Source organism: Ziziphus jujuba, chromosome 5 (assembly GCF_031755915.1).
Source record: "Ziziphus jujuba cultivar Dongzao chromosome 5, ASM3175591v1".
NCBI classification, from domain to species: domain Eukaryota; kingdom Viridiplantae; phylum Streptophyta; class Magnoliopsida; order Rosales; family Rhamnaceae; genus Ziziphus; species Ziziphus jujuba.
The window spans coordinates 4,640,001-4,754,847 of record NC_083383.1 but is presented as its reverse complement, the minus strand read 5'-3'; the positions used below and the strand labels follow the sequence as shown (position 1 = coordinate 4,754,847).

At 36.1% G+C, this 114,847-nt stretch overlaps 1 protein-coding gene and 7 pseudogenes across 1 annotated transcript; 4 read left to right on the top strand and 4 right to left on the bottom strand.

Moving 5' to 3' along the window:
- Window positions 1–20,096: 20,096 nt before the first annotated feature.
- On the bottom strand, window positions 20,097–20,384 carry LOC125420105 (NADH-ubiquinone oxidoreductase chain 3). Its single transcript, XM_048466648.2, has one exon. It carries the CDS (start codon window positions 20,382–20,384, stop codon window positions 20,097–20,099), a length of 288 nt encoding a protein of 95 aa, XP_048322605.2.
- A 71-nt stretch (window positions 20,385–20,455) lies between these two features.
- LOC125419922 (protein Ycf2-like) lies at window positions 20,456–35,375 on the top strand (annotated as a pseudogene).
- A 1,818-nt stretch (window positions 35,376–37,193) lies between these two features.
- LOC125420102 (protein Ycf2-like) lies at window positions 37,194–44,791 on the bottom strand (annotated as a pseudogene).
- Window positions 44,792–45,366: 575 nt separating this feature from the next.
- LOC125420087 (photosystem II CP47 reaction center protein-like) lies at window positions 45,367–46,766 on the bottom strand (annotated as a pseudogene).
- A 5,571-nt stretch (window positions 46,767–52,337) lies between these two features.
- On the top strand, window positions 52,338–52,942 carry LOC125419295 (small ribosomal subunit protein uS4c-like; annotated as a pseudogene).
- A 5,309-nt stretch (window positions 52,943–58,251) lies between these two features.
- On the top strand, window positions 58,252–66,748 carry LOC125420091 (photosystem I P700 chlorophyll a apoprotein A1-like; annotated as a pseudogene).
- Window positions 66,749–66,773: 25 nt separating this feature from the next.
- Window positions 66,774–69,022, top strand: LOC125420092 (photosystem I P700 chlorophyll a apoprotein A2-like; annotated as a pseudogene).
- Window positions 69,023–80,783: 11,761 nt separating this feature from the next.
- LOC125420085 (photosystem II D2 protein-like) lies at window positions 80,784–81,990 on the bottom strand (annotated as a pseudogene).
- Between the last annotated feature and the right edge of the window lie 32,857 nt (window positions 81,991–114,847).

The following is a 114,847-nucleotide window of genomic DNA, read 5'->3' as shown; positions in this document are numbered from 1 at the left end:
ATTTACCACACCATACACACCACAATAAAATAGTGTGTGTGAGAGGAAGAATAGGGCATTGATGGAGATGGCTAGGTGTATGATACATGAAAAGAAAATGCCAAAGAAGTTTTGGGCCGAGGCTATCTATACTAGTTCCTACATTCAAAATCGATGTTTCACCAAATTCATTGAAGGCAAGACACCCTATGAGTTGTGGTTTGGAGAGAAACCATCTTTAAAGAATGTTAAAGTGTTTGGTAGTGCGTGCTTTCTCCATGTTCACTCATACATGAGAGATAAGCTTGACAAAAAGGCTAATGTTGGTGTCTTGGTGGGATATAGTAAGTTTACCAAAGGTTTTTGGGTCTATAACCTAGAGACCAAAATGCTTGTGGTAAAAAGAGATGTGAAGATTGATGAGAATGCAAAATGGGATTAGAGTAAGGAGGAGCCATTGGTGATTGAGGATGAGCCACAGTTTGAAGAAGAAAATGAAGAAATAAATGTTCAAAACAACAATGATGAAGATGACAATGATGAAGACAATGAGGAGGAGGATGATCTATTCCAAGAAATCATTGCAGTCGATTTGGAGGTTGGTGATGGTGTTAGAGGGGAGAAATCTTTCTCTGAGATTTATGAAAGGTGTAATGTGGCACTTGGTGACCCTACATGCGTGTAAGAGGCCTTGATGAAGAAAGAGTGGAAGGAAGCAATGGATGTGGAAATGGAGATGATTGAGAAGAATGAGACTTGGTCCTTGGTCACTAAACTGAAAAAAAAGAAAGTAATTGGCGTCAAATGGATCTTTAGAACTAAATACAATTCTGATGGCACCATTTACAAACACAAGGCAAGGTTGGTGGTCAAGGGTTAGGCACAACAAGCCAGAGTTGACTATGGGGAGAAGTTTGCACCCGTAGCAAGGATGGAAACCATTAGACTCATCCTTGATCTTTCGGCTACCAAGTAATGGAGTGTGTTTCACTTGGATGTGAAATCAGCATTCTTGAATGGCGTATTGCAAGAAGGAGTGTATGTGAAGCAACCTCGAGGGCTATGTGATTGAAGGACATGAAGATAAGGTTTATAAGCTCCACAAAGCCTTATATGGTCTTAAACAAGCACTTAGGGCTTGGTATGGAAGGATAGATGGCTACTTGCTTGGACATGATTTTAGGACGAGCTAAAATGAACCCACTTTGTATGTGAGGGTTGAAGGAAGCATGATAATGGTTTCTTTGTATGCGGATGACTTGTTGGTCACCTGTGAGGACCCAAGGAATGTGGATATGCTAAGGCATGAACTTGAGAAGGAGTTTGATATGTCTAGCTTGGGTCTCATGAATTACTTCCTTGTTGTGGAAGTAATGCAATGCCAAAGAGGAATATTTATATCATAAGAAAAGTACATCAAGGATCTTTTGGGGAAATTTAATCTTGAAGAATGCAATCCAATGAGCACTCCAATGGTCCAAGGAGAGACGTACCAAAAGGAGGATGGCACACCAAAGGGAAATCCTATTCTTTAATGATCCTTAATTGGTAGTTTACTTTATGTGTGTTCATTTAGACTGGATATTATGTATGCCGTGTGTGTGCTTTCAAGATACATGCAAGCACCCAGCCAAACTCATCTTAAAGGTGACAAAAGAGTTCTTAGGTATCTTAAGGGCACTAGTGATTATGGAGTTTGGTATGAACCAAAGGATGAGTTGAAGCTTGTTGGCTATTCGGATAGTGATTGGGTAGGCTGCATTGATGATATGAGGAGTACTTCAGGCTACTTGCTTTCACTTGGGAGTGGTCCTTTCTAATAGAATGCAAAGTAAGCATAGCGCAACGGCTCAAAGTACCATGGAAGCCAAATACATTGCTTGCTCATCTTGTGCAAACCAATGTACTTGGTTAAGGAAGTTGATGGGAGATCTTGTTCATGCTCAAGAAAGTCCAACCATCATCAAATTTGATAACACTTCAGCAATTTCCATAGCCAAGAACCAGGTACAACATGGAAGAACAAAGCATATTCCGGTGAAATATCATTCTTTAGGGGAGTTTGAAGATCTTAGAGAAGCCTCTTTTGAGTATGTGAATTCGGAGGACAACCTTGCAGATGTTTTCACAAAGCCACTTGGAAAGACCAGATTTGAGGCATTAAGGACTTTCTTTAATGTCTCTAGCAAGATTACCAAGGAGAAGTGTTGAAAAGGTGGTAATCTTGCCACCTTGTGCAAACCTAAAAGAAATATTTTATTGAATGGCCTAATACAATATTTATGTCTATGTTTTATGTTCCTTTTAATTTCTTTTGAATGCATAAGTTTTATTGTATCTAGCTTAGGAATTGTCTCTTTGTTGGTTATTGATTTTATTTTGTAAAATGGCTATGTGCTGGAAATAGTGTTCCAGCAACATAGGTCCATTGTTGGAGCTGACGTTCTCTGAGATTCTAGAACAAGGTTATTCTTTTTGGATATGTTGTAGTAGACATGTAAATAAAAATATAGAAAAAATAATGACTCAAAAAGGCCGTATGAAGCCCAAGATATGCAGGTTGCAAGTTGGCATAACTGCTGAGATTTCAAGCTGTGATGGCCCACGGATTTGAGATGGATTAGAGGCCTTACCCAAATTTTGGACTTGGTATTCTCCATATTTCATCCTTGATATTTCAACATGCCACATGTCAAAATTCAAGCAATTTGGATGAAGATAACCCAGCCTTCCATCTGGCCAAAGTAGTAGTACATGATTAGGTGGAGACAGTTTTTTGAAATTCAAAATCTCACCAACTCTTGTCATAATTATGCACTCACATGTGAAGCTGGTGATTGAACGGTTATTATCATAATTTTGAGTGGTAAATGTGTAAATTTTGAATTTTAAAGACTTCCATTTGGTCCTACACACGCCTCACACGTATGAGACAAGTTTTGTATCTATATATGCAACAAATGAATGAAAAGAAAAAATGAATTAGTGTGTTGTCTAGTTTTGTGTGGCCTACTCTAACATCTTCTCTTCTTCTTCCTTTCAAAACAAAAACCCTGACAATCCTAAAAATCATAATACCAAAAACAAACACAAAAATCACCTAAACATCAAACCAAAAATCGGATTAAGGGTTGTGCACAATACTAACACCTTGTGTACAACACTCTTGGCCAAGTGAACCAAAACCACACCAAACTCCAACATTCCAGTGGTCTTCTAGCCTTAGAAGAAGTTGTGTCCATGCTGGACATCTGCAACATCCTCCAATGCTTTATTTTTATAGGAAAACTGAAGGAAAGGATTGACCCATTGACTTTCATGGTCGCCCTCACTGAAACAACTTGAATCTGAACTACTATTCAGATCAAGTATTACCGAAATCAGATTTCCTTTTCGTGCCATATGCAATTAAGCTGGACTTCCCTGTTTCTTCCCAGTCCAATATTTGTTCTCAAAAGTTTACATTTCCATGTAGAAGCAAACTCTCCAAATTGTTGACCAACCTTTTCTTTAGTGATCTTACAACAAACAGGGGTTTTCCATTGTAAATTCGTATGGAGCAATCAATGAATTCTGACAAAATAGAAGATCTACATGACCCAATTTTATTGTTCAAAAGAAGAGCTCTCTTCTTCTTCATTCTCAATAGGAATGCATCAACAAAACTACCCTTTCATATAGATCATCATGGCATGAACTCATTTAAGCGTTTCACCACCCCTGCCCAAAATCCAACTTTGGTGGGCTTCCCTCAAGGTGACACCGAAGGTCTACCTCCTTTCGCACGCCCCTCAACTCCTCCATGAGGATGACCCACCAGATTCATTGAAACACCGTGAACAATGGGGCCTCCGCCTAACCACCGACTTTGTTCAAGCTTTTCTAAGCTTATGTGCACTATGGTTGGGATTGGAAACTATACCAGTAATAGCTCGGTATCAGTAATCAATGACTTTTTCAACACCTGAAGGTAGCCACAAGCCTAACAGAGACTGTAGGGGGTGCTGGTTCCTTCATTATTTTAGGAAAAGTTCCTGCAGCTCGAGCTAGGGGCTCAGCTCCTGAACCATACGTGAGCTGCCTTGTACGGCTCTTCCTAAGAACTTGAAGCGCCTTTTCCCTAAATAGACGTAGATAATAATGATAATAAAGACTTTTTCAAAAAGCATTTGCCCCACTATTCAGTGGGGCTATTAGAGAAGCTTATTCATTCTTTGACTTCTTTGCTCAGTCAAGATTCCTTGTTCCTTAGTGTAGTCTCGGTCCATAGTTTAAGACTAACTCCCTTATAGCCTACCTAGTCTATATCCACAGCTGATGTGACTCCATACTGACACCTTTCCCTTTGTAGACTACTAAGTGACTTCGTAACATTAAAGTACTTTCTTACTATATCATAGGTCTTCATTGGGCTTTGTCCCTTGTCCTATTGGCAGTGACTTGCTTCGCTATCGCTCATGAGTTGGTATAGAGTCCATGTAGTCATCGGCCTTCCTACTAGAAGGCCTATGATATAGTGATCGGCCTTTTGAATGCCTCTTTCCTTACTTTTCTAAGGAGCCCTTTACGACTATAAAGGACAGAGGGCTATTCACCTTTGGGAACTTAGCTACTTAAATACTGCTCAATACTAAAATAAAGGCGAACAACATTCTACTGTATAGCTACTTAATATTAATAGTACAACAACTGTCGTACTTCCAAAGTACCAAGGAAACTTTCGGCTCCCCCTGTTTGAATAAACGTAGCCTACTTTTTTAGTTTACATTCATTACTAAACCAAGCCTAATCGATCACGACATGTTTTTTGTTCGTTGATATTTATTGAGGAGTTTGATGGAGTTTAGCTGACTGAATCCATAAAACTAGAAAGTCACCGTCACTGGTACTTTTTTGACTCTATAGGTAGGTATAGGTATTGGTGGAGTTTGTATAATGTAGTTGTAGTTAAGGCTGCATTGAAGTCGCACTTTGTTTTGAAGAACTACTAAAGTACCAAAGGCGAACGAGTCCCCCAGGCCGGGACGTCTAGCAGAATGCTTTGCCTCTTACACTAGAAGCGACACCCGAAGGGTGAGCTTTTGGCGGTTAGCTTATAGAATTAGAAAATTGTTATAATATGCATTAGGCATTCCACGCTGGAAGGAGGCAAGCAAATGAAGGGAGGCATTACGGCTCGACTCCAAGAAGCAAAGCTTCGTATACTTCGCAAGTCGCTTATAGAATGCAGACTACTAAGTGAAGACTTTCCATTTCATTTAATAAAAGAAGGGGGGAGGTAAGCTTTACTTAGAGAGCTTTATAAGGCCGACCACTACATAAGCCACCATCAGTCCAAGAGAGAAGGAAGCTACCTTTCTTTGATCCACCTTCCTTGGTGGGGAAGAGAACAAAAATAGGCCGCGGATGGTGGTCCCAATAGGTTCGAGGATCTTATGCGGTGGAGCAACCTCCTCTACATGTTGCATTCCCTCTAACAGCTTAGCCGCACCCCCTCAATCCATCATACAAGAGCGATTCAAGAAGAACAATTAAGGTCATATTCTATCCTTTCTACAATGCCTATAGATAAAGTGCTTCGTTTAAGATCAATTCTTTGCTGCAAATCGCTTCGATCCGGTGAAAAATTGTAATACGCCCTGAGGGATTCCTACCACCTTGTACCCAAAGTGAATTGTCTAAGTGCTCTCCCCTCTTGGCTTTGTCTCATTTTAGATCTCGTAATCATTCGATTCCATCCAAGTGAGCTCCTACTCCTAGCCTTTGTCCTTTTGACATAACATTTTTGGCCACCTCCGGTCTGATAGGAAAGAAACCTATAGCCAGTGACTAACTCTGCTATGAAGCTACATGTACACCACCACATCCATACTCTCTTTCGAAAGTGAGATCACCACCAGCTTTAAGAAGAGGGAAAGGTCACTCCTAAATGTCACCGTAATCTTATATACGATACCATCAGGTGCGGCCCTACCTCCCTCGCAGTTAAAACTATCCTCTTCAATGAGACCAGCCGAACCAGAAGCCTCGTTTCCTTCGGCTATTTCGACCGATTCAGTCAGTAAGAAAGTCATCTCACTAAGCATTGGATTATATATTATGAACATTACAATCGATCAATTGAGAGTATTCTATACATTTAGATTGAAAGTTTTTCTTTCTCCCCAAGCGCACAAGAAAAGGTAGAAGTGCACTTTCTAAAGTTAAATGAGGAAAGGATCTTAGCCATCAATGATCGGCTTTGGTAAAAGCACCTTTGGGTGATAGTTTCTTAATCAACTAGCTCACATAAAGAAGTAAAGTGACTATCATCTACGTTATGATATTGTTTGAGAGTTCTTTTTCAAAAATTTCGTAGTGCACGTTAACTTAACACCTTTATCACTTACCGGTGAAAATTCAAGCAAGGGTGTACAGACTAAAGTTTTCATCGCATCTCACTTCCAAAACATAGTTTCACCATCGTGAAGGATTCAATCCAGCCACAGGTTTCCCTATGGCTACCTTGTTGCAAACAAGAGCCCCCCAGATTGATGTGAATCCGTCAAAACCCGCACAACTGATAACCCACTGGGGTGCTGACCCGATACGGATGAAGGCTGGGCCAATCACTAAGAGTTTTAAGGAAAACCTTACTTCCTTTGTCCAAGGAGTAACCCATTCTCAAGAGGTCTTGTCGATACCCAAAAATACAAGGCCTGTTTTGAGTATACAAGTGGTGGAAGCCGATATGGACCCCGGGTAGTGGTTTTGGTGCATATATGGATTCTGGACAGCAGGAAATGGGGTCAAATCTTCTTGAATTTACTTGATATCACTAAGAAGTCATGGTAACTGGCCAAGGCCAAAGCTATGCAGGTCATTTAAGTGGTGTACACATGAGAGAGAAATTGGCCAGGTTTTGCTGTATTTTCTGCTGGTTTTACTATATTTTGCTGAGTTGGCTTTTTCTCTTTCCTCTAAGCAACGGAAACATGTGGGCCTTCATAATCAGCCTATTTAGCATCCTAAAAGGCATATGGAAGCTGATTTGGAGCCTAAATTGATCAAAAATTGGTCAAAATCAACTAAGTCAAAAAGATAGTATTTTAGTTTCCTAATTTGGTTTCAACTTTTTGTTTTAGGAAATTACCTTTACTTTTTGGTTTTTATTTACTTATTTGCTAGAAAAATAAGTTTAGAAATGTTATTATTTTATTATTTTCATTGTAAATTAATTAATTTCTAATTCAAAATAAAGGAATTAATTAATCAAAATTATATTAGGAAAGGAGGAGACTTTCGGCCATACTAGGAATCTTCATTGCATAGCTGGTTTTACCTATTATAATTAGGGTTTATTTTGTTTTCTCTTAGCTTATAAAAGGGCTTATTTTTGTGGAAGAACACACCATTAATAATATTTAGAATTTATTTTGTGAGATTGAATTTCTCTTTGTTCTTTTAAACACCTAAAACACCATTAATGAATGAGTGTTTTAGTTTGACTTATCAATAGGACATCCATCACCTATTGTGGTGTCTTCATTATACCAAGGTTTCTAATCACAGGTTGGTTGGGGGTCAAGGTGATCATTAGAACTTGAACATAATCAGATCCGGGCTAATATAATATGGGTTTAGGCGTAGGTCGTCCTAAGTTTGTATCACGGATCATGGCAGACCAAGTCAAAGATCAAGTGCGCATTCATGTAAGACTCCAGATTAGAAAAATGACTATTCTATTTTACTAGAAAGTTTCATAATTTCCTAAAGGAGTCGACATCGGCCTCAGATGACTTATAATAAAAATCCTATTAGGCAACTTCATCAGCTACCCCGAAAAAAGAAAACCTTTCTCGTCCCCTCGAATAATACCTATCGTAGAAGGCCATGCCCTTGTAGTTCCGATAAAAAAAACTCCTTTAGGAGTTAGAGAAACGCTTTACGAATTTTCTTTCATAAACATTCCTTTTCTGCATCATTGTCTTCCGGAGCGTCGAGCTTGGCTGCGCACGTGGAGCTGAGGGGCCGTTGGCACCAATCCGTTGCCCTAGCCGCTCCATAAAAAACTACTACGTAAGAAAAAATGAAAATAAAAATAAAAAATAGAATGAGGTAGGCAATGAAAAAGTTTTTACTTTCCTACTGGACAGGTACCACTTATCTGGCAGCTATAAACTTGCTGGTTTCCAAGCGCAACTCGATGCTACTTTAACACAAGAACCGATGTCCATCATTGCGTACATTGGAGAAAGTGCTCCACTAGTGAAATTGGTCCATTGACACCTACAATTGCACCAAGGCCGAGCACTCCTCCCAATCTAATACAATTTTTTTTTTTGGATGCACTCTCGCCTTAAGTGGCTGAAACCTCTATGTGGAAAAGTTTATTATTGAGAAGTTCTTACTTAAATAAGGACCTCCTATGCTGTACTAACAGCAGAGTCAATGGATGTAAACAACATCATTATTTCTTGAGTGCAGCCAAACAAAATCTCCTGGATCAAACACTATCACAGCAAATACTAGAAATACAAGTTCATCACACTTTTTAATATTAGCAAATAATATCTCCCAAATTTTCAAATTTCCACTAAGTAAAGCTTTTAATAATGCAGATAAAGTTCTATACAAGAAAAGCATTTTTAAATTAATGTCTTTATAATTCATAACCAGCAATGGTTTCTTACCCAGGATAGCCTTATTAACATCCCCAAAACTCAAAAAAATTTGTTTACTTTTTCTTTCTTTTCTTTCTTTTCCTTTCTCTCTTTCGAACACACTCTTTTTATCATCACTTCCAGCTTTTTCTCTTAATTTCTCTCCTTCGGTTTTGTCTTTGTCTTTCCCCTCACCGTTGAGTTTAGAATACTTACCTTGGACAGCAAGTTCGGTCTTGACCTCATGGGTAGGTGGTGTAACCATTGGTGCCGTACTAGCTTTCTCTTTGAGCTTCTCGGCTTCCCTCCTTTGTTGCATTTGAAGTTGGTCTCTAAATACCTCCTTTGGAGTTAATGGCTACAGCTTGACCTTCTTCCCATTAAATTTAAATACAATGGAATTCTCTCTCCCATAGTGTATGAAATTCTTATCAAATCCCCATGGCCTCCCCAATAAAATATGACTAGCATGCATAGGTACAACATCGCACAATACAACATCTACATATTTATCTATACTAAATTTTACCTTGGCTTGTTTATTCACTTTTATTTCACCACTATCATTAAGCCATTGTAATCTATAAGGTTCTGGATGTTTAATAATTGTTAAGCATAATTTATCAACTACAATGTTACTAATTGCATTTGTACAACTTCCACTATCAATAATCATACTACAAATCTTACCTTGAATTTCACATCGGGTGTGGAAGATGTTCTCTCTTTGAATTTCATCCTCATCTTTGTATGCAGCAAGTACTCTCCTAGAAAGCAAGTTCAATTCGGCATTGGATGCTTGCAAGGTTTCGGGTTCATCCTCCATGTCCTCCTCCTCTTGCTTGGCTTCATCCTCACTTTCTTCACTTTCCAATTCTAGCTCGTCATTTCACTTTAACACCATGATTCTTCTATTTGGGCATTGGCTAGCGATGTGTTCTCCTCCCTGGCACTTAAAACACACAACATGATGAGTTATAGAAGGTTTAGGATCTAATTTTACCTCATTCTTTGGTGCTTGGACAAATTCGGTTCTAGTCTCCTTCCTTGGCCAGTTTGAACTTTCTTCTTTGACTTTCGGTTTTGGCTTGCTTTCATAGATGGGATTGTTCCTCCAGCCACTTGAATTGAATCTCCCACTGCTGGAAACACCTCTAAGCCATGATCCTACTCCCCTCCTCTTGAATTGGTGGTCAAGTTTAATGGCAACATGCGACATCTCCTCCAACTCCAAGTATTGTTGCAATTCAAGCTGGTTGGCAATGTCACGGTTCAAACCACCAAGAAATCTCGCCATTGTTGCTTCCCTATCCTCATTCATATTCAGCCTCATCATGAGCATCTCCATCTCTTTGTAATAATCCTCCACGGACCTACTTCCTTGAGACAAAGATTAAAGCCTTTGATGCAGCAACCTATGGTAATGTGATGGCACAAACCGCTTCCTCATGGCTTTTTTCATTTGTCGCCATGTTGTGATCAAATCATCACCAACTCTCCTCCGTGTACTTTGCTCATTTGTCCACCATTGGAGTGCATAATGGCCAAACTCCATTGCTCCCAACTTCACCTTCTTACCCTCTGAATAACTATGGCAGTCGAATATCATCTCCATCTTTTCTTCCCACTCCAAATATGTCTCGGGATCACTTTTTCCCATGAATGGTGGGATGTTGATCTTGATATAGCTAAGATTGTCATCTGTTTCTTCCCTCCTATACCTTCCACAGCCAGCTCTCTCTTGGACAGCAAAAGTTTCGTACATGCCTTCCTCAAAGTCTCAACCGAAATTCTCCTCCTCAAATTCCTCTCTCGATCTTTCACGGCCTCTCGTCCTCGACCGCGACCTTCATGGAATTCTTGCCTATTTCTTATGTTCAGAATAGCTTGGGAAACTTCTAGCCTTCCCATCCTTTGATTCATGTGCTCAACTTGAGCACTCACCCTCTGTAATTGTTCCAAAACAGCTTTCAAATCCGTTTGCTCACCACTCCCGGTAGCTCGTGGATCACCATGAAACCCTAGGGACTCCTCTTCATTAATTCTCAGTGGTATGTCTCCTCTTCTTATTCTAGAATCTGCCATGTTAGTAAAATACTGCAAAAATAAAATAAATCCTCACAATATTCACTCCCTCACGTGTTTCACTCAATCAAGGTCTCGATACTCGTGTTTGCACACTAGTTTCGGCTTTTGCCCTCTTTTAAGCTCACACACTCTTGCCTTTTTCCACTCAATGAATTATCTCAAAATTCTAATTAAAACACCCACAAAACAGCAATTAGATCACTAGTATGTTTTAATTAAACTTATCAACAAACAGTAAGCAAAAATAAACAAATACTGAACGGAATGAAAATACCTATTTTCGATTTTTCTAGACAAAATAAAGCAAATTAATGAGAAAACTTTGGAATTTTGAAGAACTGGACCAGATGGTAATATATTATGAGTTCAAGAATAAAATTATAGAAAAAGAAATTCAAATACGAACAAGAATCAAATTGAACAAAAATATAGAATAGTTGTTGGTTGTTGTTCTTGTAATTCAATTTTTGTATCAATTCCTTTAACTAACTTTAATCCAATAATTTAAGCACCCAAAATTCCAAATATCCAGCAGGAAAAATAATTCTCCAGCATTTCCAAATATGTACCAAATATTCAACAATGCAGCAGTTCAAGGAAATTTCCAGCAAACACCAAATTCATCAAACCCGAATTTTATTTTTTTTTATATTCGGCTTTACCTCTTCTTTTCTTTTTTTCTTTTTTCACTCACAAACATAAAAAACTGTAGTAGAAAGAATAATTACCGAAATTGCAATTCCAACTCCAAAACAAACACCAAACCCGTGACCTCCAAATAAACACAAATGTGCAGTTTTTTTTTTTTTTTAAATGTTGCCGCAAACTCCTTTCTTTTTTCTTTCTCTTTTTAATAGATGAATGCAAATATTTAAGGCTAAAAGAGCAAAGAAAAATCAACAATAACGAAATTAAAGAACAACGATGAAAGACAACCAACAAACTAGGAAACAAAAAATATGGTAAGCCTAGGAAATCCTAATTCAACTAGGAATGAATATATTTTATTTTTTTTTAAAGATGCGGAACGTGTATGGTGATAGAAACAACCTTAACCTAATGCTAAAATTCCAGAATAATATAAAAACAAATAAAGCAAATAAAGATAGATCAAACCTGAACAAAATTTAGCTCTGATATCAAATGATACAAACCTAGGACGACCTACTCCTAAACCCGTATTATATTAGCCCGGATCTTAATTAAGTTCAAGTTCTAATGGAATTGACCTCAACCCCTAACCAACCTATGGTTAGAAACCTTGGTATAATGTAGACGACACAATAGGGGATGGAAAACCTATTGATAAGTCAAGCTAAAACAACCAATTCTCTAATGGTGTTTTAGGTGTTCTCAAAGAACAAAGAGATAATTAATCTCACAAGTATTTTCTCAATCAAATCAAAGTTATATTCTTATTAAAAAATAAGTCTTTAAATAGGCTTTGAAAGAAACAAAATAAACCCTAAAAACCCTAGGAAAAATCGGCCATACAAAGTAGTTTCCTATGGTGGCCGAAATTCTCACTCCTTTCCTAATCTAATTTGGATTAATTAATTCCTTTATTTTGAACTAGGAATTAATTAATTTACAAAGAAAATAATAAAATAATAACTTTCCTAAACTAATTTTTTCAGAAAATAAATAAATAAAGACTAAAAAGTAATGGTAATTTTCTAAAACAAAAAGTAGAATGAAATTAGGAAACTATAATACTAGCTTTTAACTAAGTTGACTTTGACCAAATTGAGCTCCAAATCAGCTTCAATATGCTTTGTAGGATGCTAAATAAGCTTAATATGAAGTCCCACACATTTCTTATGCTTGGAAGAGGAAGAAAAAGCCAACTTAGCAAAATATAGTAAAGCCAGCACAAAATACAGTAAATAACAGACCAAATTTGAAGCTGTTCGTACAACCCCTTTTTGATTGCCTTTGAATCTGGCTTGACTTGATTCCATATCCTCTTATACATATGTATTGAATCCATAAAGAGTTGGAACCATTTCATGCTGCCCGTTGTCCATATTTGCACCAAAACTGCTACCTGGGTCCGTATCGGCTTCCACCATTTGGATGCTTAGAATAGGCTTTGAATCTTCAAGTATGGACAAGCTCTGTTGAGAATTGATTACCCCCTGTATAAATGATCCCAGTTTGTCCTTAAATCTCTTAATTTGAGCTCTTGTGATTGGCCTAGTCTTCATCCATGTCGGGTTAGCACCCCAGCGGGTTATCGGTTGAGCGGGCTGGGGCGGAATCACATCACCTACTACTCATTAGTATTAGTGGATAGGAAGCAAATCGGGTAGTTAGCTCAAAACCTTACAACCAGGAAAGCAGGAAAGGCTGCTAAGGGAAAGAGAACTATAAGAAGTCTTTTCAATCCTAGGACTCCATCTCGATAAGTAAGGTAGAAGCAGCTTTCTATTTAGTTTTAGTAATCAAGCTAGGCCCTTTGTTGGCTATTCATAGATCTGAGGTTCTCTTCTATTGCAGATTTAGCTACCTTCTTTAAGAACTTAGTTAGTCGCGAGTACCTTATAAAGGGGCGGTGAGATTCCTATAATAATCTAAGGCTTAACTTTTATGGCAGCTGCAAAGAAAAAAGAAAGGAGACCAAGATGGGCACACACACTTCAGGTACGTAGTAACTTGCTCGGGACAATGGGAAGTTAGTCTTATAGTTGCCTATTCAGACTCCCGATTATTAGTAAGGCAAGTGGTAAATGTTCTATGCTAAGGCCGATTTCGATACCAGAGTATAGGCTACTCAATGAGAAGGGGACCGGCATAACCTTGTAATTGCCATTACAACTATAGCTACTATAACAGAAGTACAGAGGATAAAAGAAAGATACCCGAGCATGAAAAAGGAAGACTGTGGAACAAATGCATAATTTTTTAATAAAGATCACTGTTGAATCTAAACTATGATTCAGATCAAGCCTTACTAAAATTGGATTTCCTTTTCATACCATATGCATCATTATTTCATTAGCCTAGCTATTTTGAAATACCCGGTTAATTCAAAGTCTTCTTGACCTTCTGTTTTGCAGGTCATAAATAATAGTGACTCATGCCCATTAGTTAAGAGTTCCTTCCATTTCTCGGTTTAAAAAGGGGAGGGGTTTAATTGCCCCATTCTTTTCTGAATGTTTTTTTTTCACTGCGACATATTCCTTCACGGTATCGGAGTCGAGAACCTCCCCCTTGGATTTGGTTAATAACCAAAAGAATGTTCTGCTAGAGGCATTGAAGGAGATGTCATCCTCATTGCTATTATTAGTATGGGAAGATGACAGTGCCCATGCCTTAAGGGTTGGACTAGAACTTCCCCCAATCACCATCCTTGAAGAGGTAGACATGACGGACAATCTAAATTACTGCTCATACCACATACGTCTGGGCCACATTCTCGAGATCTGCCACACTTTGAAGTTGTGGATTCAGAACCAAATCCATTAGGGAAACATTGTCCTTCCTCCTAATTTCTACAAGGAACCTTTACGAGGGGAACCCAGCATCTATAACATGGTGGCTTCGGGAGCGATTCAGATGAAGAGCTTAACTTCCCAGAAGAAGAAGAAGAGCCTAAGATGGTAGACCAGATGAAACTCATAAAAAGGAAGATACTACCGAACATGAAACCCCACTAGCCAAGGACAAAAGAAAAGAAAAGCAGATTGAGATTAAAGACGATGCCATCCCCCAGTAAAGGAAAAATCCTCCAATGCCGAATTCTAATATCTTTTCAAATTTCAAGAAACATCCAGCCCTGTTCAGCACATTTGATGTCCTATGCATGTGAAAAAAAGGCTAAGAGATGTTTTGATATATGCCTTGCAACATTCTGAGCCATACAAGCAATCTTATTTCACTAAAATTAACATGAAGGAGGTGCTTTCTACGATGGCTTTCCACCTTGTTGGGAAAAGTGAAAGGAAATAACAAGCCCTAAACTAAATACCAACTCACAGCTTATCCACCGCCGAACATAGACTCATGATTGACATCAAAGAAAAGGACCACCCACCTAGTAAAGAGCAAGGTCTTTCAGCTAAGTACTTCACAAAAAGAGTGGAAGGCAAGAAGGGGAAGAGGAAGATGGCCATACAAAGGTCGAATAAAGCTCTATTGGAGCAGCATCTGAATGGACCTATAGTCACTTCAGTACATACAAAACCATGAACTGGAATTTGTAAGTATTCAATGTGGGCATATAAAAAAAAGGGGAAAAAAAGAGATGTATGGCTGAGGGGAGGAGAGAAAGAATGAATGCATGGAGATTCTGTCTATCGAAGGTTCAAGAATCTATGAAAGGACTTCTAAGGTTAAGGAAGAATTCATGGGAGTCCATTACTGAGAGAAGTGGTGATCTCATTTTGCTTGTTGGGAGAAAGGAAGCTTTTGAACCACCTTTTCCAGCCAAATAGTAAGCGGTCACTCAACAATGAACACTAACTGAAAGCGACCAGGAATGAGTACCTATCCTCTACGGGAATCGAACTCATGTCTTTGACATGAAAAGATGATGTCCCAACCACTGGACGAAGGGGACTAAAAAGAAATTCTTCATATACCTCAGCTCTGAGAATAGAAGTGGTTCGTTTCGTTTCTATATGTAATTCAAGATTTTATTTGTGTTCATGTTGTTGATTTCTAATGTGAATTCAGCAGGCCATCCCCCTCACCATTCTCCAGTCATAAAGCCCCCTAATCCCTTCCTTTGTCTTTCATCCCCCCTGAATAGAACAAGTAAGGCCCCGTTCTTTCTAATTCACTAAAGAAAATAGGGACCAAGCGCCTAAGTGGCGAAGGCCTATGCTAAAGTAAGAAAGAAAGTACACTAAGATTACAAAGTAAGGTCAGCTGGTTAAGGAAAGCTCAGGTTATGAAATTGGTTAGCCGTTAATTGATTAAATTAAGTGGTAGTGAGGCATCGGTACGGCATTGTGTCAATTGGAGATATAGACTAGGCTAAAGGACAGACTTCATCTCTTTTTTCTATTCTCTTCACTTACACCTTACACTTCCGCTGAGTCTAGTGTGGTTTGAGTGGGGAGCCTTCCACTATGGACCGAGACTACGCAAAGAAAAGGTAGAACACCATAGAAACTTTGTTGACTTTATCATAAACCTTGATTTCGCTACGGTCAATAAGAACTCGGAATAGCAGAAATAGGTTTATGTTCCGTTTCTAAAGTCAGGCATCTTTGCCCAACCATGAACTGCAGACGACTTTCCAGGGGGCTCCATTCCTTTTTACTTAACTTCTAGTCAACCCAACCCGAATGGGAAGTAGAGGATCTGCCAAATAGCAGGTAACTCCACTTTGTACAGTTGCTGAGGCACATGCATTTTAGAAAAGGGAAGGGAACTTCTCACTGAAGGAGGCAGTAGGAATGAAGGAGGTGGGAAGCTACCGCTTTCGGAATGCAAGCTTATCCTTGACTTTTTTTTGAGCTTACCATTATTGAAATAATAAGAAAGGGTTTATGGATGAAGTAATCGGAGTGACAAATGGTTACGGTTTCAGAAATCAGATAAAATAAAGTTGGGAACCATCGGTTACCTTTTTAATAAAGGTAACGACGAGCCGAGTACTACGACTACAAGAGGGGGGGAGCAAAGCACTGTAGATAGCTTCGCTTCCTCGTCACTTCTTTCTGGTGACTAGCTTCTCTAGTGGGTGGCTTGCTTGGTAAGCAAGCTACCTTCAGCGTTGGAAAAATTCCTATTAATAATAGGCCAGAATGGTGGGGAAGGAGGCCCTCCCTACTTCAATGGAAAGGGGGGAATCGCTGTTTCATAGCCGGTCCTCTACAACTACCTTTCGCCCGACATGATCACGAACGAAGAGAGATAATTATGTAGATAGAAGGGTGAAATGAACCAACCCACTTGTCCTGATCAAAATGATTGAAGAAAGAAAGGGAATGGCGGCCCCTTTTGCCTAAAGGGCATCGTTGGAGAACAATGTTAGGGACAGGGTGAGAACCTTCCATTGGTTACGCCCTATCCCTCCCCTGAGGTAGCTACTATATGTATTCATGCTTCTTATCTTAAGTTAGATGTTGGAAGGGGAAGCTCCCCATAATATGAATACTCTTTCAGTTAAGTAATACCCTTTAGTCTTTATTATAGTATAACTGAGTAGCTAAGAGTTTTTGGTAATATAAAAACAAATGTAGGGGTCGAGTTGTTTTGCGTTAATGGGACTTTGAGGGGCGTGTCTTCTGTTTCCCTTATTAAGCAAGCGACACCTAATCGCCCTTGATGCCATCTTAGAGGTATCGATGTCCAGTCCCCCTATTAAAAAATTTTAGTTAGCGAGTAAAAAACCTTCTTAGAAAATATGCGTGCAAGTAGGTTGAGAACTACACGAGCACTTTTGATAGAAAAGCAGAAACGTCCTTCGTCCTCCACTCACTGAAGACTATGAGGATCTGGGATTTGAGAACACTGACTGATGGCACTCAATTGATGAGACTTCAAGGCGGGTATTCAACGGTATACCTATACCGAAAGAACTAAGGCATGAGGCCCTACTAATAATTGAAGGGGATGGAGACCATAGCTCGATGCGAGTACGAACTGAACTATACCATAAGGCTATAAGAATCGAGAGTTGATCTTAAGGAGCTCTCTTGAATAGGGAACTTGAAAGCCTAATGCGACGGTTCCAAAGCTCACCTCAAAACCTAGAAAGAAAAAAGCCAGAAACCTTTGAAGAGGAGCTATTTAAGCTCTTAAGCTGAGGAGCAGAGTTTCAACTCAAAGGCCAGCCCGACTCGAAGTGAAGCAGAGTGAACTATCTAGAAAGCCCAGGACAGGAGCTATTACGACTCAAGCAGGAAGTAGAATTCCTATATCCAAAGCAAAACCTTTACCTAGGCTAGGCCTAGGCCAGGGAAACATAAACCAACTCCGCTTGAGTCATTGGAGGAGTTATTCCTACATTTGTTACCTCTTGAGCTTCACGCAAACAAAATGGTGTCGGTGCGATGAAAAACATATCACATCAGCAAGGGATTGGGATTGTTATTGGAATTCACTAATGGTTATCAATGTATTCAACGATTTACCAATAAAAGCCGGTCTATAACAACAACTGAGATGCCAGTGTGGCTCAGAGAAGAGGATCATGACATATGATGCTGTAGCAGTAGACGTAGCATGGGGAACCAAAAATAGGTTATTCCTCTCTCAGTACAGCTTATTTTAGAAGGCAAACAGAGGTTGCCCTAGAAAGGGCAATGAGATTGGGTACCTCTATGGGCGGATAGGCTACAGCGGACCTATCAGCCTACAATAGATAGAAGATAGAGGTTTTGAACCCTTTTCGGACATAGCTGCAATTGACACTGCATTTGAAGTTCTTGGTCCTTTGAAGATTGGGCAAACATTTTTTCTAAGCACCAAAATATTACGAGACGTTCTTACTCTTGTCATTGGACTAAGACGTCTTCAGTCATGGTGCCCATCATTCCACTTTTGAGTAGTGGGTCTGTTCTTCCCCAAGTGACGTACTCAGGATTCATTATCTCACCTTTGTCATTAGTCTCAAGAAACTCCTTTGTTTGGTTCTTTTCCTGTTCCATCAACAAAACTTAGAAGATTTTGTGCTTCAATAAAAGACATTCTCTTAGTTTTCCAAAGTAGGTAGTTCGTTTGTGTCCATAAAATGGAAAAAAAATATATTTGATCGACTGGATACTAACTAAATGCTGAGGAGAAGGATACAGACACAGCGGTGGATAGCACCAAAAAGAAAACATATGACAAAGTATTCAGACGACACTTCACACAAAACAACTGAACGTTTCCCAAGAGCTAGTGTTCTAATACCATGAAAGAGAGAGTTGAAGGATGTACTTTTAGCAGATTGGATTGGGTGAAGGATGTTTATATCAATTTGAGAGATATATCCTTTATTTAAAAAGAATACAAGGCCGCTGGGGCGTTACACATGGAGTAATAAAATGAAAGTTACATAAGTAATTTAAGTGATTATTAGCTCCTATCTCTTTAGAGACATAAGGAAAATGGTCCAATCCTTGAGTCTTTTTCCCTTTAGTGGATCTGATTGAGGGAGAAGGAAAGGAAAGATTTAATCTAGCCCATAGGGTTTTGTTTTCCCTATGGCTACCTTATTACGAAAGAAAGCCCCCCCAGATCACAGCGAACCAAGTCAAAGATCAAGTACGCATTCATGTAAGACTCCAATTAGAAAAATGACTATGTTTTCATACAAAGTGGAGCAGGTTTTTTAGGGAGTGACATCCACACTAGGAAAATAAAAAAGTAATCCTTCTAGGCAATCTCATGTGTTGCTTCGAGAAAGGTGAAGTCCTTTCACCCTCTTGAGCAAAATTGACTGAAAAAACCTATACCTTTACAATACCCTTCACAGTATTTCTTGAGGAGTAGGGTAAAAGCTTTATGAATTTTCTTTCATAGACATTATCTTTTCGAATCATTGTTATTTGAAACACCGGACTCGGCTGGCCCGCGCAGAGCCGGGGGACCGTTGGCGCCAATTCGTTGCCCTAGCTGCCCCTCCATATATAACTTTCGAACCCATCCACAGGTGAGCCATAAAATGAAAAAAATAAAAATGGAACCAATGCTACTAAAATAACTAAAATCAAAATGCTGAAGAAAAATATATCATGATGTAAGTCTATTATCTCATTTGGTTTTAAATTCATGTAAAAGTTGGAAATTCTACTTTCTAATAGAGTAGTTAGCTCTGTAGCTCTGGGATGAAATTCCATAATTCAATTAAAGAACGAGAAAAGGGAGAATACCACTGCTGATAGATCTTGCCCATATCAAGGGTGGTCTCTTTTATCTTTTAGAAACAAAAGAGCAAAACTAAGGGCTATTATGGCACTTGCTCTCAAGACTGTCAAAGATAGCATCGAGACTTTCAATGAATACCTCGACTAACTGAGAAAAGCAAGTTTCAGTTAGGCACCATATTTTGATCCGCCTCTGCTTTAATCCCAAATTCCCAGCAAATCTTTGACTCCTCGAATACAATTGGATTTCACACTTGGCAAATCTTTCACTCTACCCCCTTTAATTAACACCATAGAACGTTCCTGTGAATTATGACCTTCAGTTGAAATGTGAGCAAATATATCATTTCGATTGCTCAACCGTACCTTGGCTATCTTACGTTGAGCTGAATTAGGTTTTTTTGGTGTTCTTGTTGAAACACACGGGCGTACTCATTGCTTCTGGGGACATTGATCCGAAGCTCGAGTATAGTTCGTTCGCCATTTTTCTTCTCAACCATGAAGAATCAATTGATTTAATATAGGCATCACTATTTATTTTGTCCTTCCCCCTGATTGATTTTTGCCCTATCACTAGTGATTACTCCTGATCCGAATCACCCCTTTTCCATTCATAGAGAGATCTAATCATCAAAATCAATAAAAAGGTCATCATGGACCAAGAGCCAAACAGATCAATCTTGTTGAGAGGTACTGCCCAAGGAAAGGAAAAGGTTACTTCTGGATCAAGGATAATAAATAAAATCAAAACAAGATAAAATTGTATATCGAAACGACTTATGGCATCATCGGAAGGATTGAAACCACATTCGTAGGCCGACAATTTTTCTAGATAGTTTGACACAAATAGATGCATCACAAGTTCCATAAAGGTTACTTCTCAATACAATTTCTTTCAAATTCATTAAAATTTCATGTACAGATTCATGAATACCCACTATGGTAGAATATTCATGTGGTATTTTATCAAATTTTACGCGTGTGATACATGTTCCTTCTATTTCTCCAAGCAAAGCTTTTCGCATCGCAATGCCTATTGTATCGGCTTGGCCTTTCATAAGTGTAGCTAGAATAAAGCGTCCATAATAAAGATGCTTACTGTATACTCGTGATTCAACACACTTCCACTGCAGTGTCTGAGTAGATATTGTTACCTTCTCGTGAACCATAGTAATATTATTTAATCAGATCATTGAATTATTTATTTCTCTTGAAATATCTTCAATGTTTATTTTTATACACGCCTTTTTTTAGGAGGTCTACAGCCATTATGTGGCATAGGGGTTACATCTCGTATGAAACTTAATAGTATACCACTTCTATGAATAGCTCTTCATACTGCATCTCTTCCAAGACCGGGGCCTTTTATCATAACTTCTGCCCATTGCAGACCTTGATCCACTACTATCCAAATAGCATTTCCCACTGCGATTTGAGCAGCAAATGGCGTCCCTCGTCTTGTACCCTTGAATCCACAAGTACCGGTGGAAGACCATGAAATTAGTATTATTGAAACTTGCTTGTACATGAATAACTCCCTTTGGTGTTCTACGTGCATTTTTATGTGAACCAATACGTCTATTTTTACGTGAACCAGTTCTTGGTATAGGTTTTGCCATATTTTATCATCTCATAAATATAAGTAAGAGATATATGGATATATCCATTTCATGTCAAAATGGATCCTTTATTTTTATTTTTGTATTTGTAAAATGGTTCTTTTAGATTTATAGAGTCCTTTTTTGTCTAGAAAGATTATGCTTGTCTTTGTTTATGTCTTAGGTTGGAACAAATTACTATAATTCGTCCCCACCTACGGATCGCTGGACATTTTTCTCAAATTTTACGCGCAAAGGCTCTTATTTTCATATTATCATTCCTTAACTTAATTCTAACTTTATTTATTGGAAGAAAATAAGTTGCTTGAAATTTTTAACTTCGAATTGTATACCCCAAAAATGAATGTTGAAATTGAAAAAACCATCTAATCATTGGAATCTTTTTTTTTAGTCTATAAACTATACATCCGCTGGTTGAATCATAACGTCTTGCTTCACTTTTGCTTCGATTTCCTCGTCGTATATGTATAAAAAAACTACTTATAATTGTTCCTAAAACATAATCTAGAATCAGATTTTCATTATCTAAATGAATTCAGACTATACCATTAGGTAGTCATACAGTAATTCAACCTTCACGAATCCTTTTTTTTTTCTTTCATTTTGGGTCAAACTCTTTGAGGTATCAACTAATACGGGAGGGGTGATATTAGAAAACCGCCCTCTCTTTTTTTTTCACAAATATGAAAGTTCCGTATATAATTTGCATATCAGAAGGATTACCATAGATAACACAAAAGTTCTCCACCAATTTCTTCTAATCGAGCCTCTTTGTCTGTCATTATACCACGAGAAGTAAAAAGAATTACAATCCCCATTCCGCCTAAAATTCTAGGAATTCATTGATAGTCAGAATACATTTGTAGACCGGGTCGGCTGATCCATTTTAAATTTAAAACAGCTTTATATGGTCCTTTCCTATTCCTTCTATGTCATAGGGTTAAAACCAAAAAATCTTTGTTGTTTTCCTGATGTTTCCGCATGTTTTCAATAAAACCTTCACATAAAAGGATTTTAACAATGTTTTTAGTAATGTTAGTAGATGGTATTCAAACTGTTCTTTTTTTATTCCTGTCAGCATTTTGCATAGAGGTTATTATGTCAGCAATAGTGTCTTTATTCATGATAAACTCAGATTATTGTTGTACTCGAATTTTGATATAATCAACATTCTCTTTTTCTGTTTTTCTTTATTTTTTAATTATGAATTCTTAAAGGCATAGACATGAGACACAACCAATCTACTACTACTAATAAATCTCAATTTACTAAATAATCTTAATAAATTTCAGTTAAATACTCAGTTAAATATTATAACTATATTAATTGTATTAATTATGTTGTAATTAATAATATTAATTATGTTATGTCTCTTCTTATAATACTTCGGGTGCTAATGAAACTATTTTAATGAAATTTAACTATCTTAATTCCCGGGCGATTGTGCCAAAAATTCAAGTTCCTTTTGGATTTCCTTCTTGATCAATAACAACCGTAGCATTGTCATCATATCGTATGATCATACAGTTCTCATGTTTGAGTTCTTTACAAGTATGTACAATTATAGCTCTGATCACTTCTGATCATTCTAGAGGTGTATTTTGTACTGCTTCCTTGATTACAGCAACAACAACGTCGCCAATATAAGCATATCGTTGATTACTAGCTCCTATGATTCGAATACACATTAATTCTTGGGCTTCGTTGTTATCCGCTACATTCAAATGGCTTTGGGGTTGAATCACTTTTTTATTTGTTTTTTCAATTAACACAAAGGCCAAAGTTAAAAAAAAAAAAAAGAAATGTTGTTTGTTCAAAACAAAAGAGGAAACTTGCAATTTTTTTTTTCATCCAAAAAACCTTTTCTTTTGGTTCTACGTTCCTACACCGAAATAATGAATTGAGTTCATATAGGCATTTTTTATGCCGCTAGTGAAATAGCCCTTTTGGTTATATTTTCTGCTACTTCGCTCATTTCATAAAGTATTCTACTAGGTTTGACGATAGCTACCCAATATTCAGGAGATCCTTTCCCCGAACCCATATGGGTTTCTGTAGGTGTTATTGTAACTGGTTTGTCTGGAAATATACGTACCCATACTTTTCCACCATGGTGGACATTTCATGTCATTGCTCGACCGGCTTCAATTTGACGAGATGTGATCCAAGCGGGTTCAAGCGCTTGAAGAGCATATCTATCGAAGCAAATACTATTACCTCGATAAGATATTCCTTTCATTCTTCCTTTATGATGTTTACGGAATCTGGTCCTTTTGGGGATATAGTTGATGGTTGTTTATTAATTCCATCTCTACTACAGAATTGGACAAGAGAGTTTCTTCTCATCCAGCTCCTCGTGATTGAAACTACTAAAAAATAACATCTATGTATTTATATTTATGTATTTAATGAATAGTATACTGAAAAAATATATTGACTTGTGAGATTTTTTGAAATTTCATATAATCTATTAGAAATTTGTATATCTTGTTTTGATATATAACTAAATATGGATTCGATTTATAGAGAATTGATTTAGAGATACATTTAGAGATAATAGTATAGATAAAGTCATTTTGTTATAAGGTTATAATGAATCTTTATTTTGTTTTTCTTTTTATTATCATATCAGATCAGCTAAAATATAGAAATCCAATAAAATCAAAATTTTCGCGAGCGGATATTTACTCTTTCAATATTCAGTTGTAGGATTAGTTTATGACATGACCTTTTAGAATAAATGAATTGGTTTCTTGTTCGTTCCGCTATCCTACCCAATGAATCATTAAGATTCGTTTTCAATATAATCTTATGTATTCACAGGTTCTGTCATTCCTATCGCTTCTCGATTAATGGTTAAGTCTGACTTCTACAATGGAGCCCTGAACGAAATTTGATTTGTTCTCGAGTCAATCTTTTCAGTATTTATTGGCTTGGGGCTCTTGATTCTTTTTCTATGAACAGATTTGTATAATTATAGACCAATCAGTATTAATGCATTATTACATTCCTCATTCTAAGATGAATCATAGACCTTACATATTGGAATCATATATCATTGATATGTTTTTTTTTTCACTCTTTCTCTCATCCTTCCATTTATCCGCATTTTTTTTTTCTTTATTAGTTTTTTCTTTTTTTTTTTTGTTTGTTTATGCAAAAAAGATTTCAGTTGCAACACTGATATGACCAATATATCATATCTCGATCGGTTTTTTATATCCAGATAATACGAAACAATGAGTTGGTTATTAGTTCTATATTAGTTCTATAATAGTTATTAGTTCATACTATGGGCTGGTACTTCTTTCTTTTTCTTGAATCCTAATCCTAAAAAAACCAACGAGTCACACACTAAGCATAGCAATTATATCAAACAATTAATCAAATTTTTATTCAACCTTATAGAATTGTTCATTTTTGTTTTGAGTTAGGAGAAAAAGAATGAAAGAATTTGTCATTTTTTATTCTATTACTGGATGGATAGAATAGAACTAAAGATAAGTCAAGTAAAGGCTTATTATTCCTCTTCTATAAATATCCAAACTTTGATGCCTAATACCCCATAAATAGTTCGAATTGTATAGGAACAGTAATCAATTTTAGCTCAAATGGTTTGTAGAGGAACCTTTCCTTCTCTGCTCCATTTGACACATGCAATTTCTTTTCCATCGATATGCCCTGCAATTTGTACTTGAATTCCTTTTGTACCCGCATGCTCAGTTAATTCAATAGCTTTTTTTTATTGCTTTGCGAAATGAAACTCTATTTTTTAATTATCTGGCTATAAATTCCGCAAGAATATTAGGGTTTCCATAAGGGCTTTCAATTCTTGTAATAGCAATGTTGAGTTTTCGATTGACACAATTAAGTTCTTTTTGTACAGTCGTCTGTAATTCTTCGATTCTTCTAGGTTCTATTAATAACTTTGGGAATCCCACATAGATTATGACTTGAATCAAATCGATTCATTTTTGAATTTCTATACATGAAATTTCCTCGACACTATAAGATATTTTAATATTTCTTTGTACATAATTCTTGATAGAGTTTCGTATTTTTTGATCTTCTTGTAGATCTCCGAATAATTTTTTGGTTATGCAAACCAACGAGAATGATGACCTTGGGTTGCTCCAAGTCTGAAACCAAGTGGATTTATTTTTTGTCCCATGATCCCCCGCTACTATACGTATCATGACATGTCATATCGATGTACTTCTTTTTTTTATTCATTCATGTTTTTTTAAGCATAATATGGCATATTTTATTTGTATTTTTTATTATAAAAAAGTATTTGTTGTTTAACCTCAAAATTCTTCAAAGAAAATTTTGTTCTTTAAATAGTCTGTATAATAATGCACAACTGTATGTTTCAGTACAATAGTTATATGACAAGTGGGTCTTTTTATTGGATAACCTCGTCCCCGAGCTCAAGGTTTTAATTTTTTCACAATAATGCCTTCGTTGACTTTCGCTTTATCAATTTTTAACTTTGCTTTGGTGAAATCTCTATTGTGGTTAACATTTGCTGCTGCAGAAGAAACCAATTTTAAAATGGGAGAACATGCTCGATAGGGCATGAGTTCGAGTATCAGAAGTGTTTCTTAAGAATGCCCACGAATCTGATCAATTATTCTTTGTACTTTGTGGGTAGACATATCTATAAATTCACCTATGGCGTATTCTTCTAATGAACAATAAGTATCTATATTCACTTTTTGTATTTATTAAAAAATTATTAACGACGAGATCTATTATCATTTTTTGCATGTCCTTGAAAACTTAGAGTAGGTGAAAATTCTCCCAATATATGTCCTACCATATGATCTGTTATATAAATTGGCAAATGCTCCTTTCCATTATGGATAGCAATAGTATGCCCGATCATTTTCGGTATAATGGTAGATGCTTGAGACCAAGTGACTATTATTTCTTTTTCTGCTTTTGTGTTAAGCGTATTTATTTTTCTTAATAAATGATTCGGTACAAAAGGATTTTTTTTTAGTGAACGTGCCACAATTAATTACTCCTATTTTAATTTGTTTGTAAAGATGAAGAATCAAATTATCACTATATTTATTCCTTTTTCTACTTCTTCTTCCAAGTGCAGGATAACCCCAAGGGGTTGTGGGTTTTTTTCTACCAATTGGGGGCCTCCTTTCACCACCCCCATAGGGATGGTCTACAGGGTTCATAACTACTCCTCTTACTACAGGATGCTTACCTAGCCAACATTTCAATCTGGCTCTACCCAAACTTTTCTGGTTCACCCCAACATTCCCCATTTGTTCGACTATTGCTGACCAGTTTTTGGGTACCAAATGTGATGCGAATCCACCCGAGATAGCTCGACCAACAACCCGCTGGGGTGCTGACCCATTACAAATGAAGGTGGGGCCGATCACTAGGGCCCAAGCCAAGACGTTCAAGGACAATCTTGCTGTCTTCATACAAGGAATAAGTCATAGTCAAGAGGGGTTAGCCATATCTAAAGAACAAAGGCCTGTTTTACTCATACAAGCAATAGAAGCCAAAACGGGGTCGGGTGACGTTTTTGGTAACAATAAAGAGGCCGGGTTGTATGAATTGGAATCCCATCTTTATGGGTTTAATTTATATGGAGGATGAGTCATAGAAACCAGCCAAAGCAGCTTCAAAGCCGACCAACAAGGAGGTTTGCGCACAAGGAGAAGGAAAGGCCGGATTTGCTGTATTCTTCGCGGGCTTTACTGTATTTTACTGTATTAGCCTTTTCTCTTACTTCCAAGCAAGGGCAACGTGAGGAACTTCACAATAAGCTTATTTGGCATCCTACAAAGCATATTGAAGCTGATTTGGAGCTCACTTGGGTCAAAGAATTGGTCAAAGTTAATGTAGTCAAAAAGCTAGTATTTTAGTTTTCTAATTTTATTCTACTTTTTGTTTTAGGAAACTACCATTATTTTTAGTTTCTATTTATTTATTTTCTGGACAAATAAGATTAGGAAAGTTATTATTTTATTATTTTCTTTGTAAATTAATTAATTCCTAATTCAAAATAAAGGAATTAATTAATCCAAATTAGATTAGGAAAAGGAAAGTTTCGGCCAAGGTAGAATTCTTCATTGAGTGGCCGGTTTTTCTTAGGGTTTTTAGGGTTTATTTTGTTTCTTTCAAAGCCTATTTAAAGGCTTATTTTTCATTAATAAGATAACTTTAAACTTTGATTTGATTAAGAAAATACTTGTGAGATTAATTATCTCTTTGTTCTTTGAGAACACCTAAAACACCATTAGAGAATTGGTTGTTTTAGCTTGACTTATCAATAGGTTTTCCATCCCCTATTGTGGCGTCTACATTATACCAAGGTTTCGAACCACAGGTTGGTTAGGGGTTGAGGTCCATTCCATTAGAACTTGAACTTAATCAAGATCCGGGCTAATATAATACGGGTTTAAGAGCAGGTCGTCCTAGGTTCGTATCATTTGGTATCAGAGCTAAATTTTGTTCAGGTTTGATCTATCTTTATTTGCTTTAATTGTTTTTGTGTTGTTCTACAATTGTAGCATTAGGTTAAGGTTGCATCCATCCTATCCACGTTCTGCATCTTAAAAAAAAAAAAAAAAAATTCATTCCTAGTTGAATTAGGATTTCCTAGTTTTACCATATTTTTTGTTTCCTAGTTTGTTGGTTGTCTTTCATCATTGTTCTTGTTAATTTTTGTTTTGGTTGATTTTTCTTTGCTGTTTTAGTCTTAAATATTTGCATTCATATATTCAAAAAAAAAAAAAAAAGAAAGGAAAGATTGGTAAATTTGTGGTTGTTTATTTTGATGACATTCTAATATATAGCCGAAATTTGGATGACCATGTGGAGCAACTTAGGCAAGTTTTGCAAGTTCTTAGAAAGGAAAGATTGTTTGCTAACATTGAAAAATGTGAATTTTGTAAAGATGAGCTTGTGTTTCTAGGATTTGTAGTAAGTGCTGCAAGAATCAAAGTTGACCAAGCTAAGGTGAAAGCAATTCAAGAGTGGCCGGTTCCTACTTCTATCACCCAAGTGAGGAGCTTTCATGGCTTGGCAAGCTTTTATAGAAGATTTGTCAAGGATTTTAGTACCATAGCAGCACCATTGAATGAAGCTGTCAAGAAGAATGTCGGCTTTAAATGGGGGGAAGTACAAGAAAAATCTTTTAATTTGTTGAAAGAAAAATTATGTAATGCACCTTTGTTAGTTTTGCCAAATATTTCTTAGACTTTTGAAATTGAGGGTGATTCTTTGGGTGTAGGTGTTGGAGCTATCTTAATGCAAGAAGGAAGACCCATAGCCTACTTTAGTGAAAAATTAAATGGAGCTGCCCTAAACTACCCGACTTATGAAAAGGAGATGTATGCTTTAATGAAGGCTTTGGAGACGTGGTAGCATTATCTCATGCCAAAGGAGTTTGTGATTCATATGGATCATGAGTCTTTGAAGCATATCAAGGGTCAAGGAAAGTTCAACCAAAGGCATGCCAAGTGGATCGAATTTATTGAAACCTTTCCATATGTGATCCAGTACAAAAAAGGTAAGGAAAATGTGGTTGCCGATGCATTATCCCGAAGGTATGTACTCTTTTCTACCTTAGATGCTAGATTGCCTGGATTTGAACAATTGAAAGAACTTTATGAGCATGATAGTGACTTTGGAGAAATCTTTAGAGCCTGTTTGACACATGGATTTAATAAATTTTACATATTTGAGGGATATTTGTTTAAGGAAAACAAACTTTGTGTGCCTAATTGTAGTATTAAGGAATTATTGGTTCGGGAAGGACATGGGGGTGGTTTAATGGATCATTTTGGTGTTTTAAAAACTTTATCATTGCTGCAAGAACATTTTTATTGGCCTAACATGAGGAAAGATGTTGAGAGAATCTGTGAAAGATGTTTGAAGTGCCGAAAAACAAAATCAACATTGAAGCTGCATGGATTGTATAAGCCTTTGCCGATTCCTACCTATCCTTGGGTAGATTTGTCTATGGATTTCATTCCTGGGTTGCCTAGGTCAAGGACAGGTAAGGATTCAATATTTGTTGTAGTAGATAGGTTTTTTAAGATAGCACATTTTATTGCATGTAACAAAATTGATGATGCAGGAAATATTGCTAATTTATTTTTCAAGGAAATTGTGAGATTGCATGGAATGCCAAGAACTATTGTTTCAGATAGGGATGCTAAGTTCTTAAGCTATTTTTGGAAAACTTTGTGGGCTAAATTAGGCACTAAGCTTTTATTTTCAACTACTTGTCATCCACAAACTGATGGACAAACCGAAGTAGTAAATAGAACCTTGTTTGCATTGTGAAGGGCATTAATTAGTAGAAATTTAAGAACTTGGGAAGAATGTTTGCCTCATGTTGAATTTGCATATAATAGGTCTTTACATTCAGCAACTAAATTTACTCCATTTGAAATTATTTATGGTTTTAATCCTTTGACTCCATTAGATTTAACACCTTTACCTTTAAGTGAGCGTGCTAATCCAGATGGAAAACAAAAAGCTGATTTTGTAAAGCAGATTCATGAGAAGACACGAGCAAATATTGAGAGGAGGACCAAGCAATATGCAAAGGTGGCTAATCAAGGCCGAAAATCAATGGTGTTTGAACATGGGGATTGGGTGTGGCTGCAATTAAGGAAAGAAAGGTTTCCTGAACAAAGGAAATCCAAACTCATGCCGAGGGGCGATGGTCCTTTTCAAGTTTTGGAAAGGATAAATGACAATGCCTACAAACTTGATTTACCGGGTGAGTATAGTGTTAGTGCCACCTTTAATGTTGCTTATTTATCTCCTTTTGATGCAGGTGATGACTTCGATTTGAGGACAAATCCTTTTCAAGAGGAGGGGAATGATGCGAACCCGCCCAAGCTCACACCACCGACAACTCGCTGGGGTACTAATCCGATACGGATGAAGACTGGACCGATCACTAGGGCTCAAGCTAAGAGGTTTAAGGACAATCTTGCTGCCTTTCTCCAGAAAGTAATTCATTCTCAAAAGGGCTTGTCCATACTTGAAGATAAAAGACCTGTTTTAAGTATCCAAGTGGTGGAAGCTGATACATCGGATACCCATACATCGAACATTTTTATATCGGACACCCTTGCCTCGGACATCGAAGCCTTGCCTCGGACTTCAGACATCAGTTAGCTCAACCACACCTAACTTAGTTCGGACAGACATCAGTTAGCTCGGCTAGACCTAACTTAGCTCGGACAGACATCAGTTAGCTCGGCCAGACACAAGTTAGCTCGGACAGACATCAGTTAGCTCGGATAGGCCATAAGTTAGCTCGGACATCAGGCAGACATAAGTTAGCTCGGTTGAAGACATAATTCAGCCCAGATGTCAAAGTCAACTCGTTACCTAATTTACGATTGACTTTATTTCTTTTTGGGTTATTTATTTATTTATTTCCTAGACAAATATCTTTAGGAAGGTTTTTATTTTATTGTAAATTAATTAATTCCTAATTTAATATAAAGGAATTAATTAATCAAACTTAGATTAGGAAAGGAAGTATAGTTGCGGCCGACTAGGTTTCTGTATGTGTGTGGCCGGTTCTTCCTAGGGTTTTTAGGGTTTATTTTGTTTCTTTCAAAGCCTATTTAAAGGCTTATTTTTCAATATGAATACAACTTTGATTTGATTAAGAAAATACTTGTGAGATTAATTATCTCTTTGTTCTTTGAGAACACCTAAAACACCATTAGAGAATTGGTTATTTTATCTTGACTTATCAATAGGTTTTCCATCCCCTATTGTGGCATCTACATTATACCAAGGTTTCTAACCATAGGTTGGTTAGGGGTTGAGGTCAATTCCATTAGAACTTGGACTTAATTAAAGATTCGGGCTAATATAATACGGGTTTAGAAGCAGGTCATCCTAGGTTCATATCAGAGGGTTTCTTCAAACAACAAGGAGCTGGGTCAACTATTCAATCAAATGATATTGAGCATGTTTCCCATCTCTTCTTGAGAAACAAGTGGGCTATTTCTTTGTAAAATTGTGCTCAATTTCATATGTGGCAATTCCGCCAAGATCTCCTCTTTAGTTGGGGGGAGAATCTGCACGAATCAGATTTTTTGAGGAACATATCGAGAGAGAATTGGATTTGGTTAGACAATGTGTGGTTGGTAAACAAGGATCGGTTTTTTAGCAAGGTATGGAATGTATCGTCAAATATGCAATATGATTCCACAAGATCTAGTTTTGTTCAAGTAACAAATTCTAGCCAATTGAAAGGATCTTGATACGAACGTAGGACGACCTGCTCCTAAACTCGTATTATATTAACCCAGATCTCAATTAAGTTCAAGTTCTAATGGAATTGACCTCAACCCCTAACCAACCTATGGTTAGAAACCTTGGTATAATGTAGACGCTACAATAGGGGATGGAAAACCTATTGATAAGTCAAGCTAAAACAACCAATTCTGTAATGGTGTTTTAGGTGTTCTCAAAGAACAAAGAGATAATTAATCTCACAAGTATTTTCTTAATCAAATCAAAGTTGTATTCTTATTGAATAATAAGCCTTTAAATAGGCTACCAAGCCACAAAATAAAACCCTAAAAACAAAGTGAAGACCGGCCATACAAAGTAGTTTCCTATGGTGGCCGAAATTCTCACTCCTTTCCTAATCTAATTTGGATTAATTAATTCCTTTATTTTGAATTAGGAATTAATTAATTTACAATGAAAATAATAAAATTATAACTTTCTTAAACTTATTGTTCCAGAAAATAAATAAATAAAAGCTAAAAAGTAATGGTAATTTCCTAAAACAAAAAGTAGAATCAAATTAGGAAACTATAATACTAGCTTTTTGACTAAGTTGACTTTGACCAATCTTTGACCAAATTGAGCTCCAAATCAGCTTCAATATGCTTTTTAGGATACCAAATAAGCTGAATATGAAGTCCCACACGTTTCCCATGCTTGGAAGTGGAAGAAAAAGCCAACTCAGCAAAATACAGTAAAGCCAGCACAAAATACTGTAAAAAATAGGCAAAATTTGACGCTGTCTGTACAACCCCTTTTTGAATGCCTTTGAAGCTGGCTTGACTTGATTCCATATCCTCTTAGAGATATGTATTGAATTCATAAAGAATTGGAACCATTTCATGTTGTCCGTTGTCCATGTTTGCACCAAAACTGCTACCCGGGTCCGTATCGGCTTCCACCACTTGGATGCTTAGAATAGGCTTTGTATCTTCAAGTATGGACAAGCTCTGTTGAGATTGATTATCCCCTGTATAAATGCTCCCAGGTTGTCCTTAAATCTCTTAATTTGAGCTCTTGTGATTGGCCTAGTCTTCATCCGTGTCGGGTCAGCACCCCAGCGGGTTATCGGTTGAGTGGACTCGGGCGGAATCACACCAGATCTTCTGATCGATCTAGAGATCATTTCGATTCCATTAGTAATGAGGATTCAGAATATCACACATTGATCAATCAAAGAAAGATTCAACAACTAAAAGAAAAATCGATTCTTTGGATATTCCTCAATGTCCTGATTATTCACGGAACGTGAGAAGTAGATGAATAATCATCTGCTTTTGAAAGAAATTGAAGAATTTCTAGGGAATCCTACAAGATCCATTTGTTCTTTTTTCTCTGACAGATGGTCAAAACTTCATCTGGGTTTGAATCCTACTGAGAGGTCCACTAGAGATTAGAAATTATTGAAGAAAGAACAAGATGTTTCTTTTGTTCTTTTCAGGCGATCGGGAAATAAAGAAATAGTTAATATTTTCAAGATAATTAAGTATTTACAAAATACCGTCTCAATTCATCCTATTTCATTAGCTCCAGGATGTGATATGGTTCTGAATAATGAATTGGAGAGTTCCAATAAGATTTCATTCTTGAACAAAAATCCATTTTTTGATTTATTTCATCTATTCCATGATCGGAACAGGGGATAAACGTTACACCATGATTTTGAATAAGAAGTTCAAGAAATGGTAGATCTATTCACTTTATCAATAACCGAGCCGGATCTGGTGTATCATAAGGGATTTGCCTTTTCTATTGATTCCTATAGATTGGATTAAAAATGGTTCTTGAATGAGGTATTCAACTCCAGGGACGAATCAAAAAAGAAATCTTTATTGGTTCTACCTCCTATTTTTTATGAAGAAAATGAATCTTTTTATCGAAGGATCAGAAAAAAAAAAAGGGTCTAAACCTCCTGCGGGAATGATTTGGAAGATACAAAACCAAAAATAGTGGTATTTTCTAGCAACAACATAATGGAGGTAGTCAATCAATATAGATTGATCCGAAATTTGATTCACATCCAATATAGTACCTGTGGGTACATAAGAAATGTATTGAGAAATGTATTGAATCGATTCTTTTCAATGAATAGATCTGATCGTAGAACTCTAATGAAATATATGGAATTCAAGGGATCAAATAGGAAATGATACTCTGATATATATGATCAACCAAAATTTATCAAATTTGAAAGAGAGTCAGAAAAAATGGTTCGATCATCTTATTTTTATTTCTCGAACCGAGAGATCCATGAATCGGGATCCTAATGCATATAGATAGAAATGGTCCAATGGGAGCAAGAATTTACAAGAACATTTGGAACATTTCATTTCTGAGCAGAAGAGCCATTTTCATTTTGAAGTAATGTTTGATCGATTACGTATTAATCAATATTCGATTGATTGGTCTGAGGTTATCGACAAAAAAGATTTATCTAAGTCACTTCCTTTCTTTTTGTCCAAGTTACTTCTTTTTTTGTTCAAGTTTCTTCTCTTTTTGTCTAACTCACTTCCTTTTTTTCTTTGTGAGTTTCGGGAATATCCCCATTCATAGGTCCAAGATCCACATCTATGAATTGAAAGGTCTGAATGATCAACTCTGCAATCAGTTGTAAGAATCAATAGGTCTTCAAATCGTTCATTTGAAAAAATGGAACCCCTTTTTATTGGATGATCATGATACTTCCCAAAAAGCAAAATTCTTGATCGATGGAGGAATAATATCACCATTTTTGTTTAATAAGATACCAAAGTGGATGATTGACTCATTCCATATTGGAAATAATCGCAGGAAATCTTTTGATAACACGGATTCCTATTTCTCAATGATATCCCATGATCAAGACAATTTTCTGAATCCCGTAAAACCATTTCATAGAAATTCATTGATATCTTCTTTTTATAAAGTAAATCGACTTCGATTCTTGAATAATCCATATCACTTCTGCTTCTATTGTAACAAAGGATTCCCTTTTTATGTTGAAAAGGCCCTATCAATAATTATGATTTTACATGTGGACAATTCTTCAATATCTTGTTCATTCGTAACAAAATATTCTCTTTGTACGGCAGTAAAAAAAAAAAAAATTTCTTGGAGAGAGATACTTATTGTCAACCTTTTTCAGATATGAATCTGTTTGATTCAAAAAGGAAGAACTTGCATTGGTATCTCAATTTCAATTCAAACATGGGTTTGATTCTCACTCCATGTTCTGAGAAATATTTACCATCCAAAAAGAGGAAAAAACGGTGACTTTGTCTAAATAAATGCCTTTAGAAAGGGCGGATGTATAGAACCTTTCAACAAGATAGTGCTTTTTCAACTCTCTCAAAATAGAATATATTCCAAACATACATGCCATGGTTCCTTACTTCGACAGGATACAAATATCTAAATTTGATGTTTGTAGATACTTTTTCAGACCTATTGCCAACACTAAGTAGCAGCCAAAAATTTGTATCCATTTTCATGATATTATGCATGGATCAGATATATCATGGTGAATTCTTCAGAAAAGACTATGTCTTCCACAATGGAATATGATAAGTGAGATTATGAGTAAGTGTTTACATAATCTTCTTATGTCCGAAGAAATGAGTCATCGAAATAATGAGTCACCATTGATATCGACATATCTGAGATCGCCAAATGTTCAAGATTTCCTCTATTCAATCTTTTTCCTTCTTCTTGTTGCTGGATATCTCGTTCGGACACACCTTCTCTTTGTTTCTCGAGCCTATAGTGACTTACAGATAGAGTTCGAAAGGGTCAAATCTTTGATGATTCCATAGTTACAAAAACTTCTGGATAGGTATCCTACATCTGAACTGAATTCTTTCTGGTTAAAGAATCTCTTTCTAGTTGCTCTAGAACAATTAGGAGATGCTCTAGAAGAAATATGGGGTTCTGCTTCTGGCAGTAGCATGCTATAGGGTGGTGGTCCCGGTTATGGGGTCAAATCAATACGTTCTAAGAAGAAATATTTGAATATCAATCTCATCGATATCGTCGATTTCATAAGTATTATACCAAATCCCATCAATCGAATCATTTTTTTGAGAAATACAAGACATCTAAGTCATACAAGTAAAGAGATCTATTCATTGATAAGAAAAAGGAAAAACATGAACGGTGATTAGCTTGATGATAAAATAGAATCCTGGGCCTTGAACAGTGATTCGATTGATGATAAAGAAAGAGAATTCTTGGTTCAATTCTCCACCTTAACGACAAAAAAAGGATTGATCAAATTCTATTGAGTCTGACTCATAGTGATCACTTATCAAAGAATGACTCTGGTTATCAAATGATTGAACAACCGGGAGCAATTTACTTAAGATACTTAGTTGACATTCATAAAAATTATCTAATGAGTTATGAGTTCAATACATCCTGTTTAGCAGAAGACGGATATTCCTTGCTCATTACCAGACAATCACTTATTCACAAACCTCCTATGGGGCTAATAATTTTCATTTCCCATCTCATGGAAAACCTTTTTTGCTCTGCTTAGCCCTATCCCTCTCTATGGGTATTTTAGTGATAGGTTCTATAGGAACTGGACGATCCTATTTGGTCAAAAACCTAGCGACAAACTCCTATGTTCCTTTCATTACAGTATTTCTGAACAAGTTCCTGGATAAAAAGGGTTTTCTTATTGGTGATAGTAATGATATTGATGATAGTGACGACATCGACCGTGACCTTAATACGGAGCTGGAGCTTCTAAATATGATGAATGTGCTAACTATGGATATGATGCCGAAAATAAACCAATTTTATATCACCCTTCAATTCAAATTAGCAAAAGCAATGTCTCCGTGCATAATATGGATTCCAAACATTCATGATTTGGATGTGAATGAGTTGAATTACTTATCCTTTGATCTATTAGTGAACTATCTCTCCAGGGATTGTGAAGGATGTTCCACTAGAAATATTCTTGTTATTGCTTCGACTCATATTCCCCAAAAAATGGATCCCACTTTAATAGCTCTTAATAAATTAAATACATGCATTAAGATACGAAGGCTTCTTATTCCGCAACAACGAAAACACTTTTTCATTCTTTCATATACTAGGCGATTTCACTTGGAAAAGAAAATGTTCATACTAATGGATTCGGGTCCATAACCATGAGTTCCAATGTATGAGATCTTGTAGCACTTACCAATGAGGCCCCATCGATTAGTATTACACAGAAGAAATCAATTATAAACACTAATATAATTATATCTGCTCTTCATAGACAAACTTAGGATTTGAGATCCCAAGTAAGATCAGTTCAGGATCATGGGATCCTTTTCTATCAGATAGGAAGGGTTGTTACACAAAATGTACTTCTAAGTAGTTGATCCACAGATCCTATATCTATCTATATGAAGAAGAAATCATGTAATAAAGGGGATTCTTATTTGTACAAATGGTACTTCAAACTTGGAACGAGCATGAAGAAATTAACGATATTTCTTTATCTTTTTAGTTGTTTTGCTGGATCGGTCGCTCAAGACCTTTAGTCTCTACCTGGACTTGATGAAAAAAATGGGATCACTTCTTATGGACTTGTTGAGAATGATTTTGATCTAGTTCATGGCCTATTAGAAGTAGAAGGCGCTCTGGTGGGATCCTCATGGACAGAAAAGGATTGCAGCTAGTTTGATAATGATTGAGTGACATGCTCCTTCGGCCTGAACCAAGGAATCCTTTAGATATGATGCAAAATGGATGGAAAACAAAAAGCTGATTTTGTAAAGCAGATTCATGAGAAGACCCGAGCAAACATTGAGAGGAGAACCGAGCAATATGCAAGGGTGGCTAATGAAGGCCGAAAATCAATGGTGTTTGAACCTGGAGATTGGGTGTGGCTGCATTTAAGGAAAGAAAGATTCCCCGAACAAAGGAAATCAAAACTCATGCCGAGGGGTGATGGACCTTTTCAAGTTTTGGAGAGGATAAACGACAATGCCTACAAACTTGATCTACCGAGTGAGTATAATGTTAGTGCCACCTTTAATGTTGCTGATTTATCTCCTTTTATTGCAGGTGATGACTTCGATTTGAGGACAAATCCTTTTCAAGAGGAGGGGAATGATGCGAATCCACCCGAGACTGCTCGGTCGACAACCCGCTAGGGTGCTGACCCAATACAAATGAAGGTGGGACCGATCACTAGGGCCCAAGCCAAGAAGTTCAAGGACAATCTTGCTGTCTTCATACAAGGAATAAGACATAGTCAAGAGGGGTTGGCCACATCTAAAGAACCAAGGCCTGTTTTACTCATACAAGCAAAAGAAGCCAAAACAGGGTCGGGTGACGTTTTTGGTGATAATAAGGAGGCCGGGTTGTATGAATTGGAACCCCATCTTTATGGGTTCAATTCATATGGAGGATGAGTCATAGAAACCAGCCAAAGCAGCTTCAAAGCCAACCAACAAGGTGGTTTGCACACGAGGAGAAGGAAATGCCGAATTTGCTGTATTCCTTGCTGGCTTTACTGTATTTTACTGTATTAGCCTTTTCTCATACTTCCAAGCAAGGGCAACCTGAGGAACTTCACAATAAGCTTATTTGGCATCCTACAAAGCATATTGAGGCTGAGTTGGAGCTCAATTTGGTCAAAGATTGGTCAAAGTCAATTTAGTCAAAAAGCTAGTATTATAGTTTCCTATTTTTATTCTACTTTTTGTTTTAGGAAACTACCTTTACTTTTTAGTTTTTATTTATTTATTTTCTGGAAAAAGAAGTTTAGGAAAGTTATTATTTTATTATTTTCATTGTAAATTAATTAATTCCTAATTCAAAATAAAGGAATTAATTAATCCAAATTAGTTTAGGAATAGGAAAGTTTCGGCCAAGGTAGACTTCTTCTTTGTGTGGCCGGTTTTTCCTAGGGTTTTTAGGGTTTACTTTGTTTCTTTCAAAGCCTATTTAAAGGCTTATTTTTCAATAAGAAAAAACTTTGATTTGATTGAGAAAATACTTGTGAGATTAATTATCTCTTTGTTCTTTGAGAACACCTAAAACACCATTAGAGAATTGGTTGTTTTAGCTTGACTTATCAATAGGTTTTCCATTCCCTATTGTGGCGTCTACATTATACCAAGGTTTCTAACCACAGGCTGGTTAGGGGTTGAGGTCATTCCATTAGAACTTGAACTTAATTAAAGATCCGGGCTAATATAATACGGGTTTAGGAGCAGGTCGTCCTAGGTTCGTATCAGGATAAGTAATTCGACTAATTCACATCCAGATCATGAATGTTTGGAATCCATATTATGCAAGGAGACATTGCTTTTGCTAATTCGAATTGAAGGGTGATATAAAATCGGTCTATTTCCGGCATCATATCCATAGTTAGTGCATTCATCATAGTTAGAAGCTCCAGCTCCACATCAAGGTCACGGTCGATGTCGTCATTATCATCAATAAGAAAATCCTTTTTATCTAGGAACTTGTTCAAAAATACTGTAATGAAAGGAACATAGGAGTTTGTCGCTAGGTATTTGACCAAATAGGATCTTCCAATTCCTATAGAACCTATCACTAATATACACCTAGAGAGGGACAGGGCTAAGTGTAGTGAAAAAGGTTTTCCAATAGATGGGAAATGAAAACTATTAGCCCCACAGGAGGTTTGTGAATAAGTGATTGTCTGATAATGAGCAAGGAATATCCATCTTTCTGCTAAACAGTATGTATTGAACTCATAACTCATTAGATACTTTTTCTGAATGTCAACTAAGTATCGTAAGTAAATTTCTCCCACTTGTTCAATCATTTGATAACCAGAGTCATTCCTTGATAAGTGATCACTATGAGCTAGATTCAATAGAATTTGATCAATCCTTTTTTCTGTCGTTAAGGTGGAGAACTAAACCAAGAATTCTCTTTCTTTATCATTAATCGAATCACTATTCGAGACCCAGGATTCTATTTTATCATCAATCCAATCACTGTTCACGTTTTATCCTTTTCTTATCAATGAATAGATCTCTTTACTTCTATGACTTAGATGTCTCGTATTTCTCCAAAAAGCGATTCAATTGATGGGATTTGGTATGATACTTATGAAATTGACGATATCGATCAGATTGATATTCAAATATTTCTTCTTAGAACTTATTGATTTGACCCCATAAGCGGGACCACCAACCCATGGCATGTTGCCGCCATAAGCAAAACCTCATATTTGTTCTAGAGAATCTCCTAATTGTTCTAGAGCAACTAGAAAGAGATTATTTAACCAAAAAGAATTCATTTCAGATGTAGGATACCTATCCAGAAGTTTTTGCAACTCAATCATGTATGATGGAATCATCAAAGATTTGACCTTTTCGAACTCTGTCTGTAACTCATTATAGGCTTAAGAAACAAAGAGAAGGTGTGTCAGAATGAGATATCCAGCAACAAGAAGAAGGAAAAGGACTGAATAAAGGAACTCCCGAACATTTGGCGATCTCAGATGTGTCGATATCAATGGTGACTCATTATTTCGATGAATCATTTCTTCGGATGGAAGAAGATTATGTAAACACTTACTTGAAATCTCACTTATCAGATTCCATTGTGGAAGACATAGTTTTTTCTGAAGAATTTGCCATGATATATCTTATCTACGCATAATATCATGAAAAATGGATACAAATTTTTGGCTACTACTTAGTGTTGGCAATAGGTCTAAAAAAGTATCTAAAAATATCAAATTTAGATATTTGTATCCTGTCGAAGTAAGGAAGCATGGCATATATGTTTGGAATATATTCCATTTTGAGAAAGTTGAAAAAGCACTATCTCGTTGAAAGGTTCTATACATCCACCCTTTCTCAAGGCATTTCTTTAGACAAAGACCCCTTTTTTCCTCTTTTCGGATGGTAAATATTTCTCAGAACATGGAGTGTGAATCAAACCCATGTTTGAATGAAATTGAGATACTGATGCAAGTACTTCCCTTCTGAATCAGACAGATTCATCTCTAAAAGAGGTTGACAATAAGTTCTTTCAAAATTGACTATTTATCCCTCTGTTAGAAGTGTTCCAAAAATGTCTGCGATCGAGTAAATAGCTCTATGAACGAGTGGATCAGATCGAATTAGAAAATGGAAAGATTTCTACAAGTTATACTTTTCATCACCATTTTATGGAAAATCATTAGGTATGAATATGTTAGACACCTGTAACTCGATTGGTGAAATAGTATCTCACTCCAAAAAAACATATTTTTTTTACCGCCGTGCAAAGAAAATATTTTGTTGTGAATGAACAAGATATTGAGGAATTGTCCATACATAAAATCATAATTATTGATACGGGCCTTTTCCACATAAAAAGGGAATCCTTTGTTACAATAGAAGCAGAAATGATGTGGATTATTCAAGAATCGAAGTCGATTTGCTTTATAAAAAGAAGATATCAATGAATTTCTATGAAATGGTTTCATAGGATTCAAACAATTGTCTTGATCGTGGGATACCATTGAGAAAGAGGAATTCGTGTTATCAAAAGATTTCCTACGATTATTTCTAGTATGGAATGAGTCAATCATCCACTTTGGTATCTTATTGAACAAAAATGGTGATATTGTTCCTCCATTGATCAAGAATTTTGCTTTTTAGGAAGATCATGACCATCCAATAAGAAGTGTTTCCATTTTTTCAAATGAACGATTTGAAGACCTATTGATTCTAGCAACTGATTGCAGAGTTGATCATTCAGACCTTTCAATTCATAGATGTGGATCTCAAACCTATGAATGGGGATATTCCTGAAACTTACAAAGAAAAAAGGAAATCAGTTAGACGAAAAGAGAAGAAACTTGGACAAAAAAGGAAGTAATTTGGACAAAAAGAAAGGAAGTGACTTAGACAAATCTTTTTTGTCGATAACCTCAAACCAATCAATTGAATAGTGATTAATACATAATCGATCGAACACTACTTGAAAATGAAAATGGCTCTTTTTCTCATAAACGAAGTGTTCCAAATGTTCCTATAAATTCTTGCTTCCATTGGACCATTTGTATCTATATGCATTAGGATCCCAATTCATGGTTCTCTCGGTTCGAGAAATAAAAATAAGAGGATTGAACCATTTCTTTAGACTCTTTTTCAAATTTGATAAATGTTGGTTGATCATATATTTCATTATAGTTCTATGATTCAGAGTATCATTTCCTATTTGATCCCTTTGAATTCCATATTCGAACTTGTGATCAGATCTATTCATTAAAAAGAATCAATTCAATACATTTCTCAAGAATTATTCGGAGGATCTACAAGGAGATCAAAAAATACGAAACTGTATCAAGAATTATGTACAAAAAAATATGAAAATATCTTCTAGTGTCGAGGGAATTTCATGTATAGAAATTCAAAAACGAATCGATTTGATTCAAGTCATAATCTATATGGGATTCGCAAAGTTATTAATGGAGCCTAGAAGAATCGAAGAATTACAGATGACTGTACAAAAAGAACTTAATTGTGTGAACCGAAAACTCAACATTGCTATTACAAGAATTGAAAACCCTTATGGAAACTCTAACATTCTTGCGGAATTTATAGCCGGACAATTAAAAAATAGAGTTTCATTTCGCAAAGCAATAAAAAAAGCTATTGAATTAACTGAGTAGGTGGGTACAAAAGGATATTAAGTACAAATTGCAGGGTGTATCGATGGAAAAGAAATTGCACTTGTCGAATGGATCAGAGAAGGAAGGGTTCCTCTACAAACCATTTAAGCTAAAATTGATACAGTTCAAACTATTTATGGGGTATTAGGCTTGGATATTTATAGAAAAGGAATAATAGGCCTTTACTCGACTTATCTTTAGTTCTATTCTATCCATCCAGTAATAGAACAAAAAATGACAAATTCTTTCATTCTTTTTCTCTTAACTCAAAACAAAAATGAACAATTCTATAAGGTTGAATAAAAATTCGATTAATCATTTTGATATAATTGCTATGCTTAGTGTGTGACTCGTTGGTTATTTTAGGATTAGGATTCAAAAAAAAGAAAGAAGTACCAGCCCATAGTATGAACTAATAACTATTATAGAACTAATATAGATATAGAACTAATATAGAACTAATAACCAACTCATCGTTTCGCATTATCTGGATATAAAAAACCGATCGAGATAAGATATATTGGTCATATCAATAGCAATTGAAATCTTTTTTGCATAAACAAAGAACAAAAAAGAAAAAACTATTCTGAGCCTGAGTTGTAAAGAAAAAAAATATGCGGATAAATGGAAGGATGAGAGAAAGAGCAAAAAAAAAATATATATATATCAATGATATATGATTCCAATATGTAAGGTCTATGATTCATCTCAGAATGAAGAATGTAATAAAGCATTAATACTGACTGGTCCATAATTATACAAATCTGTTCATAGAAAAAGAATCAAGAGCCCCAAGCCAATAAATACTGAAGAGAAATATCCAAATACATGTCTTATTCGTTTCATTAAGGTATATTTGTAGCAATGAAATACTATTGGCCCTACCCCAATTGATAAATGATTGATTAAAAATAGCTATGATATAATAGATTTTTTTATATTATTTACATTATAAATTATATTACATTATATTATAAAGGTTTAGAAATTCCTTGCTTACATGTCATTAGGAAGTGCATTAACATGAATACGGCAGTAAGAAGAGGTAATACAAAAGTGTGTAAACTATAAAACCGAGTCAAAGTGGATTTGACCACACTAGCACTTCCACGTAATAACTTTACCAAGGGCGGTCCTATTAAAGGAATAGCTTCTGGCACACCTGTTACAATTTTTACTGCCTAATAACCAATTTGGTCCCGAGGTAAGGAATAACTAGTTACACGAAAGATTTGGTCAATGCACCCAAAACCACACTTATAACCCAAGTCAATTCGTGAGGTTTTTTAAAGCCGCTGGTGAGATACACACAAAATAAGTGTAGGATCATTATTAGGACCATCATACTGGCCGACCATTGATGAACTGATCGAATTAACCAACCAAAGTTAGCCTCCGTAACGGTCGGACGATAATAAAAAGTCATAGCAAACCCTATAGCTACTTGTACTAAAAAACAAGTAAGTGTAATTTCGCCTAGACAATAAAAAATGTTGACACGAGGAGGAACATATTTACTAGTTATATCATCTGTAATTGGTTGAATCTCAAGATGTTCTTCAAACCAATCATAGATTTTATTGGGATAGGTAAAAGAAGCGGACCCCCCCCCCCCAGGAACCGTATATGAGAATTTCATCTCGTATGGCTCAAATACTAGTTCTACCGGATATGTGTAATAGAAAGTTAAGTTCGAAACTTCTTAATCCTCTGATTCAATCATTTTTGAAGATACGAAAGAATAAAAATCCAAAAGTTCTTTCTTGTGGTTATAATGCCAAAATATCAAGTCGGCTCATTTGTCTCTATGGTGATGATTATAGGCCTCTTGAATCTTCTTTTTACCTATTTTATTGTTTTTTTATTATGTGTAATGCACATTTAACTAATGTTTTCTTTATTAATGGTATTGATAGGAATTCTCTTGTTAAGGCCCTATGAATCAGTGAAAACCCCAGATTCATACTAGAACCACGATGATTCAATAAAACCCTTTCTTTATAAACTAATTCCAAAAATTCCTTAAGTAAGAACTATTGGATTATCACTTATTCAATGAATAACTAGAATGAATAAAAATCCAACGACACCCTTGTCCTTTGATCAAAATAAGTGTAAATAGGAGTTTGAAAAAATAACAACATTTTGATTTATAACTTCTAAATCTAACTCTTTGAAAAAAAATATGGAAGTTCGGACACATGGTCTGAATATTAAGGATGAATCATAGTGCTAATAATACTTTGGACTCTATTTCCTATATTCCGTGCTTCAGATACTAGAATGAATATCCGACGAAATAAAACCATCTCTATCAAGATGACAAAAGCATTTTCTGTACTATCCATAGGATCAATTATAACAAGTCACCCACTCATATTTCGGAACTACAGAAACAAAGAAATTTCACGATCAAACTACCAGAATAGAATGGGATAAAAATCAGAGACCTAAATCCTTCACTTTATATTGAAAAGCTAATTACTAGTTCTTGTGAATCTAATTCATTCCAATTCTGTCCAGTAAAATGGAAGAATTATAAATCTCCAAAATAATAGATAAGAATACCACAAAAAAGGCCATTGCGATACCCATCAAAGGAGTAGTTCCCCACCCGGGAGCTACTTTACCGTATTCTGAATTCAATGGTTTCAACAAACTCCCTACAGCAGTTCGTCTTAGACCAGATTTAGAACTACTCTCAACGGTTTGTGTAGCCATAAATTGTATTTCATATTCATTGAGATCTGTTGACTTTGTACACCATTCCGTTGTAAATAAATGCTCTTATCATAGACCCATTGTGGTCTTGAAACTATATAATAATGGAAACAGCAACCCTAGTTGCCATCTTTATATCGGGTTTACTTGTAAGTTTTACTGGGTACGCCTTACATACTGCTTTTGGATAACCCTCTCAGCAACTAAGAGATCCATTCGAGGAACACAGAGAATAGTTGAAGTAATGAGCCTCTCAATATTGGGAGGCTCATTACTTTCAATTGAGATAATGAAAAATCATTTCACCTTTTTAGTTGGAGCTTTAGGTGGTTCTAAAAAAACGATAGCGAAAAAAATTATTCCTAATGTCGAGACTAAGAGGAATGGATAAACCAATGCTTCCATAGATTCGATCGTGGTTTACATACAATTATAGCTTCCATACCTATTTATTTAGGATCATCTCCCGAATAAAGAAAGAGCAAGAGTCAAAGAAAAAGTAGTGATTCAAATCAAGATTTATCTGGTACCCTACTCATAAAACTAAAAACAAAAAATAACAAAACAATATTCTATCAGATTAGTTGTCTTCTTGTAGTTGGATCTCCAAGTTTTTGGAATGCTCCAAATTCTATTTGAGCATCCAAATTGGGGTCAATACCAGCAAAAACATCTTTGAACAAGGTTCTATCACCATGCCAAATGTGTCCGAAGAAAAAGAGCAAAGCAAAATAAGCATGTCCAAAAGTAAATCAACCCCTCGAACTACTATGAAAAACCACCGTCGGATTTCAAAGTAGCACAATCTAATTCAAAAATTTCACCCAATTGAGCATGTCTAGCATATTTTTTCATAGTAACGGGATCACTATAACTGACTCCATTGAGTTCGCCACCATAGAACTCAACAGTTACACATACTTGTTCGACACTGTATTTTGATTTTGCCCTTCTAGAAGGAACATCGGCTCTAACAATTCCGTTTCCGTCTACCAAAACAATTGGAAATGTTTCAAAAAAAGTAGGCATACAACATATAAAAAGTTCACGACCCTCTTTATCTCTAAAAATAAGGTGTCCTAACCACCCAACAGCAATTCCATCGCCATTGTCTATTGAGCCCGCTCTAAATAATCCCCCCTTTGCTGGATTATTGCCGATGCAATCATAAAAAGCTAATTTTTTCAGGAATTTTAGACCAAGCTTCAGATAAACTTTGATTTTTGGCTAGCCCAGCACCAACTCATTGATATATTTCTTGTTGAAAGTATGCTTGATCCCATTGATAACGAGTGGGACCAAATAATTCAATCGGGGTAGTTACCGAACCATGCCATATAGTTCCAACAACCACAAAAGCTGCAAAAGAGACAGCAGCGATACTACTGGAAAGGATGGTTTCAATATTTCCCATACGTAATCCTTTGTATAGACTTTCGGGTAGACGGACACTAAGATGGAATAGACCAGCCAATATGCCCAAGGTCCCTATTCCAATATAATGAGAGGCTATTCCTCTCAGAACAAAAGGATCAAAACCTTCCACACCCCACGTTGGATTTACAGATTGTACCCTTCGGGTTAGTCCATAAGGATCGGATACCCATATTCCCAGACAATACAATCCTGTTACATGAAATGCTCCAAAACCAAACCAAGCCAGCCTTGAAAGAAATAAATGAATTCCAAAGATTTAGGGCAAATCCAAAAAGGGTTTTCTTGTACGTTCATCACAAAATATTTCTAGATCCCAATACACCTAGTGCCAGATAGCTGCCAAAAAGCATAAGCTAGAAAACACAATATGTGCACCGACCACGCCTTCATAACTCCAAATACCCGGATTCATTATAGTCCTTCCTGTGATACTCCAACCGCCTTATGAATTGGTTATTCCTAAATGAGTCATGAAGGGTATAATAAACATCCTTTGTCTCTACATTGGATCAAGAATAGGGTCAGAGGGATAAAAACTGCTAATTCGTATAGAGCCATTGAACCAACCTAACCAGCAACCAGAGCAATATGCATTATATGGACAGCAAGCAAACGACCGAGATCATTCAATACGAAGGTATGAACACGATACCAAGGCAAGCTCATGGAAATACCCCTCTGTCAACAAAAAACAGACACTATGTAACTTTATTGCACTGGAAAAAAAACTATACTATGGACCTTCCATTTTGAATGGATTATCTCGGGGAAAGGACTAATATTTGTTCTATTCTTTTACTAATAATGGAACAATTTTGTTTGTAGGAACAAAAGGAAGCCGATCTAGTACCAATATGCAATGGTAAGAGGTTGATACCTTTTATAAGAGTGACTGCATTTATATATATTTTTCTTCATTCAAAAAACCTATTTGAAAGAATTTTCCTTTAGTATTTCTGTCTTCCTTTTTTATAAACTTATTCGATCTATGGATAAAATAGGATAAAGAATAAGATTATTAAGACAGTAAATACATTGTTATGCTTTCACATCAAAGTGAGCTATAGTAATTAATTTTTATTTCATTTAATGCCTCTTGGTGTTCTAAAAGTTCCTTTTCGAAACCCTGGAGAGGAAGATGCATCGTGGATTGACGTATAGTGTGACTTGTCATATATATTTGGTCATATGGTATTTCCCTGTTCTCTTATCCAATCGAGATATCCTCTCTTTTGCCCAAGAAAGGTTGATTGAATCATTGAAAATTTGGAGCGTGAAATAGAATGAAGTGCAATTCAATCTATTTTTTAGGGGAGTATACACATTAATATTCTTAATGATACTAATTTATAATTTATGGTTGGCTTGGTTAGACCAAAAAAATGAAATATAATATTAATATACAGGCTCCGTTAAGAAAAAAAAAAACCAATTGGTAATATATCTATGATTACCACTTATATCATATTTTATTTATAAAGATTTTCCACTTATAATATATAATAATGATATATAATAACAATCTCAAACTGTTAATCAATCGAGTAAGGTGATGAATGCATTGAATATTAACTATTTGGAGGGAGACATGGAATAAAAAAAAAAAAAAAAAGGAAGTCGTAGCAAAAAAACGTGGTATTGAGGCATTTGTCCTATATGTGCAAATCCAAATCGGGCAGATCTTTACTCCGAGTAGAGCCTAAACCTAAAAAAAATTGAAGAAGACCATTCATGAACAAGAAAATTACATCATGATTTGGATTGGATCCCGATGAAACAATATATCAATGAGAAGTTAGTCCGATAAATTTAGTGAATTTTTTTTATTTATAGGTTTTTAATTTATATATAAATTAAAATAGCCCAAAACTCATCTTTCTTGAAACATGAAATAAAAAGGCCCCCTTTGTTACAAGTTAAAAAGAGCCTGCTATGAATATGTTAAAAAAAATAAAAAAAAGAAAGCTAGAATCTACACATTGATTCTTTCTTTTTTTCGCAAATTGTGTTGAACCGTATGCATCAAAAGGCGCATGTACGGTTCCTAAGGGATACAATTTTATCCTAATTAACCAACTTTATCGATAAAGATTACTTTTTTTAGGCTAACCGGTTGACAACGAGATCTCGAATCAACTTATTGGTCTGATGGTATATCACAGTATAGAGGATGATACCAAAGATTTGTATTTGTTTATAAACTCTCCTGGTGGGTGGCTATTACCCGGAGTAGCTATTTATGATACTATACAATTTATGCGACCAAATATACAAATAGTATGCATGGGATTAGCAGCTTCAATGGCATCTTTTATTCTGGTGAGAGGAGAAATTACCAAACGTCTAGCATTCCCTCACGCTTGGCGCCAATGACTTTTTTATTTGATTTGAGGGAAAAAATGAAGACTATGCCTTTGCGCTATAGGAAATATGAATATTAAGTAATAATAGCATGGCACTTCGAGTTCGATATAAAAAGAAAAATTTTTCAAAATACTTACATTATGTATCGAAAGAGTAGTATGAGATAAAGAAAGGGTATTTCCAATTTTATCTGATCTATCGAGAGACCTATTTCAGCGTCACAAACTTTTTTGTTTTCACACCGAAGATAACAATATTTATGTTATGAAAGAATACAAAAATAAAATAAAAAGCATAAAAAAAACATAAATAAGTAAAAAAAAACTTATTTATTTGTATTGAAAAAAAAAACTTTGGGATTGCTAAATAACAGACGAAATAATAAAGCAACGGAGCCATCATAGTATTCTTTTAACTACTCCAAAAGGAAGGGTGGTTAGTGGATCATTTACCTATGTGAATCTGACAGACTCTTTATATATGTATATTTTCTATTTTTTTTTTCAATTTCCTCGATGTAAGGTAAAAAAGGTAAAAGTGAATTCCATTGTAGAGCCGTATGCAATGCACAAAAGATGCCTATACAGTTTTGCAATTCTATCTTTTTTCTTCATAGTATTTATTTTATTATTCTTTATCTCTTCGACTTTCATCATGCAAGATAGAGGAACTATCTATTATGTTATGTTATCAGGGTAATGATGCATCAACCTGCTAGTGCTTTTTATGAGGCACAGACGGGAGAATTTGTCATGGAAGCGGAAGAATTACTGAAGCTGCGGGAAACCATCACAAGGGCTTATGTACAAAGAATAGGCAAATATTTATGGGTTGTTTCCGAAGACATGGAAAGAGATATTTTTATGTCAGAAACAGAATCCCAAGCTCATGGAATTGTTGATTGTGTAGTGGTAAAAAAAAATAACAAAAACTAAAACTAATAGAATAGGAGTTTCATGCAAATCTGCAATTTGCGATTTTATCATCTTACCGAGTTTAATACTCTATTAATTAATAATCAATTTATTAATATATATAAATTAATCCATTAATATATAAATGATTCATAATCATCCAGTTAGGATCGATCAAAACCATCTCATTATGTATATGATTCAACATGCCAACTATTAAAAACACAAGACAGTCAATCAAAAATGTCATGAAATCTCCTGCTCTTTGGGGATGTCCTTAGCGATGAGGAACATGTACTAGGATGTATGTGTGACTCGTTCAGATAATGTGCTAGGCCAAAAGAAAGAAAACATTTGATCCAGTATTAGCGATCAGGACCAATGAATAGGATAGAATGAAAGAAGCCCATTTACTATCTAAAACTAAAAAAGGTAAATCTAAAAATAAAAAAGATCTATCATATCTTTCTATTGTATTATCAAATTTATGGTTTTCATTGGTACCAAACACAATCATTTCAATTTTTAATTTACGATGAGAAAGAATTCCCCGTTGGTAGAAAATGGTATCCATTAAGCAGGGAAATCCAATTTAAAAGGCAGAAAGGTTAGCCCTTATTCTTGACAATTGCAAGAACGGAATAACAGGGTTAGCTACTCAGCTAATTTTCATAATCAAATACCGTTACTATATCAGTGGGTTTCGTTGTGAAAGACCTATTACTAGATAATTATGGGTAGAGCCAAAGAGTGTGAACTATACAAGTTAACAATAACATTCATTCAATGAAAGAAGGGGCTCCGGTGTATAGAGAGGACCTCACCGTTTACGAAGAAACCATAGAAATTATGGAACCCACTATACCCATTTATATTTACTACTTTTTGATTTACTATGTTCTACGTTTTTTTTGATACCAAGTATCAAAAAAATTTCTTATTTCGAGGCGAAAGCCTATAAAGAAAATCGTGTTTGGGAAGGTTATAGTAGCAAAAGCCATTGGAATTTTGTTTTATACATTGGAAGAATCCGTTTTGTTATTAATAAACTATGAAAGGGGAAGAAAATAAATGAAAGAAAAGAAATCAATTAGTTATTCATCAAAGTTTCATTTATTCAATGACCAGAATTAAACGGGGATATATAGCTCGAAGACATAGAACAAAAATTCATCTATTTGCCTCAAGCTTTCAAGGGGCTCATTCAAGACTTACTCGGTCTATTACTCAACAGAAAATAAGAGCTTTGGTTTCAGCTCATCAGGATAAAGATAGGCAAAAGAGAGATTTTTAGCGTTTATGGATCACGCGGATAAATGTAGTAAGTCGAGACAATAATGTATACTATAGTCATAGTAGACTAATACACAATTTATACAAGGGGCAGTTGCTTCTTAATGCCACTCTTATTTATTCGTTTATTTATATTAGGCCGGAACTGTTGAATTCATTAGATAGCAGTTCTATATTGAAAGGCACTTTCTCTTAATTTGGATTTATCATCTATCTTCTTTCATCTCTATCGGATACTCATATTTGGTCCAATCAGAAAAGATTCTATCAGTTTTGTATTCGAAATTAAATTCAATACAAAATTAAATTCAATATACAATATATATGGATATATACCACATATATATTATGTATATTTATTCTACATAAATATATATGTGGTATATGCATAAGCTAACATGCTATGCCCCTATTTTTATCATTTTTAGCGTGTAATTTTGAATACTTAAACGGTCGATTCTTTTTTTTTCGTTTTAGTTTTCACGTTTCCGAATGAAAACACCAGAATGTTTCATTATGATCTGGATTGCGTTTATATAGATTGGATTGCACTTTTCTTTTTCATTTTTTTCTTCCTCTTCCCCTTTTCTTAGGGCAGACCTTGTATAACAATAACATAAATAACATAAAAAAAAAAGAACTAAAAAGGAAAATTTTTATTATAATATTTTTAATCTTTTTTATATTATAAACATTGATATTATAATATTCAAAAATAATAACAAATTCATTTTTTAATTCACAAAAAAAAATCTTACTATCTAATCAAGATATTAATTATTGATAAACATATAGTTGATGAAAAAAATCAAAATTATATAGTGCTATAGTAATTGTTATGTTAATTGGTATGTTTTATAATATTCAAATATCCAATATTTCTTTGAACTTCTATTCTATATTCTTCTCTCCAGTCATATGAATTATGAACAGTTAATAGCTAAGATCCTAGTAGTTTACTAAATTCCTATGCATCTACAATTTATGTTATGCAAGCATGCTTAGCTCAGAGGTTAGAGCATTCCATTTGTAATGCAATGGTCATCGGTTTGATTCCGATAACTGGATTTTCTCCATCTATTTGATTTTTCTTTTTTTACAAAATCGATAATAAGAATATTGAGATAATAAGAATATTGAAAAGGCTTCTTACCCTTTTACCTTACCAGGGCCACCGATCTATTATCTCTCTATTATCTCATAGAAACTCCCAATTATACAAAAAAAAAAAAAAAAAAAACCTAGAAGTTCGATCTCTATAAAACAAATCAATCAAGAAAAGAACCTTTATTATTTATTTATATATTGCTTATTTATATTTTTTTATAAAATATATTATAAAATTTATTATTGTATTGTATAAAAATTATACACATTAATAAATAATATTTATATATACAATACGGTCTGGATATTGATACAATTCATCTAATTATTCTTTGTAGTCCAAGACTTCAGTAAATTTCACTTCATTTATCATTTAGTTTAGTTTTAATTTCATTTAGGTTTATGAAATTTCAATAAAATAAAGAGTCTTTATGTCGCGTTACAGAGGACCTCGTTTCAAAAAAATACGTTGTATGGGGCTTTACCAGGACTAACTTTTCAAAAACCTCAAGCCTAAAGCGATCTTAGAAACCAATCGTGCCCCGATAAAAAATCTCAGTATCGTATTCATTTAGAAGAAAAACAAAAATTGCACTTTCATTGTGGTCTTACAGAACAACAATTACTTGAATACGTTCATATCGCCGGAAAAGCCAAAGGGTCAACGGATCAGGTTTTACTACAATTACTTGAAATGCATTTGGATAACATACTTTTTTGATTGGGTATGGCTTCGACTATTCCCCAAGCCCACCAATTGGTTAACCATAGACATATTTTAGTTAATGGTCGTATAGTAGATATACCAAGTTATCATTGCAAACCCTAAGATTTTATTACAGTAAGGGTTGAACAAAAATCTAGGGCTCTGGTTCAAAATTATCTTGATTCAACCTCCCTTGAGGAATTGCCAAAGCATTTAACGCATCACCCATTTCAATATAAAGGATTAATCAATCAAATAACAGATATTAAATGGGTTGGTTTGAAAATAAATGAATTGCTAGTTGTAGAATATTATTCTCATCAGATTTAAACCGAGCTAAGATAACAAGAACAGGGGTTTGGACACCCCCTACTACGTAAAAAGACCCGAGGTAAGGGGTTTTGATCCGAGGATTTTTCTCCCATTCATGTATCATAGATTAGTAGGGTGATTTTCATTCCTTTTCCGTTCTTTACATTACAGTATTTTCCATACCGTAGAAATTAGTATTAGGAGTAGAGAATCTATATCAAAGAGAGGGCTCACTGTTAGAATAATGGTATCCATTGTTATTTGCTACATTGTGATCAGTAACATTGGTGAATTAGGTAAAGGGTAGGGAAAGAGAAGGATTTGAACCCTCGGTAAACAAAAGCCTACATAGCAGTTCCAATGCCATGCCTTCAACCACTCGGCCATCTCTCCTACACAACAATTATGGTTCAGAAACCAAGTGAATAGAGTTATTCATATTCGATTTTTGGATAGGTATGTACACTCTATTTTTTTTTATAATAGAAAATTTTTTATTAAATTAAAGATAAACCCTTCCTTCGATGCTGGGGAAAAATAATTTTTGTTGTTAAAAAAATTAGATAAAGATTTATGTTTGCAAAGCCGGAACTCCCGGCCTTTTCTAATATTTATACCTGATTAAGTCACTGAATTGGAATGAATACACTAAGCAATCTATTTTTTGAGACTATGTTTCATGGATACTTTTAGATCATTATTATATTTAGTTTAGATTATTCGTCCATTTTCATAAAAATTCTAAAATGACTTTCCAGTTTTAGATCTTGCAACCCCTTATCCCAACTTCGGACCCATAGATTTATTCCAAATTTAGGAAACGTCTTAGGGTTTTTATATTTGATTGTATAGCTTATACCCGTTATACACACAATATACACAACATAAAATGGACGGTTAGTCTATTTTCATCCATCATAGAATGATTGTTCACTTCTTTTTCTTCTCTCTTTGGATCATAATTCGATCAAAACTTCTCTAATTATCCTAATCTAAAGGAAAAATTCTTTGATTCTTCAACTTCGATGAAATAGGAATAGTTCCTTTCATTCTTATACTACTACTATTATATTACTACTATATTTTATTAGTATATTTTTATTTACATTTCAATGAAATACAATCAGATTCAAATATTTCTTACTTTTTATTGATTCCTATCAAAAAGAAAAATAAAGAATTTGAGTAGAAGGTCTTCTTTTTTAATAAGTCTGTTTTTATGTTATTATGTACTATCCAATTCCCCTTGTTTGGGGGATTATTTTCTCACAACACGAAGGGTAATTCAAAGAAATTATAGAATGGATTTCTGCCTATGTGTAGATCTGGAATAAATGGAAATTTTATTGATAAGACCTTTTCAATTGTAGCCAATATCTTATTGCGAATAATTCCGACAACTTCGAGAGAGAAAGAGGCATTCACCTATTACCGAGATGGTACGATTTGATTCTTTTTATTTATTTATTATTATTTTATTTTTTCTTTCTTAGTTAGTTATTATATTATAATAAATTGTAAAAATATATAATAAATTAATTAATTACATTATAATAAATTATAATTAATAAATGATATATTTATTATATATATATTTATTATAATTATAAATAATTATATAATTATATAATTATAAATAATTATATAATTATATAATTATAATAAATTACAATTATCAATTATAAAGTTATAAATCAATTTTATTTATTTTTTTATATATTTTCTAATTTTTTTATTTTTTATAGTTATACCTTTTTATTTTACCGCTCTCAATCTTAGGAGAAAGACACTCAGAATAGAAAGAAAAAAAATTATTGAAATAAATCTACGCTTGTTGAAGGTGAAGTTTGTAAATAAAACAAGCCCTTCTATTGTGTATCCCCGATTAATGCAACCTCAAATGCTTCAATTGTCGATTTTAGAATATTGAGCGAAAGTTTACCCTATGGGTTAGGTCAAACCTACTCCACCAGTACCAATAGGGGGCATAATGATACAAACCTAGGACGACCTGCTCCTAAACCCGTATTATATTAGCCCGGATCTTTAATTAAGTTCAAGTTCTAATGGAATGGACCTCAACCCCTAACCAACCTATGGTTAGAAACCTTGGTATAATGTAGACGCCACAATAGGGGATGGAAAACCTATTGATAAGTCAAGCTAAAACAACCAATTCTCTAATGGTGTTTTAGGTGTTCTCAAAGAACAAAGAGATAATTAATCTCACAAGTATTTTCTCAATCAAATCAAAGTTATATTATTATTGAAAAATAAGCCTTTAAATAGGCTTTTGAAAGAAACAAAATAAACCCTAAAAACCCTAGGAAAAACCGGCCACACAATGAAGAAGTCTACCTTGGCCGAAACTTTCCTTTTCCTAAACTAATTTGGATTAATTAATTCCTTTATTTTGAATTAGGAATTAATTAATTTACAATGAAAATAATAAAATAATAACTTTCCTAAACTTATTTGTCCAGAAAATAAATAAATAAAAACTAAAAAAATAATGGTAGTTTCCTAAAACAAAAAGTAGAATAAAATTAGGAAACTATAATACTAGCTTTTTGACTAAATTGACTTTGACCAATCTTTGACCAAATTGAGCTCCAAATCAGCTTCAATATGCTTTTTAGGATGCCAAATAAGCTTATTGTGAAGTTCCTCACGTTGCCCTTGCTTGGAAGTATGAGAAAAGGCTAATACAGTAAAATACAGTAAAGCCAGCAAGGAATACAGCAAATCCGGCCTTTCCTTCTCCTTGTGCGCAAACCACCTTGTTGGTCAGCTTTGAAGCTGCTTTGGCTGGTTTCTATGACTCATCCTCCATATGAATGGAACCCATAAGGATGGGGTTCCAATTCATACAACCCGGCCTCCTTATTATCACCAAAAACGTCACCCGACCCTGTTTTGGCTTCTATTGCTTGTATGAGTAAAACAGGCCTTGGTTCTTTAGATGTGGCCAACCCCTCTTGACTATGACTTATTCCTTGTATGAAGACAGCAAGATTGTCCTTGAACTTCTTGGCTTGGGCCCTAGTGATCGGTCCCACCTTCATTTGTATTGGGTCAGCACCCCAGCGGGTTGTCGGTCGAGCAGTCTCGGGTGGATTCTCATCACATAGGGGAAAAGGCACTACTCCTAGGAATCAACAACACAAAAACTTTGGTATAAATTATACCTTTTCTTTATCAAGATCGGGACTAACAAGAATGGTTGGGACAACAAACATCCATCTCGTTTGTATTTTGGATACCCATATAACCATCAAAGACTATTGAAGTGACTAATTCCTGGAAATTACGAGGGGTTGAAGACAAAGAAATTGTTGGAGTCACCTTTTTTTATTTTATCTAGTACCAACATGCTTGATGTTAAGGAAAGGTTTTTTACAAGAAGGTTGGCTAGAGATTTCTTGTAAAAACACTAGCCCCACTCAGTTTATAATGAGACTATTTCATTTCAATCTTTGTGGATTCCATGTATTATTCTCCTTATGCACAGAAAGGAGGAGCCGTATGAGATGAAAATCTCATGTACGATTCTGAAACAGAGATTCTTTTAATCAAACGACGGCCGTAACGGATGTCGACTCAATCCGAAGGAAATTATGCGAAAGCTTTATAGGATTATTATGAAGCAATTCGATTAGAAATCGATCCCCATGATTGAAGTTATATACTCTATAACATAGGTCTTATCCACACAAGGAACAGAGAACATACGAAAGCTTTGGAATATTATTTTCAAGCACTAGAGCAGAACCCATTCTTACCACAAGCTTTTAATAATATGGCCGTGATCTGTCATTATGTGCGACTATCTCCACTATATAAAGGGAAAGAAAGAGCAAATCCGTTAATAAATACTAGAAAAAAAAAAGGCTTTCTACATATGTATCGTCCAAAACAATTATTTTTATCAGCTGTAGTAAAGAAATGCACTTCATAGAAGTGGAAGTATGAGTAAATTGGTATGCCTAGATACTTTATTCTATGGATAAAGGGTCTTATTGAAAAGGAAGCGCCGTAAAGATCAATTCACGAGATTTTAGGCCGATACAATAACAACTGCTTACTTATGTCATGATATGAGATAAAAGTTAGGAATCCGCTTATGTAATAGAGTTGATCCCCTAAGGTATTGAGCAGTAGTGTAGCTTCAGATCCGAATGATAGTAAGTCTTTTCCTTCTTATGAAAGTATTTTTCAAAGATTCTATATAAATTTATATATGAAACCGAGATAGTTACCTTTCAGAAAATTCTAATGATAGCGGAAATACCTATGCTTTATGAAGGTGGGAGAAAAGATAAAACTGATTAAATCATTAAGAAAAATTAAAGTTTGAAACTCATAACCTCTTTTTGGTTAACCCGAGAGAAAAAAATGGGATAGATCCATAAGAAATCTTATTCAATTATATATGGTAGATTAAAAAGTTGAGATACTAAAAGAATTTGACTGCTAAGCCATATGAGGTTGGAAACTCTCAAGTACGATTCTAAGCGAAGGAATTTACCTGCCTATTCCGACCGGGGAGAACAGGCCATTCGACAAGGAGATTCTAAAATTGCAGAGGCTTGGTTCAACCAAGCTACCGAGTATTGGAAACAGGCTATAGCGCTTACTCCTGGGAATTATATTGAAGCACAAAATTAAATTGGTTGAAGATCACAAGGTGTTTCGAATAAGAACACTATTTTATTCTTACTATTTGTATTTTTTTTATTTTTTTATTTTTTTGTGATTTGTTATAATGAATTGTTTATGAATTATTTGTTGTCTCTATCAGTCAAATAAATGGACCATTTCTCTAGGAAGAACCAATCAAAAAATTTCATTATATCCCTTCTCTTGCTAAGATCGTTCTATTTCGTCTATTATTTCTTAGGGATAAACGATATATAGATAAGTTTGAAAATATATTTCTTTTTTGCTGTTAATAATAATAACTCATAAAAGTAAAAGAGACCCATCGAATGACTAAGTAGAAATACTGGTATGTCTCTTGGTAATGACTAATGACTGTTCACACTGTTTGGAATAGAGTAATAGTAATATATTCTATGTAAGACATAAAGTGTCTTCCTTTAGGAACTTCTAATTGAGATATGAATACATTAGGTTGCACAAAAAAGAATTGCGTCAATTCAAAGCCCCCCAAAAAAATTTTATAAGATTAAAAAGGTCCATTAAGCACCCCTCGGCTATGTCATAATAGATTCGAACACTTGCCTCGAATTGACTTCCAGATCATAATTGCTCTAGTGAATAACTAAACATCTCTCATACGTTCACTAATCACTTAACTATTGGTGGGTCTCTTTGTATGTGTTGTCCAGAAAGAGGAGGACTGAATGATTATTCATTTGCCGGAACCAGAAGTTAAAATTTTGGTAGATAAGGATCCCATAAAAACTTCTTTCGAGGAATGGGCCAGACTAGGTCATTTCTTAAGAACAATAGCTGAAGGATTGGATACTACTACTTGGATCTGGAACCTACACGCTGATGCTCATGATTTCGATAGCCATACCAATGATTTGGAGGAGATCGCTCGAAAAGTATTTAGTGCCCATTTTGGCCAACTCTCCATCATTTTTCTTTGGCTGAGTGATCCTACTCACATTGGGCCTAGTGCCCATGTTGTTTGGCCAATAGTGGGTCAAGAATACTAAATGGTGATGTAGGCAATGGTTTCCGAGGAATACAAATAACCTCCGATTTTTTTCAGCATTGGCGAGCATCTGGAATAACTAGTGAATGACAGCTCTATTGTACTATAATTGGTGCATTGGTTTTTGTGGGGTTAATGCTTTTTGCTGGTTGGTTCCATTATCACAAAGCTACTCCAAAATTGGCTTGGTTCCAAGACGTAGAATCTATGTTGAATCATCATTTAGCAGGGCTACTCGAACTTGGGTCTCTTTCTTGGGTAGGGCATCAAGTACATGTATCTTTATTGATTAATCAATTTCTAAATGCTGGAGTAGATCCTAAAGATATTCCACTTCCTCATGAATTTATCTTGAATCGCGATTTTTTAGCTCAAATCCAAGTTTTGCTGAGGGAGCAACCCCATTTTTCACCTTGAATTGGTCAAAATATGTGGAATTTCTTTCCTTTCATGGAGGATTATATCTAGTAATCGGGGGTCTATGGCTGACCGATATAGCACACCATCATTTAGCTATTGCAATTATTTTCCTAACAGCAGGTCACATGTATAGGACCAACTGGGGCATTGCTCATGGCATAAAAGATATTTTAGAGGCTCATAAATGCTCATTTACCGGCCAGGGTCATAAAGGTCTATATGAGATCCTAACAATGTCATGGCACGCTTAATTATCTGTTAACCTAGCTATGTTGGGCTCTTTAACCATTGTTGTAGCTCACCATATGTATTCAATGCCCCCTTATCCATATCTAGCTATTGACTATGGTACACAACTTTCATTGTTCACACATCACATGTGGATTGGTGGATTTCTCATAGTTGGTGCTGCTGCGCATGTAGCCATTTTTATGGTAAGAGACTATGATCCAACTGGTCGATACAATGATCTATTAGATCGTGTCCTTAGACATCGCGGTGCAATCATATCATATCGCAACTGGGTATGTATATTTTTAGGCTTTCACAGTTTTTGTTTGTATATTCATAATGATACTATGAGTGCTTTAGGGCATCCCGAAGATATGTTTTCAGATTCTGCTATACAATTACAACCCATCTTTTCTCAATGGATACAAAACACCCATGCTTTAGCACCTGGCGCAACAGCCCCTGGTTCAACAATAAGTACCAGTTTAACTTGGGGGGTGGTCATTTAGTGGCTGTGGACGGCAAGGTTTCTTTGTTACCTATTCTTTTTAGTACATCACATTCATGCATTTACGATTCATGTGATGGTGTTGATACTTCTGAAAGGTGTTCTATTTGCTCGTAGTTCACGTTTGATACTAGATAAAGCAAATCTTGGTTTTCATTTCCTTTGTGATAGGCCTGGAAGGAGGGGGACATGTCAAGTATCCGCTTGGGGTCATGTTTTCTTAAGGTTATTCTGGATGTATAATTCAATTTTGGTAGTAATATTCCATTTCAGTTGGAAAATACAGTCAGATGTTTGGGGTAGTATAAGTGATCAAGGTGATGTGATTCCGCCTGAGCCCGCTCAACCGATAACCCGCTGGGGTGCTGACTTGACACGGATGAAGACTAGGCCAATCACAAGAGCTCAAATTAAGAGATTTAAGGACAACCTGGGATTATTTATACAGGGGGTAATCAATCTTAACAGAGCTTGTCCATACTTGAAGATAAAAAGCCTATTCTAAGCATCCAAGTGGTGGAAGCCGATACGGATCTGGGTGACGGTTTTGGTACATTTTTGGAGTCCGGGAAGCATGAAATGGTTCCAATGCTTTATGGGTTCAATACATATGCCTAAGAGGTCATGTAATCAAGTTAAATCAGCCTCAAATGCAATCAAAAAGGGCTTGTACGGACAGCTTTAACAATTTGGCCGAATTTGCTGTATTGCTTGCTGGCTTTACTGTATTTTACTGTATTAGCCTTTTCTTATTTTTCCAAGCATGGGCAACGTGTGGGACTTCATATTCATCTTATTTGGAATCCTAAAAATCATCTAGAAGCTGATTTGAAGCTCAAAGAGGTCAAAGATTGATCAAAGTAAACTTGATCAAAAAGGCTAGCATTTTTAGTTTCCTAATTTGTTTTTACTTTTTGTTTTAGGAAACTACCATTACTTTTTGGCTTTTATTTATTTATTTTCTGGGAAAATAACTTTAGGAAGATTTTTATTTTATTCTTTCCATTGTAAATTAATTAATTCCTAATTTAATATAAAGGAATTAATTAATCAAACTTAGATTAGGAAAGGAAGTATAGTTTCAGCCAACTAGGTTTCTTTATGTGTGGTGGCTGGTTTTCTTTATGTTCTAGGGTTTTATTTCATGGATTTGTAGCCTATTTAAAGGCTTATTTTTCAATAAGAATACAACTTTGATTTGATTAAGAAAATACTTGTGAGATTAATTATCTATTTGTTCTTTGAGAACAGCTAAAACACCATTAGAGAATTGGTTGTTTTAGCTTGACTTATCAATAGGTTTTCCATCCCCTATTGTGGCGTCTACATTATACCATGGTTTCTAACCACAGGTTGGTTAGGGGTTGAGGTGCATTCCATTAGAACTTGAACTTAATTAAAGATCCGGGCTAATATAATATGGGTTTAGGAGCAGGTCGTCCTAGGTTCGTATCATTTGGTATCAGAGTTAAATTTTATTCAGGTTTGATCTATCTTTATTTGCTTTATTTATTTTTGTGTTAATCTGCAATTTTAGCATTAGGTTAAGGTTGCTTCTATCACCATACACGTTCTGTATCTTTAAAAAAAAAAAACAAATTCATTCCTAGTTGAATTAGGATTTCCTAGTTTTACCGTATTTTTGTTTTCTAGTTTGTTGGTTGTTTTTTTATCATTGTTCTTGTTGATTTTGGTTTTTGTTGATTTTCTTTGCTGTTTTAGTCTTAAATATTTGCATTCATATATTCCCAAAAAAAAAAAAAACTGCACATTTGTGTTTATTTGGAGGTCACGGGTTTGGTGTTTGTTTTGGATTTGGAATTGCAATTTTGGTACTTACTCTTGCTACTGCAGTTGTTTATGTCCTGTCAGTGAAAAAAAAAAGAGGCAAAGCCGGATATAAAAAAAAAAAAAAAAGGAAAAAAAATATTTCGGCTTGTTGGAGTTTGATTTGTTTGCTGGGAATTTGTTGGAGCTGCTGGGTTTTTGTTTATTTATTCAATATTTGAATTGCTGGGAAATTATTTTTGCTGCTGGATATTTGGATTTTGGGTGCTTAAATTATTTGGATTAAAATCAGTTAAAGGATTTGATATAAAACTTGAATTATAAAGAACAACAACCAACAACTATTCTATATTTTTGTTCAATTTGATTCTTGTTCGTATTTGAATTTCTTTTTCTGGAATTTTATTCTTGAACTCATAATCTACTACCGTCTGGTGCAGTTTTCAAAAATTCCAACGTTTTCCCATTATTTTGTGTTTTCTTGTCTAGAAAGCCGAAAAATTAGGATTTGTTGGATTCTTTCGGTATTGCCTACTTTTTGCTTACTATTTGTTGATAAGTTTAATTAAAACATACTAGTGATCTAATTTCTGTTTTGTGGGTGTTTTAATTAGAACTTTGAGATAACTCATTGAGTGGAAAAAGACAAGAGTGTGTGAGCTTAAAAGAGGGTAAAAGCCGAAACTAGTGTGCAAACACGAGTGTCGAGACCTTGTTTGAGTGAAACACATGAGGGAGTGAATATTGTGAGGATTTATTTTATTTTTGCAGTATTTTACTAACATGGCAGATTCTAGAATAAGAATAGGAGATCCACCCTTGAGGATCAATGAGGAAGAGTCCGTAGCATTCCATGGCAATGCCCGAGCTACCGGGAGTGGAGACCAAGTGGACATGAGAGCTGTTTTGGAGTCAATACAGCGGGTTAGTGCTTAAGTGGAGCATGTGAATCAAAGGATGGGAAGGCTAGAAGCTTCCCAAGGAATTCCGAACACAAGAAATAGGCAAGAATTCCATGAAGGACAAGGTCGAGGACGAGGAGGTCGCGAGAGACCGAGAGAGGAATTTGATGAGGAGCCATTGTGTGGAGAGTTTGAGGAAGGTATGGACGAAAACTTTTGCTGTCCAAGATAGAGCTGGCTGTGGAAGATATAAGAGGGAAGAAACAGATGACAATCTTAGCAATATCAAGATCAACATCCCACCATTCATGGGAAAAAGTGACCCCGAAGGATATTTGGAGTGGGAAGAAAAGATGGAGATGATATTTGAACGCCATAATTATTCAGAGGCTAAGAAGGTGAAATTGGCAGCAATGGAGTTTGGCCATTATGCACTCTGATGGTGGACCAATGAGCAAAACACCCGAAGGAGAGTTGGTGACGACTCGATTACTACATGGCGACAAATGAAAGGAGCCATGCGGAAGCGATTTGTACCATCACACTATCATAGGTTGCTGCATCAAAGACTTCAATCTTTATCTCAAGGACATGGATCCGTGGAGGATTATTACAAGGAGATGGAGATGCTTATGATGAGATTGAACTTGAATGAAGATAGGGAAGCAACCATGGCAAGGTTTCTTGGTGGTTTGAATCGTGAAATAGCCAATCAACTAGAATTGCGACAATATGTGGAATTGGAGGAGATGTTGCATGTGGCTATTAAATTAGAGCATCAATTCAAGAGGAGGGGTGTAAGATCATGGTTTGGAGGTGTTTCCAACAGTGGAAGGTCCAATTCTAGTGGCTGGAGGAACAATCCCATCTATGAAAGCAAGCCAAAGCCGAAAGTCAAAGAAGAAAGTTCAAATTGGCCAAGGAAGGAGACTAGAACCAAATCTGTCCAAGCACCAAAGAATGAGGTAAAATTAGATCCTAAACCTTCTAGAACTCATGATGTTGTGTGTTTTAAGTGCTAGGGAGGAGGACACATCGCTAGCTAATGCCCGAATAGAAGAATCATGGTGTTAAAGGGCAATGACGAGCTAGAATCGAAAAGTGAAGAAAGTGAGGATGAAGCCAAGCAAGAGGAGGAGGACTTGGAGGATGAACCCGAAACCTTGCAAGCATCCAATGCTGAATTAAACTTGCTTTCTAGGAGAGTACTTGCTGCATACAAAGATGAGGATGAAACTCAAAGAGAGAACATCTTCCACACCCAATGTGAAATTCAGGGTAAGATTTGTAGTATGATTATTGATAGTGAAAGTTGTACAAATGTAATTAGTAACATTGTAGTTGATAAATTAGGCTTAATAACTATTAAACATCCAGAACCTTATAGATTACAATGGCTTAATGATGGTGGTGAAATAAAAGTGAATAAACAAGCCAAAGTAAAATTTAATATAGGTAGATATGAGGATGTAGTTTTATGTGATATTGTACCCATGATTGCTGGACATATACTATTAGGTAGGCCATGGCAATTTGATAAAGATGCTACTCATTTTGGTCGAGAAAATAGTATTGTTTTTAGGTTTAAAGGGAAGAAGGTCAAGCTGGAACCATTATCTCCTAAAGAGGTTTACAAAGACCAATTACAAATGCAACAAAGGAGAGAAGCCGAAAAGCTTAAGGAAAAAGCAAGTATAGCACCAACGGCTTCACCATCCTTTCAAGGAGGTAAGAATGAGGTTGCTGATCAAGGTAAGGTTTCTAAGGCTCATATTGAGTGGAAAGATCAAGGGAAAGCTGAAAGAGAGGGGAAAGAAAGTGGCAAACCCGAGAGCTTGGAGAAGGAAGGGAAATCCGAAGGTTTGCGCCAATCCAAGGGAGAAAAAGAAAAAGAAAGAAAAGAAAGGTCAAGTAGCAACGTTTATTTGAGTTTAGGGGATATTAATAAGGTTATTGAGTGTAAGAAACCTTTTTCTGGTCATGATTTATAACGAAAATTATTTTAATGATCAAACTAACTTTGAAGAACTTGAATTGCCAAGTTCAATGATTTCTCTTTTGAAGAAATTTGGAGATGTCTTCCCAAATGAAATTCCAAGTGGATTACCATCCAATCAAGAGGGAAAAGGTGAGCTTGCTGTCCAAGGTAAGTCTTCTAATACTCAGGTTGTGTGGAAAAATTTTAACAAAACCAAGAGTGAGAAATTTGGTGCAAAAGCCAAGAGTGAGGAAGGTGAGATGGCCGTGAGTGAGAAAGGAAAAGGAAGACAAGAAAGGTAAAATATAAATTTTTATCTTAGCTTTGGTGACATTAATAAAGTAATTATGAATAAGAAATCATTGCTGACCATGAATTTTAAAGATACTTATTTAAAGATGTCTTTATTGCATAGAAGTTTATCTGCATTGTTGAGAGCTTTACTTAGTAGTAATTTGAAAATTTGGGAAATATTGTTTGCTAACTTTAAAAATTATAATTTTTACCATAATGAGCATGTATTTCTAGATTTTGTTGTAATAGTGTTTGACCCAGAAGAATTGGTTTGGTTGCACTTATGAAAGGAAAGGTTTCCTAAACAAAGAAAGTCAAAGCTCATGCCGCCTATGGATGAACTTTTTCAAGTTTTGGAGCCGAATAACAAGAATGCCTACAAGCTTGATTTACCGGGTGAGTATAACATGAGTGTTGCATTTAATGTTGCTGATTTAAACTCCTTTTTCTGCAGGTGATGATCTTGATTTGAGGACAAATCCTTTTCAAGAGGAGGGGAATGATGTGATTCCGCCCGAGCCCGCTCAACCGATAACCCGCTGGGGTGCTGACTCGACACGGATGAAGACTAGGCCAATCACAAGAGCTCAAATTAAGAGATTTAAGGACAACCTGGGATTATTTATACAGGGGGTAACCAATCTCAACAGAGCTTGTCCATACTTGAAGATACAAAGCCTATTCTAAGCATCCAAGTGGTGGAAGCCGATACGGACTTGGGTGACGGTTTTGGTACATTTTTGGAGTCCGGGAAGCATGAAATGGTTCCAATGCTTTACGGGTTCAATACATATGCCTAAGAGGTCATGGAATCAAGTTAAATCAGCCTCAAATGCAATCAAAAAGGGCTTGTACGGACAGCTTTAACAATTTGGCCGAATTTGCTGTATTGCTTGCTGGCTTTACTGTATTTTACTGTATTAGCCTTTTCTTATTTTTCCAAGCATGGGCAACGTGTGGGACTTCATATTCAGCTTATTTGGAATCCTACAAATCATCTAGAAGCTGATTTGAAGCTCAAAGAGGTCAAAGATTGATCAAAGTCAACTTGATCAAAAAGGCTAGCATTTTTAGTTTCCTAATTTGTTTTTACTTTTTGTTTTAGGAAACTACCATTACTTTTTGGCTTTTATTTATTTATTTTCTGGGAAAATAACTTTAGGAAGGTTTTTATTTTATTCTTTCCATTGTAAATTAATTAAATTAGGTATAAAGGAATTAATTAATCAAACTTAGATTAGGAAAGGAAGTATAGTTTCAGCCAACTAGGTTTCTTTATGTGTGGTGGCTGGTTTTCTTTATGTTCTAGGGTTTTATTTCATGGATTTGTAGCCTATTTAATGGCTTATTTTTCAATAAGAATACAACTTTGATTTGATTAAGAAAATACTTGTAAGATTAATTATCTCTTTGTTCTTTGAGAACAGCTAAAACACCATTAGAGAATTGGTTGTTTTAGCTTGACTTATCAATAGGTTTTCCATCCCCTATTGTGGCATCTACATTATACCAAGGTTTCTAACCATAGGTTGGTTAGGGGTTGAGGTCCATTCCATTAGAACTTGAACTTAATTAAAGATCCGGGCTAATATAATACGGGTTTAGGAGCAGGTCGTCCTAGGTTCGTATCACAAGGAGTGGTAACTCATATCATGGGAGGCAACTTTGTGCAAAGTTCCATTACGATTAATGGGTGGCTCCACGATTTCTTATGGGCATAAGCATCCCAGGTAATTCAGTCCTATGGTTCTTCATTATCTGCATATGGCTTTTTTTCCTAGGTGCTCATTTTGTATGGGCTTTTAGTCTAATGTTTCTATTCAGGAGGCGTGGTTATTGGCAAGAACTTATTGAATCCATCGTTTGGGCTCATAATAAATTAAAAGTTCCTCCTGCTACTCAGCCTAGAGCCTTGAGCATTGTCCAAGGACGTGGTGTAGGAGTAACCCATTACCTTCTAGGTGGAATTGCCACAGCATGGACGTTCTTCTTGGTAAGAATTATTGTAGTAGGATAATGGCTAGGAGGATTTGAAAGGCATTATGGCATTAAGATTTCCAAGGTTTAGCCAAGGCTTATCTCAGGACCCCACCACTCGTCGTATTTGGTTTAGTATTGCTACTGCACATGACTTGGAAAGTCATGATGATATTATTGAGGAACGTCTTTATCATAATATTTTTGCTTCCTATTTCGGGCAATTAGCAATAATTTTTCTATGGAATTTTGGAAATCTGTTTCATGTAGCTTGGCAAGGAAACTTTGAGGCATGGGTACAGAACCCTTTATGGGTAAAACCTATTGCTCATGCAATTTGGGATCCTCATTTTGGTCAACCAACTATGGAAGATTTTACTTGGGGGGTGCTCTTGGCCCAGTGAATATCGCTTATTCTGGTGTTTATCAGTGGTGGTATATAATCAGTTTACGTACTAATGGAGATCTTTATAATGGAGCTCTTTTTCTATTATTTCTTTCTTCCATATCTTTAATAGCTGGTTGGTTACACTTACAACCGAAATGAAAACTCAGCATTTCGTGGTTTAAAAATGCCGACTCACGCCTCAATCATCATTTATCAAGACTATTCAGAGTAAGTTCCTCGGCTTGGACAGGACATTTAGTTCATGTCACTATTCGGGGAGCCGGGGGGGAAGATGTTCGATGGAAGAGTTTCTTAGATGTATTGCTACACCCCCAAGGATTAGGCCCACTTTTTACAGGTCAGTGGAATCTTTATGCTCAAAATCCCGATTCAAGTAGTCATTTATTTGGTACCTCCAAAGGGGCCGGAACAGCCATTCTAACCCTTCTCGAAGGATTCCATCCACAAACGCAAAGTTTATGGCTGATTGATATTGCTCATCATCATTTAGCTATTGCATTTATTTTTCTTATTGCTGGTCATATGTATAGAACTAATTTCGGGATTGGGCACATTATAAAAAATCTTTTAGAAGCACATATTCCTCCGGGGGGGGCGATTGGGGCGTGGGCATAAGGGTCTTTATGATACAATAAATAATTTAATTCATTTTCAATTAGGCCTTACTCTAGCCTCTTTAGGGGTTATTACTTCCTTGGTCACTTAAGACATGTACTCTTTACCCACTTATGCGTTCATAGCACAAGACTTTACTACTCAAGCTGCTTTATATACTCATAACCAATACATCGCAGGATTCATCATGATAGGGGCATTTACTCATGGAGCTATATTTTTTATTAGAGATTACAATCCAGAACAGAATGAGGATAAACCATTATATCCCATTTAAGTTGGACCAGCCTCTTTCTTTAGGACGTTATGTTCATAATGATGTCATGCTTGCTTTTGGTACTCCAGAGAAACTAATCTTGATCGAACCTATACTTGCCCAATGGATACAATCGGCTCATGGTAAAACTTCATATGGGTTCGATGTACTTTTATCTTCAATGAATGGTCCCGCGTTCAATGCAAGTCAAAGCATATGGTTGCCTGATTGGTTAAATGCTGTTAATGAGAATAGTAATTCATTATTCTTAACAATAAGACCCGGAGACTTCTTGGTTCATCATGCTATTGTTTTAGGTTTACATACAACTATACTGATCTTAGTAAAAAGGCCTTTAGATGCACGTGGTTCCAATTAAATACCAGATAAAAAGGATTTTGGTTATAGTTTTCCTTACGACGATCCGGGACGAGGGGGTACTTGTGATATTTTGGCTTGGGACGCATTTTATTTGGTGGTTTTCTGGATGTTAAATACCATTGGATGGGTGACTTTTTATTGGCATTGGAAGCACATCACATTATGGCAGGGTAACGTTTCACAATTTAATGAGTCTTCCAATTTAATGGGTGGTTAAGAGATTATTTATGGTTAAACTCTTCATAACTTATCAATGGATATAACCCTTTTGGTATAAATAGTTTATCAATTTGGGCGTGGATGTTTTTATTTGGACATCTTGTTTGGGCTATTGGGTTTATGTTCTTAATTTCCTGGCGTGGATATTGGCAGGAATTGATTGAAACTTTAGCATGGGCTCATGAACGAACACCTTTGGCTAATTTGATTCGATGGAGAGATAAACCGGTAGCTTTTCCCACGGTGCAAGCAAGATTGGTCCGGTTAGCCCACTTTTTTGTAGGTTATATATTCACTTATGCGGCTTTCTTGATTACCTCTACATTAGGCAAATTTGGTTAATTCTTTTTTTTTTATGTGTTGTACTATCCTCGATAATATCATTTCTTTTGGTGGAGAAGGGGGACTGCCTTCTTATATTTCTACGTCTAGGATCCGACTTGTATCATTGAAAGGATCCGACTTGTATCATTGAAACTAAACTAATAGGAATTGAACCATTATGGCAAGAAAAAGTTTGATTCAGAGGGAGAAGAAGAGGCAAAAATTGGAACAAAAATATCATTTGATTCGTTGATCCTCAAAAAAAGAAATAAGCAAAGTTCCATCGTTGAGTGAAAAATGGAAAATTCATGGAAAGTTACAATCTCCACCCCGTAATAGTGCGCCTACACACCTTCATCAATGTTGTTTTTTGACTGGAAGACCGAGAGCTAACTATCGAAAATTCATCTATCCGAACACATACTTTATGAAATGGTTTATACATGTTTGTTGCCCCGAGCAACAAGATCAAGTTGGTAAGGATTAAACTGTCTCTTCATTTTTCCATCCATTTCTATGATCGATGATCATAGAGGGCCCCTTTACCATTATGTATAAATGGGCTATCCTATTTGTACAGATATGGTTGAGGGGCGCATTCAATTCTTGTTTGCCCATTAGTTTCCCACTCGTATTTTCATCGCAGGGTAGAGCAACTTGGTAGCTCCCAAGGCTCATAACATTGAGGTCACGAGTTCAAATCCCGTCTCCGCAACATTCTTTTGACAAAAAATTTTAGGTTTGGTTTTGTTAATTTGTTAACTAGTAATTAATTACCTTTTTGTTTGGGAGAGGGAGAAAAAGAAGGGGGCATAGAACCAATATACTATTGTGATCAACTTTACTTAATCCTTTATTCTATTAACTTAAATACATTAAGTTATTATTCCAGGCGGATAGCGGGAATTGAACCCGCACCTTCTCCTTGGCAAAGAGAAATTTTACCATTCGACTATATCAGCATCTTTTTTTCGTTCCTGATACGAAATATATAGATTATATTGGAGCAGAGCTAGGCCAAATACTCTCTTTCATTTTTATATTTTATGTTATTTATAGTATATGTAATTATATATATAATATAATTTTATATAATTTTAAAATTTTTTATATTATGATATATTGTGAATAAAAAAATAAATAACCTTTTTTTCGTTTACATATCTTATTATATATTTATATATTATACTTTATTTCGATATAATATTTGTTTATATAGCTTATATATAATTTATAATACATATTTATTTCATATTTATATAAACAAAATTTACAAAACAAACACAAATATAATAAGTTTGACCCCTCCCTCTAATTTTTAGAATTTTTTCTTTATTTCTATTTTATTTTTGGGGCTTATAAGGAATTTTAATGTGTCTCACAACCTGAAAGAATTCGGGGAGTGGTCAGTTGTAGCTCTAAAGCGAATAGGTTTAAGAGATGAGAGAATTAAAGATACCCACCAGAAGGACTAATCCAACCCATAATGATGTACCGGAAAATACAACATTTTTGTTACCCGCCCAACCATCAGGAGAAGCAAATACAACAGGTACACTAATCAATAAGATTGATGAAGTAGAAATTAATACAAAAATAGCCAAGTAGAAAGCAATAGTCATGTTTCTAATCTTCCATTCTACCAACAAAAGAATTATACCATTTGATCTCTTTATCAGCCAAAAAATTGTAAAAGAAAAAAAAAATGCATCATAGAAGTATTTTACCATGACTCCATCATTGATTCTATATGACTTATTACCGACTTTTGCCACATTTTTTATTAAGGCACAAATCGAGGGTGGTTTTTTTACTTTACAAAAGGGCATGCTGGATCATGCATCTATATATATGCTGATACGAACCTAGGACGACCTGCTCCTAAACCCGTATTATATTAGCCCGGATCTTTAATTAAGTTCAAGTTCTAATGGAATGGACCTCAACCCCTAACCAACCTGTGGTTAGAAACCTTGGTATAATGTAGACGCCACAATAGGGGATGGAAAACCTATTGATAACTCAAGCTAAAACAACCAATTCTCTAATGGTGTTTTAGGTGTTCTCAAAGAACAAAGAGATAATTAATCTCACAAGTATTTTCTTAATCAAATCAAAGTTTAAAGTTATCTTATTAATGAAAAATAAGCCTTTAAATAGGCTTTGAAAGAAACAACATAAACCCTAAAAACCCTAGGAAAAACCGGCCACACAATGGAGAATCCTACCTTGGCCGAAACTTTCCTAATCCTAAACTAATTTGGATTAATTAATTCCTTTATTTTGAATTTAGGAATTAATTAATTTACAATGAAAATAATAAAATAAAAACTTTCCTAAACTTATTTATCCAGAAAATAAATAAATAAAACTTAAAAAGTAAAGGTAGTTTCCTAAAACAAAAAGTAGAATAAAATTAGGAAACTATAATACTAGCTTTTTGACTAATTTGACTTTGACTATTCTTTGACCAAATTAATCTCCAAATCAGCTTCAATATGCTTTGTAGGTTGCCAAATAAGCTTATTGTGAAGTTCCCCACGTTGCCCTTGCTTGGAAGTATGAAAAAAGGCCAATATAGTAAAATACAGTAAAACCCGCGGAGAATACAGCAAATCCGGCCCTTTCCTTCTCCTTATGCGCAAACCACCTTGTTGGTCGGCTTTGAAGCTGCTTTGGCTGGTTTCTATGACTCATCCTCCATATGAATTGAACCCATAAAGATGGGATTCCAATTCATACAACCCGGCCTCTTTATTGTTACCAAAAACGTCACCCGACCCCGTTTTGGCTTCTATTGCTTGTATGAGTAACACAGGCCTTTGTTCTTTAGATATGGCCAACCCCTCTTGGCTGTGACTTATTCCTTGTATGAAGACAGCAAGATTGTCCTTGAACCTCTTGGCTTGGGCCCTAGTGATCGGCCCCACCTTCATTTGTATTGGGTCAGCACCCCAGCGGGTTGTTGGTCGAGCAGTCTCGGGTGGATTCGCATCATTCCCCTCCTCTTGAAAAGGATTTGTCCTCAAATCGAAGTCATCACCTGCAGCAAAAGGAGATAAATCAGCAACATTAAAAGAGGCACTAACATTATACTCACCCGGTAGATCAAGTTTGTAGGCATTGTCATTTATCCTCTCCAAAACTTGAAAAGGTCCATCACCCCTCGGCATGACTTTTGATTTCCTTTGTTCGGGGAATCTTTCTTTCCTTAAGTGCAGCCGCACCCAATCTCCAGGTTCAAACGCCATTGATTTTCGGCCTTGATTAGCCACCCTTGCATATTGCTCGGTCCTTCTCTTAATGTTTGCTCGAGTCTTCTCATGAATCTGCTTTACAAAATCAGCTTTTTGTTTTCCATCTAGATTAGCACGCTCACTTAAAGGCAAAGGTGTTAAATCTAATGGAGTCAAAGGATTAAAACCATAAACAATTTCAAATGGAGTAAATTTAGTTGCTGAATGTAAAGACCTATTATATGCAAATTCAACATGTGGCAAACATTCTTCCCAAGTCCTTAAATTTCTACTAATTAATGCTCTCAATAATGCAGACAAGGTTCTATTTACTACTTCGGTTTGTCCATCAGTTTGTGGATGACAAGTAGTTGAAAATAAAAGCTTAGTACCTAATTTAGCCCACAATGTTTTCCAAAAATAGCTTAAGAACTTAGCATCCCTATCCGACACAATAGTTTTTGGCATACCATGTAATCTCACAATTTCCTTGAAAAATAAATTAGCAATGTTGGATGCATCATCAGTTTTATTACATGCAATAAAATGTGCCATCTTAGAAAACCTATCTACTACAACAAATATTGAATCCTTACCTGTCCTTGACCTAGGCAACCCAAGAATAAAATCCATAGACAAATCTATCCAAGGATAGGTAGGAATCGGCAAAGGCTTATACAATCCATGCGGTTTCAATGTTGATTTTGTTTTTCGGCACTTCACACATCTTTCACAAATTCTCTCAACATCTCTCCTCATGTTAGGCCAATAAAAATGTTCTTGCAGCAAGGATAAAGTCTTTAAAACACCAAAATGACCCATTAAACCACCCCCATGTCCTTCCCGAACCACTAATTCCCTAATACTACAATTAGGCACACAAAGTTTGTTTTCCCTAAACAAATATCCCTCAAATATGTAAAATTTATTAAATCCATGTTTCAAACAGGTTTTAAAAATTTCTCCAAAGTCACTATCATGCTCATAAAGTTCTTTCAATTGTTCAAATCCAAGCAACCTAGCATCTAAGGTAGAAAAGAGCACATACCTTCGGGATAATGCATCCGCAACCACATTTTCCTTACCTTTTTTGTAGCGGATCACATATGGAAATGTTTCAATAAATTCAATCCACTTAGCATGCCTTCCGTTGAGCTTTCCTTGACCCTTGATATGCTTCAAAGACTCATGATCCGTATGAATCACAAACTCCTTTGGCATGAGATAATGCTGCCACGTCTCCAAAGCCCTCACCAAAGCATACATCTCCTTGTCATAAGTCGGGTAGTTTAGGGCAGCTCCATTCAATTTTTCACTAAAGTAGGCTATGGGCCTTCCTTCTTGCATTAAAACAGCTCCAATACCTACACCCGAAGCATCACACTCAATTTCAAAAGTCTTAGAAAAATTTGGCAAAACTAACAAAGGTGCATTACACAATTTTTCTTTCAACAAATTAAAAGATTTTTCTTGTACTTCCCCCCATTTGAAGCCAACATTCTTCTTGACAACTTCATTCAATGGTGCTGCTATGGTACTAAAATCCTTGACAAATCTCCGGTAAAAGCTTGCCAAGCCATGAAAGCTCCTCACTTGGGTAATGGATGTAGGAACCGGCCACTCTTGGATTGCCTTCACCTTAGCTTGATCAACTTTGATTCCTGCAGCACTTACTACAAAACCTAGAAACACAAGCTCTTCTTTGCAAAAGTCACATTTTTTAATGTTAGCAAATAATCTTTCCTTTCTAAGAACTTGCAAAACTTGCCTAAGTTGATCCACATGGTCATCTAAATTTCGGCTATATATTAAAATGTCATCGAAATAAACAACCACAAATTTACCAATAAATGGACGCATTACATGATTCATAAGCCTCATGAAAGTACTAGGTGCATTGGATAATCCAAAAGGCATAACTAACCATTCATACAGTCCATATTTAGTTTTGAATGCGGTTTTCCATTCATCACCTTCTTTCATCCTAATTTGGTGATAACCACTCCTAAGATCAATTTTTGTAAACATGCAAGCACCATGTAACTCATCAAGCATATCATCTAATCTAGGAATGGGATGTCTATATTTGATGGTAATATTATTTATAGCCCTACAATCAACACACATTCTCCAAGAACCATCCTTTTTAGGTACCAACAAAACAGGAACAGCACAAGGACTTAAACTCTCACGAATATATCATTTATCAAGCAAATCACTTACCTGTTTTTGCAGCTCCTTTGTTTCTTCGGGATTGCTCCTATAAGCTGGTCTATTTGGTATGGCAGCCCCCGGAACAAAGTCAATTTGATGTTCTATCCCTCGAATAGGTGGTAACCCACTTGGAATCTCATTTGGGAAGACATCTCCAAATTCCTTCAAAAGAGAAATCATTGAACTTGGCAATTCAAGTTCTTCAAAGTTAGTTTGATCATTTAAATAATTTTCTTTGTAAAGCATGACCAGCAAGGGTTTCTTACACTCAATAACCTTATTAATATCCCCTAAACTCAAATAAAAATTCTGGTTTTTCCTCTTTTTTCTTTCTTTTCTTTTTCTTCCCTCGGTTTGGCTCTCATTGGCGGAAATTTCCGGATTTTGTAGGCTCTCGGGTTTGTTCTCTTTTCTCACCTCTCTCTCGGCTTTTTCTTGGTCTTTCCACTCAATATGAACCTTAGAAACCTTACCTTGGTCAGCAACCTCAACCTTACCTTCTTGAATGGATGGTGAAGCCGTTGGTGCCATGCTTGCTTTTTCCTTGAGCTTTTCGGCTTCTCTCCTTTGTTGCATTTGTAATTGATCCTTGTAAACCTCTTTAGGAGATAATGGTTCCAGCTTGATCTTCTTCCCTTTAAACCTGAAAACAATACTATTTTCTCAACCAAAATGAGTAGCATCTTTATCAAATTGCCATGGTCTACCTAATAGTATATGTCCGGCAATCATAGGCACAATATCACATAAAACTACATCCTCATATCTACCTATATTAAATTTTACTTTGGCTTGTTTGTTTACTTTCATCTCACCACTATCATTAAGCCATTGTAATCTATAAGGTTCTGGATGTTTAATTGTTTTCAAGCCTAATTTATCAACTACAAGATTACTTATCACATTAGTACAACTCCCACTATCTATAATCATGCTACAAATTTTACCTTGTATTTCGCAGCGAGTGTGGAAGATGTTTTCCCTTTGTATCTGCTCTTCATCTTTGTAGACAGTAAGTACTCTCCTTGAAACCAAGCTCAACTCGACATTAGATGTATCCACAGGTTCGGATTCATCTTCATTGCGATCCTCCTCTTGCTCGGTTTCAGCCCCACTTTCTTCACTTGCGGATTCCAGCTCACCATCACCCTTTAATACCATGATTCTTCTATTTGGGCATTGGCTGGCTATGTGTCCTCTTCCTTGGCACTTAAAACAAATTTTTTCTCTGGATTTTTGAGGTTTAGGATCAGATTTTACCTCACCTCTAAGTGCTTGGACAGATTCGGTCTTGACCTCCCTTCTTGGCCGGTTGGTAGATTCTTCTCCTAATTTCGGCCTCAACTTGTTTTCATAAGTGGAATTGTTTTTCCAGCCACTTGAACTTGTCCTTCCACTGCGAGAAACTCCTCCAAACCGTGTACTAACACCCCTCCTCTTGAATTGGTTCTCAAGCTTAATGGCTACATGCAACATCTCCTCCAATTCCAAGTATTGTTGTAATTCAAGTTGGTTGGCAATGTCACGGTTTAACCCTCCAAGGAATCTTGCCATTGTTGCCTCTCTATCCTCCCTCATGTTTAACCTCATCATTAGCATCTCCATCTCTTTGTAATAATCCTCCACGGACCTACTTCCTTGAGACAAAGATTGAAGCCTTTGATGCAGCAACCTTTGGTAATGGGATGGCACAAACCGCTTCCTCATGACTCCTTTCATTTGTCGCCATGTTGTAATTAAGTCTTCACCAACCCTCCTTCGGGTGCTTTGCTCATTTATCCACCATTGGAGTGCATAATGGCCAAACTCCATTGCTGCCATCTTCACCTTCTTACCTTCCGAATAGTTGTGGCAGTCAAAAATTATCTCCATTTTCTCTTCCCACTCCAAATAAGCTTCAGGATCACTTTTACCCATAAAAGGTGGGATATTAACCTTGATATTTCCCAAATCTTCATCTGTATCCTCCCTCCTATATCTCCCACGGCCAGCTCTATCTTGGACAGCAAAGGTTTCGTCCATACCTTCCTCAAAGTCACCGTCCAATGGCTCCTCATCAAATTCCTCTCTCGGCCTCTCGCGACCTCCTCGTCCTCGGCCTCGTCCTCCATGGAATTCTTGCCTATTTCTTGTATTCGGCCTTCCTTGTGAGGCTTCTAATCTTCCCACTCTTTGGTTTACATGCTCAAATTGAGCACTCATTCGCTGTATTGATTCCAAAATAGTTCTCAAGTCCACTTGGTCTCCACTTCCGGTAGCTCGGTCATCGCCATGAAATGCTACGGACTCTTCCTCATTGATCCTCAAGGGTGGATCCCCTCTTCTTATTCTAGAATCTGCCATGTTAGTAAAATACTGCAAAAATAAAATAAATCCTCACAATATTCACTCCCTCACGTGTTTCACTCAAACAAGGTCTCGACACTCGTGTTTGCACACTAGTTTCGGCTTTTACCCTCTTTTAAGCTCACACACTCTTGCCTTTTTCCACTCAATGAATTATCTCAAAGTTCTAATTAAAACACCCACAAAACAGCAATTAGATCACTAGTATGTTTTAATTAAACTTATCAACAAAACAGTAGCAAAAAGTAGGCAATACCGAAAGAATCCAACAAATCCTAATTTTTCGGCTTTCTAGACAAGAAAACACAAAATAATGAGAAAACGTTGGAATTTTTGAAAACTGCACCAGATGGTAGTAGATTATGAGTTCAAGAATAAAATTCCAGAAAAAGAAATTCAAATACGAACAAGAATCAAAGAGAACAAAAATATAGAAAACTGTTGGTTGTTGTTCTTGTAATTCAAGTTTTGTATCAATTCCTTTAATCCAAAAAATTTAAGCACCCAAAATCCAAATATCCAGCAGCAAAAAAAATTCTCCAGCAACTCAAATATTGAATAAATAATAAAAAAAAAACAGCAGCTCCAACAAATTTCCAGCAAACAAATCAAACTCCAACAAACCGAAATACTTTTCTTTTTTTTTTTTAATTCGGCTTTACCTCTTCTTTTTTTTTTTTTTTTTTTTCACTCACAGAACATAAACAACTGCAGTAGCAAGAATAATTACCAAAATTGCAATTCCAACTCCAAAACAAACACCAAACCCGTGACCTCCAAATAAACAAAATGTGCAGTTTTTTTTTTTTTTTAAAATGTTGCCGCAAACTTTTTTTTTTCCTGTTTTCTTTTTTTTTTTTTTTTTTTTTTTGAATATATGAATGCAAATATTTAAGACTAAAACAGCAAAGAAAAATCAACAAGAACCAAATTAACAAGAACAATTATAAAAGAGAACCAACAAACTAGGAAACAAAAATACGATAAAACTAGGAAATCCTAATTCAACTAGGAATGAATTTTTTTTTTTTTTTTTTTTTTTAAGATGCTGAACGTGTATAGGATGGATGCAACCTTAACCTAATGCTAAAATTGCAGAATAACACAAAAACAAATAAAGCAAATAAAGATAGATCAAACCTGAACAAAATTTAGCTCTGATACCAAATGATACGAACCTAGGACGACCTGCTCCTAAACCCGTATTATATTAGCCCGGATCTTTAATTAAGTTCAAGTTCTAATGGAATGGACCTCAACCCCTAACCAAACTGTGGTTAGAAACCTTGGTATAATGTAGACGCCACAATAGGGGATGGAAAACCTATTGATAAGTCAAGCTAAAACAACCAATTCTCTAATGGTGTTTTAGGTGTTCTCAAAGAACAAAGAGATAATTAATCTCACAAGTATTTTCTTAATCAAATCAAAGTTTAAAGTTATCTTATTAATGAAAAATAAGCCTTTAAATAGGCTTTGAAAGAAACAACATAAACCCTAAAAACCCTAGGAAAAACCGGCCACACAATGGAGAATCCTACCTTGGCCGAAACTTTCCTAATCCTAAACTAATTTGGATTAATTAATTCCTTTATTTTGAATTTAGGAATTAATTAATTTACAATGAAAATAATAAAATAAAAACTTTCCTAAACTTATTTATCCAGAAAATAAATAAATAAAACTTAAAAAGTAAAGGTAGTTTCCTAAAACAAAAAGTAGAATAAAATTAGGAAACTATAATACTAGCTTTTTGACTAATTTGACTTTGACTATTCTTTGACCAAATTAATCTCCAAATCAGCTTCAATATGCTTTGTAGGTTGCCAAATAAGCTTATTGTGAAGTTCCCCACGTTGCCCTTGCTTGGAAGTATGAAAAAAGGCCAATACATTAAAATACAGTAAAACCCGCGGAGAATACAGCAAATCCGGCCCTTTCCTTCTCCTTATGCGCAAACCACCTTGTTGGTCGGCTTTGAAGCTGCTTTGGCTGGTTTCTATGACTCATCCTCCATATGAATTGAACCCATAAATATGGGGTTCCAATTCATACAACCCGGCCTCTTTATTGTTACCAAAAATGTCACCCGACCCCGTTTCGGCTTCTATTGCTTGTATGAGTAACACAGGCCTTTGTTCTTTAGATATGGCCAACCCCTCTTGGCTGTGACTTATTCCTTGTATGAAGACAGCAAGATTGTCCTTGAACCTCTTGGCTTGGGCCCTAGTGATCGGCCCCACCTTCATTTGTATTGGGTCAGCACCCCAGCGGGTTGTTGGTCGAGCAGTCTCGGGTGGATTCGCATCATATACAGACAGAAGGGTCTATAGATTCATACTCGATATCTTTCTATAGATAGTAATGGTATCAACTCATATGTCCATGTTCTATTCAGCGGGAAAAAAAATAAAATAGAAATTAGCTTTTGGAGAGATGGCCGAGTGGTTGATAGCTCTGGTCTTGAAAACTGGTATAGTTCGAAATAAAGAACTATCGAGGGTTTGAATCCCTTTCTCTCCTTTCTTGGTTTGGTGAATAGATTTGTTGCTTTTCTTTATTTTATTGGTTGTACCCTTTCAGTACCATAAAGGGGAATGGCTCAGCTATCCCACTTAGTCGAGCCAAAAAAAAAAAGATTAGATATGAATGGGTTGAAAAGAAGGGGAAAAGGAATACTTTTTAAATCTGACTTGACCCACCTAACCTAATATGTATGGTGGAATCAAATTGATTCCTACTTAAAGCATTAGGCTTCCCATCTCAATTAAGAGGAGTCATGGAAAGAACAGGTTCAAAAACACGATCAATTCCTTTTTCAAATCCTGCAGTAGCTGCACGTGCCCTTCCCGCATGCCGTAAATGATGAATAGGAAAAATCCTAGAACAAAATGAAAGGTAGCTAACCAACTTCTAGGAGAGACATAATTAACTGCATTGATCTCGGTCACTACGCCCCCCATGGAATTTAAAGAACCTAAAGGAGCATGAGTCATATATTACACAGAACGCCAATCTTGCCAGGGCTGGATGTCTTTTTTCAGCCTACTTAAGTCCAAACCGTTGGGGCCCTTTAGAGGTTCTAACCGGGGGGCACATAGATCCCAAAAACACATAGTTTCTCCTCCAAAAAAAACTTCCCTAGTCGGGGAGCGCATTAGATATTTAGCTAAACCGATAGGTCCTTGAACGGATCCCACGTTAGCTCCAAGACGTTGGTCTCTAACTAGAAAAGTAAATGCTTGAGCTTGAGAAGCTTCTGGTCCAGTAGGCCTGTAAGAATCACTAGGATAAGTGGTATTATTGAACCATACAAAGCAACAAGCAATAAAACCAAAAACAGATAAATCACCTAAACTATAAGACAAGTAAGCCTCTCCAGACCATACAAGTGAACGGTGAGCCCATGCAAAGGGTTTGGTTAAGATATGCCATATTCCACCAAGTATACAAATGGAACCTAACCATACATGCCGTCCAATTATATCTTCCAAATTGTCCACACTAACAATCCACCCCTCTCCCCCAACAGGAGTTTTTAGTAAATAACCAAATACAATACTTGGGCTAAGGGCCAAGTTGGTAATTTTTCTTACATCTCCCCCCCCCCCCCCCCCCCTTTCTCCTAAGATTAAGTGAATCCCTACAATTGTAGTCATTTTATTTCTATCTTTCCATACGTAACTGAAGAATGGAAAAGATTCTTCAAGAGTTTCAGGTCCTAGAAATGCATGATAAATGCCACCAAAACCGAATACTGCAGAGGAAATTAAGTGAATTACTCTAGACACAAAGTATGGAAAGGTGTCTGGAACTTCCCCCCCCGGAACCTACCCCCGAACCTAGAGTAGCTAGGTGGGGAAGTAAAATCAATCCTTGTTCATACATCGACTTTTCTGGTACGAAATGAGCCACTTCAAATAGGTTCATTACTTCAGCCCAGAATATAATTAATCCAGCATGAACTACATGAGCCCCCATTAGTTTACCAGATAAGTTGATAAGTCGGGAATTTCTGGCTCACCAAGTGAAACCGGTGGTTTCTTGGTCACAACCAACTAAAGCTAAAGTTCCATTAAAGAGCGTATCCACGGGGTAGAACCTCAGTAGGGAATATAAGGTTTTCATGAGGCTGATTTTGAGCCACCATCCAAGCACGAATACCTTCATTTAAGAGAATATTTTTGGTGTAGAAAGTCTCAAATTCCGGATCTTCCGCTGCACGAATTTCTTGAGAAACGAAGTCATAGGCACGAAGATTCAGGGCTAGATTGACTACTTCAAGAGCACTCATCCATAAACCGATTACTGGTACAAATAACATTAAGAAATGTAACCAACGTTTATTGTAAAAAGCAACCCCAAAGATTTGGGACCGAAAGCGGTTAGTGGTGACCATTAAATAAGTTTCTTCACCTTGAGTTGGGTTAAAAGCCCGGAATGTATTTGCACCATCACCATCTTCAAATAAAGTATTTTCCATGGTAGCACCATGAATAGTGCATAGCAGAGCAGCGTCCAATGCCCCAGCAACTCCCATCATATGAAATGGGTTCAATGTCCAGTTATGAAACCTTTGGAAAAAGAGGATGAATCGAAATATAGTTGCTACACCAAAACTTGGCACAAAGAACCAACCAGACTGACCTAGTGGATAAATCAAGAATATAGAAACAAAAACCGCAATTGGATCGGAGAATGCGATTGCATTATAAGGTCATAATTGAACAGATCGAGCAAGTTCAAATTGACATAGCATGAAAACTATTAGTCCGAAAGCACCATGAAGAGCAACAAAAGTCCACAAACCGCTTAATTGACACAACAAGTAAAATCTCCTTGTGCTTTAGGGCCCCATAGTAACAACAAAGAGTGTGCTAAACTATTAGCAAGAGTAGAAACTATGGCGGTTAAGAAGTTGCAGCCTTCCAAATAGGAACTTGCCAATCCATGGGTATACCATGAAGCTACAAAGGTTGTACCTGTAAACCAACCCCCTAAGGCAAAATAGGCACATGGAAAGACCAATAGACCGGACCAACCTACAAAAAGGAAATGGTCCCTCCGTAACCAGTCATCCATAATATCAAATAAATCATTTTCATCTTTGGTAAATTTACCAAGGGTTATAATCATAATGATCCTCCTATTCAACTGCTTCAACCATTTTCGAGCACCTCGTACCATTTTCCGAACGTTGGGGCTTCTATCATTTATGTATGATTTGATTTCTCGTCCACTGCCCCTTTTTTCGAATAGGTTTCGAATATAGAAAAATTTATTGGTCTTTAACTTGACCTAGTAAAGTAAAATCCCTAAACTCAAATCGGTTCCTTTCCTATTCTTAATAAACACCTGAACCATGAATTGTCTTATGACTCATTAATCAGATAGATGCATTTTTATTTGATTTGAAAAGAACTGTTCAAGAAACAAGCAATCCCTTTTCTCGCTATCTATAGATCTCCATATATATTCCTCCCGTTCCATCAACTAATATTATTCTTGAATCCCGTTGGGAAAATTAATAAAAATAAGAATTTATATGTGTCTTAAACTACTACAGTATTATATATTTTATTACTTTCTATTTTACTCTTTCATTTCCTTTTAACAAACTTCCTATTCTATTTATTTTATTCTATTAGTTATATTTAATTAAATTAATAGGGTATTGAATTTAATAATAGGAGATTGTAAATAAAAGTCTCTTTCTTGCATCCATTTTCTATCCGATTATCAGAACAAAAATATTGTATGTATCCATATGGATGGAAATATTTGTTACATGAAACCACGATCTGATAGATATCTATCTAAGTATCTAAAATAGATACTTATAAATTATGAAATATATATATATATATATATAAAATAAAATAGAAAGTGATATTGTCTTGTGTGCTGGAATCAAAGAAAGGTATTTTAAACGCCTATTATATATGTTATGCTTGGAATAAATATTTCGCTGTAGAGTAAAGGAATGGCATTCCTATACAACATCTAGAAACAAGAAGATTTAATCAGAAATATCGATAGATTCCCATGTAGTCCAAAGAAATATGAAAATGAAAAAAAAAAAATCCATTGTTCCAATTTCATCTCTAATCGAATTTTAATATCAAAATAGTGGATATAGTTATGATTCAATGGGTTAGGTCCACTTACTTTTTCTTTCGTTGATTTCTAATTGATTTGATTGGAATCATAGAATAAAGTAATAGGAATATTTGGAGATTCAAGTAGTCAACTTAGCATTATTCATTATAAACTTATTATTATAATATTGACAACAATATAATAAACATAATAACAAATGTTCAACTTTGCAACTATAATTACTAGAAATTAGTACACTTCATTAGTATTTAATAGAATTTAAATATAAAAATTAATTATATTACAATTACATTTTATGCTTTGTTATGTTTTTATTACAAATGGCAACAATATCTATATAAATATGAATACTGCCGTTGGAGTTTTATGAAAAAACCAAAGCCCCTTATCGGATTTGAACCGATGACTTATGCCTTACCATGGCGTTATTCTACCACTGAGTTAAAAGGGCCTGTTTACTTCAACTCCCAAATAAGCCGCTAGTTATTATGAGTTTAGTGTATATACTTATTATATGTTATATGTCTATAGACATATCTTATACGTTTATATGTTACAATCTATGTAATAGATATATCTTAGATGCATAGTGGGTCATTTAGGAACGCTCAAATTGATTTACCTAGTGAGTATAGAATACACTAGTAAATGTAGGTAAACAAAGGTTTATTGATATTGGATTTGATAAATATCAATGCAATGAATTGGTTTTAAATCGGACGACCCTAATTTCTTTCCATTATTTTCCATTATAATGAAATTCATTTGATTGATACATGTACCTACCAATTCAACACAGCTCCGAAATATTTTATCAAAGCAATCGTTGATAAAGAGATTTGGCCTGTCCTCTGAACCAAAAAAAATTAGAGAAAAAAATTGAATAACTTATCATTTTTTTATTTGAATTTCTTGTCTTAGTGTGAGGTAGAAATATGCCCGCCTAATCTTAACAATGAGTGAATCAATGAATGAAAGCATAAGAATGGGGTTTAATCCCCCTTTTTGGTAGACCAATTACTCACCAAAAAGTGCTATCCTTTGTATTAAGTCATACCATTCCCTTTCTATTATATTGTATATTGACAATTTCAAAAAAACTATTCATACTTTGAGCATAGTATGATGGTGGTCGGGCAAGTATGCCCCCATCGTCTAGTGGTTCAGGACATCTTTCTTTCAAGGAGGCAGCGGGGATTCGACTTCCCTGGGTGTAGGGTACTATGAAAGGAAGTTGATCATGGACTATCAATAAGCATGAAATTGCTTCTTACTGTCCTGGGTCGATGCCCGAGCGGTTAATGGGGACGGACTATAAATTCATTGGCAATATGTCCATGCTAGTTCAAATCCAGCTTGGCCCAATAATTCACCGATCCGTCATGATATAACCCATTTGTTGTTTTCCTGAAATGCTCGATCCTAATAGGAAAAAAGTAAAATTTTTTTATATATCTCTACCACTATTTAGTTACTCTATTTAATTTATTTTTCTTTCCAACAAATTCTGATTTTTCTAATGATCTAGATTCATTTCAAGATCGGTAAGTGTAAAGGCTAAGAACAAGAGTAAAATAAAGAAAAATGAACTTTTTCATTGAAAGATTGATTATCCAATTGATTTGGCAATAATGAAAAGATTACTAGTAATCCACATCGATTTTGCTAAAGCGCATATCCATATGGAAAGAAATATATCACTTGCTTTTCTATTCCAACATGACAATTCTAATCGAAAATCTAAATCGAAAGGGTTTGAATGAAATCATTAAGAATAAGTATACTGTACACTTTATTTTATTATGTTATTTCCCTGGGATTGTAGTTCAATTGGTCAAAGCACCGCCCTATCAAGGCGGAAGCTGTGGGTTCGAGCCCCGTCAGCCCGACAGATCCAAATCCAATAAAATAATAAAAATACATCAATTCTTCTCTCCATTTTTCAGTGAAAGGGAGTACAAATAGCCAAATTTCATTCCCAATCGGATCCCTCTTTTTTTTTTTTCATTTTGATTGTTTGTTTGGGTTTGGTTAAAATCAATGGTAAGGTAAGTTATTTCATCAGACGATTGTACAAGGATCAGATGATTGTACAAGGAAGGCGATAAGTTATAGAAAAAAAGAATGGAAAAGAATGATAAATCAAAATTTAAATTTGAAATTGAAATTAATTTAAAAGAATTTTTTATTGGATCAGGAATCAACCTTTGAAGTTGATATGGATAAAAGATCTTCATGTTATACTATTCAATTCTTGACGATGAATTGATTTGATAGCCCAGATATTGTTATTCATGATATTGATCTGATTCGATTACATGGAGACGTAATTCATTCCATTGAATTTACAGACGAAAGATTTATCATCTCTATGGGATTAAATCCCGAGTTATTGCCAATTAAAGAAAAATGAAATGATGAAATTATAGAAGTCAATATTCTTGCATTTATTGTTACTGCACTGTTCATTCTAGTTCCTACTGCGTTTTTACTTATAATATACGTAAAAACAGTAAGTCATAGCAATTAATTTGAATTAAACTTGACTTTTTAGTTATTATCAATGATTGAAGAAAAGAAACAAAATGAAAAAAAATTCCAATTTCGCGTATTAAATGAATGAAATGAACAAAATAGAATTCGCAGTATTTTATGAGAGATGATAGTATGGTAGAAAGAAAGATTCATATTTTTCTTTCTACCATACTATCTAGTATTGTCATTGTACTGTATAAAGTTTACTGCTTGAAGATACAGGTTGATTTAATATATATCAATCTACATTATTATCTTCATATATATAGATATCAATTCTGTTGAAATGTGGCGATCTTGCCACAATGTGCAAGGTAGTTTGGTTACACTTGCACTCTTTGTTTTGCAACATCAAAGACCAAACATTGTTTATCTTTATGCATTTTATTTTATCTTGTAATGTTCAAGAACAATATCCTTTTTGTAATGCCCTAAGCTCATTATCTAGTTTAAGGCCTTTTTTGTCTAGTTGCTGGAATTGTATTTCCAGCAACATAAGTCCACTTCCTTGGATGCCGTTTGAATTAGGTTTGGTATTTAGACCTGAATTTTGGATATGATAAACTAGATATTCAGAGGAAGCAGTACCAAAAAAAATGGCCCAATTTGGAGCTGGGAAGGCTGAGTTAAGCCCAAAACAATCTGACCCTTGTGCAGTGTTGTTGCCCAGAAAACTGGGCAAAACTGCCTCGGGTTTGATTACTTTTGAATGGGTAAATGGACTTTGTTTTATCTGGTTTTTGGTTAGAACTTATTTTAATATTAAAAAAGGCTTCCCTCCAATTTTCAAGTCAAATGGAGCTGGTTTTCAAATTCAAATGCCTTAGACAAACTGAACTGCCCATTAAAGAAGGTCTCTTGCATGCCCAGCACATTGATTAGAGTTAGTTGAGGTAGTTTGGCTTGGTTGGTTACTTTTAATGCTTTTGTATTTATTGATCAATATGGCAGCATGCCTTATTGTCTTTTTGATGTATTTAAAAGTATGAAAATTGTAATGAAAAACGTGGAGAAAGAAAATATTCAAAAAACAGATTTTGAAAAACAACATTTTTGGCTCTCTCTCTCTCAACTACTACATTTTTGGTTTCTTCTTCTTCCCAAAAGCTAACAACCTTCTCAAGAACCCTAAACCTCCATTAATACCAGAAACAAAACCTTAACAAACCAAAAAAAAATACAAAATCAAGAACCAAGAACCAACAACAATCATTCTTGACTAACACCTTGAATGATTGTGCTCTAGGGTACAACAACATAAACCTACACCAAATTCCATCATGGTATCAGAGCATAGTGTAATTTCTTAGGACCTTGTGAGCTTTCAACCTAGACCATTTTATTTGTGAGAGGATCCCCCACCTAAAGTGATGCGAATCCACCCGAGACAGCTCGACCAACAACCCGCTGGGGTGCTGACCCATTACAAATGAAGGTGGGGCCGATCACTAGGGCCCAAGCCAAGAAGTTCAAGGACAATCTTGCTGTCTTCATACAAGGAATAAGTCATAGTCAAGAGGGGTTGGCCATATCTAAAGAACAAAGGCCTGTTTTACTCATACAAGCAATAGAAGCCAAAACGGGGTCGGGTGACGTTTTTGGTAACAATAAAGAGGCCGGGTTGTATGAATTGGAACCCCATCTTTATGGGTTTAATTTATATGGAGGATGAGTCATAGAAACCAGCCAAAGCAGCTTCAAAGCCGACCAACAAGGAGGTTTGCGCACAAGGAGAAGGAAAGGCCGGATTTGCTGTATTCTTCGCGGGCTTTACTGTATTTTACTGTATTAGCCTTTTCTCTTACTTCCAAGCAAGGGCAACGTGAGGAACTACACAATAAGCTTATTTGGCATCCTACAAAGCATATTGAAGCTGATTTGGAGCTCACTTGGGTCAAAGAATTGGTCAAAGTCAATGTAGTCAAAAAGCTAGTATTTTAGTTTCCTAATTTTATTCTACTTTTTGTTTTAGGAAACTACCATTATTTTTAGTTTCTATTTATTTATTTTCTGGACAAATAAGATTAGGAAAGTTATTATTTTATTATTTTCTTTGTAAATTAATTAATTCCTAATTCAAAATAAAGGAATTAATTAATCCAAATTAGATTAGGAAAAGGAAAGTTTCGGCCAAGGTAGAATTCTTCATTGAGTGGCCGGTTTTTCCTAGGGTTTTTAGGGTTTATTTTGTTTCTTTCAAAGCCTATTTAAAGGCTTATTTTTCATTAATAAAATAACTTTAAAACTTTGATTTGACTAAAAAAATACTTGTGAGATTAATTATCTCTTTGTTCTTTGAGAACACCTAAAACACCATTAGAGAATTGGTTGTTTTAGCTTGACTTATCAATAGGTTTTCCATCCCCTATTGTGGCGTCTACATTATACCAAGGTTTCTAACCACAGGTTGGTTAGGGGTTGAGGTCCATTCCATTAGAACTTGAACTTAATTAAAGATCCAGGCTAATATAATACGGGTTTAGGAGCAGGTCGTCCTAGGTTCGTATCATAAAGCCTTCCAACCGAAACCAAAACCTCCCAAAAAGACTAGTTGAAACTCACCAAAACACCACCACCCGAGAGCTTGTTCTTGTGTCCATTTTTCAAAACTTTTCAAAAACCATTTTTTCAAATGGCCTCACAATCCTTTGCAACCCCAACACCACCTGAGTTTGAAGGCCAAAACTATTCCATTTGGAGTATAAAAATGAAAGCCTACCTTCAAGCCTTTAGTTTATGGGAAGTCATAGAAGAAGGTCATGTAGTGGAATAGTTGAGAGCTAATGCAACCCAAGTACAAGGAAATGCACATGAGGCCGAAGTTGCCAAGGGGTTCAAGGCCCTCACTGCCTTGCACTCCTCCATGAGTGATTCCATTTTTACAAGGATAATGTCATGCACAAGTGCTAGAGAGGTTTGGATGAAGCTTCAAGAGGAGTTCCATGGAAATACTAGAACTAGGCAAATGCAAGTTTTAAACCTAAGAAGAGAGTTTGAGACCTTGAAGATGAAGGAGAATGAGTTTGTCAAGGATTTCATGGAAAGGATGCTCAAAGTGGTAAATCAAATTCGGGTCCTTGGTGAGCAATTGACCGATCAAAGGGTAGTAGAGAAAGTATTGGTGAGCTTACCCGAAAGGTTTGAAGCTAAGATTTCCTCCCTTGAAGAATCTAGAAATCTTAGTGAAATAACCTGAGCTCATCAATGCTCTTCAAGCAACCGAACAAAGGAGAGCCATTAGAAAGGAGGAGACCATAGAGAGTGCATTCTATGGTGGCCACGGCAACAAAAAGAAGAATAAAGGAAGGAAGAGCAACAACACCAACCAAACCGGTTTTACAACCAACAACAACACAAACAACAACAAAAATGGATGGAATCAACAACAACAACAACAAAGCCATCAAAACCGAGGAGGGCATCCACCTTGCCCTCATTGCAAGAAGCTTGGACATCCACCATCCAAGTTGGAGGCCGGATGCATCTTGTGAAAGATGTGGAGGAAAAGGCCACATTGCCAAAGTATGCAAGCAAAAGAGACAACAAGCCAATGTGGTTAATGAAGAAGCCGAGAACCTATTTGTGGCCACATGCCTTAAAGTCACAAGTAGTGGTCTTGGTTGGCTTGTGGATAGTGATTGCTCACACCACATGAGTTTCCAAAAGGATGGCTTTGTGGAGCTTGACCGAAACTACAAAACCAAAGTGAAGATTAGTGATGGCCGGTTCATGAAAGTAGAAGGCAAAGGAGATGTGTGCTTGAACACCAAGGAAGGTACCAAAATTATAAAAGATGTGCTATATGTTCCTAGTTTGTGTGAAAACTTGCTTAGTGTAGCACAATTGGTAGAAAGAGGCTTTGCTTTAAATTTTTCAAAAGATGGATGTATCATATATGATGCTTGTGGTAATGAGCTGTTTAAGGTACCATTGAAGGACAAAAGCTATAGATTGGACCTAGTTAAGAATGAACAAGCCTTAAAAACCAAAGTGGAGTCCATTTCTCAACTTTGGCATAAAAGGCTTGGGTATTCTAGCTATGGTGCCATGAAAAGTACCAATGCCATTGTGAAGGACATGCCAAAGATTGAGGAGATGAAAAGCCTATGTGATGTATGCCAACTAGGGAAATCCACACGGCTTCCATTCCCTAAAGCCGGTTCATGGAAAGCTAAGGAGAAGCTTGAGCTAGTCCATTCGGATGTGTGTGGACCGATGAGTTTGTCATCAATTGGAGGATGTAGGTACTTCCTAACCTTCATTGATGACTACTCAAGGATGTGTTGGGTATATTTTCTAACAACCAAGTCACAAGTGCTTGAGAAGTTCATGGAATTCAAGAAGATGGTGGAAACCCAAAGCAATGCAAAGATGAAGTGCTTGAGAACCGACAATGGTGGAGAATATACAAGCTTGGCTATGGAGGTTTTTTGCAAAGAAAGTGGAATGGTGCATCAATTCACAACACCATACACACCACAACAAAATGGTGTTTGTGAGAGGAAAAATAGGACCTTGATGGAGATGGCAAGGTGCACGATACATGAGAAGAACATGCCAAAGAAGTTTTGGGCCGAAGCCATATACACGGCTAGCTACATCCAAAACCGAGCATACACCAAAGCCAATGAGTCCAAGACACCCTATGAGATATGGTATGGAGAAAAACCATCTTTGGACAACATGAGAGACAAGCTTGACAAAAGGGCAAATGTGGGCATCTTGGTCGGCTTTAGTGAGGTTACCAAAGGTTTTAGGGTTTTCAACTTGGAAACCAAGAAACTTGTGGTAACAAGGGATGTGAGGATTGATGAAGATGCTGTTTGGGATTGGACAAAGGAGGAGCTTCTTTTCCATGAAGATAATGCTCAGTTGGATGATGGAGAAGAAGAAACCAATGACAATGACAATGAAGAAAATGAAGATGATGAGGAGGATGCACTTGAGACCATTGGAGCCGAATTGGAGATTGGAGATGGTGTTAGAGGAGAAAGGCCATTGCTTGAAATATATGAAAGGTACAATGTTGCCTTGAGTGATCCTACCAATGCTCAAGAAGCTATGCAAAAGAAAGAGTGGATAGAGGCCATGCAAACCGAAATGGATATGATAGAAAAGAATGAAACTTGGTCTTTGGTTTCTAAACCTAAAAACAAGAAACCAATTGGTGTAAAGTGGATCTTTAGGACCAAGTTCAACCCGGATGGAACAATATGCAAGCACAAGGCAAGGCTTGTGGCAAAAGGCTATGCACAACAAGCGGGTGTAGATTATGGAGAGACGTTTGCACCGGTTGCAAGAATGGAGACCATAAGGCTCATCCTATCCATCTAGGCCTCAATTTCATGGAAGGTGTACCACCTTGATGTAAAGTCGGCTTTCTTGAATGGTGTGCTTCAAGAGGAGGTTTATGTCAAGCAACCCGAGGCCTTCATTGTTCAAGGACATGATGATGTGATTCCGCCCGAGCCCTCTCCACCGATAACCCGCTGGGGTGCTGACTCGACACGGATGAAGACTAGGCCAATAACAAGAGCTCAAATTAAGAGATTTAAGGGCAACCTGGGAGTATTTATATAGAGGATAATCAATCTCAATAGAGCTTGTCCATACTTGAGGATACAAAGCCTATTCGAAGCATCCAAGTGGTGGAAGCCGATACGGACCCGGGTGATGGATTTGGTACATTTTTGGAGTCCGGGAAGCATGAAATGGTTCCCATGCTTTATGGGTTCAATACATATGCCTAAGAGGTCATGGAATCAAGTTAAAGCAGCCTCAAATGCAATAAAAAAGGGCTTGTACGGACAGCATCAACAATTTGGCCGAATTTACTGTATTGCTTGCTGGCTTTACTGTATTAGCCTTTTCTTATTTTTCCAAGCATGGGCAACGTGTGGGACTTCATATTCAGCTTATTTGGCATCCTACAAAGCATCTAGAAGCTGATTTGGAGCTCAAAGAGGTCAAAGATTGGTCAAAGTCAAATTAGTCAAAAAAAGCTAGTATTATAGTTTCCTAATTTTATTCTACTTTTTGTTTTAGGAAACTACCATTACTTTTTAGTTTTTATTTATTTATTTTCTGGACAAATAAGTTTAGGAAAGTTATTATTTTATTATTTTCATTGTAAATTAATTAATTCCTAATTCAGAATAAAGGAATTAATTAATCAAATTTAGTTTAGGAAACTTAGTTTAGGACATATTAGAATTCGGTCAAGTTTCCTAATTCCTATAGGAGTCCGGTTTTGAATTATTTTTTTAGGGTTTATTTTGTTTCTTTCAAGCCTATTTAAAGGCTTATTTTTAAATAATAATGCAACTTCTATTTGATTAAGAAAATACTTGTGAGATTAATTATCTCTTTGTTCTTTGAGAACACCTAAAACACCATTAGAGAATTGGTTGTTTTAGCTTGACTTATCAATAGGTTTTCCATCCCCTATTGTGGCGTCTATATTATATCAAGGTTTCTAACCAGAGGTTGGTTAGGGGTTGAGGTCTATTCCATTAGAACTTGAACTTAATTAAAGATCCAGGCTAATATAATACGGGTTTAGGAGCAGGTCGTCCTAGGTTCGTATCATTTGGTATCAGAGCTAAATTTTGTTCAGGTTTGATCTATCTTTATTTGCTTTATTTGTTTTTGTGTTATTCTGCAATTTTAGCATTAGGTTAAGGTTGCATCTATCCCATACACGTTCAGCATCTCTTTAAAAAAAAAAAAAATTCATTCCTAGTTGAATTAGGATTTACTAGTTTTATCGTATTTTTGTTTCCTAGTTTGTTGGTTGTCTTTTATCATTGTTCTTGTTAATTTGGTTTTTGTTGATTTTTCTTTGCTGTTTTAGTCTTAAATATTTGCATTCATATATTCAAAAAAAAAAAAGAAAACAAGAAAAAAAAAAGTTTGCGGCAACATTGAAAAAAAAAAAAAAAACAAAACTGCACATTTTGTTTATTTGGAGGTCACGGGTTTGGTGTTTGTTTTGGAGTTGGAATTGCAATTTTGGTTATTATTCTTGCTACTGCAGTTGTTTATGTTCTGTGAGTGAAAAAAAAAAAAAAAAAAGAAGTTAAAGCCGAATAAAAAAAAAAAAAAAAAGAAGAAAAAAATATATTTCGGTTTGTTGGAGTTTGATTTGTTTGCTGGAAATTTGTTGGAGTTGCTGGTTTTTTATTATTTATTCAATATTTGAGTTGCTGGAGAATTATTTTTGCTGCTGGATATTTGGATTTTGGGTACTTAAATTATTTGGATTAAAATTAGATAAAGGAATTGATACAAAACTTGAATTACAAGAACAACAACCAACACTTTTCTATAATTTTGTTCTCTTTGATTCTTGTTCGTATTTGAATTTCTTTTTCTGGAATTTTATTCTTGAACTCATAATCTACTACCATCTGGTGAAGTTTTCAAAAATTCCAACATTTTCCCATTATTTTGTGTTTTCTTGTCTAGAAAGCCAAAAAATTAGGATTTGTTGGATTCTTTCGGTATTGCCTACTTTTTGCTACTGCTTTGTTGATAAGTTTAATTAAAACATACTAGTGATCTAATTGCTGTTTTGTGGGTGTTTTAATTAGAACTTTGAGATAATTCGTGGAGTGGAAAAAGGCAAGAGTGTGAGAGCTTAAAAGAGGGTAAAAGCCGAAACTAGTGTGCAAACACGAGTGTCGAGACCTTGTTTGAGTGAAACACGTGAGGGAGTGAATATTGTTAGGATTTATTTTATTTTTGCAGTATTTTACTAACATGGTAGATTCTAGAATAAGAAGAGGGGATCCACCCTAGAGGATCAATGAGGAAGAATCCGTAGCATTCCATGGCAATGACCGAGCTACCAGGAGTGGAGACCAAGTGGATATGAGAGCTGTCTTGGAATCAATACAGTGGGTTAGTGCTCAAGTTGAGCTTGTGAATCAAAGAGTGGGAAGACTAGAAGCCTCACAAGGAAGGCCGAATACAAGAAATAGGCAAGAATTCCATGGAGGACGAGGCCGAGGATGAGGAGGTCGCGAGAGGCCGAGAGAGGAATTTGATGAGGAGCCATTCGACGGCGACTTTGAGGAAGGTATGGACGAAACCTTTGCTGTCCAAGATAGAGCTGGCCGTGGGAGATATAGGAGGGAAGATACAAATGATGATTTGGGAAATATCAAGGTTAATATCCCACCTTTTATGGGTAAAAGTGATCCCGAAGCTTTTTTGGAGTCGGAAGAAAAAATGGAGATGATCTTTGACTGCCACAACTATTCGGAAGGTAAGAAGGTGAAGTTGGCAGCAATGGAGTTTGGCCATTATGCACTCCAATGGTGGACAAATGAGCAAAGCACCCAAAGGAGAGTTGGTGATGACTTAATTACAACATGGCGACAAATGAAAGGAGCCATGAGGAAGCGGTTTATGCCATCCCATTACCATAGGTTGCTGCATCAAAGGCTTCAATCTTTGTCTCAAGGAAGTAGGTCCGTGGAGGATTATTACAAAGAGATGGAGATGTTAATGATGAGGCTGAATATGAATGAGGATAGGGAGGCAACCATGGCAAGATTTCTTGGAGGGTTAAACCGAGACATTGCCAACCAACTTGAATTACAACAATACTTGGAATTGGAGGAGATGTTGCATGTAGCCATTAAGCTTGAGAACCAATTCAAGAGAAGGGGTGTTAGTGCATGGTTTGGAGGAGTTTCTAGCAGTGGACGGACAAGTTCAAGTGGCTGGAAAAACAATTCAACTAATGAAAACAAGTTGAAGCCGAAATTAGGAGAAGAAACTACCAACCGGCCAAGAAGGGAGGTCAAGACCGAATCTGTCCAAGCACTTAGAGGTGAGATAAAATCTGATCCTAAACCTCAAAAATCCAGAGAAATAATTTGTTTTAAGTGCCAAGGAAGAGGACACATAGCCAGCCAATGCCCAAATAGAAGAATCATGGTATTAAAGGGTGATGGTGAGCTGGAATCTGCGAGTGAAGAAAGTGGGGCTGAAACCGAGCAAGAGGAGGATTGCAATGAAGATGAAGCCGAACCTGTAGATACATCTAATGCCGAGTTGAGCTTGGTTTCAAGGAGAGTACTTGCTGTCTACAAAGATGAAGAGCAGATACAAAGAGAAAACATCTTCCACATTCGCTGCGAAATACAAGGTAAAATTTGTAGCATGATTATAGATAGTGGGAGTTGTACTAATGTGATAAGTAATCTTGTAGTTGATAAATTAGGCTTGAAAACAATTAAACATCCAGAACCTTATAGATTACAATGGCTTAATGATAGTGGTGAGATGAAGGTAAACAAACAAGCCAAAGTAAAATTTAGTATAGGTAGATATGAGGATGTAGTCTTATGTGATATTGTACCCATGATTGCTGGACATATACTATTAGGTAGGCCATGGCAATTTGATAAAGATGCTACTCATTTTGGTCGAGAAAATAGTATTGTTTTTAGGTTTAAAGGGAAGAAGGTCAAGCTGGAACCATTATCTCCTAAAGAGGTTTACAAAGACCAATTACAAATGCAACAAAGGAGAGAAGCCGAAAAGCTCAAGGAAAAAGTAAGTATGGCACCAACGGCTTCACCATCCTTTCAAGAAGGTAAGAATGAGGTTGCTGATCAAGGTAAGGTTTCTAAGGCTCATATTGAGTGGAAACATCAAGGGAAAGCTGAAAGAGAGGGGAAAGAAAGTGGCAAACCCGAGAGCTTGGAGAAAGAAGGGAAATCCGAAGGTTTGCGCCAATCCAAGGGGGAAAAAAAAAAAGAAAAGAAAAGAAAGGTTAAGTAGCAATTTTTATTTGAGTTTAGGGGATATTAATAAGGTTATTGAGTGTAAGAAACCTTTGCTGGTCATGATTTATAAAGAAAATTATTTTAATGATCAAACTAACTTTGAAGAACTTGGATTGCCAAGTTCAATGATTTCTCTTTTGAATGAATTTGGAGATGTCTTCCCAAATGAAATTTCAAGTGGACTACCATCCAATCAAGAGGGAAAAGGTGAGCTTGCTGTCCAAGGTAAGTCTTCTAATACTCAGGTTGTGTGGAAAAACTTTAATAAAACCAAGAGTGAGAAATTTGGTGCAAAAGCCGAGAGTGAGGAAGGTGAGATGGCCATGAGTGAAAAAGGAAAAGGAAGACAAGAAAGGAAAAGTATAAATTTTTATCTTAGCTTTAGTGATGTTAATAAAGTAATTATGAATAAGAAATCATTGCTGACCATGAATTTTAAAGATACTTATTTAAAGATGTCTTTATTGCATAGAACTTTATCTGCATTGTTGAGAGCTTTACTTGGTGGCAATTTGAAAATTTGGGAAATATTGTTTGCTAACTTTAAAAAGTGTAATTTTTACCATAATGAGCATGTATTTCTAGATTTTGTTGTAATAGTGTTTGACCCAGGAGAATTGGTTTGGTTGCACTTACGAAAGGAAAGGTTTCCTAAACAAAGAAAGTCAAAGCTCATGCCGCCTATGGATGGACTTTTTCAAGTTTTGGAGCCGAATAACAAGAATGCCTACAAGCTTGATTTACCGGGTGAGTATAACATGAGTGCTGCATTTAATGTTGCTGATTTAACTCCTTTTTCTGCAGGTGATGATCTTGATTTGAGGACAAATCCTTTTCAAGAGGAGGGGAATGATGTGATTCCGCCCGAGCCCGCTCCACCGATAACCCGCTGGGGTGCTGACTCGACACGGATGAAGACTAGGCCAATCACAAGAGCTCAAATTAAGAGATTTAAGGGCAAACTGGGAGTATTTATATAGAGGATAATCAATCTCAACAGAGCTTGTCCATACTTGAGGATACAAAGCCTATTCGAAGCATCCAAGTGGTGGAAGCCGATACGGACCCGGGTGACGATTTTGGTACATTTTTGGAGTCCGGGAAGCATGAAATGGTTCCAATGCTTTATGGGTTCAATACATATGCCTAAGAGGGCATGGAATCAAGTTAAAGCAGCCTCAAATGCAATAAAAAAGGGCTTGTACGGACAGCATCAACAATTTGGCCGAATTTACTGTATTGCTTGCTGGCTTTACTGTATTAGCCTTTTCTTATTTTTCCAAGCATGGGCAACGTGTGGGACTTCATATTCAGCTTATTTGGCATCCTACAAAGCATCTAGAAGATGATTTGGAGCTCAAAGAGGTCAAAGATTGGTCAAAGTCAAATTAGTCAAAAAAAGCTAGTATTATAGTTTCCTAATTTTATTCTACTTTTTGTTTTAGGAAACTACCATTACTTTTTAGTTTTTATTTATTTATTTTCTGGACAAATAAGTTTAGGAAAGTTATTATTTTATTATTTTCATTGTAAATTAATTAATTCCTAATTCAGAATAAAGGAATTAATTAATCAAATTTAGTTTAGGAAACTTAGTTTAGGACATATTAGAATTCGGTCAAGTTTCCTAATTCCTATAGGAGTCCGTTTTTGAATTATTTTTTTAGGGTTTATTTTGTTTCTTTCAAGCCTATTTAAAGGCTTATTTTTCAATAATAATGCAACTTCGATTTGATTAAGAAAATACTTGTGAGATTAATTATCTCTTTGTTCTTTGAGAACACCTAAAACACCATTAAAGAATTGGTTGTTTTAGCTTGACTTATCAATAGGTTTTCCATCCCCTATTGTGGCGTCTACATTATACCAAGGTTTCTAACCACAGGTTGGTTAGGGGTTGAGGTCTATTCCATTAGAACTTGAACTTAATTAAAGATCCAGGCTAATATAATACGGGTTTAGGAGTAGGTCGTCCTAGGTTCGTATCACATGAGGACAAAGTCTACCATCTACACAAGGCACTTTACGGGTTAAAGCAAGCACCTAGGGCTTGGTATGGCAAGATTGATGGTTACTTGACCTACCAAGGCTTTAGGAGGAGTCCAAGTGAGCCAACACTATACATAAGGAATGAAGAAGGCATGATTGTTATCTCACTCTATGTGGATGATTTGTTGGTCACGGGTGAAAATGAAAAGAATGTGGAGGTTTTGAAAAATGAACTTGAAAAGGAGTTTGACATGTCAAGCCTTAGTGAAATGAATTACTTCCTTGGAGTGGAAGTGATGCAATTCTCTAGGGGTATTTTCATATCTCAAGAGAAATACATCAAAGATCTTTTGAAAAAGTTCAACCTTGATGAATGCAAGCCAATGTCAACACCAATGAGCCAAGGAGACAAATACAAGAAGGAGGATGGCACACCAAAGGTAAACCAGACCCTATATAGAAGCATGATAGGAAGTTTGCTCTATGTATGTTCATGAAGACCGGATATTATGCATGCCACATGATGCCAATCCACCTGAGACTGCTCGGCCGACAACCTGCTGGGGTGCTGACCCAATACAAATGAAGGTGGGACCGATCACTAGGGCCCAAGCCAAGAAGTTCAAGGACAATCTTGCTGTCTTCATACAAGGAATAAGACATAGTCAAGAGGGGTTGGCCACATCTAAAGAACCAAGGCCTGTTTTACTCATACAAGCAAAAGAAGCCAAAACAGGGTCGGCTGACGTTTTTGGTGATAATAAGGAGGCCGGGTTGTATGAATTGGAACCCCATCTTTATGGATTCAATTCATATGGAGGATGAGTCATAGAAACCAGCCAAAGCAGCTTCAAAGCCGACCAACAAGGTGGTTTGCGCACAAGGAGAAGGAAAGGCCGGATTTGCTGTATTCCTTGCTGGCTTTACTGTATTTTACTGTATTAGCCTTTTTTCATACTTCCAAGCAAGGGCAACGTGAGGAACCTCACAATAAGCTTATTTGGCATTCTACAAAGCATATTGAGGCTGATTTGGAGCTCAATTTGGTCAAAGATTGGTCAAAGTCAATTTAGTCAAAAAGCTAGTATTATAGTTTCCTATTTTTATTCTACTTTTTGTTTTAGGAAACTACCTTTACTTTTTAGTTTTTATTTATTTATTTTCTGGAAAAATAAGTTTAGGAAAGTTATTATTTTATTATTTTCATTGTAAATTAATTAATTTCTAATTCAAAATAAAGGAATTAATTAATCCAAATTAGTTTAGGAATAGGAAAGTTTCGGCCAAGGTAGACTGCTTCTTTGTGTGGCCGGTTTTTCCTAGGGTTTTTAGGGCTTACTTTGTTTCTTTCAAAGCCTATTTAAAGGCTTATTTTTCAATAAGAAAAAACTTTGATTTGATTGAGAAAATACTTGTGAGATTAATTATCTCTTTGTTCTTTGAGAACACCTAAAACACCATTAGAGAATTGGTTGTTTTAGCTTGACTTATCAATCGGTTTTCCATTCCCTATTGTGGCGTCTACATTATACCAAGGTTTCTAACCACAGGTTGGTTAGGGGTTGAGGTCATTCCATTAGAACTTGAACTTAATTAAAGATCCGGGCTAATATAATACGGGTTTAGGAGCAGGTCGTCCTAGGTTCGTATCATTTGGTATCAGAGCTAAATTTTGTTCAGGTTTGATCTATCTTTATTTGCTTTATTTGTTTTTGTGTTATTCTGCAATTTTAGCATTAGGTTAAGGTTGCATCTATCCCATACACGTTCAGCATCTCTTTAAAAAAAAAAAAAATTCCTTCCTAGTTGAATTAGGATTTACTAGTTTTATCGTATTTTTGTTTCCTAGTTTGTTGGTTGTCTTTTATCATTGTTCTTGTTAATTTGGTTTTTGTTGATTTTTCTTTGCTGTTTTAGTCTTAAATATTTGCATTCATTTATTCAAAAAAAAAAAAAGAAAACAAGAAAAAAAAAAGTTTGCGGCAACATTTAAAAAAAAAAAAAAACCTGCACATTTTGTTTATTTGGAGGTCACGGGTTTGGTGTTTGTTTTGGAGTTGGAATTGCAATTTTGGTAATTATTCTTGCTACTGCAGTTGTTTATGTTCTGTGAGTGAAAAAAAAAAAAAAAAGAAGGTAAAGCCGAATAAAAAAAAAAAAAAAAAAAAGAAGAAAAAAAAATATTTCGGTTTGTTGGAGTTTGATTTGTTTGCTAGAAATTTGTTGGAGCTGCTGGTTTTTTATTATTTATTCAATATTTGAGTTGCTGGAGAATTATTTTTGCTGCTGGATATTTGGATTTTGGGTGCTTAAATTATTTGGATTAAAATTAGATAAAGGAATTGATACAAAACTTGAATTACAAGAACAACAACCAACACTTTTCTATAATTTTGTTCTCTTTGATTCTTGTTCGTATTTGAATTTCTTTTTCTGGAATTTTATTCTTGAACTCATAATCTACTACCATCTGGTGCAGTTTTCAAAAATTCCAACGTTTTCCCATTATTTTGTGTTTTCTTGTCTAGAAAGCCGAAAAATTAAGATTTGTTGGATTCTTTCGATATTGCCTACTTTTTGCTACTGCTCTGTTGATAAGTTTAATTAAAACATACTAGTGATCTAATTGCTGTTTTGTGGGTGTTTTAATTAGAACTTTGAGATAATTCATTGAGTGGGAAAAGGCAAGAGTGTGTGAGCTTAAAAGAGGGTAAAAGCCGAAACTAGTGTGCAAACACGAGTGTCGAGACCTTGTTTGAGTGAAACACGTGAGGGAGTGAATATTGTGAGGATTTATTTTATTTTTTGCAGTATTTTACTAACATGGCAGATTCTAGAATAAGAAGAGGGGATCCACCCTTGAGGATCAATGAGGAAGAGTCCGTAGCATTCCATGGCGATGACCGAGCTACCGGGAGTGGAGACCAATTGGACATGAGAGCTGTTTTGGAATCAATACAGCGGGTTAGTGCTCAAGTTGAGCATGTAAATCAAAGAGTAGGAAGACTAGAAGCCTCACAAGGAAGGCCGAATACAAGAAATAGGCAAGAATTCCATGGAGGACGAGGAGGTCGCGAGAGGCCGAGAGAGGAATTTGATGAGGAGCCATTCGACGGCGACTTTGAGGAAGGTATGGACGAAACCTTTGCTGTCCAAGATAGAGCTGGTCATGGGAGATATAGGAGGGAAGATACAAATGATGATTTGGGAAATATCAAGGTTAATATCCCACCTTTTATGGGTAAAAGTGATCCCGAAGCTTATTTGGAGTGGGAAGAAATAATGGAGATGATCTTTGACTGCCACAACTATTCAGAAGGTAAGAAGGTGAAGTTGGCAGCAATGGAGTTTGGCCATTATGCACTCCAATGGTGGACAAATGAGCAAAGCACCCGAAGGAGAGTTGGTGATGACTTAATTACAACATGGCGACAAATGAAAGGAGCCATGAGGAAGCGGTTTGTGCCATCCCATTACCATAGGTTGCTGCATCAAAGGCTTCAATCTTTGTCTCAAGGAAGTAGGTCCGTGGAGGATTATTACAAAGAGATGGAGATGTTAATGATGAGGCTGAATATGAATGAGGATAGGGAGGCAACCATGGCAAGATTTCTTGGAGGGTTAAACCGAGACATTGCCAACCAACTTGAATTACAACAATACTTGGAATTGGAGGAGATGTTGCATGTAGCCATTAAGCTTGAGAACCAATTCAAGAGGAGGGGTGTTAGTGCATGGTTTGGAGGAGTTTCTAGCAGTGGACGGACAAGTTCAAGTGTCTGGAAAAACAATTCAACTTATGAAAATAAGTTGAAGCCGAAATTAGGAGAAGAAACTACCAACCGGCCAAGAAGGGAGGTCAAGACCGAATCTGTCCAAGCACTTAGAGGTGAGATAAAATCTGATCCTAAACCTCAAAAATCCAGAGAAATAATTTGTTTTAAGTGCCAAGGAAGAGGACACATAGCCAGCCAATGCCCAAATAGAAGAATCATGGTATTAAAGGGTGATGGTGAGCTGGAATCTGCGAGTGAAGAAAGTGGGGCTGAAACCGAGCAAGAGGAGGATTGCAATGAAGATGAGGCCGAACATGTAGATACATCTAATGCCGAGTTGAGCTCGGTTTCAAGGAGAGTACTTGCTGTCTACAAAGATGAAGAGCAGATACAAAGAGAAAACATCTTCCACACTCGCTGCGAAATACAAGGTAAAATTTGTAGCATGATTATAGATAGTGGGAGTTGTACTAATGTGATAAGCAATGTTGTAGTTGATAAATTAGGCTTGAAAACAATTAAACATCCAGAACCTTATAGATTACAATGGCTTAATGATAGTGGTGAGATGAAAGTAAACAAACAAGCCAAAGTAAAATTTAATATAGGTAGATATGAGGATGTAGTCTTATGTGATATTGTACCCATGATTGCTGGACATATACTATTAGGTAGGCCATGGCAATTTGATAAAGATGCTACTCATTTTGGTCGAGAAAATAGTATTGTTTTCAGGTTTAAAGGGAAGAAGGTCAAGCTGGAACCATTATCTCCTAAAGAGGTTTACAAAGACCAATTACAAATGCAACAAAGGAGAGAAGCCAAAAAGATCAAGGAAAAAGTAAGTATGGCACCAACGGCTTCACCATCCTTTCAAGAAGGTAAGATTGATGTTGCTGACCAAGGTAAGGTTTCTAAGGTTCATATTGAGTGGAAAGACCAAGAAATAGCTGAGAGAGGGGTGAGAAAAGAGAGCAAACCAGAATTTTTATTTGAGTTTAGGGGATATTAATAAGGTTATTGAGTGTAAGAAACCCTTGCTGGTCATGCTTTACAAAGAAAATTATTTAAATGATCAAACTAACTTTGAAGAACTTGAATTGCCAAGTTCAATGATTTCTCTTTTGAAGGAATTTGGAGATGTCTTCCCAAGTGAGATTCCAAGTGGACTACCACCTATTCGAGGGATAGAACATCAAATTGACTTTGTTCCAGGGGATGCCATACCAAATAGACCAGCTTATAGGAGCAATCCCGAAGAAACAAAGGAGCTGCAAAAACAGGTAAGTGATTTGCTTGATAAAGGATACATTCGTGAGAGTTTAAGTCCATGTGCTGTTCCTGTTTTGTTGGTACCTAAAAAGGATGGTTCTTGGAGAATGTGTGTTGATTGTAGGGCTATAAATAATATTACCATCAAATATAGACATCCCATTCCTAGATTAGATGATATGCTTGATGAGTTGCATGGTGCTTGCATGTTTACAAAAATTGATCTTAGGAGTGGTTATCACCAAATTAGGATGAAAGAAGGTGATGAATGGAAAACCGCATTCAAAACTAAATATGGACTGTATGAATGGTTAGTTATGCCTTTTGGATTATCCAATGCACCTAGTACTTTCATGAGGCTTATGAATCATGTAATGCGTCCATTTATTGGTAAATTTCTGGTTGTTTATTTTGATGACATTCTAATATATAGCCGAAATTTGGATGACCATGTGGATCAACTTAGGCAAGTTTTGCAAGTTCTTAGAAAGTAAAGATTGTTTGCTAACATTAAAAAATGTGATTTTTGCAAAGAAAAGCTTGTGTTTCTAGGTTTTGTAGTAAGTGCTGCAGGAATCAAAGTTGACCAAGCTAAGGTGAAAGCAATTCAAGAGTGGCCGGTTCCTACTTCTATCACCCAAGTGAGGAGCTTTCATGGCTTGGCAAGCTTTTACAGAAGATTTGTCAAGGATTTTAGTACCATAGCAGCACCATTGAATGAAGTTGTCAAGAAGAATGTTGGCTTCAAATGGGGGGAAGTACAAGAAAAATCTTTTAATTTGTTGAAAGAAAAATTGTGTAATGCACCTTTGTTAGTTTTGCCAAATTTTTCTAATACTTTTGAAATTGAGTGTGATGCTTCGGGTGTAGGTATTGGAGCTGTTTTAATGCAAGAAGGAAGACCCATAGCCTACTTTAGTGAAAAATTGAATGGAGCTGCCCTAAACTACCCGACTTATGACAAGGAGATGTATGCTTTGGTGAGGGCTTTGGAGACGTGGCAGTATTATCTTATGCCAAAGGAGTTTGTGATTCATACGGATCATGAGTCTTTGAAACATATCAATGGTCAAGGAAAGCTCAACTGAAGGCATGCTAAGTGGATTGAGTTTATTGAAACATTTCCATATGTGATCCGCTACAAAAAAGGTAAGGAAAATGTGGTTGCCGATGCATTATCCCGAAGGTATGTGCTCTTTTCTACCTTAGATGCTAGATTGCTTCGATTTGAACAATTGAAAGAACTTTATGAGCATGATAGTGACTTTGGAGAAATTTTTAGAACCTGTTTGAAACATGGATTTAATAAATTTTACATATTTGAGGGATATTTGTTTAAGGAAAACAAACTTTGTGTGCCTAATTGTAGTATTAGGGAATTATTGGTTCGGGAAGGACATGGGGGCGGTTTAATGGGTCATTTTGGTATTTTAAAAACCTTATCCTTGCTGCAAGAACATTTTTATTGGCCTAACATGAGGAGAGATGTTGAGAGAATTTGTGAAAGATGTTTGAAGTGCCGAAAAACAAAATCAACATTGAAACCGCATGGATTGTATAAGCCTTTGCCGATTCCTACCTATCCTTGGGTAGATTTGTCTATGGATTTTATTCTTGGGTTGCCTAGGTCAAGGACAGGTAAGGATTCAATATTTGTTGTAGTAGATAGGTTTTCTAAGATGGCACATTTTATTGCATGTAACAAAACTGATGATGCATCCAAATATTGCTAACTTATTTTTCAAGGAAATTGTGAGATTGCATGGCATGCCAAGAACTATTGTGTCGGATAGGGATGCTAAGTTCTTAAGCTATTTTTGGAAAACATTGTGGGCTAAATTAGGTACTAAGCTTTTATTTTCAACTACTTGTCATCCACAAACTGATGGACAAACCAAAGTAGTAAATAGAACCTTGTCTGCATTGTTGAGAGCATTAATTAGTAGAAATTTAAGGACTTGGGAAGAATGTTTGCCACATGTTGAATTTACATATAATAGATCTTTACATTCAGCAACTAAATTTACTCCATTTGAAATTGTTTATGGTTTTAATCCTTTGACTCCATTAGATTTAACACCTTTGCCTTTAAGTGAGCGTGCTAATCTAGATGGAAAACAAAAGCTGATTTTGTAAAGCAGATTCATGAGAAGACTCAAGCAAACATTGAGAGGAGGACCGAGCAATATGCAAGGGTGGCTAATCAAGGCCGAAAATCAATGGTGTTTGAACCTGGAGATTGGGTGTGGCTGCATTTAAGGAAAGAAAGATTCCCCGAACAAAGGAAATCAAAACTCATGCCGAGGGGTGATGGACCTTTTCAAGTTTTGGAGAGGATAAACGACAATGCCTACAAACTTGATCTACCAGGTGAGTATAATGTTAGTGCCACCTTTAATGTTGCTGATTTATCTCCTTTTGCTGCAGGTGATGACTTCGATTTGAGGACAAATCCTTTTCAAGAGGAGGGGAATGATGCGAATCCACCCGAGTCTGCTCGGCCGACAACCCGCTGGGGTGCTAACCCAATACAAATGAAGGTGGGACCGATCACTAGGGCCTAAGCCAAGAAGTTCAAGGACAATCTTGCTGTCTTCATACAAGGAATAAGACATAGTCAAGAGGGGTTGGCCACATCTAAAGAACCAAGGCCTGTTTTACTCATACAAGCAAAAGAAGCCAAAACCAGCCACAAGGAGAAGGAAAGGCCGGATTTGCTGTATGAATTGGAACCCCATCTTTATGGGTTCAATTCATATGGAGGATGAGTCATAGAAACCAGCCAAAGCAGCTTCAAAGCCGACCAACAAGGTGGTTTGCGCACAAGGAGAAGGAAAGGCCGGATTTGCTGTATTCCTTGCTGGCTTTACTGTATTTTACTGTATTAGCCTTTTCTCATACTTCCAAGCAAGGGCAACGTGAGGAACTTCACAATAAGCTTATTTGGCATCCTAAAAAGCATATTGAGGCTGAGTTGGAGCTCAATTTGGTCAAAGATTGGTCAAAGTCAATTTAGTCAAAAAGCTAGTATTATAGTTTCCTAATTTTATTCTACTTTTTGTTTTAGGAAACTACCTTTACTTTTTAGTTTTTCTTTATTTACTTTCTGGAAAAATAAGTTTAGGAAAGTTATTATTTTATTATTTTCATTGTAAATTAATTAATTCCTAATTCAAAATAAAGGAATTAATTAATCCAAATTAGTTTAGGAATAGGAAAGTTTCGGCCAAGGTAGACTTCTTCTTTGTGTGGCCGATTTTTCCTAGGGTTTTTAGGGTTTACTTTGTTTCTTTCAAAGCCTATTTAAAGGCTTATTTTTCAATAAGAAAAAACTTTGATTTGATTGAGAAAATACTTGTGAGATTAATTATCTCTTTGTTCTTTGAGAACACCTAAAACACCATTAGAGAATTTGTTGATTTAGCTTGACTTATCAATAGGTTTTCCATTCCCTATTGTGGCGTCTACATTATACCAAGGTTTCTAACCACAGGCTGGTTAGGGGTTGAGGTCATTCCATTAGAACTTGAACTTAATTAAAGATCCGGGCTAATATAATACGGGTTTAGGAGCAGGTCGTCCTAGGTTCGTATCACCACATGTGTTTTGTCTAGATATATGCAAGCACCATCCCAAAACCATTTTGTAGGTGCCAAAAGAATTCTTAGATATTTAAAAGGAACACAAGACTTTGGAGTTTGGTATGATAGGCAAGATGTGATGAGATTAATGGCCTACTCGGATAGTGATTGGGCTGGATGCTTGGATGATATGAAGAGCACTTCGGGGTATCTTTTCTCACTTGGTAGTGGACCATTCTCATGGAATGCAAAGAAGCAAGCAACAACCGCTCAAAGCACCACCGAAGCCGAGTACATTGCTTGCTCTTCATGTGCAAATCAATGCATTTGGCTTAGGAAATTATTGGAGGACCTTGGTTATCCTCAAGAGGGTTCAACCATCATCAAATGTGACAACACTTCAGCCATATCAATAGCCAAGAACCCCGTTCAACATGGAAGGACAAAACACATACCGGTGAAGTGTCACTCTTTGAGGGAGTTTGAAGAAAATGGAGAAGTAAGCTTGGAATATATCAAGACTGAAGATAACTTTGCAGATTTCTTCACCAAGCCACTTCCAAAAGCAAGATTTGAGACCTTGAGGAAGCTTCTAAATATTTTAAGCAAGAACACCAAGGAGGAGTGTTGAAATGTGGTGATCTTGCCACAATGTGCAAGGTAGTTTGGTTACACTTGCACTCTTTGTTTTGCAACATCAAAGACCAAACATTGTTTATGTTTATGCATTTTATTTTATCTTGTAATGTTCAAGAACAATATCCTTTTTGTAATGCCCTAAGCTCATTATCTAGCTTAAGGCCTTTTTTGTCTAGTTGCTGGAATTGTATTTCTAGCAACATAAGTCCACTTCCTTGGATGCTGTTTGAAGTAAGTTTGGTATTTAGACCTGAATTTTGGATATGATAAACTATATATGCAGAGGAAGCATCAACAAAAAGAATGGCCCAATTTGGAGCTGGGAAGGCTGAGTTAAGCGCAAAACAATCTGACCCTTGTGCAGTGTTGTTGCCCAGAAAATTGGGCAAAACTGCCTCGGGTTTGATTACTTTTGAATGGGTAACTGGACTTTGTTTTATCTGGTTTTTGGCTAGAACATAGTTTAATATTCAGAAAGGCTTCCCTCCAATTTTCAAGTCAAATGGAGCTGGTTTTCAAATTCAAATGCCTTAGACAAACTGAACTGCCCATTAAAGAAGGTCTTTTGCATGCCCAGCACATTGATTAGAGTTAGCTGAGGTAGTTTGGCTTGGTTGGTTATTTTTAATGCTTTTGTATTTATTGATCAATATGGAAGCATGCCTTATTGTCTTTTTTATGTATTTAAAAGTATGAAAATTGTAATGAAAAACGTGGAGAAAGAAAATATTCAAAAAACATATTTTGAAAAACAACATTTTTGGCTCTCTCTCTCTCAACTACTACATTTTTGGTTTCTTCTTCTTCCCAAAAGCTAACAACCTTCTCAAGAACCCTAAACCTCCATTAAAACCAGAAACAAAACCTTAACAAACCCAAAAAAAAACAAAATCAAGAACCAAGAACCAACAACAATCATTCTTGACTAACACCTTGAATGATTGTGCTCTAGGGTACAACAACATAAACCTACACCAAATTCCATCAAATTCCATATATAAATTACATAGTGTCGTGTCCCAATTCTATTTCTTCATCTAGTTCTATTTAATTTGTGTTGATTCCAATTAATAATCGAAAGTAATTGAAAGGCAACTCTTATTGTACGATTCTAACTCCTGTATTTCGGATTATTTTTAATATAAATCTCGATATCCATTGGAAGAAAGAAGAAAACCAATGAAGGAAAAAAGGGTATGGATAAAATAAAAGCAAGTAATCTATTTGTTAGCATTCCGACAAAGAAGTAATTGATTGAGCAATTGATAGAGGTTCCGAGGGGTTCCGTGGGAACTTCTTTGGATTTCAAAAAGGATTAGTAAACCTCACCGGTTTTTAACATCTAAACCATGATATGAAATGAGTTCAATGAAGCAAGCACATCATAAATAAAATTTATAAAATAATAAACCACATAATAAAACAAGCGGTAAGTGCACAATATGTGACTCGCACAAGACAATATTTTATTATCTCGAGTTGTAGTATCTTGTTGGACAACCACTATGTTGTTTCCCATAAAAAATGTGTATCCATGTAATAACAGATTTCTTTTCTCTTTAAACAGTAAAAAAAATTGCTACCATGAAAAAAAAAGGTTCCGTTCTTTCCTATTGCCCATATATAACTTTGGTAAGAGTCGAGCCATCGAAATAGAAACGTTATGAAGAATACGGTTGGAATCAATTTCCTACCATTCGTATTCCTTTCGAAATACAAATGTGGGAATAATTGCAATATTTCTTTGATTGAAAGAGTTCATATATTATTCATAGAATCCATTACTCCACTAGAATCAAATACCGTTTCAAAATGAAGACGTTTTTATTTCCATTTCAAAATGGAATTTTAATTTAAATAGTAAAATTTGTTGAAGTGTGGCAATTTTGCCACTTGATGGTGCATGTCACCGGCTAGCATGCACACCTTGGTATCAAATCCTTTCCTTTTATGAGTTTATATTTTTTTTTTGTATGTTTTTAATTTATTCAAGGTATATTTTGATAATGTTTTGTGCCTAAGTTATGTATGCAAAATTATAGGCAAAATTATGCACAAAAGAGTAGGAATGTTATGCTTGAAATGCCTATGGTGCTGGATTCATAATTTCCAGCAACATAGCTCCACTATTTATCTTATATCTCAGGTTGTAAATGGAGTTTTGGGCTGACATTTTGAGAGATGTCTACATACATATATAGAAGACTCTGGTTCAAATTTCAGGTCAAAATGACATGGGAAAGTCCATTTTCTATTCCAAACAGATTGCTGTATCTGATGGGCCCAGTATGCAGAGTATGGGCCAGTTTTGGAGTTGTTTGGCCCATGATCCGGTTCCAAAACTTTCCTAGCTCTTGGAACAATATTTATTGATGACCAAGGATGCTTCAAACCAAGTTTCATAAGCAGATACAAAGGGGAACTAAGTAGGTGAAGCTAGTTTGGTTGTTTACCCAAACTAGTTAAACAATAGGAACTTAGTTCAAACCATGTGCCACTTTTTACTATATTTGGAATAGACATGTTGCAGCTGGTTTTTTACTCTTTTGTGTATGAAAAGTTAGGTGTTGACCATTTTACTTTTTAAATTTCAAACACTTTACTCATTTTGTAAGCTCACATGCTTGGCATGTGTGAACTAGTTGTAATTTCAAGCTTATATTGTAAAATGAATGAAATGGCTAGATCTAAGCCTCATTTTTCAAAAGCAACGTGGTCCCCTTCTTCTTATCTCTTCTTCAACACCTTAGAACACTCTAGGAACCCTAAAAACCAGAAAACACCATAACCAAAACCTAAAAACACAACTCACACACAACCATTCCCAAGAGCATCACCAAAAGCTTGCTTGTTGCTAACACTTCAAGCTAGCTTGCTCTTGGTCATAACCTTCTCACCCCAACAAAGTGGTATCAGAGAAAGGCACATTTTTTGTGAGATTTGTGAGGTTTTTGGGCTGGTTCGTTCCTTGAGAGTGAAGAGATACTTGAAAGCACAAATATATTTTCATATTCCTTCATACTAGAAAGCAACATTCACATGGCTTCTTCAAGTTTTTCAACTCCTTCTCCTCCTATCTTCAATGGGGAGAACTACAACATTTGGAGTATCAAGATGCAAGCCTACTTGAAGGCTTATGGTCTTTGGGAGGTCACCATAAATCCCCAAGAACCCGATCCTTTGAGACAAGGGGCAACGGTCAACCAAATCAAGCACCATGAGGAGGAATCGGCTAAAGGTTTCAAGGCTCTCACCGCCATTCATTCTTGTATTAGTGATACCATTTTCACAAGGATAATGGCATGTGAGAGTGCCAAGGAAGCTTGGGATAAACTTCAAGATGAGTTCCAAGGGAGTGCAAGGACAAGGCAAATGCAAATCCTTAACCTAAGGAGGGAGTTTGAGACTATCAAGATGAAAGACAAAGAAACGGTTAAGGAGTTCACCACAAGGCTTCTTAATGTGGTGAATCAAATTAGGGTGCTGGGTGAAAGATTAAATGACCAAAGGATTGTGGAGAAGGTGTTAGTCTCCTTGCCCGAGAGGTTTGAAGCTAAGATATCTTCATTGGAGGAGTCAAGGAACCTAAATGAAATTTCCTTGACCGAGTTGGTGAATGCCTTGCAAGCTACGGAGCAAAGGAGGAGGATTAGACATGAAGAATCAATGGAGGCTGCATTTGTGTCTAAACAACATCAAAAGACACAAAATCAAAAGAAGAACAAGCTTAAGGTCATAAAGGAGAAAGGTGAAACTAGCAAACCCGAGAGGAAGTCCTATGAACCTTGTCACCATTGCAAGAAGAAAGGTCATCATCCAAGAAGGTGTTGGTGGAGGCCGGATGCATTTTGCCATAAATGCCAACAAAAGGGTCATGTGGAGAGAGTATGCAAGGCAAACAAGAAAGATAAGCAACAAGCAAATATTGCTAAAGATAATGCAAGTGATAGTGAATCCGAAGAGTTGTTTGTTGCTACTTGTTTTAGTAGCATCAAGAATGATGAAGGATGGATCATTGATAGTGGAGCAACACACCATATGTCTCACAAGCATGAGTGGTTCACAAACTTGGATAGGAGCAGCCACAACAAAGTCAAAATTGGAAATGGAGCCTTGATGGAAGTGAAAGGCAAAGGAGATGTGGTGATACACACCACCAAAGGTATCAAAACTATCCATGATGTTCTCTATGTACCTTGTTTATGTGAGAACTTACTTAGTGTAGGTCAAATGCTTGAGAACAAATATGCATTACACTTCTCAAACATGACATGCACTATAGTTGATCCACATGGAAATGAATTAATGTGTGTTGGAATGAAGAACAAGAATTTTAGGTTGAATATGGATGAAAATGGTGCATCGGTTGCATTGAACACCAAAGTTGAGAACACCTCTCAACTTTGGCATAAAAGACTAGGCCATGCTAGCTTTAAGTCATTGGTAGGCACACATGAACTTGTTAGAGACATGCCATTGGTGGAGAAGCAAGAACATGTGTGTGAAGTGTGTCAAAAAGGAAAGCATACTAGGCTAGCATTTCAATCTTGTTCTTGGAGATCAAAGGAGAAGCTAGGACTTATACATTCGGATATTTGTGGTCCTATGAGTGTTCCATCCTTAAATGGCAGCAAGTATTTCATAACTTTCATTGATGATTTCTCAAGAATGTGTTGGGTGTATTTCCTTGAAAGAAAATCACAAGCTTTGGAGAAGTTTGTAGAATTTATGAAGTTAGTGCAAAATCAATCCGGTTGCACTATAAAGGTGTTAAGGACGGACAATGGTGGGGAATACACAAGTGAGGCTTTCAAACAACTTTGTAAGGATCATGGTATAGTTCATCAATTCACTACACCATACACACCACAACAAAATGGTGTATGTGAAAGGAAGAACTGTACCATCATGGAGATGGCTAGATGTTTGTTGTTTGAAAGTGGCTTGCCAAAGAAGTTTTGGGCCGAAGGAGTTAATACATCCATCTACATCCAAAATAGGCTTTACTCAAAGTCTTTGAGGAGTAAAACCCCATTTGAGCTTTGGTTTGGATATAAGCCTTCTCTTGATCATCTAAGGGTATTTGGAAGCATTTGTTACATCCTAGTACCACAAGAGAAGAGAGGAAAGCTTGATGAAAGGTCACAAGTTGGTGTTTTCATTGGCTATAGTGATGTGACCAAGGGATATAGAGTGTATAACTTGGAAACCAAGAAACTTGTGATAAGTAGAGATGTAAAAGTTGATGAGGAAGCTAAATGGGTTTGTAGTAAGGAGGAGTTGGCTAGTATGGATGAAGACAATCGGCTTGAAGCTCATGATAATGATGAGGAACAAGGAAATGATGAAGGTGCTGCCCATGATGATGAATATGATGAGAATGAGCTAGAAATCTCCATAGGGGCTGATTTGGAGATTGGTAATGGTGTGAGAGGCACAAGACCTCTTAATGAGATTTATGAAAGGTGTAATGTGGCATTGAGTGATCCAATCAATGTCCATGAGGCTATGGCAAGAAAAGAGTGGAGACAAGCCATGCAAGATGAAATCGATGTGATAAACAAGAATGACACTTGGAGCTTGGTAACAAAACCGAAGGGAAAGAATGCTATTGGGGTGAAGTGGATCTTTAGGACCAAGTACAATCCGGATGGGTCCATAAATAAGCACAAGGCAAGGCTTGTTGTCAAAGGATATGCACAACAAGCCGGTGTGGATTATGGAGAGACTTTTGCACCGGTTGCAAGGATGGAAACCATAAGACTTCTCCTTGCAATTTCGGCACAAAAGTCTTGGAAAGTATATCACCTTGATGTGAAGTCAGCCTTCTTGAATGGAATATTGAAGGAGGAGGTCTATGTTGTGCAACCCGAAGGTTTTGTGAAGAAAGGAAGTGAAGAGAAGGTATACAAGCTACACAAGGCCTTGTATGGCCTTAAACAAGCTCCTAGGGCATGGTATGCCAAGATAGATGATTTTTTGACAAAGCATGGATTTAGGAGGAGTCGTAATGAGCCTACATTGTATATTAGGACTCATGGTTGCATGGTGTTGGTGTCTCTTTATGTTGATGACCTCCTAGTGACCGGTGGTAATGAGAAAGAAGTGAGCAACTTCAAAGGTGAGCTAGAATTGAACTTTGAGATGTTTAGCCTTGGAGAGATGAAATACTTTCTTGGAATTGAAGTTGTCCAATCATCCAAGGGCATCTTCATATCTCAAGAAAGCTATGTGAAAGAGTTGCTCAAGAAGTTTGACATGGAGGATTGTAATAGCATTGCCACACCTATGAATGAAGGCACCAACTTGGTGAAGGATGATGATTCTCCAAAGGTAAATCCTTCCATCTATAGAAGTTTAATTGGTAGCCTTTTATATGTATGCTCTACTAGACCGGATATCATGTTTAGTGTGGCTGTTTTGTCAAGATTTATGCATAGTCCATCACAAAATCATCTTAGTAGTGCAAAAAGAATCCTAAGGTATTTGAAAGGTACTAGTGATTTTGGTATATGGTACAAGGATGGCATGAATGAAGCTTTGCTTGGTTATAGTGATAGTGATTGGGCTGGTTCTTTGGATGATAGCAAGAGCACATTGGGCTACATTTACACTCTTGGAAATGGTCCTTTCTCATGGAATTCCAAGAAGCAACAAACCGTTGCACAAAGCACCGCGGAAGCCGAGTATATTGCTTGCTCAAGTTGTGCTAATCAAGGTGTTTGGCTTAGGAAATTATTGGAGGACTTGAGCTTGAAGCAAGAGGAAGCCATGGTGATATTTTGTGACAATACTTCAGCAATAGCAATTGCACAAAATCCAGTCCAACATGGGAGGACCAAGCACATACCGGTCAAGTATCATTCCTTAACGGAATTTGAAGCAAGTGGTGAAGTGAAGTTGGAGTATGTGACTTCCGAGGAGAACTTGGCGGATATCTTCACCAAGCCATTGGGAAAGAAGAGATTTGAGATATTGAGAGGACTTCTCAACGTCTCATACAAAATTGCCAAGCAGGAGTGTTGAAGTGTGGCAATTTTGCCACTTAATGGTGCATGTCACCGGCTAGCATGCACACCTTGGTATCAAATCCTTTCCTTTTATGAGTTTATTTTATTTTTTTTGTATGTTTTTAATTTATGCAAGGTATATTTTGATAATGTTTTGTGCCTAAGTTATGTATGCAAAATTATAGGCAAAATTATGCACAAAAGAGTAGGAATGTTATGCTTGAAATGCCTATGGTGCTGGATTCATAATTTCCAGCAACATAGCTCCACTATTTATCTTATATCTCAGGTTGTAAATGGAGTTTTGCGCTGAAATTTTGAGAGATGTCTACATACATATATAGAAGACTCTGGTTCAAATTTCAGGTCAAAATGACATGGGAAAGTCCATTTTCTATTCCAAACAGATTGCTGTATCTGATGGGCCTAGTATGCAGAGTATGGGCCAGTTTTGGAGCTGTTTGGCCCATAATCCGGTTCCAAAACTTTCCTAGCTCTTGGAACAATATTTATTGATGACCAAGGATGCTTCAAACCAAGTTTCATAAGCAGATACAAAGGGGAACTAAGTAGGTGAAGCTAGTTTGGTTGTTTACCCAAACTAGTTAAACAATAGGAACTTAGTTCAAACCATGTGCCACTTTTTACTATATTTGGAATAGACATGTTGCAGCTGGTTTTTGACTCTTTTGTGTATGAAAAGTTAGGTGTTGACCATTTTACTTTTTAAATTTCAAATACTTTATTCATTTTGTAAGCTCACATGCTTGGCATGTGTGAACTAGTTGTAATTTCAAGCTTATATTGTAAAATGAATGAAATGGCTAGATCTAAGCCTCATTTTTCAAAAGCAACGTGGTCCCCTTCTTCTTATCTCTTCTTCAACACCTTAGAACACTCTAGGAACCCTAAAAACCAGAAAACACCATAACCAAAACCTAAAAACACAACTCACACACAACCATTCCCAAGAGCATCACCAAAAGCTTGCTTGTTGCTAACACTTCAAGCTAGCTTGCTCTTGGTCATAACCTTCTCACCCCAACAAAATTAAAATAAAAAAGGCTTTGCAGGAAGATCTATAAAAAAATTGATACAGTTTGGTTCCTAAATTCAATTAGCAATACTTCTAGAGTCCACTTCTGCCCCATACTACAAGTGAAAGGGAAAATGTAAAGACTACCATTATAGTATCCCAAGCAAGACTTACTATATCCGTGTGAATTATGTCTTCTATCTCTATGAATATGAAAGAATAAAAAAATCACTGGTGCAGAGTCAACGGGGGGTTCTGACCCAACACTGTTGATAAAACAATCCAATTATAACACGTTCTTATAATTATAAGATTTATAGTATAATCGGAAAACATTAAGCACCAGCAAAATACGTGAGACAGCCCTTTGATTGAAGTAGC

Excerpts from the sequence above, each read along its gene's own strand:
- LOC125420105 (XM_048466648.2), bottom strand. The coding sequence starts at position 20,384 with ATGGAACTTGTGATGCATCTATTTGTGTCAAACTATCTAGAAAAATTG.